Genomic DNA, 144,179 nt, shown 5'->3' on the forward strand with positions numbered 1-144,179 from the left:
CGGCCTTATGGCCAAACAGAGCGAACCAATGCATTATTGGAGATGTATTTGAGGCACTATGTGAGTGCCAACCAGCGAGATTGGGTGCAACTCTTGGACCAAGCCCAATTCAGCTACAACTTACAGCGATCGGAGTCGACAGGTAAATCACCATTCGAGGTGATTACAGGGCTGTAACCAGACACTTCGGAAAGTATCGCAGCGGACTACATGGGACGTAGTCCGACCGCCTACAGGTTCATGAGGGATCTGAAGGAGGATACAGATTTGGTTCAGGTCTCCTTGTGGAAGGCGACCAAACGGATGAAGAAGTGGGCTGACATAAAGCGGCGGGCAGCTGAATTTCAGATTGGTGATCAGGTTTTGGTGAAGCTTTATCATCACATGAAATTGAAGTCGGGCTACCACAAAGCACTCGTGAGGAGGTATGAAGGTACCTTCATCATCACACATCGAACTGGAGAGACAGCATACCGATTGTCGCTGCCTTCCAAGGTGAAAGTGCACCCGGTGTTCCACGTGTCCCTGTTGAAACCGTTCAAAGAGGACACAACTGATCCTTCCCGGGCTCAAAGCAGGCGAGCTCCAGTAGCCGTACGAGTTCATTACACCAAGAAGGTTTCTGAAATCAAGGCAGACAGGAAAAAGGGTAACCGTGTGCACTACCTAGTCCGATGGAAAGGACTATCAGATTCAGAAGCAAGCTGGAAATATGGTGACGAACTATGGCAGTTCGAGGGCATCATCAACGAGTACCGCCTAGCCTCGTCCGGGGCGACTTCGGCTTAGGTGGGGGAGGGTGTCACGGCTCCTCGAATCGGGGCTGGACCGGACGCGGATCAAGGTATAAACCAGATCAGGTCGCTGGACGGGTTCGAGGTCTGACGGTGCTCTCTAAAGATTTGGGCAACTTGGAGACCAAATCTGGGCCCTAGGATCACCTAGAGAAACGTGTGCAAGATGTAGGAGGAATACCCAAGAGCATGGGGCCATGGGCACGTGCTCCAAGGCGTGTATTATTGAGAATACATGCTGGTTCATCATTAGGAGGAAAGCTGCTGCAATGAGACTGATTCAGCGTTGTGGGCTTATCTCGAAGCATGGACTGAATCCGAAAAATTGGGATGCATGAAAATATGTGCCACTGATGGAGGAACGTGGCATAAGTCTCCAGAAGGCAAGGGACATGTTTTAACACGTTTTTATAACCAAAAACGTGTATGGTTAGAAGACGTGGCTGTAACGCTGTTTCCACACGCTTTCACTTTGAGGGGCATTTCGGGAACTCTACAGAAGTCCGTTCAAAGTGGAAAAAGTGCCATCTAGAAAGGTTTTTCGTCTAGAATCCAACGAATCCAGTTTTATGGTAATCTGAGTTTGTTTGGGGCACGAACTTGGCTGTTTTATCTGATTGCGTAGAATCCTGTGGGAATCGGAGTTTTTATATCTTATTTAGAATTCATCCTTATCTTGTGCATGGGAAGTTGAATTCGTGAGGGACTTGTAATTGGAGGTTGCTCCTCTATAAGAGGACCCTCAAAGGGGAAGGATTGGTATCTGGTAGAGCTGGAGAGGCCAGGAGAGCTTATTGTAATAAGTTGAGTGGTTATTCAATAAAGTTCTCTTCTCCTATATTTCTCCTTCTCCTTCGTGGTATTTTCTGGTGTTGTGTTTCGCTGCATTATTGTTGTTAGGCGTGACCCCTAAGTCATAGAGACTAGGTACCCACGCCAGGAAGGCTGATCGGTTATCTTCGATAGACCGAGCCGCACGTTGTTGGGATTCGCTTTGAAATCCCTTCGTACGTGACATTAGGTACTTCAACCTCTTCCCTATCTCGAGTTCTACCGCTGCTCGCTATCTCTTGAAGACACCAAAGACCTCTGATTTGTGAAAAGAATATCCATAACTTTCTGGTAACATCATTAATAAAGGTCAGAAAATACTGAGCTCCACCAATTGAAGATACCTGAACAGGCCCCCACACGTCAGAGTGCACGAGATGAAGCTTTTTCGGCTTCCTAGGTTGACCATCTTTGCTAAAAAACACTTTCTTATGCTTTTCGAGAACGCAGTCCTCACAGAAATCTAGCTCAACTGCCTTAAGACCTTGCAGCTTGCCCATCTGATGCATTGCCACCATGCCTTGATGCTCATGTACCCCAGTCGGTGGAGCCACACCTTAGCATCCACATCTATGGCTGCAACAGCAATGGAGTTTTGCGTGCCGTTGGCAACATAGAGAGTCCCAACTCTTTTGCCACTAGCCACCGTCAGCGAGCCTCTCGAGATCTTCCACTAGTCATCCATGAAAGTCGTCCTATACCTGTTGGGGTATGTGGAGACCTTTGGTGATGAAGAGAATTGAAGGAGAATCAATTCTGCATAGTTCCGTCTGGCGGACTGTCAGAGTCGACTCGGGCTACAGTCGAGTCGACTCGGGAACAGTCGAGTCGACTCGAGGTCTGTCGAGTCGACCCGAGAAGAGAAAAGCCGCAAAAACCATGTTTCTGTCTGGACTGTCAGAGTCGACTCGAACTACAGTCGAGTCGACTCGGAGCATCGTCGAGTCGACTCGAGATACAGTGGAGTCGACTCGAGATCGTGCCAGTTAAACTGGAAATTGTCCAGACGTGCCAGAGTCGACTCGGACTTCAGCCGAGTCGACTCGGGCTCGCGGGAAATCATACGGATGAGTTTTTTCTTTTGGTGTTTTGTTGGCGTTTCGACGGCTATGATCATCTGAAGGTCTTGAGACTATATATAGGACTCATGAGAGCCCTAGGGTAATAGAATTGGCCGTATTTTGAGAGAGACTCTTGTTTGTGAGGCTAGGGTTCTAGAGAAGAAGAGGATTGGGATCCTACTTCTTGTGCAAGGGGAATTCTGTGTGAATCTCTTGTAGATCGATCGCTTATGATCGTTCGGGTGTGTGCTATCTCTGTAATCAGTTCATCCTTATTGAGATTTGGAGCGGTGGAGGACGTAGGCTATTTGTAGCCGAACCTCGTTACATCTTTGTGTTTGCTTTGCTATTTTCTTCCTTCTTCTTCCTTTGATCTTTGATAATCCGTTGCGGTGCTCAAGTGTTTTACCCTACTGATACCAAGGGGTAATCTTTTGCCCTTCGTAGGCGGAGCGAAGAGGTGATCCTTGAGTCCGGAGTCGAGGGAGCGAGAGAGTGCTTATCCGTTTGTATCTCTCTTACTTGTCCGACGTCGGTGGCGGCGCTGGTGTGAGTGGGTTCCGGCGTGGGCTCCGACAACAATTGGTATCAGAGCTATTGGTTATTCTGCAATGGCGGATGAAGGAAAGTTGCGAATTGAGAAGTTCAATGGCACGAACTTCGGATTTTGGAAGATGCAAATAGAAGATTACCTTTACCAGAAGGATCTCTATTTACCTCTTGGAGGTAGAGCAAAGAAACCAGAGAAGATGTCCGATGAAGACTGGGAGGTCCTCGATCGGAAGACGCTCGGCACCATCAGATTGTCACTTGCATCCCAAGTGGCATTCAACATCAAAAACGAGAAGACAACGATGGAGTTGATGGCAACATTGTCGCGGATGTACGAGAAACCCTCAGCATCAAACAAGGTATTTCTCATGAAGAGGTTGTTTAATCTTCGTATGAAAAATGGCGGCAGCGTAGCAGAATACCTCAACGAGTTCAATGGACTCACGGCCCAGTTGGAGTCAGTGGAGATTAGTTTTGACGATGAGATTCGGGCATTGCTAATCCTCTCCGGATTGCCTGATAGCTGGGAGGGCCTGGTGATGGCGGTGAGCAACTCTTCGGCAACGGGGAAGTTGATTTTTGATGACGTTGTGGGAGTGCTTCTGAGTGAAGAAGCAAGAAGGAAATCTTCTGGAGCTACGGAGTCATCTGGAAGTGCACTAAACACCTCTGACCGGGGAAGACAAAAGAAGGACGGTCGATTTCGAAGCGACTCGAAGTCGAGATCCAGCAGGTCTCGAGCACCTCAGAACAAGGGAGCGAAGTGCTGGAACTGCGGGAAGACGGGGCACTTTAGGAGGGATTGCAAATCTCCTAAAGGGAAGCAAGGCGACCACACCGAAGGAGTCAGCAAGGATCTGGCAAATCTTGCTGAAGACGGTGATATGGATGCCCTCGTTCTATCTTTGTCTACCTGTGACGAGTCTTGGGTGATAGACTCGGGCGCGTCTTTCCATGCTACATCCCAACGGAAGCTTCTTGGAGGATATGAGAAGGGAGACTTTGGCAAAGTCTACCTAGGGGATGGAGAGCCTTGCACCATACAAGGAAGGGGAAGCGCGGAAGTGAAGTTGGTTTCTGGATCTTCACTTGAGCTTGAGGACGTACGGCACGTGCCTCAACTGCAGAGGAATCTGATTTCTGTTGGACAGTTGGCGAGCCAGGGGTACAAGGCTACTTTCACAGCTGATCAGTGGAAGATATCCAGAGGTTCGTTGACGGTGGCTAGTGGCAAGAAGGTTGGGACACTTTATGTCACCAACGGCACGGAGAACTCTATTGGAGTTGTTGCAGCAGATGTGGACACCAAGTTATGGCATTGTAGACTTGGGCACATGAGTTATCAGGGACTGGAGGTGATGCACCAGTTGGGAAAGCTGCAGGGTCTCAGGAGTGTTGAGATGGACTTCTGTGAGGATTGTGTTCTCGGAAAGCAGAAGCGTGTTTCATTCAACAAAGAAGGTAAACCTCGGAAGCAAGAAAAGCTAGATCTCGTGCACACGGATGTGTGGGGGCCTGCACCGGTTTCTTCCATTGGTGGATCTCAGTACTATGTTACTTTTATTGATGATGCTACCAGGAAGCTTTGGGTGTTCTTCTTGAAGCACAAGTCAGAGGTATTTGGGGTCTTCAGGAGATGGCAGGCGATGGTAGAACTCGAGACAGGAAAGAGGTTGAAATGCCTGAGATCGGACAACGGTGGTGAGTATTGTAGCAGGGAGTTTGAGGACTACTGTGCAGATGCTGGGATCGTCAGGCAGAGGACAGTTCCAGGAACACCACAACAAAATGGAGTTGCTGAAAGGATGAACAGAACAATTAATGAGCGTGCCAGGAGTATGAGGATACATGCTGGATTGCCACAGCAGTTTTGGGCGGAAGCAGTTAACACTGCTGCCTACTTGATCAACAGAGGGCCATCAAAGAAACTTGAATTTGGGATTCCTGAGGAAGCATGGACAGCGAAGAAGATTGATTTGGCGCACTTACGAGTATTCGGTTGTACCAGTTATGTCCATGTTGATTCCAGTCAAAGAAGCAAACTAGACGCCAAATCAAAGAAGTGTATTTTCGTTGGATACGGAGGTCAACAGTTTGGGTACCGGCTTTGGGATCCCGAACACAAGAAGATCATTCGTAGTAATGATGTGGTATTCAATGAGAAAATGCAGCAGAGCACTGAATCAGAAACAAAACCTGTTGAGCCGTGTTTTGTGGATCCTGAAGAGGAGCCTACAAATTCTGGTCAGAAGACTCAGTCAGAGCAAGAACCTGAAGCATTGGCACCTCCTCCACAACTAAGAAGGTCCACTCGTAGTACTCATGGGAAGCCTCCTCAAAGGTATGATGGGACTCTTAGTTATTTGTTGCTCACAGATAATGGCGAACCTGAATGCTTCACGGAGGCATTGGAGGTTGATACCAGGAAGGAGTGGGAGTTGGCCATGGATGATGAGATGAAGTCATTGGAGCAGAATCAAACGTGGGATTTGGTGGATCTGCCCAAGGGGAAGAAAGCACTGTCAAACAAATGGGTTTACAGGCTGAAGGAAGAGCAGGATGGGAAGAAGCGATACAAGGCCAGGCTGGTTGTAAAAGGATTTCAGCAGAGAGCAGGTATCGACTTCACGGAGATTTTTTCTCCTGTAGTCAAGATGAGTTCTATTCGAGCGGTGCTGAGCATGGTGGCTGTAGAGGATCTTCACTTAGAGCAGCTTGATGTGAAGACGGCCTTTCTCCACGGAGATCTCGATGAGGAGATATATATGCAGCAGCCGGAGGGATACATTGCAGCTGGCACGGGTGACTTGGTTTGCAAATTGAAGAAAAGCCTCTATGGTTTGAAACAGGCACCCAGACAATGGTATCTCAAGTTCGATAGTTACATGCTTGAGATAGGATACAGGAGATGTCAGGAGGATCACTGTTGCTACTTCCGGGACTTCGGTACATCTTACATTATCTTGCTATTGTATGTTGATGACATGTTAGTTGCAGGAGCTAGCATGCATGAGATTGCAAAATTGAAGCTGAAGCTGTCAAGAAAATTTGCAATGAAGGATCTAGGAGCAGCAAAACAGATCCTTGGGATGCGGATCAGCAGAGATAGGTCTAAACATATCCTCAGACTATCTCAGGCGGAGTACATCAGCCGAGTACTCAGGAGATTCTGCATGGAGGGTGCCAAACCTGTTGGCACACCGCTGGGTGCCCATTTTAAGCTCTCAAAAGGGCAAAGTCCGAAGACGCGGGTGGAGGAGCTCAATATGTCAAAAATCCCGTATGCATCGGCAGTGGGGAGCTTGATGTACGCTATGGTGTGTACAAGACCAGACATTGCTCAAGCAGTGGGAGTTGTGAGTCGCTTCATGAGCTGCCCAGGCTTGGAGCATTGGCGCGCGGTCAAATGGATACTGAGGTATCTGAAAGGCACTGAGCACATGTCATTGTGCTATGGAGGTTCTGAGATCCGGTTACAGGGCTATGTGGACTCAGATATGGCAGGGGACTTGGACGGCAGGAGAAGCACGACAGGGTACTTGTTCACCTTGGGCAGTGGAGCTGTCAGTTGGATTTCCAGGTTGCAACCAATTGTTGCATTGTCGACTACGGAGGCGGAGTATGTGGCAGCCACAGAGGCATGCAAGGAACTAATATGGCTTCAAGGCTTGATGAAGGAGCTTGGGAAGGAACAGAAGGATTGCATGTTATATTCAGACAGTCAAAGTGCAATTCATCTGGCGAAGAATTCAGCTTTTCATTCAAGGACGAAGCATATTGACATACGGTACCACTTCGTGAGGTCATTGCTCGAGCAGGGACTCGTCAAGTTGGAGAAAATTCATACAAGTCAGAATCCTGCAGATATGTTGACGAAGGTCGTCACGGTAGAGAAGCTGAGGAGTTGTTCAGCTTCTGCTGGTCTTCATGCTTGAATACGTTGAGGAGGCATCATACCGATTTCATTAGGATGATCCAGTTTCAGTGGGAGCACAGAGGAGAACCAAGTAACAAGAGGACATACCCAAGGTCTCCAAGTGGGAGATTGTTGGGGTATGTGGAGACCTTTGGTGATGAAGAGAATTGAAGAAGAATCAATTCTGCATAGTTCCGTCTGGCGGACTGTCAGAGTCGACTCGGGCTACAGTCGAGTCGACTCGGGAACAGTCGAGTCGACTCGAGGTCTGTCGAGTCGACCCGAGAAGAGAAAAGCCGCAAAAACCATGTTTCTGTCTGGACTGTCAGAGTCGACTCGAACTACAGTCGAGTCGACTCGGAGCATCGTCGAGTCGACTCGAGATACAGTGGAGTCGACTCGAGATCGTGCCAGTTAAACTGGAAATTGTCCAGACGTGCCAGAGTCGACTCGGACTTCAGCCGAGTCGACTCGGGCTCGCGGGAAATCATACGGATGAGTTTTTTCTTTTGGTGTTTTGTTGGCGTTTCGACGGCTATGATCATCTGAAAGTCTTGAGACTATATATAGGACTCATGAGAGCCCTAGGGTAATAGGATTGGCCGTATTTTGAGAGAGACTCTTGTTTGTGAGGCTAGGGTTCTAGAGAAGAAGAGGATTGGGATCCTACTTCTTGTGCAAGGAGAATTCTGTGTGAATCTCTTGTAGATCGATCGCTTGTGATCGTTCGGGTGTGTGCTATCTCTGTAATCAGTCCATCCTTATTGAGATTTGGAGCGGTGGAGGACGTAGGCTATTTGTAGCCGAACCTCGTTACATCTTTGTGTTTGCTTTGCTATTTTCTTCCTTCTTCTTCCTTTGATCTTTGATAATCCGTTGCGGTGCTCAAGTATTTTACCCTACTGATACCAAGGGGTAATCTTTTGCCCTTCGTAGGCGGAGCGAAGAGGTGATCCTTGAGTCCGGAGTCGAGGGAGCGAGAGAGTGCTTATCCGTTTGTATCTCTCTTGCTTGTCCGACGTCGGTGGCGGCGCTGGTGTGAGTGGGTTCCGGCGTGGGCTCCGACAACAATTGGTATCAGAGCTATTGGTTATTCTGCAATGGCGGATGAAGGGAAGTTGCGAATTGAGAAGTTCAATGGCACGAACTTCGGGTTTTGGAAGATGCAAATAGAAGATTACCTTTACCAGAAGGATCTCTATTTACCTCTTGGAGGTAGAGCAAAGAAACCAGAGAAGATGTCCGATGAAGACTGGGAGGTCCTCGATCGGAAGACGCTCGGCACCATCAGATTGTCACTTGCATCCCAAGTGGCATTCAACATCAAAAACGAGAAGACGACGATGGAGTTGATGGCAACATTGTCGCGGATGTACGAGAAACCCTCAGCATCAAACAAGGTATTTCTCATGAAGAGGTTGTTTAATCTTCGTATGAAAAATGGCGGCAGCATAGCGGAATACCTCAACGAGTTCAATGGACTCACGGCCCAGTTGGAGTCAATGGAGATTAGTTTTGACGATGAGATTCGGGCATTGCTAATCCTCTCCGGATTGCCTGATAGCTGGGAGGGCCTGGTGATGGCGGTGAGCAACTCTTCGGCAACGGGGAAGTTGATTTTTGATGACGTTGTGGGAGTGCTTCTGAGTGAAGAAGCAAGAAGGAAATCTTCTGGAGCTACGGAGTCATCTGGAAGTGCACTAAACACCTCTGACCGGGGAAGACAAAAGAAGGACGGTCGATTTCGAAGCGACTCGAAGTCGAGATCCAGCAGGTCTCGAGCACCTCAGAACAAGGGAGCGAAGTGCTGGAACTGCGGGAAGACGGGGCACTTTAGGAGGGATTGCAAATCTCCTAAAGGGAAGCAAGGCGACCACACCGAAGGAGTCAGCAAGGATCTGGCAAATCTTGCTGAAGACGGTGATATGGATGCCCTCGTTCTATCTTTGTCTACCTGTGACGAGTCTTGGGTGATAGACTCGGGCGCGTCTTTCCATGCTACATCCCAACGGAAGCTTCTTGGAGGATATGAGAAGGGAGACTTTGGCAAAGTCTACCTAGGGGATGGAGAGCCTTGCACCATACAAGGAAGGGGAAGCGCGGAAGTGAAGTTGGTTTCTGGATCTTCACTTGAGCTTGAGGACGTACGGCACGTGCCTCAACTGCAGAGGAATCTGATTTCTGTTGGACAGTTGGCGAGCCAGGGGTACAAGGCTACTTTCACAGCTGATCAGTGGAAGATATCCAGAGGTTCGTTGACGGTGGCTAGTGGCAAGAAGGTTGGGACACTTTATGTCACCAACGGCACGGAGAACTCTATTGGAGTTGTTGCAGCAGATGTGGACACCAAGTTATGGCATTGTAGACTTGGGCACATGAGTTATCAGGGACTGGAGGTGATGCACCAGTTGGGAAAGCTGCAGGGTCTCAGGAGTGTTGAGATGGACTTCTGTGAGGATTGTGTTCTCGGAAAGCAGAAGCGTGTTTCATTCAACAAAGAAGGTAAACCTCGGAAGCAAGAAAAGCTAGATCTCGTGCACACGGATGTGTGGGGGCCTGCACCGGTTTCTTCCATTGGTGGATCTCAGTACTATGTTACTTTTATTGATGATGCTACCAGGAAGCTTTGGGTGTTCTTCTTGAAGCACAAGTCAGAGGTATTTGGGGTCTTCAGGAGATGGCAGGCGATGGTAGAACTCGAGACAGGAAAGAGGTTGAAATGCCTGAGATCGGACAACGGTGGTGAGTATTGTAGCAGGGAGTTTGAGGACTACTGTGCAGATGCTGGGATCGTCAGGCAGAGGACAGTTCCAGGAACACCACAACAAAATGGAGTTGCTGAAAGGATGAACAGAACAATTAATGAGCGTGCCAGGAGTATGAGGATACATGCTGGATTGCCACAGCAGTTTTGGGCGGAAGCAGTTAACACTGCTGCCTACTTGATCAACAGAGGGCCATCAAAGAAACTTGAATTTGGGATTCCTGAGGAAGCATGGACAGCGAAGAAGATTGATTTGGCGCACTTACGAGTATTCGGTTGTACCAGTTATGTCCATGTTGATTCCAGTCAAAGAAGCAAACTAGACGCCAAATCAAAGAAGTGTATTTTCGTTGGATACGGAGGTCAACAGTTTGGGTACCGGCTTTGGGATCCCGAACACAAGAAGATCATTCGTAGTAATGATGTGGTATTCAATGAGAAAATGCAGCAGAGCACTGAATCAGAAACAAAACCTGTTGAGCCGTGTTTTGTGGATCCTGAAGAGGAGCCTACAAATTCTGGTCAGAAGACTCAGTCAGAGCAAGAACCTGAAGCATTGGCACCTCCTCCACAACTAAGAAGGTCCACTCGTAGTACTCATGGGAAGCCTCCTCAAAGGTATGATGGGACTCTTAGTTATTTGTTGCTCACAGATAATGGCGAACCTGAATGCTTCACGGAGGCATTGGAGGTTGATACCAGGAAGGAGTGGGAGTTGGCCATGGATGATGAGATGAAGTCATTGGAGCAGAATCAAACGTGGGATTTGGTGGATCTGCCCAAGGGGAAGAAAGCACTGTCAAACAAATGGGTTTACAGGCTGAAGGAAGAGCAGGATGGGAAGAAGCGATACAAGGCCAGGCTGGTTGTAAAAGGATTTCAGCAGAGAGCAGGTATCGACTTCACGGAGATTTTTTCTCCTGTAGTCAAGATGAGTTCTATTCGAGCGGTGCTGAGCATGGTGGCTGTAGAGGATCTTCACTTAGAGCAGCTTGATGTGAAGACGGCCTTTCTCCACGGAGATCTCGATGAGGAGATATATATGCAGCAGCCGGAGGGATACATTGCAGCTGGCACGGGTGACTTGGTTTGCAAATTGAAGAAAAGCCTCTATGGTTTGAAACAGGCACCCAGACAATGGTATCTCAAGTTCGATAGTTACATGCTTGAGATAGGATACAGGAGATGTCAGGAGGATCACTGTTGCTACTTCCGGGACTTCGGTACATCTTACATTATCTTGCTATTGTATGTTGATGACATGTTAGTTGCAGGAGCTAGCATGCATGAGATTGCAAAATTGAAGCTGAAGCTGTCAAGAAAATTTGCAATGAAGGATCTAGGAGCAGCAAAACAGATCCTTGGGATGCGGATCAGCAGAGATAGGTCTAAACATATCCTCAGACTATCTCAGGCGGAGTACATCAGCCGAGTACTCAGGAGATTCTGCATGGAGGGTGCCAAACCTGTTGGCACACCGCTGGGTGCCCATTTTAAGCTCTCAAAAGGGCAAAGTCCGAAGACGCGGGTGGAGGAGCTCAATATGTCAAAAATCCCGTATGCATCGGCAGTGGGGAGCTTGATGTACGCTATGGTGTGTACAAGACCAGACATTGCTCAAGCAGTGGGAGTTGTGAGTCGCTTCATGAGCTGCCCAGGCTTGGAGCATTGGCGCGCGGTCAAATGGATACTGAGGTATCTGAAAGGCACTGAGCACATGTCATTGTGCTATGGAGGTTCTGAGATCCGGTTACAGGGCTATGTGGACTCAGATATGGCAGGGGACTTGGACGGCAGGAGAAGCACGACAGGGTACTTGTTCACCTTGGGCAGTGGAGCTGTCAGTTGGATTTCCAGGTTGCAACCAATTGTTGCATTGTCGACTACGGAGGCGGAGTATGTGGCAGCCACAGAGGCATGCAAGGAACTAATATGGCTTCAAGGCTTGATGAAGGAGCTTGGGAAGGAACAGAAGGATTGCATGTTATATTCAGACAGTCAAAGTGCAATTCATCTGGCGAAGAATTCAGCTTTTCATTCAAGGACGAAGCATATTGACATACGGTACCACTTCATGAGGTCATTGCTCGAGCAGGGACTCGTCAAGTTGGAGAAAATTCATACAAGTCAGAATCCTGCAGATATGTTGACGAAGGTCGTCACGGTGGAGAAGCTGAGGAGTTGTTCAGCTTCTGCTGGTCTTCATGCTTGAATACGTTGAGGAGGCATCATACCGATTTCATTAGGATGATCCAGTTTCAGTGGGAGCACAGAGGAGAACCAAGTAACAAGAGGACATACCCAAGGTCTCCAAGTGGGAGATTGTTGGGGTATGTGGAGACCTTTGGTGATGAAGAGAATTGAAGAAGAATCAATTCTGCATAGTTCCGTCTGGCGGACTGTCAGAGTCGACTCGGGCTACAGTCGAGTCGACTCGGGAACAGTCGAGTCGACTCGAGGTCTGTCGAGTCGACCCGAGAAGAGAAAAGCCGCAAAAACCATGTTTCTGTCTGGACTGTCAGAGTCGACTCGAACTACAGTCGAGTCGACTCGGAGCATCGTCGAGTCGACTCGAGATACAGTGGAGTCGACTCGAGATCGTGCCAGTTAAACTGGAAATTGTCCAGACGTGCCAGAGTCGACTCGGACTTCAGCCGAGTCGACTCGGGCTCGCGGGAAATCATACGGATGAGTTTTTTCTTTTGGTGTTTTGTTGGCGTTTCGACGGCTATGATCATCTGAAGGTCTTGAGACTATATATAGGACTCATGAGAGCCCTAGGGTAATAGGATTGGCCGTATTTTGAGAGAGACTCTTGTTTGTGAGGCTAGGGTTCTAGAGAAGAAGAGGATTGGGATCCTACTTCTTGTGCAAGGGGAATTCTGTGTGAATCTCTTGTAGATCGATCGCTTGTGATCGTTCGGGTGTGTGCTATCTCTGTAATCAGTCCATCCTTATTGAGATTTGGAGCGGTGGAGGACGTAGGCTATTTGTAGCCGAACCTCGTTACATCTTTGTGTTTGCTTTGCTATTTTCTTCCTTCTTCTTCCTTTGATCTTTGATAATCCGTTGCGGTGCTCAAGTGTTTTACCCTACTGATACCAAGGGGTAATCTTTTGCCCTTCGTAGGCGGAGCGAAGAGGTGATCCTTGAGTCCGGAGTCGAGGGAGCGAGAGAGTGCTTATCCGTTTGTATCTCTCTTGCTTGTCCGACGTCGGTGGCGGCGCTGGTGTGAGTGGGTTCCGGCGTGGGCTCCGACAACAATTGGTATCAGAGCTATTGGTTATTCTGCAATGGCGGATGAAGGGAAGTTGCGAATTGAGAAGTTCAATGGCACGAACTTCGGGTTTTGGAAGATGCAAATAGAAGATTACCTTTACCAGAAGGATCTCTATTTACCTCTTGGAGGTAGAGCAAAGAAACCAGAGAAGATGTCCGATGAAGACTGGGAGGTTCTCGATCGGAAGACGCTCGGCACCATCAGATTGTCACTTGCATCCCAAGTGGCATTCAACATCAAAAACGAGAAGACGACGATGGAGTTGATGGCAACATTGTCGCGGATGTACGAGAAACCCTCAGCATCAAACAAGGTATTTCTCATGAAGAGGTTGTTTAATCTTCGTATGAAAAATGGCGGCAGCATAGCGGAATACCTCAACGAGTTCAATGGACTCACGGCCCAGTTGGAGTCAATGGAGATTAGTTTTGACGATGAGATTCGGGCATTGCTAATCCTCTCCGGATTGCCTGATAGCTGGGAGGGCCTGGTGATGGCGGTGAGCAACTCTTCGGCAACGGGGAAGTTGATTTTTGATGACGTTGTGGGAGTGCTTCTGAGTGAAGAAGCAAGAAGGAAATCTTCTGGAGCTACGGAGTCATCTGGAAGTGCACTAAACACCTCTGACCGGGGAAGACAAAAGAAGGACGGTCGATTTCGAAGCGACTCGAAGTCGAGATCCAGCAGGTCTCGAGCACCTCAGAACAAGGGAGCGAAGTGCTGGAACTGCGGGAAGACGGGGCACTTTAGGAGGGATTGCAAATCTCCTAAAGGGAAGCAAGGCGACCACACGAAGGAGTCAGCAAGGATCTGGCAAATCTTGCTGAAGACGGTGATATGGATGCCCTCGTTCTATCTTTGTCTACCTGTGACGAGTCTTGGGTGATAGACTCGGGCGCGTCTTTCCATGCTACATCCCAACGGAAGCTTCTTGGAGGATATGAGAAGGGAGACTTTGGCAAAGTCTACCTAGGGGATGGAGAGCCTTGCACCATACAAGGAAGGGGAAGCGCGGAAGTGAAGTTGGTTTCTGGATCTTCACTTGAGCTTGAGGACGTACGGCACGTGCCTCAACTGCAGAGGAATCTGATTTCTGTTGGACAGTTGGCGAGCCAGGGGTACAAGGCTACTTTCACAGCTGATCAGTGGAAGATATCCAGAGGTTCGTTGACGGTGGCTAGTGGCAAGAAGGTTGGGACACTTTATGTCACCAACGGCACGGAGAACTCTATTGGAGTTGTTGCAGCAGATGTGGACACCAAGTTATGGCATTGTAGACTTGGGCACATGAGTTATCAGGGACTGGAGGTGATGCACCAGTTGGGAAAGCTGCAGGGTCTCAGGAGTGTTGAGATGGACTTCTGTGAGGATTGTGTTCTCGGAAAGCAGAAGCGTGTTTCATTCAACAAAGAAGGTAAACCTCGGAAGCAAGAAAAGCTAGATCTCGTGCACACGGATGTGTGGGGGCCTGCACCGGTTTCTTCCATTGGTGGATCTCAGTACTATGTTACTTTTATTGATGATGCTACCAGGAAGCTTTGGGTGTTCTTCTTGAAGCACAAGTCAGAGGTATTTGGGGTCTTCAGGAGATGGCAGGCGATGGTAGAACTCGAGACAGGAAAGAGGTTGAAATGCCTGAGATCGGACAACGGTGGTGAGTATTGTAGCAGGGAGTTTGAGGACTACTGTGCAGATGCTGGGATCGTCAGGCAGAGGACAGTTCCAGGAACACCACAACAAAATGGAGTTGCTGAAAGGATGAACAGAACAATTAATGAGCGTGCCAGGAGTATGAGGATACATGCTGGATTGCCACAGCAGTTTTGGGCGGAAGCAGTTAACACTGCTGCCTACTTGATCAACAGAGGGCCATCAAAGAAACTTGAATTTGGGATTCCTGAGGAAGCATGGACAGCGAAGAAGATTGATTTGGCGCACTTACGAGTATTCGGTTGTACCAGTTATGTCCATGTTGATTCCAGTCAAAGAAGCAAACTAGACGCCAAATCAAAGAAGTGTATTTTCGTTGGATACGGAGGTCAACAGTTTGGGTACCGGCTTTGGGATCCCGAACACAAGAAGATCATTCGTAGTAATGATGTGGTATTCAATGAGAAAATGCAGCAGAGCACTGAATCAGAAACAAAACCTGTTGAGCCGTGTTTTGTGGATCCTGAAGAGGAGCCTACAAATTCTGGTCAGAAGACTCAGTCAGAGCAAGAACCTGAAGCATTGGCACCTCCTCCACAACTAAGAAGGTCCACTCGTAGTACTCATGGGAAGCCTCCTCAAAGGTATGATGGGACTCTTAGTTATTTGTTGCTCACAGATAATGGCGAACCTGAATGCTTCACGGAGGCATTGGAGGTTGATACCAGGAAGGAGTGGGAGTTGGCCATGGATGATGAGATGAAGTCATTGGAGCAGAATCAAACGTGGGATTTGGTGGATCTGCCCAAGGGGAAGAAAGCACTGTCAAACAAATGGGGTTTACAGGCTGAAGGAAGAGCAGGATGGGAAGAAGCGATACAAGGCCAGGCTGGTTGTAAAAGGATTTCAGCAGAGAGCAGGTATCGACTTCACGGAGATTTTTTCTCCTGTAGTCAAGATGAGTTCTATTCGAGCGGTGCTGAGCATGGTGGCTGTAGAGGATCTTCACTTAGAGCAGCTTGATGTGAAGACGGCCTTTCTCCACGGAGATCTCGATGAGGAGATATATATGCAGCAGCCGGAGGATACATTGCAGCTGGCACGGGTGACTTGGTTTGCCAAATTGAAGAAAAGCCTCTATGGTTTGAAAACAGGCACCCAGACAATGGTATCTCAAGTTCGATAGTTACATGCTTGAGATAGGATACAGGAGATGTCAGGAGGATCACTGTTGCTACTTCCGGGACTTCGGTACATCTTAACATTATCTTGCTATTGTATGTTGATGACATGTTAGTTGCAGGAGCTAGCATGCATGAGATTGCAAAATTGAAGCTGAAGCTGTCAAGAAAATTTGCAATGAAGGATCTAGGAGCAGCAAACAGATCCTTGGGATGCGGATCAGCAGAGATAGGTCTAAACATATCCTCAGACTATCTCAGGCGGAGTACATCAGCCGAGTACTCAGGAGATTCTGCATGGAGGGTGCCAAACCTGTTGGCACACCGCTGGGTGCCCATTTTAAGCTCTCAAAAGGGCAAAGTCCGAAGACGCGGGTGGAGGAGCTCAATATGTCAAAAATCCCGTATGCATCGGCAGTGGGGAGCTTGATGTACGCTATGGTGTGTACAAGACCAGACATTGCTCAAGCAGTGGGAGTTGTGAGTCGCTTCATGAGCTGCCCAGGCTTGGAGCATTGGCGCGCGGTCAAATGGATACTGAGGTATCTGAAAGGCACTGAGCACATGTCATTGTGCTATGGAGGTTCTGAGATCCGGTTACAGGGCTATGTGGACTCAGATATGGCAGGGGACTTGGACGGCAGGAGAAGCACGACAGGGTACTTGTTCACCTTGGGCAGTGGAGCTGTCAGTTGGATTTCCAGGTTGCAAACAAATTGTTGCATTGTCGACTACGGAGGCGGAGTATGTGGCAGCCACAGAGGCATGCAAGGAACTAATATGGCTTCAAGGCTTGATGAAGGAGCTTGGGAAGGAACAGAAGGATTGCATGTTATATTCAGACAGTCAAAGTGCAATTCATCTGGCGAAGAATTCAGCTTTTCATTCAAGGACGAAGCATATTGACATACGGTACCACTTCGTGAGGTCATTGCTCGAGCAGGGACTCGTCAAGTTGGAGAAAATTCATACAAGTCAGAATCCTGCAGATATGTTGACGAAGGTCGTCACGGTGGAGAAGCTGAGGAGTTGTTCCAGCTTCTGCTGGTCCTTCATGCTTGAAGACGTTGAGGAGGCATCATACCGATTTCATTAGGATGATCCAGTTTCAGTGGGAGCACAGAGGAGAACCAAGTAACAAGAGGACATACCCAAGGTCTCCAAGTGGGAGATTGTTGGGGTATGTGGAGACCTTTGATGATGAAGAGAATTGAAAGAGAATCAATTCTGCATAGTTCCGTCTGGCGGACTGTCAGAGTCGACTCGGGCTACAGTCGAGTCGACTCGGAAACAGTCCGAGTCGACTCGAGGTCTGTCGAGTCGACCCGAGAAGAGAAAAGCCGCAAAAACCATGTTTCTGTCTGGACTGTCAGAGTCGACTCGAACTACAGTCGAGTCGACTCGGAGCATCGTCGAGTCGACTCGAGATACAGTGGAGTCGACTCGAGATCGTGCCAGTTAAACTGGAAATTGTCCAGACGTGCCAGAGTCGACTCGGACTTCAGCCGAGTCGACTTGGGCTCGCGGGAAATCATACGGATGAGTTTTTTCTTTTGGTGTTTTGTTGGCGTTTCGACGGCTATGATCATCTGAAGGTCTTGAGACTATATATAGGACTCATGAGAGCCCTAGGGTAATAGGATTGGCCGTATTTTGAGAGAGACTCTTGTTTGTGAGGCTAGGGTTCTAGAGAAGAAGAGGATTGGGATCCTACTTCTTGTGCAAGGGGAATTCTGTGTGAATCTCTTGTATTTCCGATCGCTTGTGATCGTTCGGAGTGTGTGCTATCTCTGTAATCAGTTCATCCTTATTGAGATTTGGAGCGGTGGAGGACGTAAGGCTATTTGTAGCCGAACCTCGTTACATCTTTGTGTTTGCTTTGCTATTTTCTTCCTTCTTCTTCCTTGATCTTTGATAATCCGTTTGCGGTGCTCAAGTGTTTTACCCTACTGATACCAAGGGGTAATCTTTTGCCCCTTTCGTAGGCGGAGCGAAGAGGTGATCCTTTGAGTCCGGAGTCGAGGGAGCGAGAGAGTGCTTATCCGTTTGTATCTCTCTTGCTTGTCCGACGTCGGTGGCGGCGCTGGTGTGAGTGGGTTCCGGCGTGGGCTCCGACAACAATACCCATCGCTCACTAACTATCCAATAGAAATCAGATTCCTTTGTAGCCGAGGTACGTGTCTCACGTCATTCAACTCTAGTGAAGTACCACCATTGATCTTTACTTCCACATTTCCCTTTCCTTCGATATTGCAAAGGCTCTCCATCCCCTAGATAGACTGTGCAGAAGTCATCAATCTGATATCCTCTGAAAAATTTCTTTTGGGATGTAGCATGGAAAGACGCACTTGAGTATATCATCCAAGACTCATCACCGGTAACAAAGATAGGACTAGGGTATCAGAATCACTACCTTCAGCAAGATTGGCCGAATCTCCGCTGATTCCTTCCGTGTGGTCGCCTTGCTTCCCTTTAAGAGAGCTTGCAAGTCCCTCCCTAAAGTGTCATTTCTTACCGCAGTTCCAGCACTCCGATTACGTCATCGAACTTCAGCTTACCCGTCAGCGACGAGTTGCTTACTGCCATCACCAGGCCTTCCCAGCTATCTGATAATCCAGACAGAATCAGCAACATCCGAATCTCATCGTCGAAACTGATCTCCACTGATTCCAACTAAGCCGTGAGTCCATTGAAGTCGTTGAGGTACTCCACCACGCTACCGCCGTTCTCATGCGCAAATTGAACAGCCTCTTTATGAGAAAGACCTTATTTGATACCGATAGTTTCTCGTACATCTTTGACACATGTTGCCATCAAATCCATCGTCGACTTTTCATTCTTTATGTTGAACACAACCTGTGGAGAGAAGAGTTATCCTGATTGGTGCCAAGCGCCTTCCAATCGAAGACTTCCCAAATCCACGTCGGACATCTTTTCTAGTTTTTGCCTTCCCTCCGAGAGGTAAATGGAGATCCTTTGGTAAAGGTAGTCCTCTATTTGTATCTTCTAGAACCCAAAGTTTGCACCGTTGAACTTCTCGATCTCCATCTTGCTTCGCTCGCCATATATAATGACCTTGCGCTCTAATACCAGTTGTTAGAACCGTGGTATGCTCAGATACCACTCATTTGAAGATGAACAAACAAGGAGAGCCAGAATCCTAGCAGATTTCGACCACTTATTGGGGAGGACAATCTAACGCGGAACCACAGGATTTTACACCTTGTACGAGATGAGAAACAATACGAAACAAAACACTATGAAAGACAGTTAACAAGACACACTAGAATTATCGAGGTTCGGCAAAACTTGCCTACTTCCTCAAGACCGCCCGATTCTATTGCAGTAGAACAATTACAACGAAGAGCATAATCTTGAGTCAATCACAAACCGATTGCTCAAACAAAGGAGAAACAAACTTCTTTCTTTTATAGAGAAAAATCTTCCTCTCAATCTCTCACGTTTTATGTCTCTCTCTGGTTTTGTAACCCTGGCCATCACAACCATTTATGTACCCAGAGTTTTTGGCCACGAATTTATATTCTTGAGATCCCAAAAATAGCACTCCTTTTCGCCTATTTTAGTAAATTTCCGTAAATCCCGTCCGAACTGGAGTCGACTCCTAAAGTGCTTGAATCGACTCCCCCAACCTCGAGTCGACTCCATTGCAACGCGAGTTCAACTCTCTCTCATATGAACAGAAACATCTGAAATCTAGACAAAGTTCGAGTTGACTCTGGCACAGTGCGAGTTGACTCCAACATGGCGCGAGTCGACTCCATCGCAGAGCAAGTCGACTCTCTCAGACGAGATAAAAACATCCAAAATCTGGACCAATCTCGAGTCGACTCCGGTACAGTGCGAGTCGACTCCGAAATTGCTGGGGTCAACTCCATTGCTGCTGAAACCTGTAGAAGCATCCACGTGTAAACTAAAACACCTTGGGTCTCCACACACTTTAACATCTGATACTTGCTGTCTATTATAAAAAATCTTGTTTGGCAGGAAAATCTAAAAGAGATCAATCTACAAACATCACAAGAAAGAGTTGCTATTGATGTTTTTCTAAGGCTGGCACTGTGGCTGCGAGCCAACGCCTTTGGCATTGTAATGCCATTGCATGCCATACATTGGCATAGCATGGCATACATTGGCATAGCACGACATAAACATATAAATGCCAATCTGCCGTATCTTCAATGCTTGATATTTAAGTTCTTACATTTTGTTTGCACTTAAAATTTGGATTTTTTTTTTTTTTGAATGCTTGTACTTTTCTAGCCAGTGTCAATTAGCTGCAGCTAGCTGCCTAAAGTTACTTCTTTATGATGTAATTTATTTAAAATTTTCAGTGACTATTGAACTAGCTAGTTTTATGACACAATAAGATAGAAATTCTGTTTAGTTGGCTTGGACTTTTGGCTAGCCGTACCCTAATTTTTTTAAAACTTCAGTATACTTTGCTTAACATAGACACTAATTCGCACAACATTTATTTGTGCAGATACAAAGGAGCAGATGATATTTAATTTTGCTTCCATCTTTTGCTCACGAGGACCATTTTTCCTTGATATTTTTGACTTTCTATAGTCAATTGAAATTCTACAACAGGTAGCATCAAAAAAAGATCTCCTTAAGACTTGATCTAAACGTCTATACTAGAAATTATAAGATTAAAGAACATGAAGCCTACAATTTTTGTCAAGATTGTCAACATATTTGTGCATCAAAAATTAAAACATGCATTGCTAATAAGGCATTTGATGAACATGTTGCATAGGAAATATTCATTGAGTTAACTCGAACTATTGGAAGTGAATAACAGAAATTATATTGGCTTCAAAATAGGAGTCATATCTACATGGAAGCTCGGTTCACAATATAAATCTAGAAGACTACATAGCACCATATAACACGGATCGCATATTTCTAGGTTGGACCATTGGAACTCCATCTAATATAAATATACAAGCTCGGCTCCCCATGTCCACTAGCATTTATTAATGCGAGAGTTACATCAAAGTTCTAGATATCCAGGTTGGAATGGTTTTATTTATTAACAACAAAATATAAGCTTTTACCTTTATTCCTCTGACAAGATATCACTACGCCATGACCTACTACAAAAGAATTAATGGGGTTTCAGATTTACCATGTTCATTTGGAAGGGTATGCATTTCCTAACGATGGGGCCAACTAAATTTCCAAACCCTTGCAAAACAACATTAGGATGAGCTAAGATTTTTTCAAATGCCGTCTCTTGTACCAGGACGACTTGCGTTCAGAATAAAACAATTACAAGTGTTTATGTCAAAGATTTTAGATCGTATCGATCATAACCATCTCTTCATACATTCCACCTTTAATATTGAGTATTCATCCCCGGCACATCTAAATAGGCTGAAGCTTGCTTTTTCTTCAATCTTCTAACACTTTCTTTTCATATGCTTCAATTTCCTTCTCAAACCATATACCAAGCCTTATGCCTCAATCCCAAGAAAGTGGCATGAAGTGTTGCAATGGTGAAACCACAGAAAAAATCACACATGGACAAAGAAACGAAAGGAATTAAAATAAAATGAGCAAGACATGCCAAGTATAGAGCTATTCTAAAGGCAGGATTTTCACCAGATCATAGATGCAGATAAACTACCATATCATAGTCCCAGATACTACATACCCTGTTGATTTATAAAACAGAATAGCAAAGTTAATATGAACAAGAAATGAAACTTAATAAAAGATTTTTAAGGAGGTCGGTAGATACAAAAAGGGAGAGGGAGATTTACACAGATTTCTACACAAAAAAATACAGCTCTCTTTCATATTAAAAATGAAGGGTTGTGCCTAGTAACAGTTGAATACCAAATAGTCATAAGCTACAGAACCCGACAGTCACCTCAAAGGAAAAACTAAAGTTCCAAAAGCATGCCTATTAGAATCCAATAGTCAATTGAAAATACTTTAACCCAGCAGTCCAAAATAGTGAGAGAGTAGCTGGAATCATCCTTCAGTTCCAACATTCAAAAGAAAAAAAAAGAGCACCTGTTTCAGCATTCTGATGCAGAAAGATGACTCTATGACTGATCCATTTTGTCCGTAAGATGGCTGGCCATTTCATAATATGCGAAGATTGCACAGTCCCAAATACAATGAAATAAAGAATACGTGCAAACCGTATATATCTAGCAGATTACCTATCCGTAACCTTGAAAAAGATTGGTTCGTGAAACATCATGAACAACCAATGTCCTGAACTCTTCAATGGGAAGTTCCAAATTTTGAGTCTCCAAGTAGCACAATCATCGGATATGATGGCCACATTGCTATATTTTACTCTCCACTCCATGTCAGGAGAGCTACTTCCATATACCTTACAAAACCCTTCAGTAACATCCATTCAAATGAGCTCAAGCTATTGAATAGACCATACTATCCTGAAGAGTAAATATGACTAGCAAAATAATGCATTCTAACTTATCAATCGTTTCATAATACATCATTTGGATATGCTGATCACTTAGTTGAGAAGATTCACAGAATAGAGTTAAAATGAACATAATTGTGATAGCCTAGTATTTCAAGATCAAAGTTGCCAAAAGCTAACTTCTCTGTCACATTTCAGAAAGTAGATCCACCCGAATACTGATAACCTGAAAACTAAGTGTCACCTCCATACAACATGGCTGCCATGAAGCAATAGCAACCATTGATAACTTTCAAGTAGAATAACGCAAAACAAGAGTCCCGAGCACTGCACAGTGCCTGACTGCACCTGAACAATTTCCTGCATCATGACACCAGGAAAACCAAAAAACACAAGATCATTAGTGGTGTTAACAAGCTTGGATTAGAAACTTGTGAGATAAATAAAAGCTTAAAGGAAAAACATATGTACTAATTGAAGGGTTCTAGCATGTTATAATGCGCAGCGGAAGCTAGGATTTTAAAATTTTCTTAATAAAGTCCCTATGCATGAAACCCTTTTAAGCCTAGATCACCTTAATGATTACAATCAAATAATAAATAATAAATGCAGAATTAGTAGAATACCTCAAACGCTAATCCAAAGTGTACAATCTCCACGAGGCGTCCAAGTGTCCGCCCTCCAATGGTGATCCACACGAAAACTTGATCAAGACTTTAGCTCCAAAGACTTTTGATCCTTAATGCAGAATTCTTCTAAAGAACTCTAATGGCTTGCTTTCCTTCCTTTCTATTTTCTTTAGCCTTCTAAAATCACTTCTAATCCTTTTGTCCTAAGAAGACCACCTTGTCTTGGCTTAGGACACCTAGAAGCAATGTTAGAAAGAAAGAAACTAATGTAAGAAAGAAGGGATATGAGAGAGAGAGAGAGAGTTGGATTGATTTCCGATGATTAGAAAACACCGGGAGCATTCCTATTTATAGATGGCGTGGATGCATTGTGCCATCCATCCTTCATGATGGGGGCGTGATAAGGAGGCGCCATAGAGAGGGTATCAAAAGTGGTTAGGATAAGATCAAGCGCTTATGATGTGGCGCTTGATTCCCTAAGCACCTCTTCATGAAAATGCGCCGTACTCTTCCCTTCTTCTCATGCAAGAAAAATAGGAACCAACCTTATCCATTCATCAAGGGTTGATGATGATCCAAAGGCCATGAAAGAAGGCGCCACATATCCCTTAGGCGTGATGAAGAGAGAAGAGAGAGAATGGATAAGATCAAATAAATGGTTCATCCTTATCCATTTAATCTTCACGTATTCTCTCTCTTTCCTTCACCTATTTTTCATCTCCACGCCTCCCAATGATATCCATCACGTCATCATGATCTCCCATCATCCTATGATGAAAATCCAATGGCTCCAATTCATGGTGCCATCCATTTGATCCATCTCTTCATCCAAATGTTGATCCAACGGTCAAAAATGAATGATTTATCAAATCTAATCCAATTAGACTCAAACCAAGCCAATTAGGTGCCAACTCTTGGCTAACCCATATTAGAATATGATCTAATCAAATTAGATCAATTAAGAATCAGATTCGAATCCGATTCGAATCAGATTCGAGATTCGAATCCGATTCGAATCCGATTCGAATCAGGAGCTAAGGTTTGCAACACCTGCTAGGATGTTTATCTTGCAAACATGATCTAATCCAATTAGACCCTTGATAAGTTTTCTTGTGTGTGACCCATTGGGTTCCATACTTAGCCAGCAATAGGTGTGAGTGCGAGTTGACCCAACTTGATTAGAACTCTTCTAATCGATTTAAGTCCAAACTGCGCGAACCCGAACTTAACAATTAGAATCCTTTCTAATTGGTGATCGAATTAAACTCTTTAATTCGATCAAACCTATAAGACAAGATTGACGTCTAGCAACGTGTCATGTCTACCCGGAAAATATGGAATTTGGTAGAAATACCAAAAATACCCTTCAGTGGCAAGTTACCATGCAATTCAATCCTTTAATCAAACTGCATCCCAAATATGTATATGAGTATGAATATATGTCAAACTCAATTTCATATTCATATTTTTCTCAATCTTTTAATGATAATTCAAATAATGAAACATTAGAAACTCTTTCTAATTTTCATTCTGCTTTGATCAAAGGCTTCCTGAATTATCATATGATTAGAATAAATAGGATGCTATCTTCTCTTACTAGAAGTGATTAATTCCTTGTTGACCTACTCATAATCTTCGTACACAATCACCATATCCAGAAGACCTCGTACATAACTTATTGTCATGAATGAGTGTAAACCAAAATATGGTTCATGTGCACAAGATACCATGGTGATCTCAGGTCAAAGGATCAGTTGCACAACTCCCACTAAGAGAATCATCTTTTGACATGTAAGTAAGACTTCATAAGATTTCTCTTTGTAGGTCAATTCAGTGAACTCATTCTTCTAATGAGCACCCATCTTTGTATTAGTGTCTCCACACAAATGATTGTGAATCAATCATCCTCTGCATCGAGCATACATAAGACATGCCAGTCTTTCCGGTAATCATTGATCCCCGACTCAATGTACCAATGACTGGAAATATTTAAGATTAGGATTTTAGGATTTTAAGTCTCACTAGTATGATCTCATCATAGCTTAAAACCATTGCCTAATCTAAGGGTTTATCAAATATAATCAACAGCATATGATAAAACAATGCCTTTATTCATATTTAAATGTCATGTATATGATTTGGACAAATCAAAAGAAAAACCCTTCGCAATACATATTGCGATTGGCTTGTAGGGCATCTACTCTTTCAATCTCCCACTTGCACTAAAGCCAATCGCTCTTATATTTTATCCCCATACAATCGAGGTGGCGATCGAACTGCTGTTGTGGTAGAGCTTTAGTGAACGGTCTGCTAGGTTGTTCTTGTGTCTACTCGTTCAATGACTATGTCTTGTCTCTCGACAATCTCTCGAACAAGATGGAAGCGTCTTAGAATGTGCTTGGATTTGTGATGAGACCTTGGTTCCTTCGCTTGAGCAACAGCTCCAGTGTTATCACAATAAACTGGGACTGGTCCAGCAATCTCGGAACTACTCCTAACTCAGAGATGAACTTCTTCATCCAGACAGCTTCCTTAGCGGCTTCACTTACAGCAATGTATTCTGCCTCAGTAGTTGAGTCAGCTACAGTTTGCTGTTTGGAACTCTTCCAGCTCACTGCACCACCATTTAGGGTAAAGACATACCCTGAAGTGGACTTGCTATCATCTGGATCTGATTGAAAACTAGAATCAGAAAATCCTTCTAGTTTCAACTCAGATCCTCCATAAACTAGAAAAATATCTTTAGTCCTTCTCAAGTACTTAAGAATATTTTTCACAGCTATCCAATGATCCTCTCCTGGATCAGCCTGGAATCTACTTGTTATGCCTAAGGCATAAGCAACATCAGGCCTAGTACATAGCATAGCATACATAATCGATCCTACTGCCGAAGCATAGGGAATAGAATTCATTCTATTCTCTCTTCAGATGTCTTAGGAGACATCTTCTTAGAGAGACGTATGCCATGACTCATAGGCAAGTAACCTCTTTTACTTCTTCCATGCTGAATCTTTTCAACATGATCTATGTACCTAGACTGGGACAAGCCTAGCATCCTTTTAGATCTATCCCTATAGATCTTTATACCAAGTATATAGGATGCTTCTCCCAAGTCTTTCATGGAAAAGCTTTTTGACAGCCAAGTCTTGACCGATTGTAACATTGGAATATCATTTCCAATGATCAGTATGTCATCTACATACAATATTAAGAAGACAATGGCACTCCCACTAGTCTTCTTGTACACACATGGTTCATCCACATTTTTGATAAAACCAAACTCTTTGACTGTTGTATCAAAACGGATGTTCCAACTCCTCGATGCTTGCTTTAATCCATAAATGGATCTCTTAAGCTTGCATACTTGATTTGCTCTCTTACTTGAGACAAATCCTTCTGGCTGTGTCATGTAAACCTCTTCCTCAAGATACCATTAAGGAAGGCGGTTTTGACATCCATCTGCCAGATTTCATAATCATAGTATGCAGCTATTGCAAGCAAAATCCGAATAGATTTGAGCATAGCTACTGTGAAAAAGTTTCATCATAGTCAATTCCTTGCTTTTGCCTGAAACCTTTTGCCACCAATCTAGCCTTGTAGGTTTCTACTTGGCCATCTGCTCCAATCTTTTTCTTATAGACCCATTTGCAACCTATAGGGTTTACACCCTCTGGTGCATCAACCAAAGTCCATACTTGGTTGGTATACATAGAATCTATTTCGGATTTCATGGCTTCTAGCCATTTGTCAGAGTCACTACTCATGACAGCTTCCGAATAGGTCAGAGGATCATTATTCTGAACAATGTGGGCTTCATCATTCTCAATGATGAACCCATATCTCTCAGGTGCTCTTTGCACTCTATTGACCTTCGGAGAGGAGATGTGTGTTGTGGTTGTACCTCATCATGGGTACATCTGGTTGAAGAATTTCTTGTGTTTCTATTTGTAGGTCTTGAACTTCTTAAGTTCAATTTTCTTTCCTGCCCTTTTCTAAGATAAACTCTTTTTCTAAGAAAATGGCATGCCTACTACAAAACTTTTTTCAGTAGGATGATAGAAGAGATATCCATACTTCTTTGGAATAACCTACAAATGTACATTTATCTGATCTAGCACTTAGCTTATGTCCAAAATTTCTTTTGACATAAGCTTGGCAACCCCATATTTAAAATATTAAGATTGGCTTCTTTCCTCTCCATATCTCATATGGAGTACTAGATACAGATTAGAAGGTATCCTGTTTAACATTGTGGCAGTTCTAGGCAAAACCCCAGAAGAAATAGGAAGATCAGTAAAGCACATCATGGACCTTACCATATCTAATAGAGTACGATTCCTCCGTTCAGCTACACCATTTAATTGTGGCGTATACGGAGGTGTCCATTCAGAGAGAATGCCCTTTTCTTTAAGATGATTTAAAAACTCACTAGAAAGGTATTCACCTCCTCGATCAGATCGAAGGATTTTAATACACTTTCAGTTTGTTTTCAACCATACTTTGATACTCTTTAAATTATCAAAGCTTCGATTTATGTTTCATAAGATACACAATCCGAACCTTGATAAATCATCAGTGAATGTGATGAAGTAAGAGTATCCACCTCTAGCTGGAGTTGTCATAGGACCACATACATCTGTATGTATAAGTCCTAATAACTCACTTGCCCTTTCTCCATGTCCAGTGAATGGAGACTTAGTCATTTTACCATAAGACAAGATTCACAAGTTCCTAATGATTCATAATCATAAGGATCAAAGAACTCTCTTTGTATAACTTGTGATTCTTGATCACTTATGACCAGACGGCAATGCCAAAGAGGGTATTATTCACTCTTCTCTCTTTCTTTTATTGCTTTTATCAATATGAAAATTGTCATTAAAGACCATTTTCCATAATGCCATTGCAAAGATGCTTATTAGAAAAAAATAGAGCAACCATTGCCTTTCCATTAATTCAAATCCTTTCTTTAATAACAAAGGAATGAAATTACATTTCTAATAATTTTGGGCATATAATAACAATCTTCTAATTGTAGGAGCTTCCCGAAGGTAACTCTAAGTTGTAGGTTCCAACAGCTTCAGCCTGGATGGACTTCCTCCAGCGCCATACAGCTCGAAGTCACCTTTCTTCAAACTTTAATTTCTGTAGTCCATGCAATGACTTGCATATGAAAACCACAGCCGGTATCCAATACCCATGAATTTGAATTTGAAGAACTTAATGACAAGTTGGCATGTAACATAAACATACCTTTAATGCAACTCTTGCATCAGGCTTTACAGTTGCAAGAAAACTCTTGCAATTCCTTTTCCAGTGGCCAGCTTTACCGCAATGGAAACAGGTACTTGATCCGAAGATTTTCTTTCCTTTCTTCCTCTTTATCTTACTACTTTTAGTAGCATCATCCCCTATTGATCCAAGATCAGGGGTTTCAAGTATATAGGAAATTTTCTCCTGAGTGAGTACTATCTTTAAATTCCTCAACCAGTCCACATAGTTTGGACCAGTCAACTTGTTGGCATCTAAGATGCCTCTTAGTGAAAGTGAAGAAGCCATTTATGCAGAATTTTATTCTACATATATAAAGAACAAAACTAACATAAGCAGACCAATCATGATGACACATATGTAATTAGACTAGGACTTTAATCTAATTTGTCTCCTACTATTTTTATCGAATATCATAGCCCTCTCCTATGATAAAGTGAAAATATAATTTTCTTAGTAGGGTGAGATCCTGATTCATCATAAAAACCTTGTGGTTACACAACAAACTCTTATGAGTTCAAAGGTAGGAAACTCTTTCCAGTTGCATCTCATGCAATTCTCAACTTTACTTGTCCTCTTAAAACACTTATTGCCTTATGTTAGCACAACAAACAATAATGTTTTAGTTAAGTCAAAACCCTTCATTTCCATAATAGTCATATTCGAATAATATTGCCCTTATGGTTGCACAACAAAGCAATATATTAAATATGCCATAAGCATCTTAATGCACCAAGACAATATAAAATCAGTCCCCATAGCAAGCCTTGTGTTAGCACAACAAACTAGCATGGATTTGACATAATAATGTCGAGGCATGAAGGAAGGCTATCATAGTGTTATATAAATATTAAGCTTATCCATAATAGGTAATCAAACAATTGGCCAGGTAAGCAGGTGGGAGGCTCCCCTTACTCAGAGAGTAGGTCCTATTAGAGAACCACCTTTAGTGCTTCCTTAGACACCAATTAGATTAATTGTTCTAGAATGGGTTAGCTCAAAGTTTTTCAACACTATGACTTAATATAATTTTTATTGAGGGCTTACTAGTCTCTAGCACATTCTTTAATTGTAACATATATTTAACATGTCTAAAATAAACTATCATGCATCATGGCTATCTCATAGCATGTATAAATTATAAGCAATTGATGAATCAATTAACATGCTTCAACATATCTTCATATGGAAAATTTCATATCATGACATTTTATTACATATCACATCATATATGAATCATATATTTCAGCATTTCATTAAGCATACGACATTACTATCTCATAGTAAATTAATAATCATACATCATGCATTATTATTTGATTGAACCAACTAAGGACGGCTCTGATACCACTGAAGGGTTCTAGCATGTTATAATGCGCAGCGGAAGCTAGGAATTTTAAAATTTTCTTAATAAAGTCCCTATGCATGAAACCCTTTTAAGCCTAGATCACCTTAATGATTACAATCAAATGATATAATATAAATGCAGAATTAGTAAAATACCTCAAACGCTAATCCAAAGTGTACAATCTCCACGAGGCGTCCAAGTGTCCGCCCTCCAATGGTGATCCACACAAAAAACTTGATCAAGATTTAGCTCCAAAGACTTTTGATCCTTAATGCAGAATTCTTCTAAAGAACTCAATTGGCTTGCTTTCTTTCCTCTCTAATTTTCTTTCACCTTCTAAAATCACTTCTAATTCTTTGTCCTAAAGAAGACCACCTTGTCTTGGATTAGGACACCCTAGAAGCAATCCTAGAAAGAAGGAAACTAATGTAAGAAAGAAGGGATATGAGAGAGAGAGAGTTGGATTGATTTCCGATAATTAGAAAACACCGGGAGCATTCCCTATTTATAGATGGCGTACGGATGCATTGTAGCCATCCATTCATGCATGAAGAGGGGCGTGAGATCAACGGAGGCGTCATTTGATGAGAGGGCATATCAAAAGTGGTTAGGATAAGATCAAGCGCTTATGATATGGCGCTTCATTCCCTAAGCACCTCTTCATGAAATGCGCCGTACTCTTCCCTTCTTCTCACGCATGAAAAATAGGAACCAACCTTATCCATTCATCAAGGGTTGATGATGATCCAAAGGCCATGAAAGAGGGCGCCACATATCCTTAGGCGTGATGAAGAGAGAAGAGAGGGAATGGATAAGATCAAATAAATGGTTCATCCTTATCCATTTAATCTTCACGTATTCTCTCTCTTTCCTTCACCTATTTTTCATCACCACGCCTCCCAATGATATCCATCACGTCATCATGATCTCCCATCATCCTATGATGAAAATCCAATGGCTCCAATTCATGGCGCCATCCATTTGATCCATCTCTTCATCCAAATGTTGATCCAACGGTCAAAAATGAATGATTTATCAAATCTAATCCAATTAGACTCAAACCAAGCCAATTAGGTGCCAACTCTTGGCTAACCCATATTAGAATATGATCTAATCAAATTAGATCAATTAAGAATCAGATTCGAATCCAATTCGAATCAGATTCGAATCCAATTCGAATCAGGAGCTAAGGTTTGCAACACCTGCTAGGATGTTTATCTTGCAAACATGATCTAATCCAATTAGATCCTTGATAAGTTTTTTTGTGTGTGACCCATTGGGTTCCATACTTAGCCAGCAATAGGTGTGAGTGCGAGTTGACCCAACTTGATTAGAACTCTTCTAATCGATTTAAGTCCAAACTGCGTGAACCCGAACTTAATAATTAGAATCCTTTCTAATTGGTGATCGAATTAAACTCTTTAATTCGATCAAACCTATAAGACAAGATTGACGTCTAGCAACATATCATGTCTACCCGAAAAATATGGAATTTGGTGGAAATACCAAAAATACCCTTCAGTGGCAAGTTACCGTGCAATTCAATCCTTTAATCAAACTGCATCCCAAATATGTATATGAGTATGAATATATGTCAAACTCAATTTCATATTCATATTTTTCTCAATCTTTTAATGATAATTCAAATAATGAAACATTAGAAACTCTTTCTAATTTTTATTCTGCTTTGATCAAAGGCTTTCTGAATTATCATATGATTAGAATAAATAGGATGCTATCTTCTCTTACTAGAAGTGATTAATTCATTGTTGACCTACTCATAATCTTCGTACACAATTCACCATATCCAGAAGACCTCGTACACAACTTATTGTCATGAATGAGTGTAAACCAAAATATGGGTTCATGTGCACAAGATACCATGGTGATCTCAGGTCATAGGATCAGTTGCACAACTCCCACTAAGAGAATCATCTTTTGACATGTAAGTAAGACTTCATAAGATTTCTCTTTGTAGGTCAATTCAGTGAACTCATTCTTCTAATGAGCACCCACATCTTTGTATTAGTGTCTCTACACAAATGATTTGTGAAATCAATCATCCTCTACATCGAGCATACATAAGACGTGCCAGTCTTTCCGGTAAACATTGATCCCCGACTCAATGTACCAATGACTGGGAATATTTAAGATTAGGATTTTAGGATTTTAGGTCTCACTAGTATGATCTCATCATAGCCTCAAAACCATTGCTCTAATCTAAGGGTTTTATCACAAATATAATCAACAGCATATGATAAAACACAATGCCTTTATTCATATTTAAATGTCATGTATATGATTTGGACAAATCAAAAAGAAAAACCCTTCGCAATACATATTGCGATTGGCATGTAGGGCATCTACTGTTTCACTAATTGATTTGAAAAATATATGTCAATAGATACTTTTGGTCAGAAGATCAGAGCAACAAGAATCTCTTGAAAAACTGTCCCTCCATATGTTAATCCAATCTATGGAATATCAATTACCTTCTTCAACCAAAATTACTTACCAATAACTTCAACTAGAGGATGGTGTGGTACATGAAAAAAATCCAGGATGGTGTACGTCCATAGTATATCAGGTTTCTAACATGGACTTACAAAGAGAAGCAAGAGGACTCTCGTAGTGCTTTTACTTAATTTGTTGAGTTGATCTATCTTGGTGCATTTCTATTTAGGAGACACGTGAAGAAAGAAAATTAGTTACTTGGTTCTTAAAATCAAAATTGCCTAGAGGCGATCTTGAATAAACCAAGGATGGGAATTCATTACAGGAGTACCATGGTAACTTTTGACATTAATTTATCTTTGTTAGGCTTGAACCTATAAACTCATTTCCCCATAACTAAGATAAACAAAGAGGATTCAAAACATGTGTTCATAGGGTGTCAAATGTGAAAGAGTGTTAAGATGTCAAGATTCCAAAAGCCTAACAAGATTTTTTCCATGTAATTTTAGATAGGCAAAGGGTTCAAGGTTCAAAGCTTCGGTTTAATTTTGCATTTTAGTGGGCCAAACAAGTTCAAGTTTTGACAGCTTTAGTGGTTTCAGCTCCAGTTTCTTGTAAATATAAAATTGTCCAAAGTTGGGGGAAAATATAAATATCTAACTAAGACAAATTATTAAAATAAGTTCTGGCTTTCATCAATAAATAACTGTTATGCATAGTATGTATTGTGTAACCTGTATTTGTGCAGGTGTTTCTGCTTATGACTTTTCGTGAACTTGGGCATGTGCTCATATGATGACTATGTCTCCATGGTATGTAATTGTCCGACATCATATGGGTGTGGCTAAAATTAGTAAATTACCTAGGTGTTTCTATATGCACTGCACATGTGTCAATGAATCTGTGTTGTTTATGATATTTATATTGTCAGATATGTTCACATTATAAGTTCCTTGTTGTATTTTCCCTTTTTCTTCTTTTGTTGTATTTGGCGCCTTCACCAAATCAGGTGCCTCATTGGCACCTTGAACCTAGGCTACAAGAGAACTTGGCATCTCGGTGCCCCTTGAACCTTCATAACTTGGCTAAGAAACAACTAAGTGGACATCTATAGAGTCTACGAGAATGGCACAAATTTTGAGCATTTATGCAGACCAATTTAACAGGACCAATTGCACCCTCAATCATTATTGCACTGTTTATCTTTACGATCTTAATTTCATACCTTATTGAGGGCGGGCCTTGGCACAGAAACAATGTTGCTCCATTGTGAGCTAGGCATCATGGGTTCAAAACATAAAAATTTCTCTTCATGCGAGGTAAAGCTATATACATTTGACCCTTCACAGACCCCACAGAGGTGAGAGCCTCATGCACTAGAGATACCCTTTTTATAACGTTCTTACCTTATTTTGCACATCAAGAAAAGCCATGCCTACTTCTAATTCCTCTTCACAAATACGAAAAAAACAAATTGCATGTCAAAGGTGGAGCATTCCATTTTCTTTTCCCTTAATATTCAGCTAGCCTCATGCATTGGGATGCCCTTTGAAAATGTTCCTACCTTATTTTGCACGAAAAATTAAGCCTACTTTAAATTCCTCTTCACAAATATGGAAAACCAAATTGCATGTCACAGGTGTAGCATGCCATTTTCCTTTTCCCTCACCATGTTTATAATTCCTTCTAGATACTATAATAACTTGATAGTGCTGACTAATTCTCACCTACCAATCTAATGATAATGCCCAACTTTGCAAATATTCTATTATCTGTCCAGTCACAACCTATTTCATGCACCGCACCTAGACTGAAAAAAGGTATGGATGATTACATCAAGAACTACAAGGCATCCAGACTGGGGGAGAAGCATGACCCAGACCAACCCATTTTTCTGTGGGGCCAATCATTTTGGCCAGAAAGAGTCAAGCATGACCCAATCCCAAAACCAATGCATTCAAAACAGGTGGATCAGGTAGATTTTTCCAATGCAAGATAAAGATAAGTACCTAATCCATGTATGATAGAAAAAAGAATACTGATATATACCAAGCAGAGAGAGCTGTAAGAGTGTGTCAATCAAGGTTGCTACTAATGCCACTGATACAAACATTAACAATAGCAATGGGTTTTAGGCAAGACTTGGATGAGCCAATGTTGCCCTGGATCAGGTCATTCACGGTTCAACTGGTTTAGACCAGGTTAGTACATGGCTAAGGCCGCGTAGGAAAAATAAGACCCATAGCCCATCCAATTTTTAAATCAGTTAATTTATCAGATCTAGGCCACGCCTGCTGGCCCAAAAAATTGGCGCAACTCACCTTACTGGCCCACAAAACCAGAATAGCCCACTACCATAATATGGGCATCCAACGGCTCCTATGATTCAAGCCCATCTTGATTTACACACAAGGTAGGATCATGTGGCACAACTATATATGGGTTCCTGGACATAGTCTCCTTGGTTCCTTGGAACTCACCATTCATAGAAACTTCCGATGTAAACCACATCACTAACATATAGGTTGCACATGTCCTAACCAAGTCAGATCCAAGTTGGCTCACATGTTATATATGTAGAGTAAATCTGTTATTAAATTTAAAAAATAAAATAAAGAAAAAGGTTAAGGACTTTTTCAAGGTTATATGCACAGTATATACTGATGTTGGTGGATTTGAGGATCTAACATGCTGAGGGTCATGCTCATGGTAACAACTTGTGGAGCATGAAGGCCTTTATAGATCTGGAATATCAGTTCATTTCTTAAGATTATTATTCTTCTTAAGATTTTTATAACTTTTCTCTTTGCTTGCATTAAAGAGATCAGAGCACATTTTGCTGTGCAAATATAAGAAAATGTATGCACAATTGAATGAATGAATGAATCAAGAGAAACAAAGATCCACTACTAAGCAGTAACTTAGAATCAAGAACAAATCTAGTTGCATAAGTCTAAATCAAGTTTTTTTTTTATTTTTCTTCCCCCAAGAATGGGGCAAAAATCCAAAATGATTAGCAACCAATCATGAGATTATTCACTTTATCGCCCTGTCATTGCTTTTATAAGGCCAAAAAACACTTCTTGGAGTGCTAAAAGCACTTTTGGATGATTTTGAGGTATTTGATAAAAATTTAAAAATAGCTTTTCGGCTCCTAAAGCTGAACAGGGTCTACTAGGGAAAGCTCCAATTTTGAGCTTTTGGGCAAAAATCTACTTCAGATAAGTCAAAAGTTATTTTTTGGGGCAAAATCTCATCCGAGAGACTTGAGTTCGAGTCTCAGCATTAACATTTTTTAAAATAATTTAAAATACTTTTTATTGCCATAATTATTTAAGTTGGTATCATTTTATTGCCATAATCATGCAATTAAGAATTTTGAGTGTAACCTTATGATGATGATGAGGATCTACTCCCTCCTGATGGTTTAGAGATTGAAGAACTACGGGAACAAAGTGCAGAACAAAGTCAAACATTAAATAACCATGAGTTGGATGTTTTGCATAATCGTATTATGGCTCTTCTTGAACATTAACTTGTTTATTTACGCTTGTAACATGGATATCTAGAAATATCAGTGAACATTTATGTTTCTTTTAATTGCAGATATATGAACAATTTTATTGCCATTTGTATCCGCATAACAAAGTCAAACATATATATTGCTATTAAAATAAAAAATATCCAGTTTGCAATTATAAATATGATTTATTATTTCGTAATCACCATAAAAATTAATTTATTTATTATTTGGATTAATGTAAAGAAATAATTTATTTAATTAACAATATTATAATATAATATAATAATAATATAATATAAATATAATCGTATTTATTATTATAATATTATCATCACTATTATTATATTATAGCAAGATATAATAATCTTATAATATATTATTATTCTAATAAATATAAAAAAATTATTTATTTATTAATAAAATATCAAACAAAAAATTTATAAATTACTACTTTTTAATAGCAGTTTTTTGATAGTATATCAATTGGATAATTGAAAGCACGATGCAATGACCTTTATTATCATATCCTAATAATAAAAGTACTTTCCCAATTTTATTACGAAATAACAAACAGCTTTTTATCAAAAGCTTTACTAGTGAAAGCTCTATTGCCAAAAGCTCTACAAGCTCTACTCTCTAAATAATGTCAAACAAGACCTATTTCACATTTTGGCTTATGTAACATAATTTGTATCCATCCAACAAACTGTCTAAATGTAAATAGTAGTCTTTCTAATCTCTATTATCGCTAGTGTGATGTGACACTATTGTATGAAAGGGACTATTTGACTGGGTTTTGCATTAAAGCTTCAATAACTGAAAGGCATCCAAAAATATACTCTCACAGCACAAATTTTGCAATTGTGTTAAGGGTAGATAAGGCCATAAAACTGCAACATGAAGAGATTACCTGTCACAATCAGCCTGACCTCGACCTAGATCTTGATCTGCATATTCAATTTTTTTTAAAACAGCAGGGATTAGCAAGATTGATTGATAATAAAATAATAGAAGTTTCAATATCAGAACTTATACAACCTATCATATGTACTTATAAACTACCTTGAAAATCTGGCAGGAGAAACAGATCTGGATCTTGGAGAAACAGATTTTGATGGTGATCTAGAGGACAGGCCTTCCCATTGACTTGCTGTAGAGGGAAAAAAATGAAATAAATTGTAAATGAAAAGAGGACCTCCAGCTATGCAGATATGCAAAAGTAAGAATTCACCTCCGACTCCGTCTAGGGCTTCTGCTCCTACTAGGGCTCCCTGCTTTGGCTTCGACTCCTCGACATGCTTCCTTCATAGCTTCTTACCTAAAAACAGATCAAGTTTTGACATTAAAATAACATCATATTGGGCAAATTTGATTTTTTAAGTATCATGGTCTGATTTAGTGCATGTTTGTTGTTGCTTAAAAAAAGTCTTTCTCATACCTTTTAAAGCAAAAAAATGCTTCTATGGAACATGCAATCCACACCAAAGAATTTGTGAAAGCAAACATGAAATAGAAAATACAGATGACATATTGAACTCCTGGTGAGCAGAAGCAACAAAATGGTGTGGCAAAAACTTAAATAAATAAATTTCATGTTGAGCTCACCCCTCCCAGTAGTACCAAAGTAAATGTCACTTGAACTTTAACAAGCACCAAAATTCTAGGACATGATGATATCATTACTGTTGATTGTACTGGCAATCGACACTAAATTTTCATTGGTATCTGTTGTTCAAAAATTATGAAATATAACTGAAATAAATCCACAAAAGACACCAAGTATTGGTATATATAACACAGAAGGTTCATAAAGGGCTGAGTAAACGAGGTTGCCTTCTGAAAGGCAATTAATCTATAAATGAATGAGAATCAGGGATCATAGTAAATAGGTGGTCAATTGTAAAATATAATCCTGGTGCAGAAGCATGACCAGGGAAAGAACACTAGCTAAAATAATATGTTGAGTTCTAAATATATATTAATGACAATAGCAGAATATCATAGACAACTAATACATAGGCCATTTCATGAAGCAATGCATGGCCATATTAGCAATTTGAAATTTTTCGACAGTGATTCATGGAATTCACTTCAGAGTAGTGTTCTAAAAGGAGGCTGCAGTATGTGGGCAGTCAAAGGATTGCATAGTGCATACGAGGTATGCGGAACACATATGCCAGCGGCATATGCAATTATTATTTTTTAACTAGTTAAAATAAATATAGCATATTAAATACAACAATAACAATAATAATGATAGCAATATCTTTCTGGATGGATAACAACAATATTAATAACAGTATCAACCAAACAATTAGTGCTTATTATTCAATACCTAACACCTAATAACAATAATATAACATAATTCATATTTCTAATACCTATGTCAGTCTCACTCAGAACCCACATCAAACCTAACCATCAGCTTGAACCTGCTTCACCAACATGGATCAACATAGCAGTAGGCAGTATATGCGACTCCAAAATACCAAGTGGGCTCCCATAAGCAGTCATGCAGTACTAAGCAGGCCATGTATGTGGCCACACAATGCTAACCAGATCACTTATTCAGTCCATATGGAATATGACCACATATGGTAACTGCATGTATACACAGAGGTGCGATCAAGGGACTATGCATATCTAGGTGTGCATGTAGCAGTATACACCTCATTTTAAAACATTGCCCACAAGGCAGCTCGGGCCCCTAAAGAATTTTGAGGTGGTTTAATAAAAATAGGGCTAGATCTATTCAATTCTACAAGTTAAAAGTATATTGAATGCTTCCTAACACAAACTGTTTGAGAACTTTATCCAACAATTCAATAACATATTGTTGTCACTTGGATCTTTGAAGGAACGTGCATACATCTAGTATCTCAAGGAAGTAGTTTCAAACATGGTCATGGGCTTCGTACATACCTGCCAGCCTTATAAGTCCAGGAAGAACTATTAGAATGAAAGCAAGAAACACTTCATTTGCATGGGAATGGAAGGAAAACATGCAATGGGAGGGACAGTGGTTTTTGGAGGGAGATGGCATTCTCATTGACTATGCTGTTCGACCCCTTTACAAATTTATGGTAGCAAACCAAACTCTTCTCCATCTACCAAGAAATCAGTTTTCCACCTCACATAGCATTTAACAAGGAAAACAGATCAAGACAACACATCTTTAAGACTCTTTTTACCTGCCAAATATCTTAAACACATCTTACGAATATCAATAACAAAAATTAGGTAGAAGATAGTGGAAAGCTTAGTTGACATATGTTTACGAATATAAATAAAAAAAAGAAAAGATAAGGAATATAATTGTGCTTGTCTTTCCAGTTGTTACTCTATAGTTCCTTTATGGTAAACAGATGTTTTTGCATGTTTTTCAATGATATGGCCTGATTCCTGCATTAGAGGCAAATCTTCGGCATACTTTCCCCTTAGTTGTTGTTATTTAACTCTTCGAAGCATTAATCAATGTGGTACATATGGTTGTAGGGACTAAAAGAACTCCCAGTTGCCCACATCAAGATTGGGTGCAAGAGTGAGAAGTGGAGCTATCAAAAAAGCATACGTCAAAGTAACGAAAAGTATTACAAAACAATATAAATCTTCCTGCAACCATAGTAACAGGATTCAGCAAATTTTTTGAAAAATCCACAAAGATTTGCAAGGAGTTTACAGATGAAACCACAATTGGATGATCCTGTAAATAGTTTGGCGGTTTACAATCATGGAATTCACAAGAGATTCACAAATAAAATGAGAACTTTTGTAAAAACTTCAACTCCTAATGCTTGCAGTTATGGCCTCACGTGTTCAAGAGTGTAGGTGGGGGGTCATAGGGGTTTGAGCTATTAAATGTGGAAGGGTAAAAATTGTTCCAAATCTATCAATGGTATGTCCGATTATCTTTCATGTTCTCAAGTTCCCACTCTCAGCTTTCATGTTCTCAACTTCCAGACCTCTTAGCCCCCCTCGCCAAGGTTTGTTATACCAAACGATACCGTACCATATCAGGCATACCATAACATACCAAGCATACCATACTGTACTGGTACCGAACAGTATGCTAACCATACCGTACTGACACTTGGTATACACAATTGTATCATATCAAACCACGTACCGACCAATATAATAGGATGATACCGGTATATGAGGTCCGGTGTTGAGACAGCGAACCTTACCCCTTATCATTTCTAGTGTGGACACCAGTACCAGACCGCCTGTGACGCGGGTCTACGATCGTCACAGGAGGAGGGTCCAGCCACTCTCGTTATGGCTAGACTGTTTTGATGTTAGTTTATTTTATGTTATGTTGCTTGGGTATATGTACATATTGTTATGTTATGTTAGGGTCTTATTGGGATTAGTTTATTTGGAGGGACCTTTTTTGTATTTTGTAACCCTATATATGGGTCTGTGCATGTGTTGACTGGATAATGAATGTATATAACAAAAAAAATTGTTTCCCTTCTATTTTCTCCTCATCTCCCTTCTCTGTTCTTCTTCATCCTCTTCTCTCCTCTTTCCTCTCTCCTCTTTTTCTCCCACTCCTCTCACGAAGCAGTGCTGCATCAGTTTGGTGTCAGAGCTTTAACAGGCTTGCCACTGTGCTAAAGCCTCAGTCCCTTTTCTTTCTCTTCCACTGTTGCCACTGTTCTCTTCCTCTTTCGATTCTAGACAAAAAAAAAAACAAAACAGCTTCTGCTGCCTCCTTCCCCTCTCTCTCGGATCTCGCACCAGAAAAAAAAAAAAAAAGAGGAACCATTCTTCGTTGGCTGGTTCTCCCCGTTGTCGCACTTGAGCCCACCGCTGCCATCAGTCGCCGCCAGCAACCTCACAACGCCGCCGCACCCACTGATTTCTGCCGGCGAACGTCGACCCACAGAAGCTCCACCCTGGTGTATGGCGGAGCAGCGTCGGATTCCAAGATTCCGGTGGGCGCACGAGATCTATGCTGTACCCGAGCACCACGGATGCCGGAGCATGTTGACGGGCCACGTGCCACTCCCGTTGCCAAAAAGAGGAGCATCGCCTCTCTTTTTTCGTCTCTGTCCCTCAGACCTACAGTAGCAGCCGCCGGCCACCGCACACAGGAAGAGAGCTAGGAAGACACCACTAGTGAGAAGAGAACCAGTGTCGGAGCGGGTGACCGGTCGCCGGCCACCATCACTGGCCACCGAGATCCACCTGCAACCGCTAGCGAGAACTTCGGCACGATCGGCCGCCTGAGAACCACCAGCAACCGTGGGCGTCAATCTCGGCACGTTCACTTGAAACCGTCAGTGAGTTCAAGTTGGTTAACGGGTAGGCTCCAAACCGTTAACCCTCGTTCAGTAACCCAGATGCGTTTTCGGGATATTAAAAAAAAAAGAAAAAAAAAAAAGGTCACGTGACCTTCACGTGACTCCCGCACGTGACTTCCGCATGTGACAACCACAGGCGAAAGCACGTGACTTGCACGTGCTGTTCAAAAAAAAAAAAGCATACCTTTCGTCCCGACGAAGAACCCTAGATCTAGGGTTCCGCCGCCGTCGACGCATCGCCGCCACGCACGCTAAGTCGCCACTCTTGCCACCCTCGCCCCCACACTTCTGCAGCCTCTTCGCTGCTTCCCGTCACCTCCCCACCACCACCACCATGAACGCCCCCCATCCATCCCCCATCTCTCCTTCCTCCATCTTCCCGACCTCCCCACCACCTTTTTCCACCCCTTTTTCACCTCACTGGCAGGAGGATCGGAGGGTCCTGAACCCTCCTGAGCATCTTCTACCACCTCACGGCCAGTCGACATCCGGCTGTCCAACCGCCACCGCCTTCGCCCGAGTTTCACGACCACCCTTCCGCCGTTGAAGAACCACCCACCTCTTTCGTTTCTTCCGCTACCACCCCATCTCCCTTGCTCGCCACTGCCCTTTACTTTGGTTGCCGCCTTCCTTCTTCTCAAACCCATCCACCTCCCCGATCCCCCATCTCATCGCTCCATTCCCCTCTTCCCCTCCCCACTTCCACTCGTTCACGGGCCACCCTTTCATCAGGCCCGCGCCCGACTTTCCTCAGGCCCAAGCCCGAACGCCCTCCTCCCTTTGGACCTCGGCCCAGTGGCCTGACCCGACTTTGTCCACACGGACCAGCCCACAGGCCTGCCACGTCACTGCAGAGCCCACTGCAGCTTGCCCTTTTCCCTCCTTTCTTCGGACCACAGCCCAGCAGGTCAGATTTGCGCCGATTGGCGAGCTGGTTTGCCGCACTTGAATCGTCATCTTCCACCAGATCAAGTTTGCCCTTGATATTTTTGTTTGCTTTCATTTTGGCATCAAATAGTTGTTTTGTGCTTGGTGGCATATTCTGAATATCCAAACACACGCTCTCACACACCTCCACGCAACACACAGCAACCCTTGTGACAACCCTCTTTATTATTAATTGTAGAGCTAGTTATCGTTGGGGCCTACAAGGTTTCGTAACACCTGATAATCCACTGGACACCTACTCTACTTGACTGCGGCTACTTGTTGGCTTGCGTCCCTTTCTAGTTCCCAGTTTGGAGTATTTCTCTGTTCGAGCATAGTCTTGTGTTATATTGAGCATTCACCTTGCATCTTAATCATCTATGCATGCAATAGGTCTACTTCACATCAATATTATCATCCTATGATAGGATAGCATATAATTAAGTTTAATCTTCATATGCACCTTCGTAGTGGTCGTTCCTCTCACATTCCGACACCCAATTTACCATGGACGACCGCATCGAAGCCATACTAAAAGCTGTTGAAGACTTAACCACTAAATCCACTCATACCAATGCCCGCCTTGAGTCAGTTGAATCTTCCCTACATAGGCTCATAGAATCCAAAGAAGATAGTGCTGCCCACTTCCCCAATCTCGACTTCGATGAAACCCTAGCACCCCACGGCTCTGTTGGACAGGAAAATTTTGACACTGTACCCTTACCAGGACGTCATCATGCCTACCCATGCCCTAGAGGATCGGACACCATCCATAATGCTAACTGGGGTCATCGCTATATTGTGGAACCTAGACAGCCTCGTGACCATGAGGACGATGTGTTGAAGGGCATTCGTGTTGAGGCCCCCACCTTTGAAGGTCGCCTAGACCCAAAGGTCTTTTCAGACTGGACGCACAAAATGGACCACTTCTTTGAGTGGTATAATTTGTCTGAGGACAAGAAGGTCCGGTTTGCTAGGATGAAGCTAGTTGGTCGCCGCCAAACTTTTTGGCAAAGCACCGAACATTTGCTAGCTAGGAGACATCAACCCGCGATTATCGACTAGGTAGAGATGAAAGAAAAACTGAAAGAAAAATATCTGCCCTTTAGCTACCAAGATGATCTTCTCGATCGGTGGAATACCTTGCGACAAGGCAATCGGTCCGTTAGTGATTACATTGCCCAATTTGACGAATTTATGATGCGATGTAATGTGGAAGAAAATGAACGGATGGTCCTGAGCAGGTTTCGACGAGGTCTTAATGATGAGCTCAGGAAGGAACTCATCCTTCGAGAAATATCCACCCTCGACCAGGCATACGCATTCGCCCAGAACTATGAGCAGGTAACCAGGTCTACATTTGCTCGACGTCCTGACCATCGCGGACCACCCACCAGCACTTCCCCTTCAGGATCCCGACATTCGCTTGGGCCCACGCCTTCTAAACCTATTTCCTCCAATCCTACCTCTAACCGGGACAATAAGGGCAAGGGCATTCTTGGCGAAGCCCCAAAGGCAAGTTTTCGAATCCAATGCTTTAAGTGTCAGGGTTTTGGTCATGTCGCTTCTCAATGTGTGAACACCTCTCTTGTCATTGCAGCGCAAGAACAAGAGGATCAAGACGACGAAATTGAAGAACAAATCTATGAACCAAATTTAGACATCCATGATGTCGATGATAACCAAGAACGTACCGAAACTTTAGGATGCATCCAAACCACAACTCCATCGGTTGTGACTGAATCAACTCAATCTGCTATGAATGTAGTACGGTGTGCTCTCGCCCAACCCACAGAACAAGCTGACTGGAGGCGTACTTCGATCTTCCACACCTATCTTAAGTGCGGAGATAAGGACTGTAAAGTTATCATTGATAGCGGGAGCTGCATTAATGCAATATCATCAAATATTGTCTCTCGTTTGGGTTTGACTCCCGTTCTTCAGACCCGACCTTACAAGGTCTCCTGGATCGATACGTCTTCTATTCAAATCAAAGAACGGTGTCTCGTCCCAATTCAAATTCTTTCGTATAAAGACACCATCTGGTGTGATGTAATTCCGATGAACGTAGGTCACCTAATATTGGAAAGACCTTGGTTGTTCGACCTTGATGTCACCATCTTTGGTCGTTCTAATTCTTGTTCCTTCCTATTTGAGGGCAAGAGAATTAAACTTAATCTCCTACGGTCTAGGACACTTGACGAGGGCAAGAAAACAAGTGAGACAAAGGGCAAGGAACTCCATATCCTGAGTCTGTCCAAATTTGAACGGAAAGTCTCTAGTGATTCTATGGTGTATGCTTTACTTGTCTTCGAACACCAACTGCTTCCGCCAAGTGAGCTACCATCAGAAGTTCAGCTCATCCTTGAAGAGTTTTCTGAAATTTTTCCTGTGGACCTCCCGGATCACCTGCCGCCTTTGCGTGACATACAGCACGCTATTGATCTAGTTCCGGGAGCTACCTTGCCTAATCTACCCCACTATCGAATGAATCCTTCTGAGCATGCTGAGCTGCAACAGCAAATTAACGAGCTCATCCGAAAGGGGTTCATTCGTGAAAGTTTAAGTCCGTGTGCCATACCTGCACTCCTAACTCCAAAGAAAAATGGCACGTGGAGGATATGTGTCGACAGTCGGGCCATCAACCGAATCACGGTCAAATACCGTTTTTCCATCCCTCGCCTCGATGATATGTTGGATATGATGGCAGGCGCCACTATCTTCTCCAAAATTGATTTAAAAAGTGGGTATCATCAAATTCGGATCCGTCCAGATGATGAATGAAAAATGGCTTTTAAAACAAAAGCTGGCCTGTATGAGTGGTTGGTCATGCCTTTTGGCCTCTCGAATGCTCCTAGTACTTTTATGCGAGTGATGACACAAGTATTACGACCTTTCATGGGCAAATTTCTAGTCGTGTACTTTGATGATATCCTCATCTACAGCCAATCAAAGGAGCAACACTTCGATCATTTACGACTGGTATGTACAGCCCTGCGGAATGCCAAACTTTATGCTAACCTTAAGAAGTGTCCATTCTTTACTTCTTATGTCAACTTCCTCGGTTACATTGTCTCCTCCGAAGGTTTGTCCGCTGACCTTGATAAAGTCACTGCGATAGTCGAGTGGCCTGAACCTAAAACCCTCACCGAGGTTCGCAATTTTCATGGGCTTGCTACTTTTTACCGTTGTTTCATTAAGGGGTTTAGCACACTTATATCCCCAATCACTGATTGCCTAAAAAGGGGCGACTTCCAGTGGACTAGTGCTGCTGCTAATGCATTCCACGATGTCAAGAAGATGATGACAGAGGCGCCAGTTATGCGTTTGCCTGACTTCAGTAAGGCATTTGAAGTGGAGTGTGATGCATCTGGCCTTGGCATCGGTGGGGTGCTCAGTCAAGAACACCATCCCATAGCATACTTTAGTGAGAAGTTAAATGAGGCTAAGTAAAAATACTCTACCTATGATAAGAAATTTTATGCTGTAGTCCAGGCTCTCCGGTATTGGCGCCACTACCTCCTACCCAATGAATTCGTACTTTACTCCGATCATGAAGTTCTTCGCTACCTTAACTCCCAAAAGAAGTTGAAGAAGTTGGACACCAGTACCAGACCGCCTGTGACGCGGGTCTACGATCGTCGCAGGAGGGTCCAGACACTCTCGTTATGGCTGGACTGATTTTATGTTAGTTTATTTTATGTATTGTTATGTTGCTTGGGTATATGTACATATTGTTATGTTATGTTAGGGTCTTATTGGGATTAGTTTATTTGGAGGACCTTTTTGTATTTTGTAACCCTTTATATGGGTTTGTATTTTACTATTACTAAGGCTCGTATTGAAGTTGAATATTTTTGATGTAGGACAAGAAGAGAGAATTATAGTAATAGAGAAGAGAGACGAGAGGAGGGCAGGAGAGGGGCGGAGAGAAGAAACAAGATGGCCGAACTGGGCTTCAAACCTTCATTCATTTCCGAAAAAAAAAAAGAGCAAACAAATCTTTTCATCGAGCCTCTTTATAACTCAAACTTTACCTACAAGTTAATGAATTTTAGTCCTTTCAGGACTCTTTACAAAGATAAAACAAAATCCTTAATATAGCTATAAAGACAAGGGGAAGAGGGCAGTGGGGGTGGGGGTGGAGTCAATTGTAACTGACTGCTTAACTTGCCTAAATTGACTCCCGGACATCATAAAATTATGGAGTTAAATCTTATGAAACAACTTTAATTGGTTTTTATTAGATTTCAAAAAACCCTAATGATGTCAATCTAAATCCTACAACTGAAAAACTTTAAATCAGCAAACTTCAAGCTATTAAATGTGACAATTCAGTCCTACCTCAAGTCCCAAAACTCATGTACTTTTTATCCCTTTATAAAGATTTTTCTTGGATTAATAAAAAACTAATATTCTTCTTGAAGCTTAGGGTTTTTTTTGTAACATTGTAATTTGAAGAAATTTGATTATTTTATCGGTCATGATATGGAATTGTGAAAATTTAGTGAAGAATAATTTATTTTTCTTATTCCTAAGAAAATTCAAAATATTATGAACTATTCCCAAACTTTTTCTAGATTTGCCAATGAATTTTGAACCTTCCAATCATTTCAAATTGCTCCGAGTGCCAAATTTGTGACTTGCCCGCAAAGTCACAATTTGCTGTAAAGGTGTTTACGAAATGATCTATGATAAATAAAACAATTATTACTAAATTAAGGTTTATTTTGGTAAACCATGCGAGCAATAAAATTTGATTGATGGATCAGAAGTTAGGTGTGATTGGAAATGTAATGCAGCAAGAATAGAAAAGATTATAGCCAAGAATGTGTAAAAGTGAATTAAGAACGAAAAAAAGAAAAAATTACAGCAATACCCCTTCAACTTTTAGCGAGAAACACTTTGACCCCAAAACTTCAAATTTTTTTCAGTCAGACCCAAGACTTAATTTTTCATTCCAATGTGACCCAGTAGTCCATCTCTGTTAGGAACCGTCGACACGGGATCATCACGTGACATAGAATCAGGCCTCCTATTCTTTTAATGCCCTTCCTACCTGGATTAGAAGAGGGATATCAACCTAATCTCTCCATTCAATTCACTCAAACAACCTAACACAAGTTCTTCAAAAAGAAAAAAATCCCAAAACTAAAACCCACTGAATATCTTCAATACGAAAGACTAAATTTTCCCATCAACTCTCTGAACCATTGTGGAGATGAAACCCACAAAAATAATATTAAAACAAAAACCTCAACGGTGTCAGACCCACAATCGTTAGTGCTGCAGGTGAACTTGCTGGTTGTGGAGTTGGTGGAGAAGAGGGTGCAGCACTAGATATGGCCGGACCACTTGGCCGGCGCATCTGCGGCTCCAGATACAACCACATCGCCCTTATTACCCGGGAATTCAATTATTCTCTATCTTTATTTACTCAATCATTGCACATCCTCCACCATCTACATATAAAACTCATCACCCACTATGCCTTGCCTCTTTCTTCGATTCTCGCTGAGCCGCTTCAAAGAGGAGGGTCCAAGAACTCCACCAGGTATCATCCCCCAGTGCCCCGCACCTCTCCTCTCTCATTGCATTTTTTTTGGCTTTCTCCTGCTGCTAATCTTTGGATTGGTCTAGGACTTTGAGGGATTCCAATCTTCGGCTATGGCTTGAAAGAGGATCTTGAAGGAGCTGAAGGATCTCCAGAAGGATCCTCCTGCATCTTGCAGCAGGTATATCAGGTCTTGACTCCCACTTGTTATCTTTTATGCGATCTCTCTCTTTCCCTCTGATTCTAATGATTGGTCTGATCTGGCTTCCCTTTTCTTCTCTTTTTGATGATAAGGGAGGCAAATCCACCTGTCTTTTACTAAATGCTAGTTAAGAGATGATACAACAGTGGAGGAAAAAAACAGAGAAAAGGTTCTGTTGCTGTCCACCAGCAGGGATAGGCAGCCAAAAAAAAAGAAAATCAGAGGTCTATATACTACTCTGGTTTACAGAAAAGGAGAACGAAAAGGAGAACACAGCCCTCTGAAGAACAGTAGAGAAGAAGAAAGCATGCATTCAGTTGCTGGCTCAATTTAGAAGCAGATGATGACACCTCTCCAAGACCTGCAGGTGAGTTATGTTTCTCTTCTGACACCTCTCCGAGATCTAGATTCTGTTTCTCTTGTGAAATCCTTGAATTATGTGGAAATGAGAACTTTCGCTTAGGAAATAGTGTGATCTTTAATGTTATTTATCTTTTCATGCAATGGTCTTGTGATAGAATTCGACTGATAGGGAAAAACTATTTATTTTGGGCACAGTGCAATCTTTATTGCCAAATACTTCTCATGCAGTCAATGTTGTGTTCAAATTTGCTCAATGGGAAAATCGATTTCCTAATCATTTCATGCAGCCAAAGAACCAAACCTCCACATGCCAAAATTAATCCACCAACTAACCAAACCTCCAAAAAACAAAGAGCAGGGGGTTAGAGGAGTGTGGGTATACCGCTTAACAAGGTTCACCATCTCGATACTGGATCTCGTACCAGTACCATTCTATTACAGTGTCGGTACGTGGTGCGACATGAGTCGGCAAGGCATACTGAGTTCAATATGGTACCAATATGGTACAATACCAATCGATGCTGCAAACCTTCTGGCTTAAGGTTTGCTAATGTGAAGATTTGGCTCACTAGGTGGTGACAAGACCCAGGTGTCGTACCAAAAGAGGAATACAATAAAGGAGACCTCCCAGCCTGATCTCCTCCCCCTCATCGTCACCACCAAAACAAAGATAAGGAAGGTGGGTTCTTTCTCTGCAACAGGAGCTCCAAGATTGGTGCAGTGGGAGGAGATAGATGGTGGGCTCTTTTTTACCAAGTCAGGGATGTTTGTTTTCTATACAAGCCTTAAAGATTTATTACAAATGACATTTATTACAAGGCCTGGAGGAGGAGATGAGAGAGCTGAGAGGGATTAGCCGAGAGCCAGGCCGAGATTTTCCCCAAATTTTCTTTCTTCCATCAGTAATCCCCCGAGGGTAACTCAGTCATTTTCTACATGCCATTAATGGTGTTCGAACTCGGATGGGCGGCTAGACAACATTGCAACAAAAAAAAAAGTTTTGGTATCTAATTGAAAAAATTTGAAGTTTTGGGGTCAACTGTTTCTCACCCAAAGTTGAAAGGGTGTCGTCGTAATTTTCCCCCAAAAAAAACATTTGGGTTCAATATGCCTAAAAATTCTTCGATCCATATTATTCTCATACAATGGCAAAAATACCTACAAACCTTAATTGACCTTCTATACAAAATACCTAATAACCCTAACATCATAACCCTTCATCCCACAAGGTTTTATTAAATCTCAGGCCTCCAAGTTTATTAAAAGGTCACATGCAAGCAAGGATTGCCAAACCGGGCCATACCGCCCGGTTCAGGCAACACCAAGCCGACCCGGTCTCAGATCGGGTCGGTTCGCTATAGAAAAACGGTTTCGGCGGAGCCAGAACCTCAATAAACTGGCCGGAAATGGTAATTTTTAGCCAGTACTGGCCAGAACCAGACTCGCTGCAAACCGGTCGGTTCGCACTGAGTCCGGAGCTATTGCCACAGTGGATGCTATGGCAATAATTGCCATGCCTTACTTAGCACCCGCTGTGGTTGTGGCCTAGTGTTCGGCTTTTTCCAAACTTATGAAACTAGTTCTCTTTCCAAAAAATCCAGAAACAACACTGATTCAGGCTATTAAAAGGAAGAGCCAAGGCTAGATAAGGTGTGCTTTCTTTCTCCTATCTTCTTCCATTTTTTAAAAAACTTTGAAAAAATAGCTCAAAAATTGCAAAATAAAAGATCACGCCAAATTTTTCGATTTGGGCTTAATTTTTTTATATGTTGTAGATCTATAGACGATGTATATGCTGACATCAAAATTTTTAACTTTCAGATTATATATTTTTTAAAAATTATAAATATATTTTTGAATTAAAAAATATTTTTTAAAAAAATAAAAAAATAAAAAAAATGTAAAATCAGAAACGTATTTAGAGGCCTGCAAGCTACTCTATATAAAAATTTAGTGTCCATTCACTCAAGTTTTTATGCTCATGCGCACAGTAACCTAAAAGAAATAAGTAACCTTTTATGCATACCCGAGGGCCATTATTAGGTTCTATATAGGTCTGAGCTGAAATTAATTTTTTAAAATATTATTATTAATATCAAAAATTATTTAAAATATATAATTAATATCAAAAATTATGAAAAATTAGTAGTATGTATTACATAATTCAGAAGTAATTTCTAAGGTAGAAATCATAAATTTATGATATATAAACATTTTTTTAAACTAAAAATTATTAAAAATATATAAATAAATACATAAATAAAAAAATTAGGGTTATATATTAGATAAATCAGATGTATTTTTGAGGTAAAAAAATTATTGTCCTGATATTAATAATTTGCTAATTTTAAATAATTGATAAACTGGCGAACTTGATCGACCTGATGTAAGAATGAAATCATCAAGGAAAAAGGATCCACAACGTGATATTGACTGAGAACATGGGCGAATGCTCTCGAGCCAGCACCAATGGCAGTGCAACTGGTGCAACCAAGAGTTCCGGAGAGGGATAACCAAGTTGAAGCAGCACTTACTGGTGGTCACTCCGATGTACCTATGGGCCACAAATGCCCATTGAAGGTTCGGCTGCTGATGAAAAAGAACCTCGTTGATTTCAAAGAAACGAAGAAGAGGGCTGCCAAGAAGAAGGCGGAGGTGGAATGCCGAGCGGCAGAGCCACCTTTCTATCACTCTAGAGAGTCAGAGGAGGTGTCCGCTCCAGATGACGAGGCACAAATCCAAGCTGCCATGCAGGCGAGCCTGGATGATCAGTGGCAGCAGGAGGTGGCCAGGCATAGGGCTCGATTTGGGCCCTTATTCTACGAGTCGGACTCCGGTTCTCGAGCAGCAGAGCATATCCAAAATTCACGAAAACCTCCTCAGTCAAAGAGGGTGCCAGTAGAGGCAGTGGCTGGATTGCATCTATGCTGGAGGCTTTTAGTAAAAAAAAGTTATCCAAAGAGATACCACCAACAGTAGCAATCCATGATTTAAATCTGCATTCCTTCTCCAGCAGAGATTCGAAGCAACAGAGGGTTGACTCAATGCCAAAGAAGAATAAGAAGAAGGATATATGACGAGCTATTGGATCCTGGTTCTACTTTAGCCACATTCCAGCAAATGTGGCAGACAATACGTACTATCGGTCTGCCATTTCCGCCATAGAGCATGTCGGTTCTGATGTAGATGTTCTAGGCCCGAAGAAAATTTACATTCTAGGCCCGAAGAAAATTTACAGTGAGCTTCTTGGCAGCAATAAAGAGGAACTCGAGAAATGGATTGCCTCCTACAAGAGCAAGTGGCCCGCATATAGACTAACTGTGATGTGTGATAGTTGGACCAGTCCTACCAAGCGGAGCATTAACTTTCTGACATACTGTGATACGAAGACTTTCTTCCACAAATCGGTTAATGCTTTTGATCAGGTGCGCGACTCCATGTACATCCTCAAACTTATGGAGGAGGTGATTGATCGAGTAGGAGAGAAAAATGTCGTGCAGGCCATCACTGATAATGGTTCACAATATAAGGTCATCGGAGGATATTGATGGAGCCGAATGGTTAGAATAACCCAATCAGTGTATTTTTTAGTTTGTGTTTGTCCATGAGGCCCACTGATTTGATAGAAAAAATAGTGATATTTGAGTGTGCCAAGAAACTTATTGGCTGACGAAGAGGATGACAAGTTAAATAACAGGTAAGTAGGTGTGTGGGCATTCCACCGACATTAGAGCAACAGAAAAAATGGTGATCAAAGGGAGGATACGAGAGTAGAGTGGGTCCAAGTGTCTTAACATGCAAGGACTTTCGCCACCATCATACCACCATTCGAAGAAGATGGATTTGGATAGGGATGGGGGTGTAGCCTGGGCTACAATAATAGAAATCTAAATTAACACTATTCTTAAGCTTGACTGGTTAGATAAGCTAAGATAAAATAGAATTCATTAATAAGTTAAATGTCAAGAGATCCTTTTTTTTCAGATCACAATTTAATATCAATAAGTGGTTCCCCTTAACTGGTAAGATTGGTGCTATTATGCATCTCAGATACTTATCCTCACTATTATGTGCCACATGGCCTACTATCACCATACATGATAGGTAGTGCTACCTCACCTCTTATGTCATGAGCAGTGGAAAGTTGGAAAAGTTGGAAACCATTACTTACTATGAACACTTGTCCTTACTATTGTGTACCACATAAGCCACTATTCCCATATATGATAAGTAGTTTGACCGCTCCTATGCATAGTTGGTTGTAACCATTGGCCAACCACCACTAAGGCTTTGTCCTAGGCCAAAAACTCTTGCTCCCTAGGGTGTATAGTCTGTATACAATATTCACTTGATCTGCGCCCTTGATGTTTCAGCCTGCATCTCCCTTAATGTATCGGTCTCTTGATTGCAGTCGATCTAGATGTGGTGTAAACAATATTCCCATCCCATCAGTCGACAATCAGGAGGTTAACAGAATGTATCTGACACCACATCTATCGGCCTAATTTTAGACTTGGATATCTTTCAACTTGGCCGATTTGAAGAACCGGCTATCCGACTTCTCTTGGATGCACAACACCATTGCTTTAGTGGCCGAAGAAGTTGGCCATGCAACATCCCAAAAGGAAGAATTCGAGCTTGACACAACGAAGCCAAACCCTACAAAAGCTCCTATGACAACCTTCAGCCTAAAGTTGCATCCACCAAATAGTTGATCACTTCTCTCGAGGCTCAACTAGTAGATGCTGGCATCATGTTGACAAGGTTGAAGGTAAATTTGGCCAAGGAGAGAGCACATGAAGTGAAGTTGCAGGCTCTAGTTGAAGCATGTGCCTGGCTCTAAGACTACATATCTCAATTCCCTTCCCTCCTGGCCAAGATAGCCAAAGCTAACGAATTAGCCGAGTAGTCATAACGTGAATGGGAGCACATTAAGGACATAGGAGTTTGTAGACCCCTTTCAAATTGTAACACTTTGCACAAGGATGTACTTCGGCCATAAAAGTAATGGACGACCTTTAGCAACCATCATGTGGATTTTATTATACTACTATTTTAATTTATTTACAATTTCCACTTCTAGATCTAACGAACCATCCGCGGATATTGATGCCTGATAGAGGAGCATTTCATCCATAATCCACATGTGGGTCTCCAGTTATATGCCTCCCCCAACATATACACTCGGAACACACATCAAATGGAAAAACACTAGAGGCATGCATTGGTAAGGTTGCCCCCTAGCCCTGATGACACAGATAGCCGGTTCTATGAGGCCATTGTAATTTTTCCCCCTATTCCTTTGCGAGGGATCATCGGTTCCTATCGACGTATATTCACCAACTTCACTAGTAATTTTCTGCTAATGACCGCAACTTATGACTTCAAACACTGTCCAAGTACGGACTGAAGTATCAGTTGTTGGTTCGGTGTGTTGTAGCCCTACACTTGCAGGCAAAATTTCCACATTACCTCGATTTATAAATCCCAGAAGCCTTGCAATATACATCCACAGAAAAATTTAAATATCTTTCTTTACCATTAGTGATGGTTGACATTAAGTTGCAAGTTGATAAACTGCAGCTGGGAAAACCTCATATTAACCCAATAAAAAAAAAACTCCTTAAAATATACCACATATTGCCTAAACTCTATGATTATCCTCCTCTTATCAGAATTTTGAAAATACTAGAATACTAAGTTATGCTTTATAAAACAAATGAATGTCACTTACTTTTAAGAAATTATATCCACAGTACTAAGAGAACTTACCCGAATATAGGACGTCGAGAAGGGATTTCGGAACTCAGAATCATCAAGCTTCCGAATCTGATAATAATCAACAAATACATTATGTATCACAAAAGATGTGGCAAGTAGAAAAGGAAAAATAACAGAAACTGATGCTTACAGCATACTTCATGTCGTCATAATTAGTATAATCAACCAAACCCATGGTGCCTAAAATAGCAAGGGAAAAATCTAAGTCAGCAAGTCCATAATTAGAGACATAAATTCAACAGGTGAACTATAGGCAAAACAGTAAGCATGGAAAGCGTTCCAAACAGAGCATGTGATGCATGAAAGTTGTAGTAGAAAGTTTCATAAGAATACAATATCTAGAAGTAGAGATAGTTCATCAAGTAAACAATAAGCAAAGGAGAAATCAGGGAATGCATCTTAAACAGGAAATATAATGCATGAGAGCTGCAGTAGAAAGTTTCTATTAATTGGGTTGAATAATAACTCCATTTTTCTACTTGTAGCTTCAATGGCAATATCTATTCTCGCTATGATCCATTTACAAAACTATCTTCCTCATGTATAGGTGTTTGTTGGTTGAACTAAATGTGATATCAGCTTCCATATGTATGCTTCTCGTTTCACAAATGCAAATAGTAGGCATGTAAGCTTGCAATAATGACACAAAGTTTTAGCTCAGGCATAAACTATCTTAGCTATTAATTTTATTCTGATATGTCCGGAGTCAAACTGACCTATAAATCTTTTTCAAATACCTCAAACTTTAGAACAAGACATGCCATACCGTACCAAAACCGGGCAATATGGGGCGCACTATATTGTACAGATTCAATACCCATACACGGTATGGAGGGCGTACTGACACTTGGTATGCTGAACTAACCCCCATAATAGACGTACCGACACAGTAACAAGGTAGCACCAGTACAGGGCCTGGTACCAAGACATTGTACCTTACTTTATAAGGTCATTTGGGTATATTAACACAATTTTACGTGGTTTCAAGTATTTTAACTACATAGGTGCCAAAGGCTAAGCTAGATCTAGCTGTTACTGTTCCCGTAGGATGCTAAATTAGTATCTAAAGTTGATTATAATACTCTATAAAAAAGCAGGAAGGTAGCTTCAATAATTGCAGAAGTTGATGCTTCCAAAGAGCATCAACAAATTAAGCAGAATTAGGTCAAGGAATGTAATAAATACTCAGTATTTTCAAAATTTCTGCTTAGTATAGTTAAAAATTGGTCATCACCATCAAATCAGGCTATTATCTTGAGGACATAAATCCTCACCAATCAGGTAATTCCAAACATCTTTAAAAAAAGATATGGTTTCTTTCAATTCAAACTATGAACAGCCACCAATAAATGAAACATAGAACTTAACAGGACAAACTCAGAGTTTTAAAAATATAAGAGATATTTCAGAAGAACCTAAAAATAAAGTGTGTAAATCTGTCAACATTATATCTGCTCCCTAAAAATCATAAGGGATATATAAAACCGACCTCTATAAAAAAAAGGGTTTTAATGATTTTTTTTTTCTTTTCAAATACTGGATCAGGAAAGAAAGAAAGCCACAGGATATTGAAATTACAAAATCTTGTCTAAGGTTAACAAAATTTAAACAAATCGTCAAATCAAACCTTACATGGAAAAGTGTTATGTAAGGTAACACATCTTAGCCCCCACCAAAAAATGAGACTGTCAAACAAAGAGTTTACAATAGGTTGAGGAGCTCAAATTCTGGCTTTATTTCTAAAGCATCAAAGTAAAGCTACATTCAGGATCACATCAAATATTTTAAAAGCAGCCATGGAATTCAGGTGGTTGGTATATCGCATAGACAATTGTTATCTGAGAAATATTAAAAGGCAATAAGGTTTATTAAGATAGACAGACAGAAATAAGTGAAGAATAAAAAAAGGAAGCCATTAAGAAATAAGAAAAATTAAGCATAAATGTCACACTTATATGAGAGCCTATTTCAGTACAGCATGATATGTTAGATTCAAAATAAAAATAAAAATATAAACAACTGCTGTACTCTATGCTTAAATTTCAAGTAGTCTTCTAATGCAACAAGCAATTTGACCAAATATCAAATGTAGTGGAGAAGAGAAAAACAAGCAATTTGACCAAATATCAAATGTAGAGGAGAGGAGAAAAATATGTATCACTAGCACATGGCCCAGGCCACATATGCAAGCCAATTAGGCTGATGAAAATGCCCATGACCCACTATGTTACCTGCCCCCACATGGAAATTGCCTTTGCCCAAAACAGTGCAGTCAAATGACTGCATCTGCATATGCGGCTGATAAACCATATTTTAAAACAATGGTTGCGATGTACATGAAGGCAATCACTTTGGATAGATTGATCATTATATAGACCATACAGCATGAGGGAGAGAAAATTATCCAAGACCTGAATACAGAAACTAAAGTTGCATTTGGCATCATTTTCACTTTCTTTTTATTTCCTAGTTTCAAAGATAGGAAACACATTTTGTTTTTACTTTATTTTAAAAGTTTAAGAAATTGTAAAGATGTTTCATATAGTCAACTATTTTTTTTTTCTCTAGACACAGAAAAAATCCCTCTTCCATACTTGGGCAGCTGCAGTGGCCAATGGTGAGAAAAGCAGCAGTCGTGGTGACTGTCCCATGGTGGAAAGGGTATCGAGGTGGATTTTTTTGAAGTCCGTTTGAAAACTTCAGTTCTCTGTTTTTAAAAGAAAAAAAAAGGTGAAAGCAAGATATTTTTTGCTTCCACTTTTTCAGAAATCATCAGAATTGTTTTTTCAGAACAGAAAATAGGAAACCAGTACCAAACATGTCTTCAAAGTCACTTTCAATATTTTTATTTTAAAAAGAAAACAACGAAAAAAGTAATGCCAAATAAGCCCCTTTATTTGAGGAAACAGAAGCTAAATATATTACAACATGAACTCATAGGATTTGCATCCCATGAAGTACTTTCACCATGACATGGCTGACGAGTTTCAAGAACATATTCTTATCATGGTGAGGAATCCAGGCCTTGAGCTTCACTCTTATCATTATGAGCAGTCACTTCTGAAAAGGAGATGTACCAACAAATGAATAGCATTATCTCCACCAGCAACAGGTTGTGCACGTAGGTGTGCAAATGAATGCAGAAGCACATGCGCATACAAGCACACATTCACACAATTTTAGAATCATAGGACAAAACTAATCAAGTTAATATGATGATCAGGCATCATTGATATCTTTACTGCAAGCCAATCATCATCATTCCTTGCTTTAAGATTTATTGCTTTAAGAATTAAACCAAAACCAAACAACAAATCGTGATAGTTGTAAAAGGCCTACCATCACCATCCCGGAAAACTTGAGCAAAACAAACATCCCCAGCCTTTCTCATATGATCCTAAGAATAGAAAAGGTTAGAAACAACAAGCTCGGAAAGGGGAAAAAATTAATAATTTTAGTAGGAGGTGCTCACACCTTTAAATCTTGCCATGAAGCAGAAGAAGGAAGCCCACGAACAACAACTGCAAAAGTTAAAAAATATTGAGAGCATGATATGCCATATGTACCAAATTGGGCAGTACGGGACAATTCCGTATCGTACCGGTTTGGTACCAGTATACGGTATAGAGGGTGTACCGATACTTGGTATACCAACCCGTCCTCCATACAGGGCATACCAATACAGTAACAAGGTGGCACCGGTATGGAGCCCGATACCAAGACGACGTACCTTGGTTAAGAGTTTAAAATTCAGTTCCACAAAAATAATAACTACCCATTTATTGTCGTGTTTATCAAAGCATATACAGCTATAATAACAGGAAATGAGAACTTCATTAAAATAAGATAAAATTCGATTTCTTGCAAGCACCTCGATATTCAGAACGGTGTGAAACTCCATATTTACTGCCCCTCCCACTTCCATAACCATTGCTCCGTCCAATTGAAGATGACTGCCCTCTGCCCCCATGGGCTAGCTCAACCTGCAGGCAAAACCCAAGAAGGATCAAATCGCTGGTGGTATAATGATCACAAAGACAAAAAATAGTCTCATTTACCCTCAAACGGTGGCCATCAAAATTATAGCCATCACGACCCCGAATTGCATTATCAGCATCTCTAGAACTTTCAAACTGTAGAATAACAAATTAAACACAAAGCAAGAAATAATTGCTGAAAGGTCTGAATGTTAAGTAATAGAGTTTACCTCAACAAAACAATAACCAGGCGGCCGAGGTGGGTTCTTTAATTCAATTTCCACTATGCGACCATACTGCAATCAGAATATAACAAGATATCAAAGGTACAAGCAGCCGTAAATTCCACGAAGTACAAACGTTAATAAGTTGCATGTTCCGAGAGAGGAAGAACAGGTCTTTATGACTGCTGGCACTTATACATATCATACATAACAGAATAGCTACTTGAGCATTCAAAAGATTGAGTTAAAGCACGTCTTCAGAAGTCTTCACCTCATAAAGCAATTATGCAATACAGGTTATATACTGGAGCACCAACATCATTTGGTTTGAGTCATGCAGCTTTCTACATTGGCTTCTCCCCTGATGAGAGATAACACAATCTACCACTCACTTTTCATATTTCATGGTATTTGAGCCCCAAATCATCGGACTCGATTATTTTTAGGAAAACCCCAATAGAATCAATCATTGTGATGAAGAAGCACCATGGTAACTTTTGTTACTGTCATTGATAAGTAGAGAAGCCAATGAGGGTTACATAATTCCTTCATGGTTATTTATGTTAAACTATCAATGATGTCTATGAAAGGCAGTGAGTGTTATAATGTCCTACCTAATACACCTAATACCCTAACAAACCAAATGTAATACCAACCTAACCAAATAAATGTAAAAGCAGGCTAGCCAAGAACTAAGAGGAATCTGTTGGGCACCCACTTGGCAGCCAGCCTGCGTACAAGTCCAAGACTAGGCAGTTCAACCCTAAGCCCTTTTAAAATAGTGTTGGGCTATAGTTTTTGTTTCTTATTTGTATGTGTAAGGCCCATATTCAAGGTCTAGATGAAAGATTTAAATCCTAAGGATCGGTATTGTAATAGTAGCAGGCCATTATGGAACGATCGTTGATAAAAGGGCAATATGCAAGGTTCGTTGTCTCGGAACCGGACCTCGTACCGGTGCCACACTAGCATAGTGTCGAACGATATGATACGGAGGTTTTTTTGGCGTATCGTGTCAGTACGCCACCCATATCGGATACCGATGTTGAGCTGGTACGATACTGTATGCCTTGTACTGCTCGATTCGGGCCGATTTGGATCCAAACCCGACCCGACTTGGACCCGGACCCGACCCGACCCGGTTGAAGGGTCTGGGTCCAAAATTAGGACCCGAACAAAAAATCGGGTCAAATCGAGATCACCCAGGACCCAACCCGACCCAACCCATTTGCACCCCTATGAGTGACACATCATGATATAGGCCCGATTTGCCTAATATCACTCTGCAACTCGGCACCTTTGTGCAAATTCCATAGCTTTGTCCCACAAGCCAATTACCACCTAGCAAAGTTCCTTCATGCCACAACAAAACCACTGTGACCCCAATCCACAAACCACCATGTTTCCCTTTAGGAATACATGGACCAAAATCACAAGACACAGCCATGCAACGCCACATCTATGCATGAGGCTAAGGCAAACCATCTTCTAGTGTCACTCAGCCGAAGCACTAAGTCTACATGCCTCGCAGTCCCCCAAAGCCATGGCTGATCGTGCAAGTTCGAGCCCTCCCCGATTCCACAATTCAAGCTTCCCCACAAGCTCTCAGGCCACAATCATGGTCTTGCTCCTCAGTGTGCCTACCCTTTCCATGGCCATACTGCTCGACAATATTCATGATCTATTCGCATATCCCTGTGCACTATCACAACCCTCAAGGTCCAGTCCATACCGCCCAACATTTTTTGTCCATGCTCGCATACATTGCGCACTGCCATGGCACGAGCATCCAAGTCTGTCCATCAGGTAAATATATTTGGTTGACAAATCCTTGCACCACACTATCCTCTCCTCAGCACGACCCTCTTAGTCGTCATTCATCCTTGGCCTAGCTCCAAGGCACAATATCAGACCGGTATTCGTTCAGCCACACTCATTCTCCATGGCTGATTGGCTCCCATGGATGCCCACAAGACATCACACCCTATAATGCTCACAAGATTGGCCTATCGGGGTAGGTCAAATCATTCCTCAACTAGTCTCCTATCACTTCTACACTCCATCATAGAGATCAAGAATGCACAAGGTAGCCCGGACAACTCCATAAGACCCAACCTCATGGAAATCCTCTTCGCACAATGTGGCCAACTTGTCCGACCAGCACTACCCCAAATGCCTCCGCACAAGACCCTCCGAGCACAGCACCTACTTGCCCTGCAATCATGACATGGCCGGCATGTGTCCCACGGGCCTGAGAGAGTCAAAAATGTCCAAAACACCACACCCCTCCTCAAATCTGTAAGGAATCCTCAAGCATCCCCAAAACTTGGTAGTCTGCCACCAATGCCAAATATCAAGCTTCCTGCGTCCCTCGATATCATGCCATGACCATGCTACGCCGCAACAATTGCTCCTCTCAATACCCCAACAAGGCATCCGCTAGATGGTGACCCCAGGGGTTTCAAGTATCAACGAGTAGTGGCAAGCCAATATGGTACTACTCAGTGTCCGTCGAGCCGACCGAACCGGCGTACCGGTGGCCTCCGATGCCAAACCGAAACCACAAAAAAAAAAATGACTGACGCGTGCGCACGTCCGCGTTTTAGCCACAGAGTGGCAATAAATGCCCACGCGGGCCGCGTGGGCTCACGCTCGTGAGCGGTGCCGCGTGGGCTCGCTACCCTGCGCAAGAAACCGCACGCAGGCACCGAAAAACAGTGCGAGCGCGGGGAACTGCGTTGGACCGAGGTTCCCTACGCGTGGAATCGCGCGCAGGCACGAGCGATTCCCCGCTCGTGCCCGCGCACGCAGCCCCGCGCGGGCCCGAGCGATTCCCCGCTTGCGCCCGCGCGCGGAAAGATTTTTTTCTTTTCTTTTCCCTTCCCTTCTTCCTCCTTCTCGAACTCTCTCTCCTCTCCTTTCTTCCCCTCTCTCCTCCTCTCTTCTCCTCTCTTTCCCCCCTTCTCCTACGAGCAAGGAATGAACCGTTGAGAGGGCCACATGCGCGTCGGGGTGCTCGGGAGTGGGTCAGCCCGAGGTACATCAAACTATCTTCTTCTTCTTTTCTTCTTCTTCTCTTCTTCTTCTCCTCTTCTTCCTCTGCTTCTTCTTCTTTCCTCCGCTTATTTCCTCTTCTTTCTTCCTCTTCTCCTCTTTCTCTTCTTTCTTCTTCCCCACTCGGTTCCGGCCCCGAACCATTTTATGTGGTTGTACCGTACTGGTGGGGGTCAATGCCGGTACGGTACGTGCTACAGCAGACCATGGTACGACTATTGATACAAGGGCAGTACGCCCTGACATACCATGGTTATAAATGAGACAAAAAGAATGTACCGAGTGTTACGGAGTCAATGCACCTTAGTGTGTCTTGTAAGAGCCACACAACATGATACAAGCTTGACTTGCCTAAAATCACTCCTGTTGGTTCATGATCAAATAATGTATACCAGCCATTACAAGACAAATAAACACTCAATTTCAACCTTGGGTAGGCTCTTTCTAAGTTAAGGATTACACCTCACCACTAGCACATAGGAGCTCTCAATGAACTCTTGCAAGTTGGTTTGCCTATTTTAAGCCGGCAATCTTCACTAATCCAGAATTTTTTATCGAATTCATCTGTTTTTGTGTGACCCACCACCTCTTGTTAGTTCTCGATTTTGCCCCATTGGGCCTATTCCATTTAACTTGTAATTGTTATTCAAAGAAAGGAGAAGAAAACAAGGTAAAAGTTTTGCACAATTTTCAATTCTGGAAACAATCCAATATATAAAATGGATAAATTTTTTATATATAGGTGGTAAATAAAACAACAGAAGAACTAAAAAAAGTAAGAACAAGCAATTTTCATATACATACCTATAAACTATCCCTCAAATTCACGATCAATCATACATCAAAAGCTTGCCTAGGAAAGAGAATCTAATAACAATTTACAGAGGATATAAGTAGTAAAAAAAGACTCCAAGCAAGGTTTACATAAAGTAAAAAAAGAATCATGCAGAGTTTGGTACACTCAAAAAGTCAAAATATTGAATTGCTGAAAAACAAAAAAGTACTCTGGTTGTCTTAGTGACAAGGACTAAGAGTGTCAAAAAAGACACCATTGTCAAGGCAATGGAGCAAAACAAATTTCTTGTAAGTGTAAGCCCTAGATCAAGATCCGTAATCTCAGTACCAGATACCATAGCGGTCCTTATTGGTTTGGTACGGTACGGTGCACCTCTATGCCAAAATAGCTCTTTTACCCATTTTCTCAATTTTCATCTTGATACGTCTCGGTACGGACCGGTATGCACCCCAATACATACCTCGATATGCCTAGGTACAAGTCGGTACACCTCGATACGGGCAGTACGAAACTTGTACCGACTTGAATATGTGTTTCGTACTGGTTTTCTTCCGGTACAATGCAGTATACCTCATATCAGGTGGTATGGCAGACCTTGCTCTGAATCATACTTCATCTCAGCTCTCTTCCTCATGTTCCAAGACAGAGGCTCAGCTCTCTTCCTCATGTTCCAAGACAGAGGATAAAGCCCAAGAAAGATACAGAAGACGGCAAGGAGAAGCAAACTGTAAAACATCAAGCTAGCATGCATCAAAAAGGGCTCAAAGTTGAAGTACCAAATAAGACCAAAGGGACTGTTTGTTGTGGTCCTATAATATAGATAGCAGAGGTTACAAATAGAAGCATCTGAGTAGTTCATCCTAGAATTACAAACCGCATCGCCATATGTACTCTAGGCAATGTCATGGCAAGAGATTGAGAAACAGTACACATTGTCAACAAGCAACTGCAATGTGTACGTTAAAACAAAAACTTGTCTTTGCCAAGCCAAAGCTTCAAATGAAGCTTTATGAAAAAGCGATCCAAGCATCTATAAAGTGAGCATGAAATGATGTCAATCATTTACTTATGCTGACAAAACAGATATTTTCAAAATTATGGGTCCGCTTAAGTCTGAGGAAATAACAACAAAATCCAACGTGCATATCAAATTAATGTTGATGATATTTCTAACGAGTTTAATATGATGTGGGTGATCTCTATATTAATCATGTCATCCATCCATATGATAAAATGGGGAGAATAAAACAAAAGGCAGCATGATTACACTAGTCTTAGTTCACTCTGACTGTAAAGACATCTGGACTACATTTTCTTGAATAAGACCAAGGAGGCCGTTTAGTATCAAGAATTGCTAGACACAAACAAGTTATTTGGAAGGGGAAGACTACAGGAAGGCTACACCAAAGAATTATGAAGATCACTCTGAAGAGAGGCATTCTTCGCATATAACAAAAAGGCCACCATAGAAGATCACAAACAACAAGAACAATTGTGGATGGTAGTTATCCTAGAAAAGGCAAGATCAAAGGTCTAATAGTACATATTTTACTTTCTGATGAAGCCATAAACTATTAATCAAGCATTATGCCACCCCACCGAACCATCATATTCCTATTTAAGATATATTTGCAATTTTCCAAGTTTAGACGGAATGATTTTTCAAATGTGTAAGCTAGGGAACAAAAAGAGTCAGCAATAGGCTCCAACAATAAGCTACCATAAGATACCTCCAGACTGTGCAGTTATACATCAGTAACAGAAATCCACTTTGGTGATCTTGTCCTCATGAGCAGGATAGCAAAACTTGAGGGAGAGAAAGTGAAGCAGGATTGCATCCATGGAGACGTAGAGAATCAGCATGTTTATGAGTAACTAGCTGGATAAAGCATGGTCTTTTGGTATAAATACAAGAACTGGAAATTTTGAAAACAGAAAGGTCAGTCAAAATGCCATTGATGGAAACAAGATTACCATCCATGGAAAGATAATTGAAACAGCAGACAAAATAGCATAAGAGGGTAGATGCTCAAAAGCAGTAACATCTCAGGGACCCATGAATGATGCTCCATAGGCATCAAACTGATAGATTGCACACCCAACATTTAGTCTAGAAAGATGTACATAGTGCACACAGCTATGTATTTGGTTCAATTAGCAGGAGGAAGAAAAAGAAAACAGATTAACAACCAAATACGCAGATGAGAACAAAGAATCTAGTAACATAGATGATAAAGAAGAGAGCTAACAGCAGTTACTCTGGATGCATATAATTGATAAGATACACCAATGTTACAACTGCTAGGAGACAGGAGGTTGGAACAGTTTAGCAGCAAGAAAAGATTGGGTGGTCTCGAGGATGTAATAACTACTATTAAAACCCATTTTTTAGATGGATAACAATAATGTCTATAATAACAATGACTGACAGTTAGTACTTATTGCTTATTACCCATACCTAATACCAACAATTATATAATAATTAATATTTTAACATTACTAATACTTGTACAGAACCTACCTGAAAAGCTGAAACCATTATCAATTCTAACCATCAGCTTCCCCTGCTCAAGCATATATAAGAGTGGTCCATATATACGGGCCTTAGAATGCTAAGCAAGCTCACATATTAGTTGTACAATCTTGACCATGCAATATATGCGGCCGCACAATGCTACATGGAATGCCTTTTCAATCCATTTGCAATATGACTGCATATAGTAACTGTGCATAGGCAATGAGGTACAATCAAGGGACGCATGCTGGCACATATGCAGCAGTATGCACAACATGTTAAAACACTAATGAATCATTATATCAAACTATTAATAACCAAAGTTTATAAGTTTCAATAAATCATCCTATTTAATCTTTGTAACAATTCAGTGTCCTGATTAGAATGATGTTTCATCATCCCTTAGAACTCAGCATGATAGGCTTGTAAATCTATCATTTTTTTAAATCTGTTAGTCTGCTCATCAGATACTCTTCACAGACAAATAAATAAATAAAGTAGATAAGAACCATAGAGGATACTACACAGATACATGTGGTTATAACCACATAATGTGGTATTTAAATGTAGGCAGTCAACAAAGATACCGTTATTATAACACAGCTAGCAAAGCTGCATCCAATGAAAGATCGAAAATTTATATAAAGTAAATCTGGAGAGATGCATCACTAAAATGAGAACATAGTACAAGCAAAATTTAAAGACTAGAGAAAAGTTTGACCAATACAAACCTTGTAAAATAAATCTTCAATTTCTGATTCTCGTGTATCTATAGGAAGGTTGCCAACATAGATGGTACGACTTAAATGACCACTCATTATTGACTCAATAGATAGTAGAGCCTGAACAAGGAGAAAAGATAAACCATTAAAAACATGATCTCTTAACAAAACTACATTTCATCTTCAATCCAATTCTAACGGTGGCCAGTTCATAACAGCATGGATCTTGCGTGATGACTAAAAAATGAAGAAAAGTCAAAACTGTGACCCAAACCAAGAATGGTGCTCCACCAGCTCCATTGCTCATATCCACCAAAAGGCTCCACAGCTATAAATAATTGAAAAAATAAGTTGAAAAAATCATCCACTTTATCAAGGTGCAGAGTAGAGCTCCTCTTTACATGCCAGAACCTCTACCAAAATTCCTACTACTCCACTGACTTCTCCCACTCTCTACAGTCCTACTGACAGCTGCAAAGCTCCTATTTCCAGCATCTTTCATCTAGCATAAAGGAAGTGTGCGTGTTACAAGATGCATAAAATTTACAAAAGATCTATTGATTTACCTTGTTTAGATTTCTTCACAACAGCATTGAGAGAAACAAGACCTGGAATATGCGTGAACTACAAAACTTGGATTACCTCAACTCTAGTTGTGTTGATGAACAATGAAATCATAATAGTTGGAGGGATGATAGAAACAATATCCAAATGCTACCTTTCTCGAATGTCTACAAGGTTGACAATTAATTGAAACCATATTGCAGATCTCATTGCTATTTGTACCCTCATATAAATTTCAGATAGTCAAGACATTATGAGATATAATCAAAAATTTAAAAAAGAAGAAACCATAGCCATATTGTCAGACATATGTGCATATATATACAGGCACACACGCATACAAACATAAATACATACATATATGGCTTAGGTGACTCTCTCAATGGTCAACATAACTGCTCCTCTCCCCACCCCCCCTTCCATTTCTTAAAAACCACTATCCATTTAATAATGCTTATCTATTGTAATTTGAGTGAAATGCTTGTTCCATTTAGTTCCTATAAAATAAATCACTTAAATATCAACCATTAATTCCTAATAGCTTCATTTGTTAATATGTAAACTTCTTCTTTATCTATAATTATTTTCATTTCTATAGACATAATTAGTATACTTTTTGTAACATTTATACTTTTCAAGACTAAACATGCAATACACATGTTTATAGACTAGTATATATGTATAAAGGAGAGCGCCTATACCATAACCCAATCCAACATAATAGTTCACTCTTATTTGCTTTGGATATACATCAGAGCAAGCAGTCTCATCTGGACAGCCAAAATAGCATATGCATGGTCTCAACAATCGCTGGAAGATACAAAAAGATGAATATACCAAAAAAGAAAAAAAAATTCAAGGATGTAGACTAATGAAATAAATAACAGTCATGACTTGAAAGAGCTCTGTCTAAATGTATTTCCTAACTTAATGTGACATGCTGAACTGCCAAAGATGCAAACTTATTGTAAAACAGAAGCACTAGAACATCTGACTGACCTAGCTTTGTTAAACCGTCTTTGTGAATCATTCCATTTAAGGCATAATTTCTCAGACATTGCAAGCTCTTCCAGGACTTCCTCAAAATTCTTTCCGGTTTTTCATATCATCTTCTTTTCCAACACTTCCAACAAATTGTTGATGCAACTGCTATACATGCATATGCATATGCAACACAAACGCGAATGCATGTGCGCGGACGCACACAAGGCACACACAGTAAAATAACTTCACTTTGATCTCATAAGTGTAGCAGTCAAAAAACAGTACAATAGCATATCCTTGCTTTAGCCAGCCTACTCTATGATGTTGCCTTAAACTGGTATGAAAAAAGTACTTGCTTGTTAAATCTTGGCTGCTGATTTTAAGTGGACCCTTGTTTGCAAATGTAAATACAAATAAAAAGAATTTCACATTTTTTACATTCAACAAAAATTTAGACCCTCATTTTCCAAATACAAACACATAGATCAATTTAACACCTGCCCTCCTTGCCTTTCTGTTAAATAAAACTGCAAGAAAAGCCCTACAGGATATAAGCCAAATATTAGTTGTCAACTAACCTATCTAATCTATAACAGGTGTACGAAGTGAAATCATAGAGCAAAACCTTGGTACAGTCTTTTTTTTTTCTTTCTGGTAGATCAGTATGGTCCTCTACAACAAGAAACTTACACATTTGTCCACACTACAGCTCATACTAACCTTTCTGGTGAAATTATCACCTCTATGTGATTGTATCAAGAAACTATAACATCTGTTGCAAAGAGATTATCCCGACACCCCACGAACTCTTCCCCACATTACCGAGAGGTGTGATTGTGCCTAATGAACGGTATTGAGACCATTTATATATTAATAGGATGCTTAGTTGCACAATATCCATTAGAGGACTAAAGGGAGACCCAAACAAGATCAAGGCCGGGGATGGTGAATGCCATCTTCACTTTGACATATTCAAAGCTTCCAAGGATTGGCTTCTTTCTATCAAAGATTCATCAGGTCTATAGGGGGATTTAGTTCCATCATGAGCCCTTCAAGTTATAAATGAACCCCTTTGATTGATCATGATTTTTAAAAGGTTACATAATCCATAACTAAGGAATGATGACTTCCATTTTCTGATTTCAAAAGCTATTCATCGTATAATCTGATGATACTCATGTTTGATTGGTGGAAAAAGGATGATCAGTGTCTTTTTTATGAGACCTCAACAAGGCAAAAAAAAAAAAAAAGATATTTACCTATGGCCTTGAATTCTATACATTTTTATCATGCCATGCAGCACTTGGAAAGTATCTTTTGCAACAGGAATTTATCATCTAGATTAATCATGAAAGCACTTTGGTTTATCAGTCAGCAAATGAAACCCAACCTGATCATGCTAACTAAAGTTTGTCTCTTCAGCAATTCACCCTTACCTCTAAGTAAAAATCAGTGGAACAGAACAAAGTGACAAATAACTTGAATATCGTATTACCTAGACAACTGATACAGATGTAAGGGTCCAAGTGTCCCAGAAGTCAGACATATGATCTTTCAAAAAATCAGACACATGGACATGTCCATATTATATAGATATGTCTGCAAATGTCATAGTTGTCAAAATACTCACTTGACCCTAGGAGATGGACCCTCCTATAACCTAGGTGACAGCCCAGGTGATTTGGTAGCCGCCCAGGCTACAGAATGTTTACATCATTTATCAAACAACTTATATCTTAATATTATCAGTTATTGATTAAAACTTGCATCTTTCTCAAAAAACTATCCATGTCACATGACATGAAGATACATCGGTAACAATTAATGCATGATTTAGACTTATGATATAATTACAATTTTATCTTTTGATCTATAATTGTAAAATGCAACTATCCAACCACTACAGATTATTGTTAACAAGATTGTGTCACTAGTATGACAACAATTGTGACACTCGTATGTCACTACAATCAAAGACATATTAAAAGACAGCAAACCAAAGTTACTTATTTCTACAGCATAAACAACAAAATCAAGAGTAAAAAATCAGAGGATTTCAAACCCAAGAGATAATCTTGAAGTTTTTTAATTAAAAAAAGAAGCATAAACTCTCGCAGTGCTTTCACAGTGTTTGTCGGAGCATTCTGAGCTCTCACGACCATAATAAAAATATTAATTGCTATAATCGAGGACAGACAACGATAGTTCAAAAGGTTCAGAATGTAAAACATAGCAAAATACTTGTAACAACTATTCTGAACAAGGAAAAAAAATTACAAAAATTGAGAATATGCAAAGCACATAAGCAATTTTTTGCATCCTAAGATTTGAATAGAACAAGCTATGTTTCGGAACAACAAATATAGGCTATGGAAGAAAATTCAAAGATCTTTCATAGACAGAGGGGGAAGGGAAACAAGAAGTAAAAGTACCGTCCTCTTTTGGAGGCTTGGAACGATCCTATTTCTCAGAGGAATTGCAACAAGATCTAAAGGAAAGCAAAAAGTACGGATAGGAAGGGGGGAGAGAGAGTAGAGAGAGGAAGGGAGGGAGGAATTACCTCAATCAACCGTTGATCAGTAGAGTTGTCGACCCCGATCCTTGCAAGCCTCGCCGGCCAGCGGCCGTCCACCAAGATCGAAACGAAGAGGTTGGAGAGCGGGAGCGAGACGTAAGCGATGGAGAATGCTCCCTTCTGCCCTAGGTTGGATGATAGCAAAGGGGCTGCTTTTCCTCCCCCTCTCCCTGCGTGCGCGTGCTCCTCCCTGCTCTGGTTTTGCCCGAGTCACTCGACCTGACTTGCCATCCAATTTCGCTCGGCGCGACTCCACTTAGGATGACGTAGGCGAGCGCCCATTTAAACAAAGCGACCAAGCGAGGCCCAATGGCCTTAATTAACGGCACGTTTGGTATCACATTTTCTTCTTATTTAAAAAATAAAATATAAAATCCGATAAAAAATATATATTTTTTTAGTTTTATATTTATTGTCTCTTTTTCCATCTTATCTCAAGTGAGGCAAGTTCCATCTAGATATGGTTGAAAAGAGCGATGATAAGCCAGATGGCAAGAGTTGGTGCATACGAGCGTACCATCAGCATCAGACTGAGAGTTGGTAAAGTGCATTCAAGATCAATCAAAACTAACCAAGTCAAACTCCATTTATTTCTTTGTATTTATTTGTTCAAGAGCTATACTTTATTGAGGTTACATATTACTTTTTATATTCTATTGTGACAAGTTTTAGAGACTGAAACTTGGAGAAAGGTCCATCCAAACCGTAAATTGGATTGTATTGAGCCTGGAGAATGGGGATAGGCTCGTTGTTGGTTTTAATTAATTAGCGATGAAAATTAACTTGGTTGATTGTGAACCTGAGTAAAACAATCGGGCTATAATTTTGAAAAGATTATAGTGGAAATTTTCAAGACGAGTGTCTTAAAGAGTCGACGTAGATGCAGGGTTAGCACCAAACCACTATAAATTTTGTATATTTGTGTTGCTTAATTTGTCTGCATTGATTTTCTGCATACTCACTTATTAGTTAATTGCTATTAATGTTCACCTATCAAGTTTTTATTCAGTTGCATTATATTTAAATTTTCGAGAAACCGAATTTACCCTCCGCCTCTTAGGCTGCATAGCTAGGCAACAACAACTCTGTTATAAAGCTGCATGTACACCGCCATTGCAATGAATGAACTATGTAAGTACTTTCTAGCAATCTTTCAAGAAAGTTGAAAACAACCCTGCAATAAAATGGATGAACTCTGCAATTTCAATGCCCGAATTTTGTGAGAATCTTGCAAAAAAAAAAAAAAATCCATTACAAACTTGCATGAATTTTGTGAAAAACTCTCTCACACTTTGCTACATTGTTGTAAACAAAACTATTACGAACCAAAATGAGTACCACTATTACAATGCATGAATTTTGTGGGAGCCAAGCAACTCTATTATAAACTTGCATGAACTAGACAATTACAATGCACAAACTTTGTAAGGATTCTTACAGCCTCTCAACAATATTGCAAACAACTCTATTACAATCCTAAATGACACTATTATTGCAAGACATTAACATTGAGAGAACTCTCCTATGACCTTTCTCAAATGCTACAAACAATTTTGATTCAAACCTCCACCTAGCATTGTAGAAATTTGCGAGAGCACTCTTACAGTGTTTCAAGGATATTGAAAATAACTCTACTACAAACATGTGTAATATCCACTATTGCAATGATCGAACTCGGTGAGAACACTATTACATCCTTGCATAAACGTCGCAAGCAAGTTTATTTCAAACCTGAACAAACTTTCCTATTACAATGCATCAATTTTGTGAGAGCCTTGCAAACAACTCTATTCCAAACATGCATGGACACCAATATTGTGGTGAGCACTGTGAGAACTCCCTAACAACCTAGAATAATGTTATAAATAACTTTATTATAAATAGACACGACCTATGTTATTACAATGCATGAACATCTAAAGATGCTTGCAAGAATATTGTTGTCATCTTTGTTACAAATTTACATGAATCACGCTATTGCAGTGCTTGATCTGTTTGAGAACTATTGGTGTGGACACCAGTACCGGACCGTCTGTTACACAGGGCCACGGTCGTTGCAGGAGGATGGTCCAGCCACTTTCGTTGTGGCTGAATTGACTTTATGTTATTTTATTTTGTTTTATTTTATGTTGATTGGGTTTGTTTGCATATTGTCATTTTAGGGTCTTTATGGGATTATTTTATTTGTAGGAGTCTTTTTGTTATTTCTTGACCTTATAGATATGGGTCCATGCACTTGTTTAGGGTTATTGAATGATTGAATGAAAATAGCCTCATTTTCTCTGAAATCTTGGTGTGAAGCCATGGCCAGAGCCAGGTGAGAAGTCTGATTCTTCTTTCTCCTCCTCCTCTTCTCTTTTTCCTCCTTCTTCCCTTTCCTCCCTGCAGTTGTCCTGCATCAACTATCTTACATTCTTTTATATTGTCGCAAACAAATTTCACTATTATAATGCATGGACTTCACTAGTGAAAAAGCTCTAACAACCTCAAATGAACACCTTTATTGCGATGCATGAACTTTAAGAAAAATCTCTAACAACCTCATAAGAATGATTGAAAAAATCATCCATATTATAATTGCGCGGGCTCTACTATTGCAATGTACAAATTTTGTGAGAACACTCTCATAGTTTTGCATGAATTATGTGAACAAATTTGTTACATGTATGATCTCCACTATTGCAATCCTCAAACTCTATGATAATGCTCTTACAATCTTTTGTAATATTGCAAACAATGTTGCCGGTTAGTATGAATTCTTCTATAGCAATGTATCAACTTTGGAGAGCTTTGCAAGAATGTTGCAACTCTTGCAAGGCTCTCACAAAGTTTTTGCTTTGCAATAATAGAGTTTGTATTGGTTCATAATAGAGTTGCTTGCAACACTATTGCAAGGCCGTAGGAGTGTCTAAGCAAGATGGTAAGAAACTTCTCTAGTTTGGACCTTCAATTCCAAAAGATGATGGAGCAAGAAAGGTTACGCATTGTTGGGAAGGGGCATCGAATTTAGAAGGCATCAACATGAGACAATAAACAAATTAATCAAACAACAAGATTATTCTGACTTTAGTGATTGTGACATTTTTTTAAATTACTTTAGCGAAAAGCACATTCGCAGGAGAAGATAAATTTACAATTAGTTTTCAATGTGACATGCCTAGCTACTAACTAACATACATCTATCATTTGTTGATGCACCCAAGTATAGGAGAAGATAAATTTATAATTAGTTTTCAATGTGACATGCCTAGCTGCCAACTAACATACATCTATCATTTGTTGATGCATCCAAGATAGATGGCGCACCGCGATGAATGCACGTTCATCTTAGCACACTAGCGAATGACAAATGGATTATTGACAAAGAAAATCCTACACTTAATCATGCAACTAGAGTACAGTTTTGCTATAATTTTTTTGATGGATTGTGCACTTTTATTTAGCCACCCTAGAAGAATGCTAGATAAATCCTATTGATTTCTTTTATTAAAAATATCACTTTCTGTTGCTGGAAATTTGACCCGGGGGCGGCCGTCGGTTGAGAGGGTGGAGCTCCAGCGAGAACTGGCGGGCGGCGATCCGTCGGCGGGCGGCGTCATCCGTAGGGCCTGCAAAAAAGCTGGTGGCCGGAGTTTCCGGCGCCGGCCCTCCGATGCCTAAGTCAGAGGGGGGCAAAAGTATAGGAAAAAAATGTATATCCAGGGTTTCAGCGTCCAGCCCCCTCTAAGGTGGGAGGGTTCCCCTTTTATAGAGGGGTATTGGATTACCTGTGATATGACGGGGCGGAGTTATCGTATGATTGAGCATGTCGTATGAATTAATGCAGGATTGTGTGAATTAATGCCTTGCCATAGGAGATTAGGCCGGGGCCAAGGAGCTGTCATGGCTGATCAGATGCAACCGAGCGGATTTGCCGTGGAGGGCTTGAGATCCGTAGATAGCAGGAGCCATGCGTATTAATTGTTGAGTAAGCCGGGGCTCTGCAGAGTCCATGCGCATTAATTGTTGAGTAAGCTGGAGGTCTGCAGAGTCCATGCTCATTAATTGTTAGCGGCAGTGGCAGGGGATGGTCTCTGGTCGAGCTGCAGAAAGATGTGACCGTGGCAGGTGGATGGTGAGGTCAGGCTTCCGAGGTCGGAAGCTCTCAGGTCGGGTGCCTGGTCGGGCGCCAGGTCGGGCGTTTGAGGTCGGGCGTCAGGTCGGATGTTTGAGGTCGGGCGTCCCTGATCACGTGCTGGTGACATACTCACGTGCTTTGGGGGGACTTGTATTTCCCCCAACACTACCCTCCGACTTTCGAGTTCGAGTTGCTCGCGAGCTCGGACGTGGGAAGTAGTGGCTTTCATTGCAGTGGTGGGGGCCAGGGAGATTTAAATTATGCCGGCGCTCCGCGCGCTTTGGGGGCGTTTTTAATGAGAGGAGAGGGGGCAACACCCTTTCGTCCTTCGAGGTTGCCTCGTGTAGTGGGCTCATGATGGGGCTCCGGGATCCGACGGGACACAGCCTCGATTCCGTATTCGAGGCGCCAGTCCGGAATGAATGCGCTGCTTCAGCTTTCGGGGCCGACACGTGGCGCAATCTAGACGGAAGGCGGGATCCAGCCCTGCCGATCTGGGCCGTCGGGAGGGTCTATATAAACCCCTCAATCTGGCCCTAAAAAGGTCTCGCTTGGCTGCTTCCCTCTTTTTCGCCGCTTCCATTCTCCTGTTCTCCTTTTCCAGTCATGACAGAGCCTCCCCGGCGGTGCCCTAGGGCAATTTCCAGCGATCCCCCTCGTAGGTCACCTCCCCACATTAGTTAGGGGGTTTTCTTTCTTCTTCTTTCATTTTTATTCCTTCTAAAATAGGTTTTGTCCAAGTGAGGTCGGGTCGAGTCTGTCGGGGGAGGAACTGGAGCTGGTCCGCACCCGATTCTTTTTTTGGCCCGGGTTTCACCTCGAAACTGTGGAGCCGGAGGACAGGGTGACGCGACCACCTCCAGGTCGCATCGGAGTGCATGTCGAGACACTCTGGGCCGGCCTGCGGTTCCCTCTTCATGAGTTCGTGAACGACTTGCTGGTGGAGTACCAACTCGTCCCAGCACAGCTCGCTCTGAACTCGTAGAGGACCTTTGTCGAGTTTTTGTCCCTTTGCCTTGCGCATGGGATCCCGACTTCGGTGAGCATCTTCCGCCGGTGTTTCTTATTGAAGACGAACCCGGCAGACGGAGAGTGGCTATACTTCGCCTTTCGGGGTGGTATGTCACTTTTCCGAGGTGCCCCTTCCTCTATCCATAAGTGGAAGGGGAGATTTTTCTTTCTTGCGTCCGAGTTGCTGTGCGGATTCGATCCGAGGTGGGGGCATCCCCAGCTGAAGGCCCTCAACAGGCTCTCCGAGCTCACGGCGGACGAGCAGAAGGTTCTCGACGCTCTGCGGAGTCTCGGGAAGGACATCAACCTGACCGGCCTCCTAAGAGAGGAGGCTTTGGTGAACATCGGCCTGAGCTCGGCGCGCCCCGAGGGTAAGAGCAGTCGTATTGCTTTGTTTTCTGTCTTATTTGTTTCCTTCTTTCCTTACTTAGAGTTTTTCTTCTTTTCTTTGTTTCAGATATTCTCCACATGCCGATCAGCAACACATCTCTCTTCTCCCATCTGAAGAGGAGGGCTGCCGAGGCCGGTGGGGCTCTTCCCGAGCCTCGAAAGAAGACCAGGCCGGCTGCTACTTCCGCCCCCGCCGAGGCAAGGGGCTTTGGGGCCGGGACGTTGGGGTCTGCCCGGGAGAGGGACCCAGTCACCGAGCATACGAGCTCGGGTTCTGGGGGGGCGTCGGACTCGGCGCCTTCAACACATCCCACCCCCATCTCCCAACGAGCAAGCCGACTGTCCATCTGCGGCGCTCGGGGGCCGAGCCGAGCAGGGGCCCCGGGGTCTCGAGCACGTCCCGCCCTGTCGCTACGAGCTCGGGCGGGCCGAGTTCTTCGGGGGGCGGAGGATGTTCTGGGGGGGAGTCGGCCGACCCAGAGTCTTCGCCACGAGGGCAGCTCGGCCTTCCGGGACGGTGACGTCGCGCGCGCAGTGTTATGCGCGCGATGCTCCCGGCCGACCAGGCCGAGTTCAGAGCCCTTGGGCTCGAAGAAGTTGTCGACCAGACGTACCGCAATATTGTTCGGGTAAGCCGCCTTCTCATTTTGTCTTTAGTCATCGGTATTCTCTTCGTTTTCACTTATCGTTGTTTTTCCTGCAGCATATTCACGAAATCGACACTCTGGTATTCATCGCCTTGGAATGCCAGAATGAGTCTCGGTGATTTCACAGACAACTGGAGTCGGCCAAGAAGAGGCTTGCAGAGTCGGAGGCCGCGTTGGCGGAAGCCATTGCACAGAGGGAGGCCACTAAGGTCGGGCGGCGAGCGATCGTCGACGAGCTCGAAGAAGAGAGGGCCGCGCATGCTCTGGCAAGATCAAAGCTGTGCGCCTCCGAGGCGCGCCTTGCTGAGGCTCGTTCTGAAGCCGCCGGCTACAAGTACGAGGGCGGAGTTCTCCGCCTGAAGGTCGAGCAGCTTGAGGCCCGAGAGAAGAAGGCACTCGAGCGAGCTGAGAATGCCGTGAAGCTCTTCAAGGAGTCGGAAGAGTTCCGCGACATGCTGGAGGAGGAGACCGTGGACGGATTCCTCCGGAGTTTTGAAAATTTTCGGAGGTAGATGGCGCGATACTGCCCCCAACCCGACCTTTCGGGAATCCGTCCAAGATCGGGGTTTGGCGCGGAGAGTGAGTTCGACCTGCCCTCGGCACTTGAGGACGAGGGGGAGGCCGCCGAGACCGAGGTTGAGGGAGAAATCACCGAGACCGAGGTCGGGGGACAGGTCGCCGAGACCGAGGCCGCCGAGGCCGATCAATCGGCTCTAGTGGCTCCCGCTGGGGAGGTTGCCGGGGGAGTTCCCGAGACTGTTGGTGGAGCTTTGGCCGAGCCTGTTGCGGAAGGTTCCGAGCCGAGTCTCGCCGAGGACCTCCAAGTGATCGTCGTGGACGACCCCGGCACCGATGAAGTCGCCGCCTCCTGAGACTTGTTATCTTTTTTTGTTTTTTCCTTTTGTTCTTCTTTTGTTGTAAGCAAGGTCGGCCTCCAAACTTATCGTACGGCCGGTCCTTAATTTTGTACTTCAGCCTTCGGGCTTTTGTTAATGAAAGAACTTCCTTTGTAAATTCATGTTTACCTTTCTTTTCTTTGCGTAATAGGTAAGCTTTTGCTTTAATCGTTTGAGCTGAGTCCTTTCCAGTGAGTTCCTCTAAGTGTTCGAGCTCGGCTAAGCTCATAGACTTAGGTTCGGATTGTGTTTGCTAAGTTATTAAGCTTAGGTCCGATAAGGATGGCATTTAGGCACCGGGCCCAGATCTCAGGAAAATTCACTAAGTCTTTGAGCTCGGCCAGGTTTGTAGACTTAAGTCCCGCGGACTTGAGTTTCAACCATGTTCGCTAAGTCAAATTCTCTTCAATGAATTTCTCTAAGTCTTCGGACTCGGCTAAGTTCGTAGACTTGGATTCCGTAGATTTATGTTTCGATCGCATTCGCTAGGGAAGGCTCCAAGCTCAGACTTTAGGAAAATTCACCAAGTCTTCAAGCTCGGATTTGAATCTCGCCAGGCCCTTGAGCCTGGCTCCTGAATTTCTAAGGCACTAAGCTCGGGCCTCGGACCCCGAAGGGGTTTTGTTAGGCCTTCAGATTTATCTTCCAAAATATTTGGCCAAGTTTTTGAGCTCAGCTTTTCGGACGCAGGTTTAGAAAAAGTTTTGGGGTCGGTCTCCGAGGAGACCGTAGACCAAAATCGAGTTGCTGTTGGAGCCTTCACGGCTGTTGGCCTCGGGCCTAGTCGAGGTTCCGACAAGTAGAATCGAAACCTATGGTGAGTGCCTCGGCACTTCTGAGCTCGACCATAGTACCAAAGGTCGGGGTCATCGCTGTGGACTGGCGTTGACTTTTCGATGTTTGGGCTCGGCCGAGCCCTCATTCGGAGGGGTCTGTATGGGCTGAAATGGAGATCACAAATGAGGAGAGCATGCACGGAGTCGATGGGATTTCGGCCTATGGTCGACTCAGAAGAGCATCCCGACCTTGGTCAGGGGAAGTCCCGAGCTTGCTCGGGATCTTATTAGTGATATAAGTAAATAGATGTAATGGAGCATGTGCTAAGCGGGATGTACCTTTCGCACCATTGGGGTCGGGTGCCCTATGTTGAAGCAAGCCACTTCGTTCCTCGGCCAGCTTTCGGAGGCGTTCTTCGGCCTAGGATCCGCTTCAGGGACACCGGCACATTAGGAGATGTTGCCGTTGTTGGGGATTTGCGTAGGTGTTGTTCCGTTGTCGTCGTTAAGTGCCACGAAGGGCCACGAAGGTACTACCCATTTTTTGGGGTCGAGGGAGCCTGGGCTCGCTGTCAACTTTTCGGAGCATCCCGACCTTGGTCGAGGAGGCGCTATGGGGGGCTGCGAAGGTACTATCCCATTGTTGATGTCAAGTGCCACGGAGGACCGTGAAGGTACTACCCCGTCTTTCCGAGGTCGAGGGAGCCTGGGCTCGCTGTCGACTTATCGAGGCATCCCGACCTTGATCGAGGAGGCGCAACGGGAGGCCGCAAAGGTACTACCCCGTTGTTGATGTCGAGCGCCATGGAGGGCCGTGAAGGTACTACCCCGTCTTTCCGAGGTCGAGGAGGCTTGGGCTCGTTGTCGACTTATCGGGGCATCCCGACCTTGGTCGAGGAGGCGCTACAGAGGGCCGCGAAGTGTTAGATGTATGCCCTAGAAGCCAATCTGGCTGACACATTATTAATTCTGGGATATAAATTTGTACTTGACTTTATTATTATTGAATAATAAATGGGCATCTTTTCATTCATATTGTTTATGTGTCTATGAATCGTCCAAGGAATTAATAAGATGATGATACATATTCTCAAGAGTTGAGAATTTGAGTCATGTATCATTGATGATTAATTTTTAAAATGCTCCTGATCAATGGACCATCACGAGGATGGTGATCGATCCGATCAGTGCACAGATCGTTTCCTTATGGATGGACGAGACTCGAGTCCACAGTGTGGGAACACTGAAGTGATAGTGCAGGTGCTTGTTAGAGAACAAGGGTACTGAGCATGACCAAGACAAGAAGTCACTTGGATGTCTATCCACTCGTCAGTGACTTGCTTGATGTTGCAGTAGTATGACTGGTCCTTTGACCTGCGGTGCTTCGGCTGCTCACAGTGAGATTATTGTAGTTTGACTGCACATACACATGGTCTCTAGTCATATGGGTCCTTGTAGTGTAGATTGGCTGCAGTAAGTTTACTGTAGGAGTAGGGTACACACCTACATGGAATCTATCGACCTTGATAGATGAGGAGTGATCCTATGTGATTTATTAGACTGAGTTCTAAGACCTTGGCTAGGGCAGTAATATACAGTGGAGAAAGAGTTTTCCACTATCGAACTCAAGTCAAATAAATCTATACATATGACAGACGACGAGGTTTGACGAGTTATCCATGACCTCCGGTCTGTAGGGATCCACCATAGAAGGATTGTATCATACGATAACTGCACCTAGAGGTTCACCATTCTATTCTGCTGGGTGGCCACTACATAATGCTAGGTGTCACTGGTGGATGGTGAGACTCACAGGGATCATCTTGATGGTCGATAAACCCTGATAAGTTGAGTTGAAATTGTTTCAACCCATTGAAAGGAGTTTTCAATGATATTGTGATAGAGATCGCAATATATCTCACTACCAGTCAGAATGGAACCTATGGGGTCACACACATTAGAGTTAATGACCGATCCGATGATTGAATGTGATTAGGAATCACAAATAATCAATTAGATTGATAAATGGATAACCCGCTAAGAGTTAATAGTTGGAAGAAGGAACAATTGCAATCAGATTGCAATTTAATTTAATTAATTAAATTTAATTAATTGGACTTGATCATGAGTCCTACTTGAAGTAGGATCCTTGGAGTCCTAATTGGATTAGGATTTCAAATTAAATTAGAATCCTATTTGGAATAGAATTTCTAAAGTCCTAATTGTCTTAGGGCTGAAATTTAATAAGTCCTAATTAGATTAGGATTATTTTAAGTCCTAATTAATTTTAAATTTAATCTAATTAATTTTATGACTCCTAATTGGATTAGGATTGAAGAGTTCAATAGAGTCATGGTTCAATTAAATCCTAATTAGATTAGGATTTGGAGGAAATTGAAATGGGTTCATAAAAATTCTATTTTGACTAGGATTAGACTCATGCAATGGACCCAAATTAAATCACCTTTTAATTTGATTAAATGGGAGATATAATTGGACTTGAGGGAGGGGCCCACGCCCCTCCCCTTGGGAATTGCGATGAAGAAAAAGGAGGGGCGTAAGCCCCTCCTTGCTGCCGAATTGGGGAGATAAGGGTGTGCTCCTAAAAATTAGGAGCTCATCCTTATCTCATGGAGAAATAAAAGGAGGAGGGGTTCGGCCCCTCCTCTTATCCTTCTTTTGGTGTTCACGGCAGCAAAGACATCCCCTTCCTCCTCCTTTCATCCGCAAGCAAGAGAAGAGGAAGAAGAATCCTTGGTGGCTCTCCTCCTTCTTCATTCTTGGTTCCAACAAAAGAAAAGGGAAAAGGCTGAAAGTGTTTTATTCTTGTTCCCTTTGATCCGTCCTTCTTCCTCCACCTCCCTAGGCATTCAAGAGTTGATTGAAAGGAAGGACTTCAGCCATCAAAAGCCATCTTTGCAAGGGAGCTAGCACCCTGGGGAGATACGTAGGCTTCGATCGAATCATTACCTCGTATGGATACCCGTAGAGGCCGGACGCATGTGCGGCTTCCATCGAACCTTATACAAATCCACATGAATCAGATTTGCGGAGACCATCTACCCGCACAAGGTGAAGATCTAATCTTCTTAATGATTTAAAAATACTTTAAAGTAATTTAATTCTAATCTATCTACAAACGAATGGTTTAAAATACGTTCATGCGATGAACGGATCCCGCATAGTTTTTCCGCTGCAATTTGAAAATTATTTCGAATTTTTATGGCATATGTGGGATCATAACAGACGCGAAGGTACTACTCCGTTGTTGATGTCGAGCGCACGGAGGGCCGCAAAGGTACTACCCCGTCTTTTCGAGTCGAGGGAGCCTGGGCTCGATGTCGACTTATCGGGGCATCCCGACCTTGGTCGAGGAGGCGCTACGGGGGGGCGCGAAGGTACTACCCTGTTGTTGATGTCGAGGGCCACGGAGGGCCGCCAAGGTACTACCTCGTCTTCCCGAGGTCGAGGGAGCCTGGGCTCACTGTCGACTTTTCGGGGCATCCCGACCTTAATCGAGGAGGCACTATGGGGGGCCGCGAAGGTATTATCCCGTTGTTGGTGTCGAGCGCCACGGAGGGCCACGAAGGTACTATCCCGTCTTTCCGAGATCGAGGAAGCCTGGGCTCGCTGTCGACTTATCGGGGCATCCCGACCTTAGTCGAGGTTTTTGAGGGAGATCGAGACCGAGCTCGATGTCGTCGCGGCGGGGTGTTCCAGGCTTGATTGGGGCATCCGAACTTGATCGGGCATCCGAACTTAGTTGGGCATCCGAGCTTGGTCGGGTTTTCTGAGGATCACAAAGGTCCCGATGTCAAGAGGAGCACGAAATAGTCAAGAAAAAGTTGTAAATAAACTAACATGAAGAGAAGGCGAGAATCATGTTCCCAATTGTCGAGGACCCCTTAGGGTTTTACTGGTAGTACATCCGGAGGTTTTCAGAGTTCCAGCTTCGTGGGATGAGGGTCCCCTCGAGAGACTTCAGCTTGTATGCTCCGGGCCGCTAGACTCGCGCGACCCGGTAGGGTCATTCCCAATTAAGGGCTAGCTTTTCCTGCTCGGTTGGCTGGGAAGCTTCCGCTCTCCTGAGGACGAGATCACCTGCCTTGAAAAGTTTGGCTTTTACTCTGGAGTTGTAGTATTGTGCCGTTTTTTGTTGATATCTCACCATGCGAACTCGGGCGGCTTCCCTTGTCTCCTCGACAAGGTCCAGGTTGCCCCTGAGTTGGGAGGAGTTGGAGGCCGCATCATAATGTTCCACTCTTGGAGAGGGGAGTCCAACTTCCAGGGGGATAACAGCTTCTGTTCCATATGCCAGATTGAAGGGGGTCTCACCGGTAGGGAGTCGGAAGGTGGTTCTATAAGCCCAGAGGACATTGTAGAGGTCTTCGACCCATTGCCCCTTGGATCGGTCGAGTCTGGTCTTAAGTCCCTGGAGGATGGTGTGATTCGTCACCTCGATTTCTCCATTTGTCTGTGGATGGGCGACCGAGGTGAAGCGGTGATCGATATCGAGCTCGAAGCAGAATTCTCTAAAACAAACGTTATCGAACTGACGGCCGTTGTCAGATATAAGGATGCGGGGGAGTCCGAATCTCCAAATTACTGACTTCCAAACAAAGTCACGCATCTTCTGCTCGGTGATCCGGGCCACTGGTTCGGCTTCGACCCATTTGGTGAAGTAATCGATGGAGACGACCAAAAATTTTCTCTGTCCGGTAGCCAGGAAAAATGGTCCTAGGATATTGATCCCCCACTAGGCGAATGGCTAGGGAGCACCGATCGAGGTCAGCGGGGCCGAAGGCCGGTGTTGGATGTTGGCATTCCGCTGGCATTGATCGCACCTTCGGACGAAGTCCGTTGCATCCTTTTGAAGCGTGGGCCAATAGTATCCCTGGCGCAGGATTTTGTGGGCCAATGCCCGGCCTCTAAGATGGTTCCTGCATATTCCTTCATGAAACTCTTGCATGGCGTAGTCCGCCTTTGACGTGCGGAGGCATCTGAGGAGAGGAGAGGTGATGAAGTTCTGGTAGAGCTTGCCTTCATATAATATGTATCGTAAGGCTAGACGCCTAATTCGGCGAGCTTCAGGCTCATTACTGGGGAGGGCTTCATTTTGCAGATAGCTGACGAGCTCATCCATCCAGCTCGGCTCAGTATCGATGAAGAGGGTCGGCTCAGGCTCTTCCATGCTGGGCGTTTGGAGATATTCGAGCATTGTTGCCTTAGGAAGCTCGCTCATACGAGAGGTCGCTAGCTTCGATAGTTCGTCCGCTCTCAGATTCTCCATCATGGGAATATGCTGGATGTTGAAGGAGCTCATAGTAGAGGTGAGGTCCCGCATCTTCTGGAGATATTTTTGCATCGTCGATTCTTTGGCTTCGAAGTCTCTCAAGATCTGGCTCACGACCAATTGGGAGTCACTGAAGACCTTTAGGTCTTCTACATTCAACTCCTTCGCCAGTTTGAGCCCGGCAACGAGCGCCTCGTTTTCTGCCACGTTGTTCGAGGTAAAAAATTTGAGGCGTAAAGCCTGCTCTGCGACTACCCCGTCCGGGTTGGTGAGAATGAGGCCTGCCCCGCTACCCCCCGAGGTCGAGGAGTCATCCACATGTAGAGTCCATGGTTGCCTCGGGGTTTCCATCGCTGGCGCGGGTGCGAGCTCAGAATTATCCGGCAAGGTGCACTCCACAATGAAGTCAGCGAGCGCCTAGGCTTTGATTGCCGGCCTCGGTCGGTATTCGAGGTCGAACTCTCCGAGCTCGACTGCCCACTTTGCGATCCTCCCGGCACGATCCGACCGCTGTAGGATCTGCTTCATAGGCTGGTCGGTCAATATGGCCACAGTGTGGGCCTGGAAGTAAGGTCGGAGCCTCCGAGCTGAGGTGACCAGGGAAAAATTTATTTTCTCCAGTTTGGAATATCTTGTCTCAGCATCCCTCAGGACCCGGCTGGCGTAGTACACTGGTATTTGGAGTTTGTTCTCTTCTCGGACCAGGACCGAGCTTACCGCAACTGGGGAGATGGCCAGGTACAAATAGAGGCGCTCACCGTGCTGGGGTTTGGTAAGTAGCGGCGAAGAAGCAAGGAGGTGCCTAAGCTCTTCAAAAGTTTGCTGGCATTTCTCGGACCATAAGAAGTCTTTCGGTCGCTTGAGAATTTTGAAGAATGGGAGGCATCGCTCGGCCGACCTGGAGACAAATCTTTCTTGGGCTGCGACCCGGCTTGTGAGCTGCTGGACCTCCTTGACCGTCTTTGGTGGCACCATCTCTTGCAGAGCTCGGATTTTCTCGGGATTTGCTTCGATTCCACGCTGGATGACTATGAAGCCAAGAAATTTGCCCAAGGTGACTCCGAATGCGCACTTAGCAGGGTTGAGCTTCATCCGATACTTTCTGAGTGTGGAGAACGTCTCATTGAGGTCAGCCACATGATCCTTGGTCGTTCGGCTCTTTACCAGCATGTCGTCCACATAGACCTCCATTTTTCGGCCTATTTGATTTTTGAAGATTTGGCTAACCAGTCTTTGATATGTTGCTCCGGCATTCTTCAACCCGAACGACATCACTTTATAGCAGTAGAGGCCCTTGTCGGTGATGAAGGCTGTCTTTTCCTCGTCTTCCGACGCCATTCGGATTTGATTATATCCCGAGAAGGCATCCATGAAGGTCAGCAACTAGTGTCCCAAGGTAGAGTCGACAAGTTGGTCGATGCTGGGAAGCGGAAAGCTGTTCTTTGGGCAGGCTTTGTTCAAATCGGTGTAGTCCACGTACATACGCCACTTCCCATTGGATTTCTTCACGAGGACCACGTTGGCGAGCCAATCTGGATAGGAGACCTCCCGGATGAAGCTGGCCTCCGAAAGTTTGTCCACTTCCTCGGCCGCTGCTTGTTGTCGTTCTGGGGCGGAGCCCCGTTTCTTCTGCCGCACGGGCCTACAGATCGGCTTCACCTAGAGCCGGTGGACCATGACCTCAGTGTCGATTCCGGGCATATCGGCGGGCGACCAGACGAAGACGTCCATGTTGGACCGAAGGAATCCGATCAGGTGGTCCCTTTCAAGGGAGCTCAGGCCAGAGCCGACCTACACGGTTAGCTCTAGACAATTCTCTCGCAAAAGAATTTGGGTAAGAAGCTCATCGAGCTCTATCCGTTCTTTCCAGGGGTTGTCCCGCACCTCCAAGGTTTCGATGGGCAGCGCCTGGTCTGATACTTGAATTGGCGCCCCGATTGTTTGCTCCTCTTGGCTTGGTGCTTTAGCCAGCTGCTTTGCTTTATAGGTTGCCATGTAGCATCGCTTAGCTACTAACTGGTCCCCCCGAACTTCGCCTATTCCTTGGTTGGTGGGGAACCGCACGAGCAAGTGGTAAGTCGAGACCACAGCTCGGAGGGTGTTAAGCCCTGGTCGCCCAAGAATGACGTTGTAGGCCGAAGGCAGGCGAACCACAAGAAAGTCCGTCCTCACCGTACTTTTTCGGGAGGCGAGCCCGATTGTGACGAGAAAACTGATCTCGCTCTCTACCGGACCAAGTCCCCGATAAATCCGACCAGTGGAGCGTTCATTCTCTGAAGCTGGCTTTCTGTCAATCCCATTCTTTGGTAGGTATGGTAGTACAAAATATTTGCCGAGCTTCCATTATCAACCAAGACGCGCTTTACATCAAACTTATTTACAATCATGGAGATGACCACAACGTCATCATGAGGAGTCTCAACCCCTTCCATGTCCTTGTGCGAGAATGAGATAGCTTCGGAGGTGCGTGGGCGCTTTAGGGGAGTTCTTTCCTCGGTTGGCTCTTCAACCGAGCTTCCTCCTCCAATGGCATTGATGGTGCCAACGATAGGCCTGTTGTCATTTGGATTTTCGGGCGGCACGACATTTTCCACTGGCCTCCTTTTCTCACATTGGTTCCGCACAAACCGATTAAGTACCCCGCGCCGGATGAGCGCCTCGATCTCATCTCGGAGCTGGAAACAATCCTCCGTGTCGTGGCTGTGGTCCCGGTGGAAGCGGCAATACTTCCTAGGGTTGTGCAGGACTCCTACATCCCGCATCGGGGGCGGGGGTCGGAAGAAGTCTCGTCCTTCAATCTCCATTACGATCTCGGCCCAGGGTGCGTTGATGGGAGTGTAGTTCTCGTACCTCCCCGAGTGCATTCGAAGCCGTGGCGGGGATCTCGGTCGAGGTGGGGACCTTGGTCGAAGCCGTCCCTGCTGTCGAGGCGGGCTCCTCAGCCGAGGCTGGTTCCTATCTCGGCGGGGAGATCGGCTTCTCGGGCAGCCGTGCTCCTCGCGGCGATTCCTTTGCTTCTTTGAGGCCGGCTCGGTCACGCCCCGTTTGGAGGCGATAGCCTCCTCGGCCCTCGCATACTTCCGAGCTCGGGCCAGCATTTTGGTGAAATCGGCGGGGAAGCTCTTCTCGATGGAGAAAAAAAATCTGTAGGAGCGAGCCCCAATCTTCAGTGCCGACATGGCTATTGACTGGTCGAGCTCACGGACCTCCCAGGTTGCAGTGGTAAAGCGTTCGAGGTATTCTCTGAGGGATTCCCCTTCCTTCTACTTGACATCCAGGAGGGAATCCGATGTTCGCCGCTGGCGCCGGCTGGCAGCGAAGTTGGTGGCGAACTGCCTGCCGAGCTGCTCGAAAGAAGACATCGAGCTCGGCTTCAATCCAGAGAACCAAAGTCGAGTGGTTCCCCAAAGGGTAGCTGGGAAGGCCTTGCAGAGCACAGCCTCCGAGGACCCTTGCAGTGCCATAAGGGCTCGATAACTCTCCAAATGGTCGAGGGGGCCGGTAGTTCCGTTGTAGGGCTCCACTTGAGGCATTTTGAACCTCGGTGGGACCGGCTCATCCTCGATCCGGCAGGACAAGGGGGACTTGGTGGTAAACTCAAAGTTACCCTCGTGCCTTGCCTTCCTGCTATGGAGCGCTTCAACCTGGCGCTCCAGGTTCTCGACCTTCCTGTCGAGCTCCCCAGCCTGGGGGATTGTTACAGTAGTCTGCTCCGACTCGTGGTGGTTCAAAGCTGACTCAGCTTCCGATGGCTGCGGCCTTCAGTCTATGCTCCTCCCCGGCATTTCTCTCCGGAAAGATGTCTGGGCTGAGCCTTGGTGATGACATCGTTGTTCATTATTGGCCCTTGAGGAGCCGTAGAGATTTTGGCCCTGGGGCACTGGTCCGTTCGGAGGAAGCACTGGCTGAGCCTGGGCCTGCGGAGGCGACATAGGCGGGGCTTCCTCACGCTGTAGGCCTTGGACAGCTGCGGCCAAGGCTTGGACCAGCTGCACCAGAATGTTGAACTGCTCCGGCTGGACTTTGGGAACCGGATCAGCGGAGACGGCGAGTCCTGGACGGAGTGTCCAGGACTTGGTGGGAGACGCCGGGAGGCATTAGAGGCTCCTTTACTTCTCAACTTCATGGCCACAACTCGGGCCCTTCCTCTAGCGCCAACTATTGCTGGAAATTTGACCCGGGGGTGGCCGTCGGCTGAGAGGGTGGAGCTCCAGCGAAATGGCGGACAGCGATGCGTCGGCGGGCGGCGTCCTCCGTAGGGCCTGCAACAAAGTCGGTGGCCGGGGTTTCTGGTGCCGGCCCTCCGATGCCTAAGTCAGAGGGGGGCAAAAGTATAGGGAAAAAATGTATATCCAGGGTTTCAGCGTCCAGCCCCCTCTAAGGTGGGAGGGTTCCCCTTTTATAGAGGGGTACTGGATTACCTGTGATATGACGGGGCGGAGTTACCGTATGATTGAGCATGTCGTATGAATTAATGCAGGATTGTGTGAATTAATGCCTTGCCGTAGGAGATTAAGCCGGGGCCAAGGAGTTGTCATGGCTTATCAGACGCAACTGAACGGATTTGCCGTGGAGGGTTTGAGATCCGTAGATAGCATGAGCCATGCGTATTAATTGTTGAGTAAGCCGAGGGTCTGCAGAATACATGCACATTAATTGTTGAGTAAGCCGGAGGTCTGCAGAGTCCATGCTCATTAATTGTTAGCGGCGGTGGCAGGGGATGGTCTCTAGTCGAGAAGGATGTGACCGCGGCAGGTGGATGGTGAGGTCAGGCTTCCGAGGTCGGGAGCTCTCAGGTCGAGTGCCTGGTCGGGCGCCAGGTCGGACATTTGAGGTCGGGCGTCGCTGATCACGTGCTGGTGACGTACTCACGTGCTTTGGGAGACTTGTATTTCCCCCCAACACTTTAATACTAGTGAACTACTGTTCACTATCCCACTCATTTAGTTTGATTTTTTTATTTTTTATTTTTTTCGGAGAGAAGGTGGGAGGGGGGAGGGGTGTGTACTCTTAACTAGAATACAATTATGATTTCTACTTAGAGAGGAGCACATACAGAAGTGGAAAACAAAAGATGGTAAGAAATATTTCTAAAAGTACAAATGTTAGATGATGTAACAAAGTAGGCAGGAGACTCAAGAGAAGCAAGGGGAATCCATAGACATTTGTGGGGAAACTAGCAAGATAACAATTAGCAATGATTTGCCACTTGTTTATCTTTTATTTAGAATCGTTGCCCTTCTAGTTTTGTGCTCATTTCTTAATTAAACCAAATAATCATGCAGCTAAACACACTTTGTACAACATCCTTGGCTTAACATAAGCTTTACACTAGTGAGGACTTGGGACTTGGGACTTGGGACTTGGGAGAGATGAATTAAAGGGGGGGATCAACTGCCGAAAGCCACGTAACCCCAACTTGACAATAATCGGCAGGGTTTGCTTTGAAAGAGATACGAGACCATTTATTCAAGATATCTTTTGTTTGGTTTATAGTTTACATGGACACAAGAAGGTGATGTAATGACCCTTTGAGTTTTGAGTCACCAATTTCCACCAATTTCCTTTATTGGCATATTTATGTGATGATGGCAGACACACAAAGCTAGCCTGACCGCTAAAGGACTCAAAACACCTATCCTCTCTTGGTAGGACCATAACTAAGGAACCTTCAAAATTAAGCCAGCACACCAATGTAAAGAAATTATTGGCATCCCTTCGACCCATGCTCAATGCCTATATAAAGCCAAAGTGGGAGAGCAAGCCCCGCATCTCAAGCTTAATGCCACCCTTTCTTTCCTGCTATGACAAAGAAAAAAGTGATAGAAGGATGAAGAACCTCCACTTTCCAACCATTATTCTTCCTCCTCTTCCTCTTCCCAATTACCAACGGAAAAAAATTGAGTACCCTCCAACCATGCAAAACCTAGGTATTCTATATCCTTGGCATACACTACGAAGGCCAAAAGGTTACCAATGCCACCTCGGCCATCATCGAGGTGCCGTCGTGGTCCAACCTCATGACCCTTGTCGGGTTCATGCACTTCAACAACATGGCTGTGTTCGAGAACCTACACCATCGGCAACAACCTACATTGCAAGCTGGTAAGCCAAGCTTAGGGCTTTGATTTTCACGACAAAAAAAGGTCTACATGGCATGGCTGGGCTTCACCTTTCTATTCAACTCAATAAAGCATAAAGGGACCATAAACTTTATCATGCTAATCCTCTCTCAAACAAGACGAGGCGTATCTTGGTAGTTGGCAGCATGGGAGACTTCTTCATGACCTGAGGGATTGTGACACTAATGATTGATACATTTGAGCCTTAAGGTCTATTTTTGCCTTCATTTCGATGTCAAGCTGCATGAGTGACACTATGAAGCAAGAAGTGATCTTGTGAGTTCATAAGGCAGCCCGGAACGTTTTATATTTGATATTTTTAGAACAGTTATGGTTAACTTTTTCTAAATATATGGGGAGTAAATGGTTTCAACTAGTTTCAAAGGGTTTAACTTATTTAAATAAGGAGTAATGGTGAGGTATAAACATTCTTTCTTTTGATATTTTTTGGCGAACCCTCTTTAATATTTTTGAGCTGTTATGATTCCTCAAAACATGAGTGCTACTTTCCAACTGATGGGTTGTCAGCATGCACTTATATATTTGTTATGATGATGTTTCATAGAAGATTTCTTGCTTTGTAACATCAACATCAATTATGAAGTGTGACTATCTGTAACAATCCAGAACCTCACCCAAATTGCTAGCCAGAAGGTATTATTTGAATTTCTTGATCTTGTATAAGTACCCAAGATCTACCCAACGAATAACCGATGTGGAACTAAATACACGTCCATACAGGTCCTCACATACTCCCTCCGTTCAAGCTCTGACGTTCTCGTCAGGCTAAGAATTCAAATCCATTCAAATCTAATCATAAGCACCACGATCGACTCGTGGTCAGCTCCAATTGATCCGTGCTGCAGTGTTTCCTAGTCCACATAAGCTATAAGCCGAGTCGGCTCTGATACCATTTGTAACAATGTAGGATCTCACCCAAATGGTTAGCCGGAAGGTATTATTTGGATTCCTTGATCCTGTATAAGTACCCAAGATCTACCCAGCAAATAACGTGGGACTAAACATACGTCCGCATGGGATCCTCACAATCTTCGTACTAGTCAAAGAAGAATATTCTTTTCTTCTGCCCTCATTTGACTGTAGTATAATTCTCTGATGAAGATTCATTTTGTAGGTTCTGAAGAACTATTCCCTCTTTTGTTTGTTGGCCTCAGAGTTAAAGTCCTTCCTTAATAATTCTTTATCAATTTGGAATTCCTCTAAATCAATGGCATTTACCTTGAATTCAGAGATTGAGGGCACATAGCTTTCTATATAGGTAGCGTAAGAAATATTGGAGGGTTTCAAATGACCCTTTTCTTTATCTAATATTGGTATTGATGAAGTAGAAAATCTTCCACCCAAAGTAATTCTTCTATTGGATGAGAAGTATATTTCTACGTCACCATCTGAATTTTCAATTATTTTTTTGGCCTCAATTTCCTGAGCCTTCTTTGGATCTACCGCTTTGGTTAGTGTTCCTGTTTCAGGAAGAGTGATTTCTTCCCACTTAATTTGTTTTGGCATAATGTAATTTAGCCATGAATAGGTTGTTAGCCCCTTAGGAGTGGCTCTCCTAGAACCAGGACTAATAGTCATTATGGCTTTGTGGTAGACTCTGGAGGTTACAGACACATTTTTTGTTCCTAGCTTCATTTCATAACCTAATGTTTGCAGGTGCAATGTTAAACAATCTAAATATTGGGATCAGTTAAGGACATCGAGAATCAAAATAAGTTTTAAATAAGACCTGCCCGTCGCTTAGGTTGGCTTCTATAAGACATAAGAGAGTCAGAAACTTTAAATTTCTACGGTCTCTTAGGCATAGCAAAATAGCTATTTTAAGACCTTTTCTGGTTAAAGGCCTTACTGCTACCTACACCAAGCCTATATATGGATATCTGCATTTTGACAAAGTCGGACCTCGTTTAGATCTTTGATCCCAAAAGTCAAGTCTTCATCCTTTGGGCAAATCAAGCCAATCAAGATAATGAGCCCTTTATGAGCCCAATTGAATCATGAGGTGAGCATAGAAATAGAGACCAACCATGGAGTGCCAAATCACATTGAATTGAATCTATTTTCTTTTTGAGTCTTAAGTCCAACATTAGGCGTCAAGTCATTTTGAGTCCTTGTATGTAAGGATTGGATCCTCTAGTTAGGGTTTGGTTTGATTTCTCACATTGGGTCCTAGATTGAGCCCTAAATTGAGTTGTAAGTTTGCTGATTTGAGTTTTCAATTAAGCCCATTTAATTGGTTGCCAAGTGGCATTTAATTGAGTCCTTGTAATAAGTGAAATTGGTTCACAAGTGATTAGAGTCTTCAACGCATAATTAGGCTGATTTCCCATGCATTGAAAGGGTCTTTGATTGAGTGGGATTGCACGGATGAAGTTCTAGTGGTATTAAGATTAGATCCTTGTGGAATGGAGGAAATCCTAATTGGAGTAGGAGAACCCTATGCGGCAAGGAAGACTAGTTCTAGATGGAGTAGAAATTGGGTGGAGGTTGGAGTTCACTTTAAACTCCAACCCACACACAATCTAAGGGTGCCACTTGTCCAATCCTTAGTTGGCACGTGGATTAGGAAGTTTATCTTTTGATTTTATTATTTTTAGAGTCCTTATCTTATCTTTTGAGTCCAACCAATCTGATCCTTGTATGTCGACCTCTCTTCTTTATAACAGAGGCTTTGATGAATGAAAAAACAGCTCAGAGTTGTTTTGAAAAATTCCCAGAAATTATTAAGTGATTGTCACGGCAAGGAGAGACTCCTTCCCAAAGGTGAGACACCTTTTCATTGGGGTGTGACACTCCAAACATCCTCCTTAGTGAGACTCCAAGGCCGGCTGAATTTGAGAGGGTGAGACTCCTCTTCTTCAAGCCAATCCCTTGAGGTTTATGTGGAGGTGGGACTCTTCCACATCAATCTCATAGTTATCTTTCCCTCAGCAATTCCATCACGCTGACCTATTATAAAATTAGATAACCATCAGCCCAAGGAAAAATGAAAATCTCTGCACGGTTTATCTTCCTTGCATTCACCAACCAACCATCTCGTTTCAGCCTTTTTCATGTTAATCCCTTTGTTGCATCATCCTTAATTCTTACATGTTAGTTTCAGTTAGTTACCACGTCAAAATCCCTTAGCCTCCCATAAAACCAACACCAATTAAGAATCTTTTTCCAAATAGGAGTCTGCAATTTCAGCCGCACCATAGAACAACCTTTGAATCGAAGATTTTTTTTTACAACCCCAATCATCTGATTCCTTCCATTCGTAATCACCCATCATCATGCCATCAGATCTAGGAAGTTTCTAATTAATTTGGAACTTTTAATTCTCCCATAATCTCGTGCCATATAAGAGTCTTTTCCCAATTAGGATTCTGAAATTTCTGCAGTACACAAATCCAGCAGCCATATGCCAACATTCATCACGCCATAGCCCTAAACCCTTCAAAGCACAATCCTCCTAAGTTTCAGGTCTGAAATCTCGCCCTAATCCTCTTTCTCCCCACATCCGATAAGCATAAACCCTAGCCTTCAGTTGAGGAAAAAGAGAGAAAGATTCAGTCATCGTCCCCAAAAAAATTCAGCAACCCACCCTGATTGCGTCAATTCTCCTATTGAGAAGAACTCGACTCCGTCGAGTTGGGGCTGAGTTGAAGATTCCTAGCCCAAGTGAAATTGGTCTACTGCATAGGCGTTGGTTGCTTGGCACGAGATGCATGACTCGCATAGCCGGTATGCATGACTCGAATGAACCAAGACGCGAGTCCAGTGCGGGTTGACTACGATGCCGAACCGTTGCGCACTCTAATGTAGGTGCACATGCTTAGCACGAGATGATCTCCTCTGAAATTTCAGAACCGACTTCCTCGCAGATCGCTGCTGAAATTGGCTCTTCCTTAGCCACTAGCAGACCTGAATTTTCAGCATCAATGGGTTCTTCAGTGGCCATCTGCTGATCTAAATTTTCTGCTGCAGAAACTTCGAATTGCTTGACTTTTACTACTGCAGAATTTTCAGTTTGTTGTGTTCGTGCTGCTGCCGAATTTTCAGAACCTTCTTCCTTGGCAATCGATACAAACATGGTCCCAATTCATGGCTCATCTCTGTCGAATTTTCTGAACTATCTTTCTTGGGCAATGCTTCTAAAGTTATATTAGAAAAATCAGAAAAAATAGGTTCAAATTTAGATGAGTTCACCTCTAAAATTTTATCTTCCACATTGGTTTCCTCCTTGTCCTCATTCTCAGCAGGTATAGAGAGAACTTCAGGGGAAGGAACCTCAGCGGCAGGGACATCATCAAACAGTGCTGCTGAATTATCAGAATCAGCGTCAAGATCTTCTTTTTCGTATGCCTCGGTTCCTTTGTTTACTCTGCTTCTTTTGACATCAGTGGGCTGAGCAGGAACATCAGAAAGTTCTATGATCTTATCCTCCTCACATACCAACGAAAAACATTGGTCTCTGGTGAAACAAACGACGATGGAACGGTCTCGACCGCCGCATTTATAGCAATCCGTAGGGTTCCTTCCTTGCGGTTTGGATTGGGGCATAGGTCCTTTGCCCCTTTCATTGGCCCGTGGAGCACATCTTTCCTGATAAGCACTTCGATTAAAAGAGATTTCAGATCTGAAAACAAGGACGCTACCTCGAGAAAAGGGACTTCTCGGCTGCTGCGTTCTAGAGGCCGTCACATGATCGGTATTTGTACAGGACGCTGTTATCGCTGCTGTGACTCTATGTGAAGTGTTAGTTGGTACGCCTCCTCCTTCTGCCATATGAGATCCATTCGATGGAGAACTTCAGCCAGCTTCTTATCTTGTTGGCAACGAAGTCATAGTCGTGCCTCCGTACAATCCATCTCTTCTTCTTTTCGTTGTTGAGACCGCCAATCGATGTTGGAAGCACGATGATGTAGAGATCGCCAATTAGTGTTGTAAGCATGGTGATATGAAAATCACCAATCAGCATTGTAAGCACGGGTCCACATTCATCGTGAACAAAGGATTTGCTCTGATTGGTGAGGATCATTTGCTATGATACCAACTGATGCAGTCGTTGTAGGTTGCTGAATTTTTTTGTGGACGATGGCTGAGTCTTTCTTTCTTTTTTCTCAACTGAAGGCTAGGGTTTATGCTTATTGGATGTGGGGAGGAAGAGTATTAGGGCTAGGTTTCAGACCTGAAACTTAGGAGGATTGTGCTTTCAAGGGTTTAGGGCTATGGCGTAATGAATATTACAAGGACTCTAATTACTTCATCCCACTCAGTCCCACTCAATCCCACTCAAGCACAAGCCTAATATAGAACTTCATCCATGCAATCCCACTCAATCAAAGACCCTTTCAACTCATAAAAATCAGCCTAATTATGCGTTGAAGACTCTAATTACTTGTGAACCAATTTTGCCTGTTACAAGGACTCAATCAAATGCCACTTGGCAACCAATTACATGGACTTAATTGAGGACTCGAATCAGCAAACTTACAACTCAATTTATAATTCAATCTAGGACCTAACGTGAGAAAACAAACCAAACCCTAACTTAAAAATCCAATCCTCATATACAAGGACTCAAAATGACTTGATGCCTAATGTTAGATTCATGACTCAAGAAAAAAATAGACTCAATTCAATATGTTAGAATCCATGGTTGGCCTCTATTTCTATGCTCGCTCCATGATTCAATTGGGCTCATGAAAGGCTCATGCTTTTGATTGGCTTGATTCGTCCAAAGGATGAAAATTCGATCTCCACACACGCCCCATGATTCAATTGGGCTCAATATAATTGAAACTCCTTGTACCCCATGTAATTTGATGACCTTCCAAAAAAGAGATTAAATCACCTTGCACGCTTTCAACTTGGGCTCATGCTCCTGCATCTCTCTATCTCTCTCTCTCTCTCTCTCATATTCAAAAATTCTTCTTCAAACATCAGGGCAGTTTCCATTCTCTAATGATTAGATGGTGCACAAGGGTGGCGACGGAACCCGCCCGCATACCAACATCAGTGGCTGTTAGTCCAAATAATACTTCCAGGCAACCAACCAATCTGTTTCTGTTAATAGGCTCGCCAACAAGATCCACTGGACCACAATGGTCATCCGGGTTCGCATGCAGTGCGGTAATAAGAAACATTTTGTGACCATCGCTTGATCCGCTTGAAACCCCAGAAGCTTCAGGCATAAGTACTCCCAAACAGAGGAAACGTTAACTGCTGTTTACAAAAGCATACATGTAACCCGATCAGCATGCCTTATAATTATAGCAAGATCTACCTGTATAATTGGTCTGTCTCATAAATAACAAACCTCCTAACAATTCATTAATTTTAAATTACATGCCAACCATGAATTGTTATAAAATTCTACATAGTGAGGGACCCGTTGTGTTATTTCTATCACATAATCCTTGTTTCGTGTAGGCTTTCAATTATGTATGAATCAAGAAAATAAAGACTAGACACATTCAAGATCAATCAATTCAAACCAATCGTGACCACCTTAGCCCTCTTGGCAGACATGATTGTGTAATTCATCTCTCTTACGATCATAAGCCCTTTTAAGAGTACATACAAGGCGATCAGGGTTAGACCACATCGACTTGTGACCATGAACAGAGGTTACAAACCGGCGAAGAACCCTGGAATGGATTCAAAACTGTGCTGCAATTTATTGGATTTTAATGGGTTCCAGACCAGTTGAGCTGTAATCTATATCTGAATCATGATACATGGCAATTTCTGACCATACACAAGCATTCAATCAATATTAAGCATTAATAATAAGAAATACATAAGATCAGACTATTCATAACAGTAGTGATCAGTGATCGGTAACAACATCCCCTCACTGATCGTCCCTAAGTTTCAAAGAGGTTATACATAATTAATCCACAGCCAAGAAGAGAGAATTCATCAGATGCGTAAAAAATTACCCAGGAAAAGTTGATGAACTTCAAAGCAAACCAACCCCTTGTTACAGCCAGTCAGTGCAGCAGGAAGCAAGCTTTTATTTAATAACCAATAGAAGCAACTGATTAGAACACTTTCAGGCAACTAGAACAGCTTCCTTCAGCAATATTTTCCACACAATTGATACAGCTTTTTTTCATAGATATGTTAAGGAAATTTGTCCATTGTCTACTGATAAACTGTCAAAAGCCTCAATGTCCCAACCAACTCTATGTGCCAGAAAAGAACGATCCACCCCACTAGACATATAAAGATTTGCCAGGTACAAAACATTAAGAAGCTACATAGAAATAAGTTATAATCCAAAAGAGAAATACCTTAATACCCCTGTATACTCTGTGTGTGTATAAAAGTTCTATCGGCCATGCCATGGACCTAAAAGTTTCAGCTCATGGGTTGACGAGGAGCACGTGGCCGCACAGGAGTCTTCGAGGGGCTTATCCTAAAATGTTTACAAGGAGATAGAAGACAGACATCAAGGAAAAAAGAAACCAGGGAAGGGCTATAACACGCATAAATTTAAATAAGATACAAGAAAATGTACCTTATAGGCAAGGATCCCAAAATCGCGCCACTACAGTTGAGGGCAGTAGTTGCACTCTCAGCCTGCAAGGGTGTTTTTCAAATAATGTATTTTGGCATCAAATTTGGATTTAAAATGCTTAAGTAAGACTTTGCACCATACTTGAGCAGACTCAAGGTCAAGGGCCCAAATAGGAACTAAAGAAAAGAAGCACTGATATACGATAGAATGAATAAGTGGTAAAGTAGAAGGTAGGGAGGACTAAAGGAGATGGCTTAGACAGCAAGCATAGACTGGAAATTCTACGCAGCTTCCCAAATTTCATGAATGCTCAGGATGCCAGAACAAGAGAAAAAATTTAGCATGTATTCAACATATCCAATGACTTATAAATACAGAGAAAAGACACAAATCAAATCATTTAATATATGGATGGCCTTCAACTATGAGCACTAGATCCTCTTTCAATCCCCCAACAAATGAACCAGATCTCTCCTCTTTCTAAACTTTGAAATGAAAGCCAAATTCTATATCCATTGAGGCAGATGTTGCATTGCAGTTTTAGTAAGTTCTTAGTTCATCATTTATCATCAGTATCTTGATTCTCATTCAACTGAATTTTCTCCAATTTTTCTCATAATTCTACCTAATTCTAATCTTCGACAAATCCATCAAAACTTCCAAATATTTGATAGAAATATGGCAGTAACAATCAGCATATGAATACCATCTGATGTATGACAGTATCCAAGAAAGGTGATCCATCAATGACTTAACTCTCATATCAATTTTCCTTTGTGAACTGGAAAATGTAGTAAAATAGATACAACACATCTAGCGAAAATCACCAGAGTAGCACTACATGTCTCCCAGAAGCTACCTGAAAAGGATGTAAATTGGGTCTCATCCAGTTCACAAGGATTGCACCATTGCAGTGTTTTTTAGGGTACAAAGGCTTATTTGTCATCAGCAGTTCACAATCCAGGTTTCCTCAGGCAATATACTGCACCTGGGAATATTTTAGAAGTTTTATTGTTATTATGGACTAAAAAAATTTGTAGTGCCGACCTGTCTCATTAACAGCAATCAAACCCACTGCATACATGAGCAGCCTGCAATAGCACAAAGGTCTTCACAGAACAGCAATTAAAAGCCACAAAAATGCAAAGGCCTTCCAAAGTCAGATATGGTTGCACACTGGCCAGGTGTGGGATCAGCTAAGCTTCTCCTAAGACTAGCCACCTTTTAGAAATATCCTAGCAATACATTAACGTTTCTACATTTCCCAACTTTTTTTGGCTACATTTACCAACTTTTCAATTCTCAGTAACTACCCTACTTAGATTTCTTTCTTAGGGTAGACTTTGGTCACCCGAAAAGCAAAGGATATCCCCTAGTTTCCCCACTTATCCTACCAAAAAAACAATTTGGCACCAACAGAATAGGAATATTCCTTTCTTGTAATGCCCTATGAGATATTCCTCCCAATTACATCATGGTTGACTACAAGGGAGGCTCGGATAATCTTATTCTATGGTATTAGATGGAAATTTATTCGGCACAATTACCATATTACCCCTCCAATTATTCTTTTGCCCTTATCCACTATTTAAAAACACAAAAAATGGAAGGGCAATTTTGTCCTTGTGACAAAATTCAATGCACATTAAATGCACTTTGTTCCCTACCCTTATGCCCTCCCGCTTATTCCTCCAACCAATTGCCAACAAACCTTATCATGCAGAATAAGTCCATTCCTTCTACAACACCTGGATAACTTTTCTTTATTCCCTCAATTTATTCTGCAACAAAATGCAACATAGATGTTTAAACCATGCTAAACCAGCATAAAAAATATCCTAACATTTCTGGACTTGGGATTTCCATGATTTTATGTATGATAAGAGTCCTGCATACTCCAATCCAAATAAAGTAATTTGCTGGTCATCACATAACTCAAGTGTATCTAGATTATTAACATAATATATGAAATAAATATTAAACAATATCATGAATATGACATCTTGGTACATAACTCATGTTAAAATTTATCCTACATCTAAAATCTTCGATTGTAGCCACATGCACTTGCGTGTGCATTTTAACTAGTCTATCTAAACAGATATTAGGTCAGTTTGGCCTAAACATCACTGCATGCCCAAGAGGATAAATTGGATCAACTGCAACATACGTTACCTCCATAATAGTATGGTAAAACTTTGTAATAGAAATATCATTATTTTCTATTAGAGATGCTTCGCCTGGACCAAAAGAAAAGCGTAGTCTAAGGTCCTGTAGTCTAAGGTTCTATTTCGAAGGTGGAATTGGGGCGGAGTAAGCAACTTATTCCTCCCTATTCCACCCGAACAGCTTTTTTTGCCTCCAAAATAGCCTATCCTATGACAGGCACAATATTCCCTACCAGAGGAAACAAGATTCCACAAGAGAGGAGAGGCTGTTAGAATTGTCATGCCCTAGTTTGGGCCCTTATTCCATCAGCTTTCCTTCTTTGCCCCCCTCCTTCAATTCCTCTTTCCCACTCCCTCCCCTTTTTCCCTTGTGGTGTTACTCCCTTGCCAGTTTTGAGGCCTCACAGGGCCCCCTCCAACTAGCGGCAAGCCAATCTAGCTCACTAATGCCCTAATCCATCGCCCCATCACGGTTGGGAGCTTCCTTTGCTTTTCCTCCTTTGAACCCTCCTCAAATTTCCCAAAACCCTCGCTTTTCCCCTCAAGTGTTGTTGCTGCCTCACCAATTTTGAGGCCCTACCAAGTCCTCTCCAGCTACAGGCAAGCTCATTTGGCTGGTGGGAGCTTATTTTTTTGCAGCAGACCCAATCGTGGCCTCCCTTCTTTGATGAGCTCTTATGTTGGTCTCCCCTCTACCGGCTGCTAGAATCACCTGAGGCCTCCTTTCTCCAGTCCAGTGCCAAGAAGTGCATGATGCCCGTCTCTCCCTCAGTTGTGCCTTGTTTTGGTTTTTTCTTCCATCACCAATGGTATGGATCCCTTGCTCTTGGATTTTCAGATTTGTATGTATGAAGCTATTTCACAATAGATCTCTATTTTAGTTGTTTCTGAATTATTTTGGACCTGCATGTTGGGTTTCTGAATGGAGAATGTAACTTTCTATACCCAAGATGTGCCTGATGTATGTTGTGAGGAAGGCTTAGAACCCTCCTATGCCCATAACATACTTGATAGCATGTCTGTGAGGGCTCCGGATGGGTCCACTCAATGATTTTCATCGTTTTCCATGTTTTGAGTCAGATGTTTTTGCATTTTTGTTTTACTAATTCAGGATGCCATTTTATGATTTTCTTTTCTCAAACCTTCTGAGATGCAATTGGATGGCTAGTAGGCAACCATTGTACCAGCAAATGTAAGGTGATGATGACATGCTGGATGCCAGGCTCTGACGGCCTTGCCAGGTATGGCATGCAGCTAGTATTGTTATGATCCACTAGTCGATACTTGGCATGGCATGCATCCTATGTAAAGCCAATGATGATGGTGTTTTCACAGCCTGCGCCTTCACCTTAATTTTGAAATAATTTTCATGGTTTTGATTTTTAGTTTGCTTTCATTGTTATTTATCCATGAGGTAGAGTTATGTTGTCTCAACATGAAGATCAGTTCGGTCATCCACCATCAAACACGAAAGCCAATTTAGTCATGCATTGTGACTGGTCGAGTTGGCGGGGAAGCACGAGATAGACCTTTTCAAGACGATATTATATTGAAATAAATCATTTAAGTTTGCATAATCTATATTCAATCACCAGTTTCATCCTTTTTCTTAGGGCCTAGGCGCAATAATAAGATTGCTCTATTGTGAACTGGGCGTCACAGGTTCAAATATGCAAACAAGCTATTCTTCATAATTTATCCAAATAACTTTCCCTTATTCCTTCAACATTTATTCTACAACCAAATGCAACCTAAAATTTTAATCCACGATTCACCATCCCAGTTAGCTTAGAAGTAGGTAAAACTAAAGACAACTATGTTTCCCAAGAAACAAAATACAAGTTTTCTAAACTTGCAGGTATTGGAAGTATTGAGAAACTGCTCGACAACGAAGCATGGCCCTTTTATTAACAGGCTGAAAACAAGTGATGTAGGACCAAGAGGATGGACTACAACGAATGGAAGGGCCTGAAGCCCTGAAGAGTTTGGCAAACTATGGTTTGGATCACATAAGTTACTTTGCCATCCTTCAACCAAAAGCAAGGCAGATAAAAGTTTTCTAGTGATATGGTATTATTAAAAAAAGGCCTAACAATTTCTGGTATGGGTTCTTAATGAGGTAGAACGTCTAGAGAACAAGTTTCTAGAGAAACCTTGTCAGTTGCTTGGTGGTATAGAGTGCTCCTATAACATAAATTCATATATTGGATTTCATATTTATGTTTAGAGTAAATTACAAAACCCCTTTAAGGTTTATATTTATTACACTTATACCCAATCCCTACACTTATACCTAGTTAAATTAACGGCGTTAATGAAACCATTTACCTCATGTGAAAAGTCAAAATTGCCCTTGGGTGGCAAGGAGGATGCACCCATTTTTTTGTGTCCTTGCATGGCTATTTTGTCACTTAAGGTTATTTTGGTCATTTTTGAAATTTTTTTCTAATGTATTTGGGTCCCATTTAAGGTTAACAGTTTGACTAATGTTCTGTTAAGTTATAGGTTAAACTGATGGAGAAACCTTAAGGGCGTAAGCGTGGGTTTTTCAAACTACTGGGTATAAGTGCAATTTACCCCTAATCTCAAAGGGCTTTTTGTAATTTACTCTTATGTTTAAAACAAGAGCTAGGTGGGATTTAGAATAGGAAAACCAAGGTTAATATTAGCAGAGATTGAAGATGAGATAAATCAAAAAGCGGGGGGATGCTAAAAATCTTTACAAACAAAATAACTCCTTTGAAACTCTAAAACACTCCTTATACAGGTCAAACTACTAGAATTCCTACTCAAGAAATGACTCTCTCAACTTACCTATTATGACTTAAGGCCTTTTTCAACATAGTTCAACATCAAAGGAGTTCCTAACACTGGAAACTGGATCTCCTAAATAAATCAACAGTTTATTTCCCACCAAATAAGATCCCAAAATATAAGGAACTAAACTATATCCAACCAACCATTTATTTACCTATTTTAGATTTATAAAAGTTATGATTGGTTCATGTACTAGTCACTATATACAATAGTATAGCATTAAAAGTGTTGAAGAGTAAATAATTAAAACAAAAACTTCCTAGAAAGTTCCCATAATTAAAAAAAAAAGAGAAGAGCTCTAGACTTTAGAGAAAAATTTTAGGCTCCAAAACAAATCCAATCATAACTACAGCTTGGACATGAGTCTCACGAATATGTCCGCATCCACAAGTCCAAGCTAAACCATGAATACAGATATCAGGCCAAAGCCCACGTACTAAACTACACCAGTCACAAGGGTCCGTTCAATGAACCAAGCCCAAATGCATCCCAGGTCATGAGATGCAATAGCAGAGCAAATCTTGGCAAAGGACCTCCCAATGGACAATCAACACCTACCACCAAAGCATCAATATATAGCTAGAACATTGAGTAGCATGCCCCATGAAACTTATTACTAACAATTAATTGGTAAACTTGTATTCGCGCACATTAGTACTGTGGGATATGATGCCTTTGAGCACACACAAAAAAAAAAGAAACTCTATTTTAATCTTTATTTGTTCCAATCACTCACAAATAATCTATCTCTAACATAGTGTTTGTGTTGTCATATGGAAGACTTCAAAAATATAGACATGTACATAAATAATTTAAAAACAAATAGCACAGCAACATGAGATGTAGGACATATTGACATAAGTAGTGACAAATACCGCTCTTTGCTTTTCATCAGCGAATAGAAGTCTCAAAACATTTTAAAGAAATTAAATTTTCTAAAGTGTTATGTGGGAGATTCTTGAATCAAAGCCATAAGAAACTACCTACAATAACTGAACAATAAAATTGGTACAGGGAACGATTGCTCAAATCTAGTTAAAATCATGAGGCAGCAAATAGTATTAGTTAGATAAGAGCTGTTTTCAGAGAAGACAAGAAACACAACATGCATGCTGATACAAGCTGTAGACTTTCAGTTTCCTTGAATCCTTTTTTTCCTGCACCATACTAATAAGTTTAACACTAAGAAAATTTCCTTGTGTCAAAAAGTTACACATGAATGGTGATAGTTTGGCATTAATGCAGAAAGCCAGAGATACGAACCATCACAAACTCGACGAATGCAATGCGAGTCGAATGATGATAATCTCCAAGCAATCTCAAGCGATAGACCTGTACCATACAAGATTATGTCACAATATTAAATAATAATAATAACAATAATAATATTTGAAAAAGAACAAATGAACACAATTTGAACATAGAGACTGCAAACCTCTCCGCATAGAGACTCAAAGAAGAGTTTAACATCTGCCTGTGAAACCTGCAGAAAGCTTTGATGGGAAAAGTGGTTCTAGAGATGCATAAATGATGTAATATAAAATTTGGAAGAATGATTCAACAAATTTATAGTTTACCTTCTTGTCAATATTTGTACAATAAACAGTCCTTGCACACATCTCACGTTCATCATCGGACTAAAGGCCCCAAGAATGGTTAAAAGTTAACCACTAATCAACAAGATATCAAGACAAGGAAAATATTCACATATAACATGTATAGCATCTCCAAAGAAATAGCATAACAAATTTAAATCTCTTACCCTTGGCAGAAATGTCGGGTTAACAGGGGCAATTGCAGTCTTGGAAGGAAGCACCCTTACTGGGTAATATCCAAGCACAGTTCCTGACAAATTTAAAGCAGCTCTTGCACCTTCTGAAGTTGCATCATCACATCACAACAATCAATGATATTTAAAGTTTATAAATATGAGAAGCTAAGCAAGAAAATATATGTAAACATTGGTAATCACCCTCATCAGTGAACTCTATGAAAGCAAAACGAAGAACAGAGTTTGGATCCCCGCACATACGGCAGTCAACAACCTTCAGCAGTAAGGAAAAGATTAAACTTTATATGTATTAAATTCCACAAAAATTCAAAGGAGATGAAAGAAACTTACCTGTCCACAGTTAATGAATAGTGCTGCAAGCTGTTCTTCAGTAACCTAAATCCCAATAGTTATATGTCAAACCTTCCCCTCAATCAAATGAAGGATGAACGCAACAAGGTAAAGACGTCCTTATTAAAAAAAAAAATCCTAATGGTGATATAAACAGAGAATAAACTTCCTGTCCATAATGAAGAAATCATGTAAATCAAAGAACACCAAATTTTTTAGGCCTGTTTCACAAGTGACACAGAAGTTTCAAAAACTATAAACTATTACAGCAATGTGTAAACAAAAATCAGCTGCACAGATCATACTTACAAATGATGTTTCCCATAGTAATTCAATCCAATGTTAGAGTACAGGCAAATTAGGCAAACCCACCCTCTGCATTATGGATTCCGATAAAGAAAAAGCTAGTTTAAAACAATTTACTTTGAAAAATACAATATGGGGCCAAAGGAATCAACAGATAGGCCTTGGAAAGTTTATTCGGATTCCAAATAAGGGGTCCTTTTGATTGGTGAAGGACACAAAGAAAGACAGAGATGTGAGAATGAATCATAGCCCTAGTCTTAGAGCTAGGAGCGAACAGTCACCTTCCTAGCCCAGGTACTTTACAGAGATGTGAGAATGTGCATTTGAGATAGAAGTCACAAAGGGAATACAGGACAATAGAAAGCTTCAAATGGGCAGATAAGTTCATTTAGATTAAAGTATTAACTTTTTGTGTTAAAGGAGTGAGATGTGAAAAATTCATAGTAATAGGTCTAAACAACAATCAAAAGCTTCTTATTATCTTATTGCAAGAGCATATCAATTGTCTGAATTTAATCAAACATATTTAAATTTACTGAATGTTTTGAGCATGGATAGTATTTTAGTGTCGTAGAACAATATGTTAACAAAGTTAGGTATTATTATGACAAAAGGATGTCAAATCCTTGATGTTTAGGACCTAATGTAGAATCCTTGGTGTTCGAGAGTGACAGAGTGACTTCAATATGCTCCTCTTTTCCCCTAATAAGAAAATAGTAAGTAATAAATCAGAGTAAAAATCAAGTTTATAGTACACCATACCATATCGAACTGGATGACACGCAGTATGCCAAACCAGCCCCATACCATATTACACCGACATAGTGATAACATCGTACCAGTACGGGGCCCGGTACTTGATCAAGATGATCCAAGGATATATGCATTAGCAATATTTTTATCAAGGTTCATCGAACTGGTACCGAAAACCATATCGGCCAGCAATCGATACCGTACTGACCCAATGTGTACTTGAATCAAGGGAGAGGATGGGGAGAGGAGCATAGGGAGAAGGGGAGAGAGAGGGGGGAGGGAGGGAGGGAGAGGGAGAGAGAACAATTCACCTAGGCCATAAAATGGCACTTCCCTCGAATCGAAGGCTCTGATCCCTCAAACCAACCTAGAAAGATCCTCGAACACATGCTTCTTGATCTCAGATCTGATGGCTTGCTCGCTTTTAGGTGCAAATCATCATCTGAGAAAAGGAGAGGTCGAGAGGCTTTGGTCCTGTGACCTTTAGGAAGGAGCAATCGCCAATCGGTGAGGGACACTACAGGAACCGACGGGATGGAGAGGGAAAGGAGAGGGAGAAGAGGAGAGAGAGAGAGAGATCTAATAGTCTGGGCCACAGATTGCACCTCCCTCGAATCTAAGGCCTCGATCCCTCGATCCAACCTAGAAAGATCATCGAATACATGCTTCTTGATCTCAGATCCGATGGTTTGGTTGCTTTTTGGTGTAGATCATCATTGATCAGGAGACTGAGAGGTCGAAGGGTTGAACGAGTAGACCCTGAAAGGGAGGAGCATCACCATTAGCCAGGCATAATCTTGAGGTGCTACGAGTACCACAACGATGGAGGTCGCCATGAGACTGGTAACGGCAACAATAGTCGAAGCACTGGAGGAAGAGAGGACGGCAAGGTGATAGAGGAGAGCTAGAAGCTTCGAGAGAAATAGTGAACCGATGAAGAGATAACCCAAAGATTAGTCAGACCACACCAATAAATAAACCACCATGAACTGAACCAAAAGCCCATTTCATCTCAACAACCAACCAAGTCGGGACAGTATGCCCTGAAGCTAGCAGTTCGCGACAATTCCACCATCCGTAGTTTTCATCATTAAGCAGTGCAAGAAGTATTTCATATCATATCTTGCTTGATTTGAAGTAGGATCTACACAATCCACACCATTAACACATAAAATCATGCAGATTTTAAACAAGATAGTAATAGTTAAGGAACTATTACACCATTGCAGCACAAAGGAGCGGATTTGCAATACGATCATGCAAAAAATCACATCCCATTGAAGAGTATAAAGAAGTGGATAACACAAGAATCTAATCAGGTACTTTAGGACACACACATATATAAGTATGCATGTGTGTACATATATGCACACACATATTCATATATACACATAAACATATATATGTGTGTATGTATATGTATATGTATATATACATGCATTCATCTATACATATATAGATAAATACACGTACATACACATACATACATATATACATCAACTAAAATATACGCATATTCAAAGATATATATACTTATAAAGTATTTAAAAAAAATCCATAAAGCAATAGTTTACAAAGTAGCATCAACTTTTACAAGCTTATCATTTGCTCATCATTCAAATCATACCTCATATTTTAATATTAGCATCAGGACTTTACCCTTCACAATTCAAAGGTTAACATTAATATCTAAAGAAAAGAAAGGAGATCCCTCCCCCTCCATTGTATCTAGGAAGAATGTAGAGTCTTTTTTTCATTTTGAAAAATATAATACTTAACACAAGTACCAGACACATATTTGATAAGTAACTGATGAGTAACAAATATCTGATATGGACATAACATGTAATTTGAAGCATCCATGCTTCCTAAAGAAAAAGAAATCAGCGATACTAGGGGAGAATGCCAATGTCTTCTAGATCTTTACATTATAAGAGGGTCGATCGACAAAGCAAAGAGCTTGGCATACTGAAGCTTGAGGCAATAGATATACAAGATTGCAATGAAGTTTCTTCAAGAAAATTCATAAGATTACCTCAAAGCTACCAATTGATAAGTCATCAAGCCAAAAAAAAGGTCCAGCATGTTCGAAACATTACTATCATTTATAAATAAGCTTTTAACTCAAAGTTTTGTTACTCTCATATTGCCTTCTTTAACTTCTTATCTGATAAAGAGTTAATATTGTTAAGACTGCATTGATGGGCATAGCATGGCAAGTTAGGTGCTTAACTGAAATATTGTTAAGACTGCAAAACCACCATGTTTATCCTTCTTAAAAACTCCTATTTAACCCCCTCCCTTACGGTCGAACCATCACCGAGCCTCCCTTCCTTCTTCCTCATCTTTGGTGGTTGTCGCCCGATCGACCGTCACTGCCCCCAAACCCCCTACTCTCTATCAGATCCCAATGTGCTCTATTTTTCCCGATCCAAGTGTTGCCACTCATTTTCCGCTGGAGCTCGTCGTCCTCAGCTGAGATCCACCACCTCCGCCACACACCAGTGAGCTCTTTCCTCCTCCATTCTTCTCTAAGCCGAGCCCTATCCCTTGATTTAACCCAACTCGAGATGTTGATCCTCTTCAATCAGCCCTATTTACAACTGCTGCCGCCATCCTTGGTCATTGCTACCGCCGTAGTGGCCGCCTCAGACACCAGCTCTACTGTACCCAGCTGCTGAAACCCACCACGATCTGTCTTCTCTTATCTTTCCTCTTCCCTCTCTTCCTCTTTCTCTCCATTCTTCTTATTTCTTCTATTTTCTTCTCAATTTTCCCCTATTTATAATTAATTAATTAAAAAAGAAAAACCCTCTTTTTCTCTCTACTTGACTCGTGGACCAAATTACATTGATTGATCCAGGTCATTGACAAACCAAACCCAAAGCCCTGAGTAAAACTAGTTCAAGTCTCTTTTCCTATTTTGGTCGACCAAGACTGAATAGGCCAAGTCTCTGATTGGACCTAAACAAAGTAGATCAAGCCCAAAAGCCCAACTAACCTTAGATCAAATATCTCTCTCTCTTCCCTATGTTGGTTGACCTATGGACCGAATGCAATGATTTTGCCACATTGCCGATGAATCGAAATCCAAGCCCCTAATTAAACCCAGACTAAGTCTCTCTCTCCTCTATCTTTATTAGTTGACTTAGACCGAGTCTAATTTTCTTTTAATTGATAAATTCGGTCTAACCCTGGAACCTTAATCTGAACAGGTGAAAACTAGGGTCCAGATAGCGTGGAGGCATGATTGAGACTGATTCCTTTGCATTCAGGTAATCACAAACCCCATCTAATAAAATTCATATTTTGATCCAAGGGATGGGTGAGACCACTGGGCGTTAGGCTAGATGTGGTGGTCTCGACATGGACTAGATCCTACCACAAGACATTTTAAGTTATATGGTGTCTTATAGAAGTCTAATAAGATATGTAACTTTTTAGGTTTTGGGATGATTTCTCTGATTGGTGGATTTTGAGAGATTTTAGAGCGGAAATGGTAAGTTACCTCTTCCCCTGGTAATTAATCATGCACATGATTTGATATCTATTATTTAAAAATTATTCTATTGTTAGTATATTCTGCTCAAATTAAGCATAATATGCATAGTGCATGAAGATGATTGAATCGAGTATGTTTTATTTTACTTGGGCATAACCTGATTTTATTGCATCAATAAATGCGTTGATATTGTTGTGTTCTGATTTGCCACTTTAGTCCGACTATGATCACACAGGTTTAGCATCTAGCCTCTTTTTGGGCCTTCGTGGGGCGATCACGGGCGCATGCCGGCTGACGGCATGTTATAGTCAAGAGCTAGTTTCATTTCGAGCCTAGCCAGTTGGGGCTAATCGCTAGCACATGCTGACCAAGCATGTTCTCCGTATGATTACAGAGCTAGTTTCCTTCTAGGCCTCCAATAGGGCAATCACAGATCGATCGTGGCCATAGTCACAAGAACTAAGAGAGTGAAAATGGATAGTCCATCCCTAGTTTTGGAGAATTTATTTTTGGCCAAATGTATTATGAAATCTATGTTGATAGATGTGATATGTTTCATATATTTTCCACATGTTGTTTATGAAAAATCATGTAAAACTTATATTTCTTGCATAATATACTTGATCTTATTGGAGGTTTTGGTAACTAGACGGGGCTTGGGACTGAGCAGTGAGGAGCTTAAGGTTTAGAAAATATATGATTAATGTTTCTTGCAATAATTTGATGTATTCTTATTATTAGTAGTTGTGGACTATTGAATAAATGCATTGGATTATTTATTCCTGCCATTGCCTGAGTTTGGAATGACATGAATGCGTATGAACCATACGGCAGGCCTTGCATGACATGTGGGTTAACCCTATGGATGTGTAGCCGTTTTCACGTGCTCGGCTTGGGCCATCGGGTCGGAGCGTGACAACCCCCGTGCCATGCCGCTCTAGCATGAACCAACAAGGAAACCAGTACGGGAGCAGAGAGGGAGGACGAAGAGGAAAAGAGGAGGGGGAGGAGAGAGGGAGAGGGAGAGTGAGAGCGAGAGAGGAGGGAAAGAGTGGGAGAGGGCCGTAGAGAGAGAGGGAGGGGGAGAGGGAGTAGAAAAAAGGAAAAGAGAGAGAGAGTGAGGGAAATGTTGATGGATTGTGAGAGAGGCAAAGGAAGGGGGGCGAGGGCTTTTGAAGTGTGAGAGAAGCTGAGGGGGGAAAGAGGGCCTTCGACCCTTTTTTTCATTGCCTGAACAAGGGTGGAGCCCCTATTCCATTTTGAAGCAGGGCCTTCGACCCTTTTTTCCTAAATTTGTTTAAGTCAAGTTGGCAACCACTACAATGGCTACCGACTTCACTTAAAACAATTAAAATATACATAACAAGGGCCAAACCCCTATTTCGAAATGAAACAAGGGCACTGCCCCTGTTCTAGCAAGGTGTATGGGAGAGGGCAATGGGAAAGCCCTCTTTCCCCCCTCAGCTTCTCTCACGCTCCACCAGCATCTTCCTCACTTCCTCCCTCTCCCTCCCTCTCTCTCTCTCTTTTCCTCTCTTTCCTTCTCCCTCTATCCCTCCCTCGTCGGTTTCTTGATCCAAGGCTAGAACCATCCCGGGTGGCCTCTGGTATGGCCAGGCACGCCCCGAACCAAGTAGATCGAGACTATACTACCGACCTTGGGATGTGGAGAGTTTCTATTGCTTACCCATATAGGATTTATAAGGCAACTAGAAATCCTAAGGGACTCTTCAAGGAGCCTAGGTCATGGGATAAGACAATCTCAGGGGTTTGTGTAGGAAAACGAGGGATTCATCTAATAATTTCTGGAGGAATGAAGAATGCGAGAGATTTTGTCGCCTCACTTATGGAAGGTAGTAGTTTGTATGGATTGTTTGATGTATGGGGTCTAGGTTAAGAAAAATTGTTTGATCTAATAGGTTCTATATAAAACATTGTAATTATGGTGTCCATACTGATGAGTTTAACTATATAAATCTACCATAAGATGCAATAAGATACTTTTGTTGACCATGGAGCATTTCTATTTAATCATGGTGGAACATTTCTATTTAGCCTTCTAGATTATTTCAAACCCTTATGCCCAACCAAATCCTTGTTTCAGATATGGACTCTTCCTCGCCTCCCAACCATAGTCTATAACTTATACTAATGTCACTGCATAAATCAAGTACAAACTCTAGGACCAAAGTCCTTAAACAGATGTCCTTTGATTTTATTTACTTGGAAAAGATAGATGATGAAATTCTTCAATCATATTGCATGCCACATTTGTAAAGATTCTTTGACATAGTCAAAGTGAGGTGAGTGGTTATTAACACCTAGACCTTCCAACTCATCTGTCAATGGTCGATTCAATAAACCATTCCTTATAGGTTGAAAAATTGCATAAAATATATATTAAATATTTAACTACTTTGGAAGTTTTTCTTTTTATATACAGCAAAAGGCTCCCTCCTTAGGTTCTTCTGCTATCAGAACAAGAACGATACCATTTGGCAGATATCTACTGGCTGACAGTTTAGGGCATTTGACCAGTAATTTGAATAGATAATGGAGGAAAATCTAAATTGGCATATTTATTTCAGTCAGTATTGCCGTGTAACTATGATAAGGTGAGGCTAGTTTTATGGTTGTGATTCTGAAGGATCTCCATTCAGTTGATGTTGTTTATCTTCGACTACTTGTTGTCAGACCATGATAAGTTGAGGCTAATTTTGTGTTTGTGGTGACGAAGGATCTAAATTGGGTTCTTAAGATTATGCACTGTTGTTGTGACACCCTAAATTATATAGCTTTCTGATTCTATGACAAGTCATTTCTGGCTGTTATTGTTAGCTAGTGGCTCAAATGTAATACTTTTCCCATTTTTATCCTTTCTCATCGGCAATCTTTCAAGAATTTTTTGCTTTATTCCCATCTCATTATTGTTCATCACCATTTTACTAAACATTTGTTTAAACATTTTCATAATGCTCAGTTAGTTTCAAACCAATAATAGGTTTCTTGTGCTTTTGGAATGTCCAGTAATTGGTAACTAGCATCAAACATAGATGAAACATGTGCAAGCGGCTCAAATTTCTGTTGATCCATGAGATAAAGGGATTTGACGACGAATTTTGATCTCCCATAGAGGGTTCTGCATTTGAAGTCTCCAAGTGTTACGATGGAAACCCATGATGAGTATCTCTTATCAGCATCAACAAATAAATTTCCACTATTTATTGATGCTCAACACTAAATCATTTCCTAGACATGCCTTGGAGAGATACAAATCCAAGCAAGGTCTGGTGTACGGGAACTCGCACCCGTGCCGGTAGGCCGACAGTACGGTACGGTATGTCCCAGTGCCATGCCGTTCTAGCATGAACCAATAGGAAAACCAACAAGAGAGGGGGAGAGGAAGGAGAGAGAGGAAAAGAGAAACGGAGGAAGGGGAGGGAGAGGGAGGAAGGGAGGGAGAGAATAAAAGAGAGGAAAAGACAGGAGAGAGAGAGAGAGAGGGAGGGAGGAAGAGGGCAACGGTGAGCAACAACCATCGGAACAAGGCCGGGGGAGGGAGAGAGATGGTTTCCGATTTTAGTTAAAAAAATCAAAAAAATACATAAAAAAGGGACCAAAAGCTCCTGTTTTCTTTCAAAACAGGGGCTCCGCCTCTATTCCGATGCCTGGATGAGAGAGGGTTCCCCCCTCCCTTGGCCCTATTCTGGCAGCCGTCACTCACCACCGCCCTCTCCCTCTCTCACTCCCTTCCTCTCCCCTCTCTCCCTCTCTCTCTCTCTTTTCCTCTCTTTTCTTCTCCCTCTCCCCCTCCCTCGGCCCTATTCCAACGGTCATCGCTCACCATCATTGTCTCCCTCTCTTTTCTACTCTTTCCTTCTCTGTCTCCCCCTCCCTCGCCAGTTTCTCAATTTCATTACCGTAACTGCCCGGGTCCGCCGTTGATGTGACTCGGTATGCTTTGAACCAAGCAGTTCAGTATAGTTCCTCATTTCTTGGATCTAAGGCTAGGATGCAATTATTAATTTCCTTCATCCTACTTGGGGTTGAGCAAGGATGTCACAAGCTAAAAGGTTATCACTACATTTATGCAGAGTTTACATCATAAAGAACACAAGTTCACTCTTTCCCTAATACTCCCCGTCGTCCTTAGAGTTTTGGGGCATTCTTTTGGGTGTCCTTTCATTTTTATACAAGTATCTTCTAAGATGAAACAATACTCTTTAATGAAATTTAAAAGAAAAGTATTTTAGGTAAAATTCAGCTTTAGCATTGTGTAAAATCTGAAATGAAATTTCAGATTTTTAATGAAATGGCTTGATTTTCCTGAAAATTAAGGATCGGAAGAAGAGAAAGATCAAGACGAATGTATTAGAAAAAGATAGATGCATTAGCCATGAGAAAAAACTAATGGATGTAGTATTCACTGGAAAAAGGCAAGCAATATTCTCGCTTTAGAGGTCATCTAAATAAAGTATCTGATCCACACAAAGAGACACCAAGCAACTCCAACTCCATTTTCTAATCCATAAAGCACTCCAACTTGATTTAGAATATACCACAAACTTCCTCAATATAATTCTGACAAAACTAAGTTATAAAAAGAATTTTTGGTTATTTTCCCCCCAGAATGGATTACTACTGTGAATTAATCAACTTCAATAATCAAATTTCTCCAATTCTCCAAGATAAATCCTAAAGAAGATATTTGTTTCTACCAGATATGAAATACAATTAATCGTCGAAACTGGAAAATGTCACAAGCACAACAAAAATTATGAGTGCATTTTGTCATTCTGGAAAGAAATTCAACTTTACCTAAATCATAATAATAAATCTTAGTCATCTCTTTCCAATCTCCTTTCAGAAATTCACATTTTCATATAGTTGAATTTTCAACTTTCCTTGTCCAATATGGATTCATAAGATAATCACAATTTGTAACATCATAATTATATGACTTCATCTTTTATAAAATAAAGTATGAGAAAACAGGCATCTCATCTCACCTTTCTGTATCCTCCAACAACTAAAATTCAAAAGGGAAAAAGGAAAAAGAAATGAAAGATTTATCCACTTTTCACAACTTGCAGCATAAGGGTTTTATTCTTCTATTTGTAGCCAGCATCTTTTTGTAATTGACACCAAATGACAAAAGCAGAGCTGTTGACTCTTTCTTTAGCAGGTACTTCACCACTTAAACCCCAGAATTTTTCCTTTTTTTAATGTTTCTCATGCACAAATCATCTTTATTATCTTTGCTTGCTCTTATTACCCCTTACCTGATTTAATTCAAACAAGTTTCCTCATCCCCTTATCCTAAGTTTCAATTTTAAAACCAAATATGCATGTTTCATTGTTGAACAAGCCTTTTAAGTCAGCGAAAAGAATAAGTGGGCAAAAGTATATCGCATATAGAAGATCATGAACCAATAGATCTTATTTTATGGAGCAGTGCAAAATATCTAAGAAGATCTATCTAGTCAAATATTTAGAGTCAGGGCTTATACACCGAAGACTGATGAAAAATCTTCAAATGCTGATAAAGCCAATTATCATATAAGGTCTGATTAGTTTTTGTAATTGGAATGACCAATAAACTAAGAGTTATGATGAGTGAAGGTCAGTAACTGAAATTAACTCTAAATAGTGATGACGGAATACTCACTAATCATAATTTGCAGAGAAATTAAATTAGGTGACATAAAGACCGGTATACTAATTTGTATTAGAAAGATTAAACATATATATATAATACTAATCATACCCATGACATGATGTGTATTATTTAGATGTCCAAATTCATAGATGTTGCAAATGATATATATAACAGAAATTTAGCCATTTTATGCTAAGGGCAGTGGCATGAGATAATTTTGAGATAAGAAGGTGGTTGAAGTGATGAAGCACTTATCACCAGGAAGGGAAGGGGAAAAGTAATAGCGTTACTTGTCTCTCAAAATAAATGACAATTAATTTTGAGCAGGAACATAAAAATGAAAACCTTCACAACTTATGAAAAATAGGTAAACCTTTCCTTTTGTTAGTCGGTAGATCGTAATTAATAAAAACTGAGGTCATAAAGTAATAATAATGGTACAAATTATTATCTTGAAGATTTTCATCTTGCATGAAAAAAAACTTGCCATATCACAATGTGAAGTATGATTGGAACAAAAGATGACCAAGAATGCCATACAATTTTAACAAGCTCGAACAGATATTTCTTTTTTTTCGCAAGATGATACATGCACCCTTAAATTGCAATATCCAATAACATCCTGATACACAATTACGGTTCTCCAATAAATGTCGAGGAACTATTATGAGAAAGCAATAGTGGCACATAGTGGTAAATATATTGACAAAGTAGGGCCCCCAAGTGTTTAGAGGGTGTCAACTTCCTTCTCTAACTTCTCTCAATATGCTATACACAAGGTTAAATTATAAAAAAGGCCACAAAGATATGATAGGTAGAGCCAGTTCACCAAATCTAACTTTGTTAAGTCAATTTTTTGGATCCTTAATCATATTTTCCATTCAAGACAACTGAAAATAATAGCACTTCTACTTTTCAGTTTGGGCTATCCCCAAGCATCACCAAAATTTCAAAAATTATAAGTGTATTCGTACACCTGAACTTTATCACCATGCCATTCCAATAATAAGCCCAATACTTGCATCCAATAATAGAGGACCCATTTCATATTTTACTACTACAGAAATTCAACATCCACCCTTTTTTGTAAGTGAATCTAGCTTTACTAACAAGCTTAATTTTTTACTGAAAGAAATTGCAATGTGTTTGTATACTTCAACTGTTTTTTTTTTCATTCTTCTAGAATGGAATACGTAAACTTGAATAAATCAATACAAAGAGAAAACAGTGGACATTCAACAAATAAAAGTTATAGGTTGATGACCACTAAACACATGGTCAGGCATTTGTATTTTTTCAAGTATATTGTCCACATTTAAAGCATCCTAACCTTCTTTTCTTAAAATATATTTTTTGGTTCCAATAACCTAGAGAAAGAAAATGCAGAAAGTATATGTTTCAAAATTTTTGATATGCTTATTTCAAATGATAATATTTGGAAGCAGAGTCGGCGGAACCGTCCCGAACCGGACGGTTTCGGCCGTTCCGAGCTATACTGGCAGCCCATCAGTACAGTTTTGGCAACGAAAACGAAAACGAAAACCATTGCCAAAGGCGGAAAGAGAAGGAAAGAGAGAAAAAGAGAGCAAGCGAGGGAGGGAGGGAGAGGAAGAGAGAGGAAGGCCATGGCTTCCCCTTGCTGCCCGACGCCAGCTCTCCGCCACCCTCCACCGGCCTCCCTCCCTCCCCTGCTCTCTCTTTTTCTCTCTCATTCTCCCTCTTCCCCACCTCTTCTATTGTATCGGTACAGGCCCGGCCCGGCACGGTGCAGACCCGTACCGACTCATCCCACCGGAGAACCGGTACGGTGCCCGGTACCGGTTCGGCCGACGTTGCTTAAAAGAGGGGGAGCGGGTTCAAGAATCTATGAATAAGCTTCTTTCCTGTATCTGCCTAAATGCTCCAAATTTAAAATCAACTCGATTTTTCTTGTTAAAAGAGAAGGAAAGAGAGAAAAAGAGAGCAAGCGAGGGAGGGAAGGAGAGGAAGAGAGAGGAAGGCCATGGCTTCCCCTTGCTGCCCGACGCCGGCTCTCCGCCACCCTCCACCGGCATCCCTCCCTCCCCTGCTCTCTCTTTTTCTCTCTCATTCTCCCTCTTCCCCACCTCTTCTATTGTATCGGTACAGGCCCGGCCCGGCACGGTGCAGACCCATACCGACTCATCCCACCGGAGAACCGGTACCGGTTCGGCCGACGTTGCTTAGAAGAGAGGGAGCGGGTTCAAGAATCTATGAATAAGCTTCTTTCCTGTATCTGCCTAAATGCTCCAAATTTAAAATCAACTCGATTTTTCTTGTTAAAAGTCACCCTCGCCCATCCTTAATCTACCACCATCACCTTTCATGGTTCCAGGAACACCACCACCCATTATCACAGCAACCACCTCTCAGCGTCCAGCTTCCACCCCCACTAACTTGTTTTCTGCTTAAGGGTTAAGCCAAATACCACACACACACACACACACACACAAACCCTTCTATTCTTTCATTACACTTCCATGTTACTTAACAGGACACAGAGTTCCCACCATCACCACTATTCAAGGTCATGATTCACATGCAGGATGATTTTCTTTTTGGTCATTTCCTCACATTATCACAATCCCCATCTGCATAGTTGTCCCATGAATTTAGAGTACATGAAAACAGAAATTTTATCATGATGGCGTTAGAATAAAAACCACGTTATAAAGACATAGGTTCATCTAGCTGGTTTACTCAACAACCATCATTCAAACTTGTCTCAAACTTTGAAAAATGAAAATTACATTTTGCCATAAACATACCAAAGCATGTCAAATATTTTATCAAGCAAGTCCCCATCATGCATATGTTTTTCACAATTGGCACAGATTCCTATCAATTACTATGAGTAACTAAGCACGTGGAATGCACATTCTGGAGAAAAGAGAAGAGAAAGCAAGTAAAAGAGTCCAATCTATCTAGAGTGGTATCTTAGAGTCCAATTGGTTTGGGAGCCAAATTAGAGAGAGCTAGAATTCAATTTCAGAGTTTTCAAGTGGATATACAAATATACTTCTTTCCCCTTCTTAGTTAAGAGAAGAATACAATAAATTAAACTAGACCCCCTTCATTTTCAATGACTTGCAAAATTGGATTTTTTTCAAATTGTTGCCAATCATTTAAAAACATGTCTTATAGCAAATTTTATGTGACCCAAGTCTTCTACTTTTCCAAATGGTCAGCACTCATCAGTTTTTCTTTGTTCTTACAAATTGTGTGCTATATATGAAAATGTTAAGTGGCATAATGCAATTTGCACAAGCATGCACAACAACACTTGCCTCCCCACCCTATCTCTACCCCTCCCACCCCCCCAAAAAAAAGAAAAGAAAAGAAAAACAAATAATAATAACAGCAGCAAAAAATCCAAGTGTCAAGACAACAAAACCCAAACTAAAACAATATTGATTATTGCATCAAATATATTACGCATCTCAACACTGTTATTATATATTTACTGCCAAACTCCTATGGATCTACAAACAAGGTTTTCATCTCAGCCAAGTTCTCAGTATATCTCAGTATTGGGCACCTCCTGATATGATGATATAAAATGATAAAATCCGAGATAACAGCTGATACAATACATTCATATTGGGCAATACTTTTCAATCACTTTTTTTTTACTTCCTTAAATAGATCTTTTTAATTAATAAATCTTGAAATCAATGCTCAAATATAGTTCTCAATCTCGACCAAGATTTCGATATCTCAATCCAGAAATTATCAACCGAGATCTCAAAAACCCTCAAATCTGTCTAAACTTGCCCACTTCCTATATTAATTGAGATGAACTAAGATCTGGTTCATCTCAGTCTTAATCATCAAGATAACTGATATATCGAGATTTAAAATCCTTGCCACACAATGATTAAAGCATTCTGCAAACTCATGTCATTGCCTCTATAACATTTCAAGCACTTCCAAACTACAGCAAACTCTAATGAACAGATGAGGGGATAGCAAAAGGCCAAAAACTTAGGATATTTGTTAATCCAGAACAAGTGCCAGTAGACATGCCTCAAGCTACCTCCTGCCATATCCTAGCGAGGGAAGCACAATCTAAAAAATGACGTCACGAGGCAAAGAATATTCAGAATGAAACTAATTCCAGAAGAACTAAAACTCTGAGAGTCATTACCTGATGATCGATATAAGAAACATAAACTGTTCTCCTTATCACTTCCTCTCGCTGTGCTAAAGTCGTCCTGCTGTTCATTCGGCGCTTTCCCTGGCCATACCCGCTCTTTTAAGCCAAACCGCAAAACCAAAACCATTATAAAAGAAGAAAACATAGAAATAATAACATTGGCTAGGCTACCGTAGAGAGAAAACGATCGAAAATAGGCAAGAAGATGTGGTTAAAACTCTTACCCGCCTTCTACCACTGCCATTCACGCCGCCATTAGCCACAGCGTGGTGCGCTCCAAAGCCATTAGAGTCAAACCCAGCGTCAACGACGCCAACTCCGCCGCCGGTGGCGGCGGCGTAGCTATGGTTGGCGAGCGACGGGGGCACGAACTCCTCCGCCATCGGGTTCAGCTTCGACAGGAGCTCCTCCAAATCCCTCATCTCCCGGTTAAACCCTTCGCCACCGCCGGCGGCCGCCGCCGCTGCGGCGTCCCCCTTCCTCCCGACGACAACCCCATCGGCCCGCTTCGCCACCACCACCCCAGCGCCGCTCCTCGCCAAGCCCTTCTCCAGGATGCCGCCGAAGCCGCCGGCCGCGCGGTGCTGCGGGTGGAACTGCTGCACCCTTATGTAGTAGGCGGCGGAGGCGGCGGCGGAGTCGGCGGCGGGGTCCTGGTGGGGGCGGAGGACCGGGAGGCCGCCGGCGGGCTCTACCATCCGGACCACCGGCTGGCGGGCGTCCAGATCCTTGGGGCCGTCCGACTCCGGCGCTCCGCCGGCGTCGAAATCCCGGCTAGAAGACCCCGCATTTGCCCCGAGATCGACGCCGCCCGCGTTCTCACCAACGGCCATGATTGATGTTCAACACCGATGTCCTCTCTTTTTCTTTCCCTCTTCGCAGTCGCTATTTAGAGAGGGCGGAGAAAAAGGAGGAGGGAGAAGAAGGGTAAGAGTGGTTGCATCTTAGAATAGGATGGTAGGCGCACCGACGGGATCCCTGCACGCCGGTTGCAGAGGGAGAAGGCTCCTGGTTGGTGGACAAGAGAAGGGGGTGGTGGGTCTTCGGATCGTCCGTTCCCTCGTGCCTTTTTGGACCTTCTCGTTCTCCTCTATATTTTTTTTATTTTTATTTTCTTTTCTGTAAGTGTGAACCTATGAGCTTTAGGAAGTGTTGCGCTAGCACCCGCTATTTTTTTTTTCTGCTTTCATTTTATTTTTCAAACTCAACAACAAGACTAGCGAACGCCTGGAGATTGGACCATCCCATGTACAAGATAGCACATGGAAGCCATCATCCATGGAGATGAGGCATGTGCATGCATGACATTTGGCATACGTGGAGCTCGTCGAGTGGCCTTGGCGTACGCCATGAGGCATGCGCATGGGGAGGAGGCTTCGTCCAGCTGCCACGTGCGCACATGTTTTTTTTTCATTATTCGGATAATGGGGTGGAATATGGTGGATAAGTTAATGAAGCGGTCGCTTTCGGGTGGCAGAGACCGCAGGCGGCGATGGCCGAGCTGCGGCGGGACATTCTGATCCTGGGGCAGCGGACCTGTCCGGGATGGGGGAACGGATTGGCTGTCTTGTCTGCCACACCAATCAGCCGTTTGAGATGACGTCTCGCTGCGTAAATACCACGCAGTTTATCGGCTATAAGTCCTCTAAGGTGGTGCCATACTGCCATGTGTCCCCTGGTCCAGTTTAGACGAAATGACTTGCTCCAAAATTTTATTTTCAGCTTATAACGGCTTGTACAGGAATGCTATATGACGCCAAGATCTCCAACCCTAATAATCTCGGACGGTTTATTATATAAATTTAAATTAAATGCTAGATATTAAATTAATTTATTAAAATAATAGCTAATCCGGGAAATTACCCTAATCCGCTGAATTCTTTATCTTTGCTTCCTTAATAATGATCCATGTTAAAAAATTAATGATTATTATTCAAACAAAATTAATGATTAATATTCGGAAATACCTCACGCTCAAAAGTTGTTCATGAGCCAAGGGGCCTGCCAAGTCATGCTTAAACCTCTAGCTTTTTGGTCGGGTTCGAGCTCAAAATTTTAGGCCTAACCGGCCAAGTTTGACTTGAAAGATAGGCCTATTTGTTAAATGCTCAGGTTTGAGAATTGTAACCCGAGTCAAATTTTTGATTTTTTTCATATGGTTTATTTATATTTGATGGATTTATTGATTTAATTGGAAATTGTTGTTGATGTGCAAACTTAACAAGACAATAGGCATGTTGTATGTTATTGGCAACTAATTATTCATATTCAGTATTTTAAATAGAGATAATTACACAATCACCCTTTCAAATTTGGACTAGACCACATTGATCCTAATTTTTTACTTTTTTTCAATTAGACTTCATAACTTAATTTTTCGTTGTAATGTAGCCCAACTGTCATCTATACCTAAACATTGTTAACGGTTTGTATAAAACATCTAAATTACCCTTTATCTTTTCCGGAGAAAATGGAAATAATGTTGGAAAAAAAATTTTCCAAGCTCCCAACTAAATAATCTAGTTTAATATCAATATCCAACAAAAAAAATATATTATCTAGGTATTAAAAATTAAGTACCAAAAAAATTCCATCAAATTGAATTATAACAATATGGCGCACATGCACTAAATTGACACCATCTCTCCTGTTTTATCCTTCTTCCCCTATTTTGAAACTGCATTTCGTATGCTCTAGCTTCATTCTCTTCCTCCTTGATCACTAGACATCACCATAAACCGCTTTTCCTCTCTCCTACCTTGGTCTATCCACTAGTTGTCACCGACAATCGCCGTTGTCAAAAACATCCCCTTTTTTCTCAGTCTCTTGATTCACCACCACACTTTGTTTCTTCTCTCTCTCATCGATCGCCTCACTCTGAATCACTCCCTTTATTCTCATAGAGCTCTATTCGGCTAAATGCCGAGCATTTCCCCAAGTGCAATTTGTCACCCCTTCAGTGACCAACCTTCCCATGCATCACTGGCTAAAGAGTGGACCAAGGGCTCCATTAACCATTTGGAACAACCCCAACACCCCCTTCTTTCCTTCTCCTCCCATGATTCTCCTTCACTTCTTCTTTTCCTCTTTCTTTGACGTCGTCTTCACTCATCCAATTTCTTGCCATCTCCTGCTATTAGCCTTCTGGGCTTCACACCATTGCCTTGCTGGACTTTCTGCTTCTTGTCGATACTCAAACACATATTTCCATCTCTTTGACCTCTCATCTCATCCCTGCCTCTCCTTCCCTTTTCTCTAACATTATGTCTGTACCTTAACTCCTTAGCCTACTTTCACCTCTCTCTCCTTTTGCTGGACCCATCGAGCCTTTGATTATTGCAGGATATTGTGTATCCGCTTTATGCTCTTACTGTTAGAAGTATGCCCTAGAAGCCAATTTGGCTGATGCATTATTTTGTTCAGAGACATAAATTTGTACTTGACCTAATTATGAATTTATTAAGACAGGCATTCTTTTCATTCATGTTCTTATGTGTCCATGAATCGTTCAAGAAATTAATAAGATGATGACGCATATTCTCAAAAGTTGAGAATTTGAGACATGTGTCATTGGTGATTAATTTCTGAATAGCTCCTGATAGATGGATCATCACGAGGATGGTGATCGATCCGCTGAGATTAGTGCACAGATCGCTTTCTTTGATGGAGTTGTATGGTAAACAGAGTCGCATAGCACGGTTTGAAGTATCCAAAAGGCTCTTCAAGGCCAAGATGCACGAAGGGTAGTCTGTCCATGATCATGGTTTGACCATGATAAAGGACTTAGAGGAGCTTGAGAAGCTCAGCATGACCATGCACAAGAAATTGCAAACGAATTTGATCCCGTAATCTCTTCCAGCTTCATATGAACAGTTTATTGTAAACTACCATATGAACAAGACTGTATGCACCAAAAATAAAATTGTTAAATAAATTGGTAACTACCTTAGGGACCTTGAAGAGTGGAAGGGGCATCATTCTCACTGTCGAGTTGGCTTCTACTTCCAAGAGAGAGTCTACCTAGAAGAAGAAGAGAAGCCTGCGAAGAAGCAGAAGACCGAGAAGAAGCTAAGGAAGGAAGTTTCAAGAAAAAGACCAATTGCAAGGGAAAGTGTTTCTATTGCATCAGGACGGCCATTGGAAGAAGCACTGTCCTACATATATGGGAAGTATAAAGAGCAAAAAGCATGACAGATCTTCAGAAGGTATATCAGATATGCTCATTATCAAAAGGATACTTAAAGGACTGTTACCTGCTGGTAGCAGATTTTTGATTTCTGTATCTTGTGTAGCATAGAAAGATTTTTATAAGACTACTCTTCCATTTATTTAAAAAATAAATTGGTTGCACGTGGTTTTATGATTGGCAGTCTCTATCACTTATATTTGGATGTGTCTGTGAATGTATCTGAGTAAACAGTGAGTACCATTAAATTCAAAAGATCAAGAGATGAGATAAATTTAAAGTATTTGTGGCACCTCAAGCTTGGCCATATAGGAGAAGACAGAATAAACAATTTGGAAAAATATGGGCTTCTGGGCTCATTAACTTCTGAGTCATATCCAATTTATGAATCCTGCCTTAAAGAAAAGATGGCCAAATTACCCTTTGTAGGATACGGGGGAGGTCCACTAAGATACTTACCCTAGTACACACTAATGTGTGTGGCCCATTCGATGTGCAGGCTAGAGATCGTAATTTTTACTTCGTTTACTGATGATTACTCACGGTATGGATATGTGTATGAGCTACAAATCTGAAGCATTTGAAAAGTTCAAAGAGTTCGGATATGAAGTAGAAAAACAAACAGAAAAACTCATTAAGTTTCTTCGATCAGATCGAGGAGGTGAATACCTTAGTGGAGAGTTCCGTGATTATTTTAAAGAGAATAGTATAGTTTCACAATGGACCCCTCCTAGTACACCTCAACTCAATTGGGTGTCAGAGAGGAGGAATCAGATTCTATTAGATATGGTCAGGTCCATGATGAGCTTCACTGATTTATCCTTATTTCTTTAGAGAGATGCCCTATTTTCAGCAATTTACATATTGAATAGAGTTTTCTCTAAGTCTATTTTCTACCACACCGTATAAGATATGGCATAGTTAGAAGCCGAGTCTTGGTTATCTTAAGATTTGGGGATGTTCGGCCTAAGTCAAGCAATAACAGGCGGACAAGTTAGAAAATAGGACAATTAATGCTCATTTTATTGGATATCCTAAAGAGTCATTAGGATATAATTTTTATGTCCCAAAGGATCACAAAGTATTTATGAGCCGACTTGCTATCTTCATAGAAAATAGTTTATCCTTGATAGAGGTAGTGGGAGGAAAATTGAGCTCGAAGAGAAAGTCTCTAAAAAAGCAACGAGCCATTGTGCTTATGGAACCTATTCATATTGAGCCAGTACATGTAGTACCTCCTCCACCTCGTAAATCTGGTAGGATCTTCCGTCCTTCTGAAAGGTACTTAGGTGTGCTTACAGAGGATGGAGAGGAAGTGTTCCTTATGGAAGATAAGGGATCAAGGTAAAGATCCCAATGCCTACAACGAAGCAATGTTAGACATCGATTCTGAGAGATGGTTGGAAGCACTGAAGTCAGAGATGCACTCCATGTATTCCAACCAAGTCTGGACCTTAGTAGATCCACCACAAGGTATAGTACCTATTGGGTGTAAATGGATCTACAAGAGAAAATTAAGTTTGAATGGTTAGGTAAAGACCTATAAGACAAGGTTAGTGGCGAAAGGATATAGTCAGCGCGAAGGTACTGATTATCAGGATACTTTTTTACCTGTAGCTATGCTGAAGTTCATTCGAATATTGCTTGCTACTGCAGCATATAATGATATTGTGATGGTGATCACAAGGTCTATAAGCTGCAAAGGTCCATCTATGGACTAAAGCAAGCATCTTGGAATTGGAACACTCGTTTCAACGATGTAATGAAATCGTTTGATTTCATCAAGAACAAAGATGAACCATATGTTTATAAGAAGATTAGTGGAAGGGCTATTGTATTCCTTGTATTGTACGTGGATGATATCCTTCTTGTTGGGAATGATATTTCCATACTAACTTAGGTCAAGGTATGGTTGTCTAAGAAATTCTCCATGAAAAACCTTAGAAAAGCATTCTATATTTTGTGAATTAAGATCTATAGAGATAGATCTAAGAGGATGCTTGTCCTATCACAGGATATGTACATAGAGAAAGTATTGAAGAGATTTGGCATGGAAACCTCTAAAAGGAGATTATTATCCCTTAGGCATGGGATAAATCTCTCCAAGAAGATGTGCCCCAATACATCTGAAGAGATTCAGAGGATGAGCAAAGATCCCTTATGCTTCGGTTATTGGAAGCCTTATATATACCATGCTATGTACACGACTTGATAGCACATGCTGTAAATGTCACGAGCATATATCAGTCAAATCCATGCGAGGAGTACTAGATAGCTGTAAAAAATAGTCTGAAGTACTTGAGAAGAACTAAGGACATGTTCTTGATCTTTGGGAGAAGATCAGAGTTAATGGTAGAAGGATACAGACATTTTGATGATAGAAAGTCTACATCAGAATATGTGTAATGGTGGTTCAGTAAATTGGAAGAGTTCCAAACAATCGATCATTGTAGTTTCTACCTTGAAAGCTGAATGTATCGCTGCCTCTAAGGGTGCAGTGGAAACCTTCTGGTTCAAAATGTTTATTGTAGAGTTAGGTATAATGTCATCAGATGCCATAACACTCTACTGCGATAATAATGGCACCATAACACTAGCTAAGGAGCCAAAATCTCACCAGAAGTCTAAGTACATAGAGCGGCGGTTTAACCTGATGCGCGACTACCTCGGAAAAAAAATAGAGGTACAGAGAATTGAAGCACATCTTGAGAAAATGAGGCTTAAATTTATGGCTGATTGGCTTTAGTGCAAGTGGGAGATTGTTAGAAGTATACCCTAGAAGCCAATTTGGCTGACACATTATTTTGTTCTAGGACATAAATTTGTAGTTGACCTAATTATGAATTTATTAAGATGGGTATTCTTTTTATTTATGTTCTTATGTGTCCATGAATTATCCAAGGAATTAATAAGATGATGACGCATATTCTCAAGAGTTGAGAATTTGAGACATGTGTCATTGATGATTAATTCTTGAATAGCTCCTGATTGATGGATCATCACACAGACAGTGATCGATCCACTAAGATTAGTGCACAGATCGCTTTCTTTGATGGACGAGTTTTAAGTCTTCAGTGTGGTGACATTGGAGCAATTGTGCAAGTGCTTGTTAGAGAATAAGGGTACTGAGCGTGACCATAGCAAGTAGTCACTTGGATGTCTATCCATTCGTCAGTGACTTACTTGATGCTGCAGTTGTATGACTGATCATTTGACCTGCGATGCCTCGGCTATTCACAGTGAGGTTGCTGTAATTTGACGAGCACATAAACATGGGCCCTATCCATTTGGGTTCTTGTGGTGCAGATTGGCTGCAGTAGGTTCATTGTAGGGGTAGGGGTGCATCTAAATGGAATCTATTAACCTTAATAGATTAGGAGAGATTCTATGTGATTTATAAGACTGAGTTCGTAAATCCTTGGCTAAGGTAGTTTTTTGGAAAACGATTTTTTAATCTCAAACTAGAGTCGAATAAATCTTGACATATGACAGATGATGAGGTTTGACGAGTTAAACATGACCTCCATCCTATCGGAATCCATGATAAAGGGACTGTATCATACGCTAACTGTACTTAGAGGTTCATCTATTCCATTCTGCTCGGTAGCCACTACATTCTGCTAGGTGTCACTGGTGGATTGTGAGACTCAAAGGCATTCACTTGATGATCAGTAAATCCGAATGAGAAGAGTTGGAATTGTTCCAACCCATTGAAAGAAGTTTCAATGATATTGTGATAGGGATCACAATATATCTTACTACCAGACAGAATATAACTTATGGGGTCATACACAATAGAGGATCTGATCGATCTGATAGTTGGATTGTGATTTAGAATCATAATAGTTTGTAATTATCAATTTGATTGATAATTGGTTTAACCTACTAAGAGTTAATGAGTTGAAGAAGAAATTAATTGCAATTGAATTGCAATTTGATTGAATCAATTGGACTTAATTGATTGAGCTCGATCTTATTTGATAAGATTCAAGAGTCTTACTTGGAGTAGGACTCCGAGAGTTCAATTGGATTAGGACTTCCAATTATTAGAGTCCTACTTGGAGTAAAATTTCTAAAGTTCTAATTGGATTAGGATTAAAATTATATGAGTCCTAATTGGATTAGAACTTCTAGAGTCCTAATTAATTATTGGTCTAATAGATGAAGATGACTCCTAATTAGATTAGAATTGAAGAGTTCAATTGAGTCATGATCCAATTGGATCCTAATTAGATTAGGACTCCAAGAGTCATAATTGATTTAATCTTATGGATAAAGATCTTGAATCAAATAGGAAGACTAATTAGGTCCTAATTAGATTAGAATTCAATGAACCAAGGGCCACCTAAATTCTAATTTGATTAGGATTAGAAGAAAGGGGCAAGAGCCCCTCCTTTCCTTGGACACTCTCGGGATCCGCGTCCTGGTTGGTCGGGATGCGTCTTGTAATACCTGGGCCCAAAAATCAACTGGGCCCAATACGCCTTTTTGGGCCCATATTCGAGCATTGGGCCATGACATCTAATAGGCTAACTGGGCCCATAGTTGGCAGCCCGTTTGATGGCTGCCACCTCATGCTTTGTGCATGGATGTGACTAAGGCCAGCTGGGGATTAGAAGAAGGCCTAGCTGTTAGGCTCTTCACAAGGGAAAAGCTGGGGGTGACACCTCACCCTAGCTAAAAGAGCCTCATGTATAGACCCCTTACAACTCTTCTTCCTCCCCAAGGATTTTCTGGGACGACCGCTGAAGCGCCAAAGCAAGGAGCACCGCAGATCATCCCTGAAAATGGGTAAGCTCCCTGATCATGCTCAGTCCTTCATCTTCCCTGTTTTCAAAAAAAAAAATAGAGGAGGGACTCCATGGACCTCAGCTGCAGTCGCTGCCGGCTCTCGGTAGGGGGCTGCAGTCGGCTGGAGCCCATTCCCCTTCTTCTTCTTCAGTGGGATAGGGGGTCTCGGTGAAGAAGAAGAAGGGAGGAAAGAAAAGAAAATGAAAGAAAGAAGAAAAAGGAGAGAGGGAAGAGGGGACTCACCCGTGTGCGGCCGCGAGCATCGCCGGCGCCGTTGGTCCCTGCCGCTGGCTCTTCCTCTCCCAAGATCCCTCTTCTCCACGGGAAGGAGAGAGGGTCGGCGACCACGGGCCGCGGCTGCTACAGGCGCCACGGGAGCCGCCGGCCGACCTCCATCCGGCCCCCCTCCCGAGCCCCGGCATGGGGTCGCCCCCTCTATGGTCACGAAAGAAGAGAGGGAAAGCAGAGAAGAAGGCAAGAAAGAAAAGAAATAAAAGAAAGAAAAGAAGGAAAGAAGAAAAGGAACGAGGACTCACCGGCTCGTCATCGTGTGCGCCGGCTGCCGGCTTCGGCCGCGAGCACCGTCGGCATGATCGTCGACTGCAGGCGCGACCGAAGGCGTCATGGGCCTGGCCGCGGACGCCGCCGGTCGTGGCCTGTCCCCCTTCCGCTCGCCGTCCTCCCTTCCGCTCGCCGTTCCCTCCTTCGTCGGAGAAGGGAGGAGGAGATCAGGATGAAAGAGAAGAAGGGAGCAGAAGAAGAAGCTTCGGGAAGGAGAAGAAAGGGAAAAAAAAAAAGAGAAGAGAAGAAAAGGAAAAAAAAAGGGGAAAGGAAAAGAAAAAGAAAAGAAAAAGAAGGAAAAGAGAAGAAAAAAATGAAATGGGTTTAGCCAAATTTGACTAACCCAAGCCCAATTAGACTGGGCTAAGTCTAAATCCGAGCCCAATTAGATTGGGCTAAGTCTGGACGAGCCTAAACTATAAATTGGATTAAATCCGAGCTAATTTAAGTTAAATTGAAATGGGTCCGAACCCAATTAAGCAGAGTTGGTCTCAGCAGACCTAATTGATTGTGAATCAGGCTCAATTCAAGCCCAATTCAACTGATAGAAGGTCGAATTGACCTTGGGCTAATCCTGACTCAGGCCCAAATGGGCCACATTGACCAAATCAGAGGGCCCAATTGGCTGGACCCAATTATAAACGAGGCCCAATCCTTTAATTAAAAACCTAATCAACCCATGTGGACCTAATCTGGTTTTAAATCGAGCCCCAAAGGCTCTAAATTGGGTAAATTGGACTTGGGCTAGATCCTTGGATGGGATCCAAGCAAGTAAGTTCATAGTATGATGAACTAAGAAATTTTATAGTAAATAAATGGAGAATAATGTGATCCCTATGGTATTGTTTTAGGTGATTAAGGATTTGTCACCTGGACTTGAGAAATTTGGAAAGCAAATTGAAGTAAGTAATCTATTTTAATCTTATTGTGGATCATATGAGTACTATGTTTGTTAAGTTTTTAAAGTGTTATTCATGCATGATATGTTATGATGGATAAGTAACTTGCCTAATCTCATAAACTATGGCCATGTATGCACCATGATTATGCTTATATTTTAATCATGCATGCAAGTTAGTATAACGAAATACTATCTAGCCAAGAGGCACTATAATGGGCTCAAAGATGCTACTGATCGAATGCAACTAAGCTGGCCTTGCTAGTGGCCGAAAATAACTTCGCTGGCCTTGTTAGTGGCCGAGAATGACTAGCTGGCCCCGCCAGTGGCCGAATGGACTTCGCAGTAGCATCCGAGAGAATGGACCAGGGCATGCCGGGGGCACAATTTCATGTGCATGTTTTATGAAAATTCTGTTTGACTGAAAATACTGCTTTGTTTTCCAAGCATACATATTTTGCTATGATAAATTGTGAGATAATACGCATGTCAGCTTCTCAAACCCTGCATAAACATGGTTACCATTATGTTCGATCCAGTAAGATTATGTATGATTACTTACTGAGTTGTGTAGCTCATACCCATTATTTACATTTTTTTTCAGATCCTCACCACTGAAAGCTACCAGAGACACTTTAATTTTGTATCAGGGCTTCTTTCTTTTGGGGTAAAGCAAGTATATTTTTGTATACATAAACTACATAGAAGCTCTGTATTTGGGTACTGATCAGCATGTTGTACTAAGAATGCTTTCATATGAAAAGATTTGGTTGGTTTGACTATCCTGTTACCCATGTATGAGGTTGCGTGCTATTGTGGGCGGTAGTCGGCAATAGCACGACCGTGTCACGGATCCGGATCCGGGGTGTGACACATCTCGAGTTTTCGGGATGCGCGCCTCGAGTGGTCGGGACGCGAGACCCGTTTTGGGGCGTGGCTCCTCCTAATTTTAAGGAGGAGGCCATGCCTAAGGCTTCATGAAAAGAGGAAATAAAAAGGGGGGCGGCCCCCCTTGGGTTTCATAGGTCTTTTTGTGGTGTTGGCGGCCTCCATCCCTCTCTTCTTTCATCCATCCGCAAGGGAAAAGAAAGGGCAGCAAGTTGGAGTCTTCTTCCTCCTCTTGGTCAGCCGCATGGAAGAAAATATAGAGAGGAAGGTGTTCCTCTCTTCCTTTCTTCTTTTTCCATGGCAAAGAAAAGGATAGAAGTGTTTCTTCCTTCTCCTTCTTCCTCTTCTTAAGAGCAATCAAGAGTTGATTGTTTAGAGGAGTTCCAACCATCAAAAGGGATCTCTACAAGGGAGCTAGCACCCCGGTGAGATCACGACCTTGATCAATCCAGATCTTCGTGGGGATACCCGTAGAGGCCAGACACTTGTGCGGCTTCAAGCGAACCTGATTTCCACGATCATCAGATAGCGTGAAGATCTACCCGCTCAAAGATAAAGATTTGATCTTTACAATTTTAATTGTAGATTTAAAATTAATCAAGTCTTTAATTTAATCTATCCTTTAAATTTCATAATTTTCTGAGTTAAAGAACTCAGAATTTTTGAAATCTACATTTCCTAGGACGTTCATGCGATGAACGACCCCGCGTGTGTATTTTCGCTGCGATCGTCGCAATGCGTGCGAGGGCAACCCGACACTTTCCTTATTCTATTAATAAAACTACAGAAAGAAAATGAAAAGAGAATCACAAATTGGAATGAAGCAAACAGAGAATCCCAAAGATTCCTAAATAGAATTCTAGGTAGGGTTTCTACTACCATAAAAAGTAATAACTTTCTATGGTCTAATGCTTCCTGAAGATTCTTCAAGGCTTTAGTGATATTTGAATTCTTGGATTTCTAAATAAAGAAAGTCTCCTCTCATTCAAAAGAAAGACCAGTATTATTACTACTGCCACCGCAACTGTTTAAGTCAACTAGACAACAAGACTATAATAAGATGAACAAACAAAAAGAAAGTGGGAATTATGCATTGTGATCATCACGATCTAGATTTGAGAAAGCAATAAATTTAAAAAAAAATTATGAAGAAAGAGATAGACAATAATATCTAGCAGAATTCTTATAGATGGGATATCTAAGCTAAGGGAGAAGACGAGTTGGCAGAAGGACATCATTCAAAGGTTGCCCTCTTCAAGACTATTGTAACAGCCTGTTTTTTTTTCTTTTGGGCTAGTGGGCCGTCCTGAAAAAGCCAGACCCATTGACACTTAAGCGTGCTTGTGGCACGTGATGGGTGGAGGAGAAGACTCCCCATCGGAGTCTTCTTCCTCCTCCCATATCGTCGGAAGCCGAAATTTCGAGGGTGAGAAAACCTTATCAAAACTCCAGGATTTTCACCTATTTAAGGCCTTCTCCTCCTCCTTTGGACTCCATCACCGGTTTCTCCAAGAATCATTGTCGATGTCGACAATTATTCTCCGAATCTCCTTCTCGATTCATTGCTAGAAAGGGTTGTCGAAACCTCGCTAAACCAAGGTAAGTGTTCTTCATCTTCTTCTCTTCCTCTCTTAGTATTTTGGTCGTGATTCGTCATGGATTTGAGCTGGCAAATCGCCGGGATTTGATCCAAAATAGCATGCCTTATTTGGCTCCCTTCTTTCGAGTTTCATTGACATCAACCGTTGAGTTTTGGCCGAGCTTTGCCACTGTTTAAGACCTTCGTGATCATGTAGCTATGGGTGAGGAAAACAACCATAGTAAAGGCCGAGTTCGATCGAGTCTTCGATGATTTATCTTCTTCTTTCATTCTTCACGCCGGCCGACTACCATGGCTGGTGGTGCCATGGCCGAGGACACCCCCTGGATCGCCGCCACCAGAGCAGGCTACCTTGGTGGCCGCGCCACCTCCTTGATTTGAGAAGAAAAAGGAGAGAAACGAGATCTCCCTTATTTTGAGAAGGAAGAAGAGACTCTTCTCTCTCTCCCTTCTCTCTTTCTCTCCATTCTTCTCTCTCTTACTATTTTATCTCTTTCTCTCTCTACTCTCTCTAGAGATGATAGACCCACTAATCTTCATGATTCTGGATCTACCTCGGTGAAGGGTCCTGATCCATGGTCGACGGGTGGCACGCCAGCCCCCACCTTGGCCCATCCCGGATATTGCTAGAAATGGTCACCAGATCTCTACCGAAACTCCTATATCCCAGTGCAAGTATGATCAGATGAATTTCGCTTGGATTCAATCCCGTATGTATGACTTTTAGTAATTTCTGGATTGACCTAGGTGAAAAGTCCTAATCTAGGATTGTCGGACGGCATGTCAGCCTCCACCCCAACTCCTATAGATTTGATCATCCCGATCTTTGTTGAACCATATGTGCCCTAATTCGAGCATGATTCGATAAATTTCACTTTGATCGGACCGACCTAGATATTGAGCACTCCCTCTTGGTCAGTCTTGTGAGGACGTTAGAAATTAATATTTTTATTTTTTAAAAATAATTATAATGAAATTTTAATAAAAAATATAATTTTTCGATATTAAGCTCGAAGAAGAATTTTTGGAATTAATTGGATTTGTTAGTTAGATTGCGTTCGTAAGGTAGGTAATGTTTTACTATTTCTAAATTTATCGGCAATCATTAAATTATTTTATTCATGAATATTGAGTGGTATTATTCATGATGCATCAGTTTGATGGATAGTATATTATTACAGAAACTGTTATTTTAGAATATTGTAATGATATATGATCTTATTATGGATATGATTGATTAATTTTGACTCTGCATGAGTTTAAAACTTAAATATAAAAATTAGAACTTTTGAATTTCGACCTGGCTATGCTAAGGACTCCACCAATGGAGACTAATACGTCGGCACATAATTTGTCCTAAAGGTTGTGTCCAAGATAATTAGCGATATACCCCCAATAGACCAACAGTCCTAAAAGACTTTTGCTGCAAGATGATGCACAGCTCATCGCAAGAGGATTAGTTGGTATTATGACCCTCCTACAGGATGATGTGGTCATAGCTTCTAGATGGGATATTTAAGGTAAGGGAGAAGACGAGTTGACATAAGGACATCATTCAAAGGCTGCCCTCTCCTCTTCCAATCCTTTTTAGGCCTTGTAGGAAAAAAAAAGGCAATGATTGGCGGCGATGATAGAAGGGCAGGCAAGGGAGAAGAGAAACTTCTCCAAGAACTTGGAGAGATCCTAGTTCTAAGTTAGTGGGAAGGGCATTTCAGAAATAAGAGACCTATTAAGTTATCACATGTTGGTCCTGTAATAATGATTCCTAATGAAAATAGATAGTTGAGCCACATTGCGATGAAAAAAATAAGTTATGGTATCTAATTGGAAAAAATTTAAAAAATATGAGTCAAAGTATTTCTCACCCAAATTTGAAGAGTATCGCTATAATTTATCCTTTAAAATATTTTAAGTATTCCAACAATTTCTGAAAAATTGAAAAATGATCATAAAGGTTGAGGCCCGGTCCAAAGCTCGATGACTAAATGAGGATCAGCCTTGGACCTGGATGGTAGGTTGGAATCTGAGTTGGCCCAGGCCTGGGCCTATCTAGCGTTGACGTTTGGATAAAGCCCAGCCTGGTCCAACCCATGTCAAGTCTGCCCAAGAGAGACATATACAGATCCTAATTCATCTTGTCATTGGCCGTCTAGTGAGATAAACAAAATCTTGACTATTAAACCTTGCTCGCCAACATTATATATCTAAAAACTTGGCTTCTCTATGTAAACTTAGTCATATGTTCTGAGATATCAACCGTTATTCTTAGCATATGGCTCAGGATCTTTCAATATTTCTTCTAACATCTAAAATAAGTTTTTCATAAATACTACAATTAATGTTGTAAATGGAAGTTAAATTAAAAACTTCTATATCGGCCAAGTATTAGTATTATGGATCTATTTGCTTCAAAAAATGGGGAAGAAATCAATATTGCAATCTCAAAATATGTTAGTTTGTTAGATGCGTTCTATCTTGACATGATAACTTGAGATATCAATCCCTCTTTCTTGATTAGATTTGAGTAACATTTTTTTAATAATGCTAGCATCACAATGTAACCAAAGATTTTTTTTCGAAATTGGAATTTAATTTAATAACCATTACATGTCTAGTTTAATCGTGGAAAATAATAACCATTGCATGTCTTAGTTTAATGTTGGAACAGATTTAATTTGAACGTGGCAACATAGTTTCTACAACATTGTTATCTATTGTAACGACCACTCCTTAAAACCATCGCTGGCCATTGGAACAGTTACGACAGATGTTTTTTGTACCATCTTATGCAGTTTTGAACTTTTTATTATTAAAAAAATAATTATTATAATGGAGTGATAATGAGAAATAATGGACAATAACAAAAGAAAACAGTGGCTATTGCTCGTCTCATGGCCCACTCTAAAATGTTGTGTTTTTTTTTTTTTTTTTTTTTGCTTAAATGGGCATTTCATACATCACGGGTACGAATACACCCTAAAGAGTCAGAATACAAAATGTCCCGAAGTGCTCCGGGCATCTCTCTCTCCCCAGCCCATAGGGTGCCTCCAGAGTGGCTCGCAACAAACGCGGCCACCCAATCGGCCGCCCCATTGGCCTCACGATATACATGCATAGCCTATAGCGTAACACCCTCTCTCACCATCATCCAAATGTCACGAAGCAGAGGATGGGCATCTCCGTGACCAACCGGGCCCCTGCGAATCCAGCTAATCACCGTAGCCGAGTCGCCCTCCAGAAGAACCGAACTCGCTCGAAGTACACGCCGCACATAGGACAAGCCCATCCAGGCCGCTCGCAACTCTGCCCCTGGGACCGAAGTATCAAAAATCTGACGGCCCCCTGCTGCCACCACATCCGACGTCGGGCCCCTAACAACAAAACCGGCCCCTCCCCTCCTACCACCGTCCAAGACAGAGCCATCAAAATTGACCTTGAGGAAACTCGGGGGTGGGGGCTCCCAGGTAAAGAATACCCTATGTGGAGCTGCCGAAGCACTGTGGGATCCCCAGATGTCCCGAGCTATCAAAGGTCTATGAGCTGGCTCTGCCTGGATCATCTCTGTCGCCTGAGAACAGGCCCGCTCCATCACGAACCGTAGGGATAAAATGTTGTGTTAAGCAATGCAAAGCTTTTGGAGAGATTGACTTGAAATTTCAATTTTGAAAAAAGTATGGTTTTATCAAGGTAATAATACAAATACAATTAATTACTACCAGACATTATAACATTAAAGCATGTTATAATAGCCATTATCTTTTTTTTTATATTATTCATGCACGGTGCATGCATATACACACGAATATACAAATATCTACTATGTAATGCTTTCAGTGATGGTTGGTGACGACAACGACATTGACACAGTCGACAATTGCAAAAAAAATCAAAGAAGAATCCGGCGATGGCTTTGATTGGGGAATCTAGGCTCCCGATTTGGTGGAAGAGGGATGAAGGAGGAGCTCTAAATAAAGTTTAGCTATGATCGAATTCCGACCCGAAGTCAGATTCTGTCCGACCAACTTGGGGGAAAGAAAACTCTCATCAGGAGTCCTTTTCTTTTCAGGCAGGTGCACAACGTATGCCGATTATTTTTTTGGGGAAACTAATGTTCGGTCCATTTTTTGACCGGACTGTAATGTTTAATCCCTGTTGAATATAACTTTAACAACCGGTCTATACCCATTTCCAGTGCATAATAAATTTTCATGAAAAGACCATAACGCCCTTCACCCCCTTCATCTTCATTTTCCCTTTTTTTTTCTGTTTTGAATCCTATTCCTTCCAACTTCCAAGCCATCCCGCAAGGTCCGCGAGTGCCCATTCCGCTTCCGCATCATCGGCTCCGGCCTCCAGGCCAAGTGCAACTCCCTCTCCGCCGCCGTCTCTGCTGCCGCCTCCCTTGTCCTGGACCTCCACCCGTGCTTCTTCCCCACCGTGGCCGCCCGCGAGAGAATCCGAAAGAGAAAGGGTCTCGGCCGCGCTCCACCGGCCATGTCGCCAAGCCACTGCCAGCCTCGGCACTCTTCCGGTGCCGCCAGCCTCGCGGGAGGAGGAAGGAGGAGAAGAAAGAAGAAAGAAGAAGTGGCATTGGGAAGAAAAAAAGAAAAAAAAGAAAAAGAAAAAAAAGAAAAAGGAAAAAAAGAAAAGGAAAGAAAAAATAAATAAATAAATAAATGCATAAATAAGTAAATATATATATATATATGAATGAACGAATAAATAAATAAATAAATAAAATAATAAATAAATATATTTTAATAAAATAAAATAATAAATAACTAAATAACTAAATAAATAAATAATGACCCGACACTCTTCCAGTGCTGCCGGCCTCGTGGGAGGATAAGAAAGGAGGGAGGAGAAGAAAGAAAGAAGAAGAAGTTTCGGGAAGAAGAGAAGAAAAAATAAAAAGAAAGAAAAGGAACGAAAAAGAAGAAAAAAAAGAAAAAGAAAAAAGAAAAGAAAATAAAATAAAAAATAAAGAAAAATAAAGTTAACTCACTATTGCAATTAGGTTAGTAAGTTTGAACATAGTGCACACAGTAAAACTATCTCTACATGCCATTTTCCTCCATCTTAGAAATTTAGTTAGAAAGCAATAACATATGCTTAAATCTCGCATCACAGTTAGTACCTCATCTCAAACTTTTTTTGCTCTATTTTTGCTCCATATTGGGACTTCAGTGTGTGCGACGTTTTAGTACCTCACCTCAAACCTTATACATCAATGTCGACATAACACCTTATTGTATACAGAGTTAATTTAACTGTGTGCGTAGATAATTTATCTGTATGCCAAAATAATTAAATTGTGTATAGAGTAGAATTTACCGTGTGCACGGATAATATAACTGTGTTTCGGAGTAAAATAACAATCTTGAAACATTTATTTTAAATCTTATGCAATCTTCAAAAGGGTACAATAGCGTGGAAAACAAGAACACATGCATACGGCACATCCACTTCAAACCGATATCGAAGATCTTTGAATTTTATGGCTTCTTGCCTGCAAAAACAGCAAGAATAAAAAAATATCTGTGTATGGAATGTAGTCTAGTAGGAAGAGATAGTTTTCTATATGTTGTAAAAGTTGATTATAAGATGAGTACATTTGCATTTGATAATGTTTGGACTGAAGTCAAGTAGAAATAGATCTTAGACTAATGTGTTGTAAAAGATGAATGTAAATATGTGCATTTTCATTTTTTGTGTTATATAACATTTTAACAGATAATATGATTATGTTGATTATGTTCATATGATTGGCCTCCTTTTCTGTTTTTTGTCGTGCTCATTGCTGAAATGTCTATCATGGTGACTTATTATAGGTTTTGAAAGAGTTTTATAAACTGTGCCGGCACACTGTTAAAAGTGTGCCGGCACAGTTGTAATATGGTTGTGAGGCCATAAACAGAAACATAAGCAGGACATGCTTAAATGTCTATCACACTTTCAGAAAATCAGTGTGCCATTTGAATTTGTGTTCCTTCAATTTGGTAATTTAGTTTGGAAATTTGTTTAAAATCGAAGGCTGTACTCCAAATGGTTGATAATCGAAAGTAGGTACATAACTTTTCATTATCAACAGGCACCAAACTGATGATGAAGAGTACCAACAAATCTAGTAACTAAAGCGTATCGGAGTTTGAGAAAATTTAGCATGCCATTTTGCTCCATCTCTACATTTCAATTAGGAAACATAAACATAGGCTTAAATCTTGTGCCAAAATAGTTCAAGTGCTTAAAAACGTATCAGAGTTTCAGAAAAATGAGTGTGCCATTTTGGGAATTCAGTTAGGTCCCATTATCATTTTGGAAATCAACAATTATAGTTCCAGAATTTTAGAAATTGCAGCATGCCATTTTCCTTAAAAGCGTATTGGAGTTTCAAAATCCTCTGTGTGCCATTTTTGGTTCATTTTGGGAATTATTCCATGGAAGCAATAACAAATGCTTAAATCTTGTATCACAGTTTTATATTATTGTTCCTATGCTTAAAAGCGTATCAGAGTTTCATAAAATTCAGCGTGCCATCTTATGCAACATTTTCTGAATATCACTTAACTGGGCGCACAGTTTAATTAACTGTGTTCGCAGTTAATTTACATGTGTTCGGAAACAAATAAACTGTGTGCAGAGTAGAACTTATTTTGTGCATAATTGAAGTAACCGTGTTCCGGGGTAGAATAATAGTCTTCAACATAATTGAGAACCTATAAGTTACATTTCAGCATCTGAGCAATGAGCATGATAGCAAGTAGATAATTTGGCCAATCATATCAACATAATCTATATAATCTAATTTTTTGTTTAAATGTTATATGACACAAAAAAAAGCAAATGCACTCATCTTACAATCAACTTTTACAACACATAGAAAACTATCTCTTCCTACTTGACTACATTTCGTACATAGATATTTTCTTATTCTTGCTATTTTTGTAGGCAAGAAGCCATAAAATTCAGAGATCTTTGAGATCGGTTTGAAGTGAATGTGCTGTATGCATATGTTCTTGTTTTCCTCGCTATTGTACCCTTGTGAAGATTGCATTGGATTTTAAAAAAATGTTTCAAGACTGTTATTTTACCCCGAAACACAGTTATATTAACCGTGCACACAGTAAATTTTACTCTGTACACAATTTAATTATTTTGGTATACAAATAAATTGCCTGCTGTGGAGTGATTGATTATAACCCTATTTGATTTTGATGAGCTCAAAGCATTTGAGTATATCTTATGTTATACTAATGAATTCAATCTAGTGTTTCGGTCAAATATTTGTGAATTTATGTTTAAGTGTCTCTAGCTTTGGTTCAAAACACTTTGGCTAAGTATAGAAATCAATTTGAACCAAAGTCTGAATCTCGAGTCGACTCCGGAAGATTACGAGTCGACTCTAAGCGTATCAGAAGCACTGGCACAAGCTCGAGTCGACTCCGACATATTACGAGTCGACTCCGACTGAGAACAGACAGCCGGACATAAAGATAAATCTCAGACCCTGTCACCGAGTCGACTCCTGAAGAATTAGAGTCGACTCCGATGCTTGCCGAGTCGACTCCAGCAAAGTACGAGTCGACTCTATGGAGTAACAGACAGAAAGACAGAGAAGCCATTTTGGACTCTGAGAGCCGAGTCGACTCTGACGGTTGGTAGGTCGACTCCTAAGGAAGCAAGAGTCGACTCTCAGAGAAATGCAAGGCTAAAAGTCAGAGAGCCAACTTCGGTGTCTGAGAGCCGAGTCGACTCCCGCAAAGTCCGAGTCGACTCCAAGACAGTTCAACTCCAAAGACAGAAGACCGGTATTTCGTGTCTGAGAGCCGAGTCGACTCCCGCAAAGTCCGAGTCGACTCCGAGGCAGTTCAACTCCAAAGACAGAAGATCGGTATTTCGGTGTCTGAGAGCCGAGTCGACTCCCGCAAAGTCTGAGTCGACTCCGAGACAGTTCAAGTTCAAAGACAGAAGACCTGTCTTTCCGGCTCTGAGAGCCGAGTTGACTCCAAGGAAATTCGAGTCGACTCGAGGAAGTAAAATTGAGAGGATGATTTTGGAATCTTGAAGATCGAGTCGTCTCCAGAAGGGAAAGTCATCTCCGGACAATTGGCGAGTCGACTCCAGGTTCAGCCGAGTCGACTCCAGAACGGGACGACACTTTATTTCGAATTTTGAATAGTGGCCGAGTCGTCTCCAGTATAGCATGAGTCGACTCCAGCAACACTCGAGTCGACTCCGATCCCAACGGACACTTTGACAGGAGTTGCAGAGTGTGCAGAACGGTCATCAAAGTGTGTCTAACGGCTATTTTTCATTGGGAATGGCCTAAATAGCCTGAGTGAACAGTAATAGAGTAAGAAAGAGAGACTCCATTCAAAGAAAAAGGGATTTCCACCAACCAAAGCCTCTCTAGAGTGATTACAAGAAAAAGAAGGAAGAAGTGCATTGAAGTCAACTCTCCAACCATCTTCCTCACATTCAAGGCTCACCTCCTGACAGCAAATCTACATCACATTCAAGAGGAGTCAAAGAGTTTGAAAAGCCCCTTTCTCCACCTCCAAAAATCTGGTTGAGGGCTTCTAACTCTTCTTAGCTTATATTGTCTAAATACGCTTTTTGAGAAGCTTTCTCTTTTCTTGTTACAAACTATTTATTTCTTACTTGATTCAATCAGGGGATTGAATCAAGGGTGTTAAGGTTTGTTGGTGAGCCAAGGTTAAAACCAACAGTGTAAGGGTTTGATTGTGATCCCGGAAAAAACAATCGGGTGGTTCTAGTCGGTGAGCCTGTGAAAACCGACCGAGTTCGTTGTGATCTCATAAAACAACAAGTTGGGTTGTGAACTTGTAAAACAACCGGCTGTAATCCGAGGGATTATAGTGAACTCCCAAGTAAGGCTTGGGGAGTGGACGTAGGAGCAAGGGTTAGCTCCGAACCACTATAAAATCGCCTGTGTTTGTGATTGTTTTATTGTCTCTTCCTTTTCCTTCATCCACGGCATATAGGAACTAATTAATTCACTTGCAATAAATTTTAATTAGTTACTCACAAAGTTTTTAATTGCAATAATTACTTTAAAACCTAATTCACCCCCCCTCTTGGGTTGTCTATTTGGGCAACAAGTGGTATCAGAGCTAGAACTTTTCTACCAAAAGAGTAAAAGATCAAAATGACAACCCCATTTGGATCTTCTCATATTGAGGGCCAGTCTACCCATAGACCTCCATTCTTCAATGGAACCGACTACTCATATTGGAAGGCTAGGATGAGAATATTTATCCAAGCACAAGACTATGAGATGTGGACCACCATACTTAATGGACCATACATCCCATCAATTTTTGTAGAGGGTGTTACTATACCCAAACTTAAAAAGGATTGGGATGACAATGATATAAGGAAGGCACAACTAAATGCCAAAGCAATGAATGTGCTTTATTGTGCTTTAGACTGAAATGAATTCAATAGAGTCTCTACTTGCAATTCTGCAAAAGAGATATGGGATAGACTTGAAGTGACCCACGAGGGCACAAATCAAGTAAAAGAATCTAAAATAAATATATTAATTCATAAGTATGAATTATTTAAGATGGATTCTAATGAAACTATCACTTGCATTTTTACTAGATTTACTGACATTGTCAATGGCCTAAAAAGCCTTGGCAAAAATTATACTAACAGTGACCTTGTCAGGAAAGTTCTTCGATGTTTGCCAAGGTCATGGGAGGCCAAGGTTACGGCAATCCAAGAAGCCAAGGACTTGAACAAGCTTCCACTTGAGGAGCTTCTTGGATCCCTAATGACGCACGAGCTCACAATAAAACAACACAGCGAAGAAGAATCCTCTCATAAGAAAAAGGTAATAGCTCTCAAATCTACTTCTTCTAACAAGGATTTATCTTGCAGTAGCAGCAGTGAAGAAGAAGATCATGAGGGAGATGATGATGAGGCTCTTCTCGTGCGTAAGTTCAGAAAATTCATCAACCGAAAGAAGTCCTTTCATCAAAGGAGAGGTCCCTCAAGTTCCTATTACAAGGATAAAGGTAAGGAAAGGAAAAATGAGGGAATCGGATGCTATGAATGTAAGAAGCCGGGACACTTCAGAGCAGACTGTCCTTTGCTCACGAAGGGCAGCAAGTATAAGAAAAAGAAAGTCCTCGTCTTCACCCTATCGGATTCCGATTCATCATCATCATCATCGGATGAGGAACAAGAGGAAAAGGCCAACCTCTGTTTTATGGCAAAAGAAAATGAGGTAATATCCGAAACGCATTTAGATTTTACCTTTGATGAATTGTATGATGCGTTTAATGAATTAATGGATGAATATAAGACAATAAATCTTAAGAATAAAGAGCTAAAACTAACCAATTAATCTCACCTCCATTAAAACGATAAATTAGTTAAGGATAAGAATTTTATCATTAAAGAAAATTTAGAACTTAAAACAAGCAAGCAAATGTTAATTTAAAAAACTAATACCTTAATTAAAGATAACGAAAAACTAACCAAGGAAATTTCTGAACTTAAAAAGGATAAACAAACTATTAAAGATAATTTCACAAAAGACTTAAACGCACTAAAAACAGAAAAATAAAAGTTGGCACAAGAACTTGAAAAATACAAACCTTTTGTAGAAAAGTTTACATATAGTTCTGAAAAATTAGAAATGATACTTAATAGTCAACGAGCTGTGTTCAATAGAGCTGGTTTAGGGTATAAACCTAAAAATAAGCAAAAGCTCCTTAGTAATTTCTTTGTAAAAGCAGGGGAAAGCAAAATTAAGAATATAATCTGTTTTTGCTGTAGAAAAATAGGACATAAAGCTAATGTGTGTGATCATAGAAAAGGAAAAGCTAAAAGAAAAATTAAAAAGGTTTGGGTTCCAAAAGGAACCAACATTACTAACCATGAAGGACCCAAGAAAACTTGGGTACCTAAAATTGTATGATTTTCTTGTGTAGGAGTGTCTTGCAGCCAAGGTCGACAAAAACTGTTGGTACTTGGATAGTGGCTGCTCAAGACACATGACGGGTGACAAAGACCAATTCTTCACCCTTGAGCCTAAAAAGGGAGGTGCAGTGACATTTGGAGACAATAACCAAGGTCACATCGTTGGTATAGGTAAAGTACAAATCACCTCCTCAACCTTTGTTGATAATGTACGATTAGTAGATGGTCTTAAACATAACTTACTTAGCATAAGTCAATTATGTGATAAGGGTTTTGATGTTCTGTTTAAACCATCCTTATGCATCATAACCAACTCAATTGATAATAGCTTAGTATTCAAAGGAATAAGACGTGGAAATGTCTATGTAGTAGATCTAGATGATCTTGCTAAAAACAGTCCTTGCTTAGTTGCTAGTGATACTAAGGCTAATGATGCAAGTTGGTTATGGCACCGTAAATTAGGACATGCAAGTATGGATACAATATCTAAGTTAGTTAAAAGAGATTCTGTAATAGGTTTGCCAAAACTAAAATTTGAGAAAAATAAAATCTGTTAAGCTTGTCAATATGGCAAACAATCAAGAAACTCCTTTAAATCCATAAATTGTGTCTCTACCTCTAGACCTCTTGAACTACTACATATGGATCTATTTGGACCAACTAGAACCACAAGTCTTGGTGGAAACAAAATGGTCTTGTTATTGTAGATGATTTTTTTAGATATACTTGGGTCATGTTCTTAGCTCATAAAGATCAAGCGTTTTCTGTATTTAAGAAATTTCATAAGGAAGTAACTAATGCGAGAGATGCTTCAGTCATAACTATTAGAAGTGACCATGGAACGGAATTTGAAAATCATCTATTTGATGAATTTTGTAGTAAAAAGGGGATAACTCATAATTTCTCTGCACCTAGAACACCACAACAAAATGGAGTTGTAGAAAGAAAGAATAGAACCCTAGAAGAAATGGCTAGAACCATGTTATGTGAAAGTAACCTCCCTAAGTATTTTTGGGGAGAAGCCATTAATACATCGTGTCATATACTAAATAGAGTTTTATTGAGATCCATTATAAAGAAAACACCTTATGAACTTTGGAAAAATAGAAAGCCCAAAGTAAACTATTTTCATGTTTTTGGATGTAGGTGTTTCATTCATAATAATGGCAAGGATAACTTAGGTAAATTTGATTCTAAATCTGATGAAGGTATCTTTTTGGGATATTCTACATCAAGCAAAGCATATAGAGTATTTAACAAAAGAAACCTTGTTATTGAAGAGTCTATACATGTTATTTTTGATGATACTAATGATATCTCTTCTAGCAAGAGAGTTGCTCCTGATGATGATGTAGAAATTCTTGAAGAAAAGATGGATGAGATGACATTACAAGAAGATGAACAAAAACTAATTGGAAATGCATCAACAAGCCAAGAGGCAATTGTGGATCATGGGCTGACTAAGGCTTGGAGGTATGCTCATGGGCATCCTAAGGAATTAATTTTAGATGATCCATCTCAACCTGTTAGGACTAGAGCATCTCTTAGGAACTTAAATAATCATTTAGCATTTGTCTCACACTTTGAACCTAAACACATAGAAGAAGCTGAAAAGGATGTAAATTGGATAAATGCAATGCAAGAAGAACTAAACTAATTTACTAGAAATAAGGTATGGAACCTAGTTGAACGACCCTCTGAATACTCAATAATAGGAACCAAATGGATATATAAAAATAAACTTGATGAAAATGGAATTGTGATTAGGAACAAGGCTAGACTAGTAGCAAAGGGCTATAATCAAGAAGAAGGTATAGACTTTGATGAAACCTTTGCTCCTGTAGCTAGACTTGAGGCAATTAGATTGTTACTAGCATTTGCATGCTCTAAAGACTTCAAATTATTTCAAATGGATGTAAAAAGTGCCTCTTGAATGGGTACATTAATGAGGAGGTGTATGTAGAACAACCTCCTGATTTTAAAAATCATCAATACCCCAATCATGTATATAAATTAAACAAAGCACTTTATGGTTTGAAACAAGCACCTAGAGCATGGTATGAAAGACTTAGCAAATTTCTGTTAGATCATGAATTCTCTAGAGGGAACGTTGATACAACATTATTTTTAAAAAAGAAAAACAAAGATATGTTAGTAGTTCAGATTTATGTAGATGATATTATTTTTGGTGCTACTAACAATTGCCTCTGCGAAGAATTTGCTGACCTAATGCAGAGTGAATTTGAAATGAGCATGATGGAAGAGCTGAACTATTTCCTCGGGCTCCAAATCAAACAATCTGAAGAAGGGATCTTCATCAATCAAGCTAAATACATTAAGGAGATGCTTAAGAAGTTTGATATGGAAGGAAACAAGTTAATCAGCACACCCATGAGTTCATCATGCAAACTAGACCAAGATGAATCAGGTAAATCAGTAGATCAAAAGATGTATAGAGGTATGATAGGATCTTTATTATATCTCACTGCAAGTAGACCTGATATCATGTTTAGTGTATGCATGTGTGCTAGATATCAATCTAATCCTAAAGAATCACATTTAATTGCAGTTAAGAGAATCTTTAAATACCTAATAGGAACAAAAAATATAGATTTATGGTACTCTAGAGAATCTAGCATAAACTTAATAGGGTATACAGATTCAGATTTTGCTGGTTGTAAACTTGATAGAAAAAGCACCAGCGGATCATGTCAATTCTTAGGAGAAAATTTAATCTCTTGGTTTAGCAAGAAACAAAACTCGGTTGCACTATCTACGGTGGAAGCCGAA

At 41.6% G+C, this 144,179-nt stretch overlaps 2 protein-coding genes across 10 annotated transcripts; both read right to left on the reverse strand.

Moving 5' to 3' along the window:
- Nucleotides 1–22,469: 22,469 nt before the first annotated feature.
- On the reverse strand, nucleotides 22,470–69,478 carry LOC103720178 (serine/arginine-rich splicing factor SR34A-like). Of its 5 annotated transcripts, none has more exons than XM_008809772.4 (14): nucleotides 69,214–69,476; nucleotides 65,380–65,607; nucleotides 65,115–65,225; nucleotides 58,025–58,090; nucleotides 57,876–57,950; nucleotides 57,689–57,800; nucleotides 57,292–57,338; nucleotides 57,157–57,214; nucleotides 53,948–53,997; nucleotides 53,809–53,865; nucleotides 36,913–36,999; nucleotides 36,744–36,831; nucleotides 36,592–36,628; nucleotides 22,470–22,816 (listed from the first exon to the last, which is right to left on the reverse strand). In XM_008809772.4, exons 2-11 carry the CDS (start codon nucleotides 65,410–65,412, stop codon nucleotides 36,943–36,945), a joined length of 666 nt encoding a protein of 221 aa, XP_008807994.2. In that variant the 5' UTR covers nucleotides 65,413–65,607; nucleotides 69,214–69,476; the 3' UTR covers nucleotides 22,470–22,816; nucleotides 36,592–36,628; nucleotides 36,744–36,831; nucleotides 36,913–36,942. The 5 variants fall into 5 exon arrangements, with proteins under 5 accessions (XP_008807994.2, XP_008807993.2, XP_038974744.1 ...); XM_008809771.4 differs by having other exon boundaries at nucleotides 65,374–65,607; XM_039118816.1 differs by lacking the exon at nucleotides 57,876–57,950 and having other exon boundaries at nucleotides 65,374–65,607; nucleotides 69,214–69,478.
- Nucleotides 69,479–95,260: 25,782 nt separating this feature from the next.
- On the reverse strand, nucleotides 95,261–118,657 carry LOC103696585 (polyadenylate-binding protein-interacting protein 11-like). Of its 5 annotated transcripts, none has more exons than XR_602430.4 (10): nucleotides 117,737–118,657; nucleotides 117,504–117,608; nucleotides 103,119–103,163; nucleotides 102,969–103,041; nucleotides 102,759–102,871; nucleotides 102,574–102,633; nucleotides 102,432–102,489; nucleotides 102,260–102,328; nucleotides 96,012–96,073; nucleotides 95,261–95,909 (listed from the first exon to the last, which is right to left on the reverse strand). XR_602430.4 is itself a non-coding variant. In XM_008778258.4 (10 exons), exons 1-10 carry the CDS (start codon nucleotides 118,343–118,345, stop codon nucleotides 95,852–95,854), a joined length of 1,227 nt encoding a protein of 408 aa, XP_008776480.2. In that variant the 5' UTR covers nucleotides 118,346–118,657; the 3' UTR covers nucleotides 95,261–95,851. The 5 variants fall into 5 exon arrangements, 3 of the variants coding, with proteins under 3 accessions (XP_008776480.2, XP_008776478.2, XP_026656750.2); XM_008778258.4 differs by having other exon boundaries at nucleotides 102,432–102,479; nucleotides 117,504–117,593; XM_008778256.4 differs by having other exon boundaries at nucleotides 102,432–102,479.
- Between the last annotated feature and the right edge of the window lie 25,522 nt (nucleotides 118,658–144,179).

The sequence above is a fragment of the Phoenix dactylifera genome, unplaced genomic scaffold, assembly GCF_009389715.1.
Source record: "Phoenix dactylifera cultivar Barhee BC4 unplaced genomic scaffold, palm_55x_up_171113_PBpolish2nd_filt_p 000421F, whole genome shotgun sequence".
Lineage (NCBI taxonomy): Eukaryota > Viridiplantae > Streptophyta > Magnoliopsida > Arecales > Arecaceae > Phoenix > Phoenix dactylifera.

What these genes read in the sequence shown, in the direction of transcription:
- LOC103720178 (XM_008809771.4), bottom strand. Translation starts at nt 65,412, where the DNA reads ATGAGCAATGGAGCTGGTGGAGCACCATTCTTGGTTTGG. An exon ending in TTGAAGATTTATTTTACAAG is followed by an intron (nt 58,091 to 65,114) that starts GTTTGTATTGGT and finishes TTCTGATTGCAG; the next exon opens with TATGGTCGCATAGTGGAAAT. An exon ending in ACACCGTTCTGAATATCGAG is followed by an intron (nt 57,339 to 57,688) that starts GTGCTTGCAAGA and finishes TAACTTTTGCAG; the next exon opens with TTGTTGTTCGTGGGCTTCCT.
- LOC103696585 (XM_008778256.4), bottom strand. Translation starts at nt 118,345, where the DNA reads ATGGCCGTTGGTGAGAACGCGGGCGGCGTCGATCTCGGGGCAAATGCG. An exon ending in ATGGCAGTGGTAGAAGGCGG is followed by an intron (nt 117,609 to 117,736) that starts GTAAGAGTTTTA and finishes TTGGCTTAAAAG; the next exon opens with AGCGGGTATGGCCAGGGAAA. An exon ending in TTGAGTCTCTATGCGGAGAG is followed by an intron (nt 102,329 to 102,431) that starts GTTTGCAGTCTC and finishes TGTATGGTACAG; the next exon opens with GTCTATCGCTTGAGATTGCT.